The sequence below is a fragment of the Centropristis striata genome, chromosome 8 (assembly GCF_030273125.1).
Source record: "Centropristis striata isolate RG_2023a ecotype Rhode Island chromosome 8, C.striata_1.0, whole genome shotgun sequence".
NCBI classification, from domain to species: Eukaryota; Metazoa; Chordata; class Actinopteri; order Perciformes; family Serranidae; genus Centropristis; species Centropristis striata.
The window spans coordinates 21,148,856-21,293,034 of record NC_081524.1 but is presented as its reverse complement, the minus strand read 5'-3'; the positions used below and the strand labels follow the sequence as shown (position 1 = coordinate 21,293,034).

General features: G+C 39.2%; 3 protein-coding genes and 1 long non-coding RNA gene across 4 annotated transcripts in view; 3 read left to right on the top strand and 1 right to left on the bottom strand.

Moving 5' to 3' along the window:
- LOC131976074 (uncharacterized) overlaps positions 1 to 3,485 on the top strand; it is a 3,775-nt gene extending 290 nt beyond the window's left edge. Inside the window, exons 2-3 of the long non-coding RNA XR_009394777.1 lie at positions 1,822 to 1,863; positions 3,190 to 3,485. This is a non-coding gene — a long non-coding RNA (uncharacterized LOC131976074). The remainder of the gene's footprint in view (positions 1 to 1,821; positions 1,864 to 3,189) is intronic.
- A 23,584-nt stretch (positions 3,486 to 27,069) lies between these two features.
- LOC131976072 (fucolectin-like) lies at positions 27,070 to 37,536 on the top strand. Its single transcript, XM_059338967.1, has 6 exons — positions 27,070 to 27,104; positions 28,586 to 28,675; positions 29,610 to 29,674; positions 29,975 to 30,260; positions 30,536 to 30,705; positions 36,981 to 37,536. Exons 3-5 carry the CDS (start codon positions 29,617 to 29,619, stop codon positions 30,702 to 30,704), a joined length of 513 nt encoding a protein of 170 aa, XP_059194950.1. The 5' UTR covers positions 27,070 to 27,104; positions 28,586 to 28,675; positions 29,610 to 29,616; the 3' UTR covers position 30,705; positions 36,981 to 37,536.
- Positions 37,537 to 40,454: 2,918 nt separating this feature from the next.
- Positions 40,455 to 81,226, bottom strand: dpy19l1l (dpy-19-like 1, like (H. sapiens)). The gene is made up of 22 exons (XM_059338952.1): positions 80,856 to 81,226; positions 80,415 to 80,439; positions 80,230 to 80,317; positions 76,246 to 76,383; positions 74,056 to 74,176; positions 69,980 to 70,073; positions 69,679 to 69,736; positions 67,670 to 67,761; positions 66,764 to 66,863; positions 63,043 to 63,120; positions 59,608 to 59,694; positions 58,605 to 58,664; positions 57,006 to 57,086; positions 56,509 to 56,610; positions 56,015 to 56,086; positions 50,920 to 50,999; positions 50,702 to 50,726; positions 45,655 to 45,774; positions 45,314 to 45,488; positions 43,182 to 43,281; positions 41,562 to 41,687; positions 40,455 to 41,429 (listed from the first exon to the last, which is right to left on the bottom strand). The coding sequence occupies exons 1-22, from the start codon at positions 81,076 to 81,078 to the stop codon at positions 41,258 to 41,260; spliced, it is 2,217 nt and encodes a 738-aa protein (XP_059194935.1). The 5' UTR covers positions 81,079 to 81,226; the 3' UTR covers positions 40,455 to 41,257.
- A 4,371-nt stretch (positions 81,227 to 85,597) lies between these two features.
- Positions 85,598 to 95,769, top strand: LOC131976064 (uncharacterized). Its single transcript, XM_059338957.1, has 9 exons — positions 85,598 to 85,682; positions 90,532 to 90,572; positions 90,769 to 90,824; positions 90,985 to 91,040; positions 91,770 to 91,987; positions 93,035 to 93,300; positions 93,643 to 93,759; positions 93,865 to 94,006; positions 94,289 to 95,769. The coding sequence occupies exons 2-9, from the start codon at positions 90,545 to 90,547 to the stop codon at positions 94,669 to 94,671; spliced, it is 1,266 nt and encodes a 421-aa protein (XP_059194940.1). The 5' UTR covers positions 85,598 to 85,682; positions 90,532 to 90,544; the 3' UTR covers positions 94,672 to 95,769.
- Positions 95,770 to 144,179: the final 48,410 nt, after the last annotated feature.

The following is a 144,179-nucleotide window of genomic DNA, read 5'->3' as shown; positions in this document are numbered from 1 at the left end:
CAAAAGTCACAGTTATCTTCTGGGTGTGAGCCCCACCCCGACAATAGGTTGGACATTTTCAGGATTGGTCAATTTAGGATGGTGACGGCAGTAGCCAACCCATACTGGACACAATGTGGTTTATGTCTTTTCAAAGCTATGGTGTCATGCATGTATGTTTTTGTATGTTTCTTACTGAGATAGCTGCACCCTGACCTAGTTCTAACCGGTTTTCAGGAAAGGTTCAATAAGAGGGCACGTTGTGGTCTCTTAACCCAAAGCAAAATAGAAGAAGTGCTCTCTTTAACCTATAGCCAAATAGAAGAAGTCCTATAGCCAAATTGAAGAAGTGAGCCTTGCTCAGAATGAGGGCAGGGTGTGCCCCCTTGACCTGCAGTTCAATGGGGGAACTAAACTTTAAATGTTCGTTGAGCACTCTTCTGCAAAGTCACTGAAGTTTTCTAACAAATAATAGTTTTAACACTACAGTTACAGCTAAGCTAAGCTAAATATCCCTATCCTTCGAGGTGGTGCCAAGTTATAAGTATCTAGGTGTATATCTGGATAATAAGTTGGACTGGTCCCTAAACACAGACGCTCTCTACAAAAAGGGGCAGAGCCGCCTCTCTTTCTTCTTGAAGCTCAGATCTCTGGACATCTGTAGTAAGATGCTGCAGATGTTTTATCAGTCTGTGGTGGTAGTGTGTTGTTTTATGCTGCAGTCTGCTGGGGAGGCAGCATCAGACACAGAGATGAAGGCGGTTGGACAGACTGGTCTAAAGAGCTGGTTCTGTGGTTGGAGCCAGGTTGGACACACTGGAGGAGGTGGTGGAGATTTGACCTGTCAACATGTTCTAGTCCATCCTGAAATACCCAGATCATCTGCTACACAAAACCTTTATGGACCAAAAAAACAGCAGTGGACGGCTCCTCTCTCTCTGTTGCAGGACGGAGAGATACAAAAGATCCTGTCTCATTCTAACAGAGATTCTACCAGACTAACTGCATTTACCCTCAGTCTAAATAAAGTAATTTTGATTTGATTTTGATTTCATAGGCTAATAACAAACACTTAGCTCTCAAGCAACTCATCTTAAGAAGGACTCTAGTGTGCACACCAATGTTGTAGTCAAGACCACCTAAAAAGAGACCAAGTCAATACCAAAACCACAGTGTATCAAGACTAGGACAAGACCAAGACTTTGAGGGGTCAAGACCGAGACAAGACCAAGACCGAGACAGGGCGAAACCGAGTCAAGACCAAGACCAGCCCCAGCCGTCTCTGTTAGCATTGCTTTGCAGAATTTACAAGTTGCACTGTGTTTTCTTTTTTTGTAGTTGTGCACAAAAAATCTTTGTGGTTCAGGGAACCAAATTTGTCTCTCTTCTCCTGTCACTCACATGCACTTTTGTGGGCGGCGTGTGAAAGGAGGCGGGAGGGTTGTCAGCTGTTAATGGTGACAACAAGTTCAAACGATATATGAGTCATGTTATTGGTTGTATTAGTAAGTAAATCCAAAAATGCACAGTTGTGGTCTTGACCGGTCTTGAAATAAAATCCACAGTCTGCTTTGTCAGATCCAAGACAAGACTGAGTAAAAATGCAGTCAATTCCAGTCTCGAGTACTGGTGCACACTCTATGGGTCACAAAAGCTTATGCGATGCAGTGTTGCCAACTTTTTTCCAATGAAAGTAGCTTAAACGAGCTCCGAAAGACGCTAAAAGTTGCCAGATGACGTAATGCACTAATTTGCATATTTATGACATCAAGGTGCATGCAGAGTTTATTTCTATGTCTGACTCAAATCAGTGTATCAGTGCTGATAATACATTCTTTGCAGGAGACAACCCGGTACTGCCAGATTCCCATGAAGAATCACAAGGTAATTTACAGCCAATTAATTACAATACTAACATCAGAAAAGTGCACTCAGTAGAGTGCAGATCAGATAGATAGGAACTCGGCTCAGAAAAAAAATATTTAAAAAGTTGGATGCTGGTCTGGATGCTTGTCTTGTGGACACTTTTACAATTCAGTGTGTTGATCCATTTATTAGAATCAAATAACAGTGAAATCAGTTTACTTAGGGAAAATACCGATGTAGCCAACATGGTCTCACAGAAATCCGTGAAATAGCCACAGATTTCGCTTAACTCAAAATCTGTGGAATAGCCACGGAATTGCTAAAATTTCCGTGAAACTGACACGGTTTTCGCTACAATGCAAGTTAATGACAGTCATATCCCATGGCCATCCCATTGATTTTTTTTCCTATTGGTTTGTTCCAAGTCACGTGACTTTCAAGGTTCTGGCGGTCAGAACAAAAAACTTGGCGGACAGTTCTCTCATTTTTAGTGAAAAAATTAATATTTTGACTTTGTTTCTGCATAAAAATGGATTTTGATCACATTTCTAGCGAGAAATATATGTTTTATTTTCTAAATATTCACTCAGTGAATGTACATAATCACTTTGTGGTGAAGATCTCGCCAGAAAAATATGATTATCTTCATCATTATCTTGCATTGTAGCGAAATCCGTGTCAGTTTCACGGAAATTTGAGCGATTCAGTGGCTATTCCACGGATTTTGAGTTAAGCGAAATCCGTGGCTATTTCACGGATTTCTGTGAGACCAGGTTGGATGTAGCACATAAGTGGTGTACCTGCAGTCAGAGCACTGGAGAGAGCTGGCTGCACCACCGGAAGATATTTTTTAGTAAAGATTGCGACCCCCTTATAGTCATAAAGCAGCGGTGTTTTGGACGGACGGACAGACAGGCTCATGCATTAATATCTCTGCATGCTTTGCAAATACTGCTAACTAACATTCGTCACTTTACAAGCTGATATGAACAATTCCTCTTTCACATGAGATTTCCAAGTACTTCAGATGAAACAAGTTTGCAAATATATATATATATATATATATATATATATATATATGTATATATATATATATATATATATATATATATATATATATATATATATATTTTTTTTTTTTTTTTTTTTTTTTTTGGGAGATAGAGGAGATAATTTAGATTACCCTTGAAATCACTCAGTCACAGAGGTTGCAGTTAGATAAAATAAAGGTCAGAATATTGCTCCTGGAAGGGCACTATGGACTGAAGACATTTATTTAAGTAAAAATAAAATGTCTGCCAGCTTTTGCTGAGTTAATCAAGGTATTTGTGCTCCCTCTACCAGGTGAGTGATCACAACAACCCGGCAGGTGCTACTGTTGAACGCCAGCCTTCCAACAGGATGGATGGTCACTACGGTACCGTTGTTATCCCTGGAAGACAGGAGCACCTGACCCTGTGAGAGGCCGAGGTTGATGCCTCTGCCCTGGATTCACTTTCAATTTTTTCTTGCAAGAACTTAACCAATGCTGTCATATGAAAGTAACCAAAATAATCGATTCAGCTTCAATCTGATTGTTCTCATGACTAATAACCAATAAAACTGTGTAAAATGGGACTAAGTTTGTCTTAGACTAGGGGTGTCAAACTCAATTTAGACAATGGACCGTACAGCTCAATATCACCTCACTAGTAACACAACTGCATAATAACCTAAATAACAACACCTCCAATTTAATTACCCCCATTCTTTTAATGTAAAGAAGTAGATTCTCAAACGGCAAATAATTAATCTATTAATTAACAATTAACAGATAAATTCATCACCTGCCTTGCAAAACATTTACATTTACAAATCAGTGTAAAAAAAATCTTCCCCAGGGCCAGATTGGACCCTTTGGCCGGCCGGTTCTTGTCCTCGTGCTGCATGTTTGACACCCGTCTTAGACAGACATTAGTCAGGTAAACTGGGTTTTTGATTATTTCTGTGATAATATAATCTACAACAATCATTTGTGAAATAGGCCTACTACCTGTTTCCATTTCTAATTATGTCTCACTGTCTCTTGTGATTGTACTGCTACTGCTGCTGCTGCATTATATATCATCTTTGCTTAAAAGAACTTTATTTAACTTGAGCATCACTAAAGATAAAAAGTCTGACGTGTTTTTTAACAGCTGCTGTGTGCTGAGCAAAATAATACTGATGGATTAAAGTTAAGAAGGAAAATAACTGGTTGATCTCTATGTTCAAACATACATTTAAGACAAAAAAAAGCAATGGGGCTGATAGCAAGTATTTTATTTTTTTAATAGACAAAATATTATAAAAGACATCCTGAACACATTTACGCCTGCGAATAGAATAATCTGTTTAAGTATTCGGAAAATGTGACGACAGCCCCACCCCTTTAAAATGGGCACCTGACTTACAAGACCACTTCTTCATGTGAAACCACTAGTGATGGGAACTTCGGCTCTTTTTAGTGAGCAGGATCATTTGGCTCAGCTCACCAAGAAGAGCCGGCTTTTTTGGCTCCCAAATGGCTCTTCATTTTATTACTTACCTTTTATAATTCAGCCAAATTTAGCGCTGTTTTGACTTGTGATTTGTATTTGAACACATATATCACTTAAATGTCAATAAATTGCTGTAGCCAATTGCATTTACAGTTGTAAAATCCCTTGTTAACTCTCTAACTTTCTTGAAGAACCACTCTGCTACACAAAGCAGATAGAAAATGCCTAAAAAAAACATAAGCATATAAATTAAAAAAGCATAGCTATTGACATTTTAATGTCAGGAGTAACAGGTGGAGTAGTGGCAGAAGCAGCATGCTAGGCTGCCTTTTTCCTTCCAACTGAACTGTTGGATGTACAGTTGTCAAATGCCTGTAAGTTGTTAGTGGACCCTGCTCGATAGGAGAGCTTCACTTTACAAATCCTACACTGTGCTTTCATGTTGTCACAAGTGTCAAAATGCATCCAAATGCTGCGTCTTTTTCGACTTTCACTCATCTTTGCACCACACTCCTCTCTGAAACAAACAGATGGATAAAAAGTCACAGATTAAACATGTGTGGTATGATTCTTTCAACTGTTCACGTTGGCATTTCTAATCTTACCACAGGACTTCTGAATTATGAACATGTGTTTGTTTAGTGTCATCTTATTCATTTAAATTTTCCTTCTATCTCATTCTGGAGCCGATCGATGAAATCACCTGCACCAAGGTGTGCTGTACCAAAATGATTTAAACCCCTTACAAGTTAATTCACAAAAAGTACATTAAAGCTGAGAGAAACTTGCAGCCTTTTTAGAAACAAAGAGCTCATCACAGAATATTTGATAAGTAGCTAGCGTAACATGAGAAGGACATAGCGTCATGTTGGAGGAGTAAACATGAAACACAAAGTGCCAAAAGTCTTTCTGGCAATCACTCAAACACACACTGTTGAAACTAATCCAACATGACGACTCCTCCCTCTCGAAGAAATAGTTTCAATACAAATATACTTATTCTCTCTCTTTCCAAATGATGGATGTGATAATATACCTTTCTGATACCTTTGTCACCTCTCTGTTATATATAAAGCTGCAGCTTAGTTTAGAACAGGGGTTTTCATTATTACTGTTATTGATGTTGCTTTGTATGTTCCAGGCAGGCTTAGAAAAAGGTTTCAATAATAAATGTCATACACATCTTTATTTTTTTTTAAATGTCTTAAAGATGTTTGTATGTTCTTAAACATATTTTTAAAAAACATTTTTAACATCTTCATCTGTGTATGTGCTCAAATATTTTATACACAATATTTTAAACACAATCTTTGTGTATGTTTTAACACTTTTTAAAACACTTTTTAACACCTTTGTGTGTATTTAAACATATTTTGAATACATTTAAATATACTTTTGTTAAAAAAAAAAAAGATTTTCACTTAAGGAAACACAATTAAACTTTTAAAACTGATTTTTTAAACATGTTCATAATGTTTTCCGACGTAATCCCATTAACACTTACACAGTGGGCTGAAACACTGAAAATTATCTTCCCTCGTGCATAAATCCTTAATATAATTATGTTATATATATATAATTATATATATAATTATAAACCTTATTTGCTAACCTCTATTTCAGTGGGAACAATGAGTCTGTGTCTTTGATGTGCACAGGCAGTTGATGCAGGGATGTAGAAAGGAATAAACGCAAAGCGATCATCCTCTACCCGCAGACGTGACCGGTACTTACTTTTAGTCATTGTCAATGTGGAAAATCCACACTCACACAGGTAAGTGGAGGTGAAGGGGATGAACACTTTTACAGCTTTTTTGGTGAGGTGGGGGAACTCAGTCTCCACAGACAGCCAGAGGTGACACTCTTAAACTGTAAATCAGTTAAGACGATGGGCCGTACAGCTCAGTTTCATCTCACCAGTAAAACAACTTCATAACTAGAAAATTTCCTCTGGGGAAATTCTGAAAGGGCCACGGGGGCTACGATGAGATTCTTCAGAGATTTCAAACAATTAATTCTAGTAATGTTATAATACTATATTATATACAAGGAGCACACCTACAACAAGCATTCCTTTTCAAGTATTTATTTATACAGCAACCTATGCCCTTTAACCTCAAAATGTATGTGTGTGTGTGTGTGAAACTTTCAGGAATTTAGGGGAATAACACTGTAGGGGCTATATGAACTGAATTGAATAAAAATGTGCCAGCATTTTCTTCACTTCAGCCTTCAAAACGGTGCCTTTCCAAATGGAGGTTCCCTGTGTTCCCCAAACAAAGAAAGACAGGTTTGTGAAGTAAGCAGACCGGGCTTCATTGACTTGTGCATTAAAAAAGGTGCGGAGATCCTTGAGGTGCAAGCGATGTACTTGTAGTCCAGTGGCTTTCCACAGCCGCTCTGTCATACGACACTCCTGTCCCAACCTGCAGACGACGGTGTCAGTCATCCACGGGAAAGAAAATGCAAATAACCCTGGTTCTTACTTTAAAAAGGTGCCACAATGTCCAGCAACATGGTGCAGTGCTCATTAAAAGACTGTGTTAAAAAACTCCACATTGTTGTGGTTCAAATTAAAATCACAGACAAAGTGCTCTAAAAAGTGATTTACGGTACTCTCTGTTATGATGCGGGAACACATTGTTCTTTTAGGGCACAGAGTCAGCATTTACATTTAGATTGAAGAAAATATATTTGTGATCGCTGATTAGTAGGTCCTCACATTGGACATGATCAACATCTAAGCCTCAGTAAATCAGATAAGAACTGGCCTGCTGGACCAGGAGGGCGATAGCTTAAAACACAATAAAAAGGCTTAAGCCGAAGTTCAAATGTAGTGTAAGGATCAGTGTTCACCAACTGGCAGGAGAACCGATTTTTCCAGACTACTGCTAGACCACCACCATGGCCTGGCAGACGTGGAGTAGGGGTGTGCATTGGCACTTCCCTCACAATTTGATTCAACTACGATTCACCAGGTAACAATTCGATTCAATTCGATTCTACGATGCATTGCGATGCATAACAATTATACTGCACACAACAAGGGACATTTTTCGTCAGTCATGGGGCAATACAAGCAGTCAGATAGGCCTAATAACAATAGATTTTATTGGCTATATTTTGAAAAGATGGCAAGATGAATCTACTGCCTGAGTTCATCTAAAAGTAAGGAAAGAGAAATGCCTCCTCCTGCCATAAAAAAGGAACCTGCTGAGGTGAAATTAACATCAGCATAATGTCTAGCCCTTGTTCCTGAGGTAGGGAAGACGTTAGCGATATCCCACCTAGCTAGCTATCGCTAGTTTTCATGACGCAAAAATGTAACGTTAACGAGTCGACTTTAAATAGGCAAATACAATGGTAATTACCTATCAATAGTACTTTCTATAAAAACGTAAATGTTAAGTTCTGTCAAATACTACCACATAGTTCAGTCACAACATATCAAAACAGCTGGTCCTCTAGCTTACCTGTGCTGCGCCTGCACATCAACACATGGCTAATTTGAATATTCAAATGAGCCATGTGTTGATGCGCACAGTCTCGAAGGATTGGGAGTGGGTCGGGTTAGCGTTGTGTTTACTGGAACTTTGACAGGGGCGCAAATGCCACCTTGGCCGTAAATTGAACATTTTTTCACAGGGCATCAAGGCCAGAGTGTGGGGCCGTCGTTGCCGTCGTGAAATTCCCACCCTGTCCCCCACAACTTTCCACTGGAGGCCAGGAAATAAACATAATCGATTTTGGCACTTTACTAGCCTGGCTAACACCAGACAAATCTCAAATGAGATTTGGTCTGGAAACCAACCGTTCATTTCTCCGTAGAGGAGGTGTGGTTTACGATCTTCCGGAGCCGTTTATTGGGCGCTTAGAATGTCTATCAAAAGCGTCTGTAGGTAGCTCGTAGCCAATCGTATCAGTTATACCAGATGACATAGTAGAGCGACAGAAATGGATGTTTGTTGTGTGTGTGTCTGTGAGAGAGTGTTGCTTGCTGCGTTGCTTCTCCAGTTCTCGCTTTCTGCAAGATTTATTTTCACGCTTTATTCCCCCTCATGTCATTCAGCCACACACATCCACTGATTTTATGGGCAATAAACAAGCTGCTGCGGGTCTCTCGGCGGCTCTGCTGTCCCCTGGCTCGTAGCAAGATCACCGGTGAGACCGCCGGTGATCTCGCTACGAGCCGGGGGACAGCGGAGCCGCCGAGAGACCTTTCGCCTTTCAACTTTCGCTCTAAACTATTTAAAACACCATCTACAGCTAAAGAGAGTTTCGCGTCTGCAGCAGCCATGTTGGATCAGTAAGAAAACTACAAGCTTCCAAGTGCTGAGTAGTACGCGTCATCGTCTTGCCGTCCCTCCCCGCTCTGTGATTGGATCCCTAAAACAGGGCTAAGAAACTGCCCTGGTTGCCAGACCGCCTGGAGATTCGAAATTAAATTCGAGCGCGCAAGGCAGTATGGGTATACCCAGGCTAGCACTTTACCACATCAATGCTGAATCGTGCATGCCCCGCATTGCGATGCATCGCCGAATAGATTATTGTTGACACCACTAACGTGGAGTCCCAATATAAAAGCAATCCATGGGGCATAGTTCATTGAAATGTATAAACTCCATGTTCCTTTTCCAGGTCTCAGTCAAGATGAGAAAAGCCAATTTTTTTCGTGTGAACAAGTTGCTCAGAAGGTGGGCCTTATTTGCTATTGAGCGTGCATTTATCAAGCACATTTTAAAGGACATCAGCATTCCATCATCAGCATAGGAAAGTGTTTTGGTGCATGCAGTATGCCGGATAACCCGCTGGCTAGGGCGATGCCGACGGTTGCGAGGGCGTGAGCACCATTTTGTGATTCTGCCTGGAATGGGTAGGGGAGAAATAACAGTGAGTTTGGGCAGAGCCGTAGTGAACCCACCTCGTCACACGGGGGAGCTAGCTCTGTATGTGGGTGAGGGAGAGGCTTACCTGTGGTGACCTACGCTGACCAGGTGAGGATGATTAGGACATGAGGTTTGCGATAGTCAGTGCGAGGGAGAGGTCCTAATGGAGTGAAGGATATTGTCAGTGAGAGTGCGTAAACCTCGGCTGTTTGGATGGATACCATCAGGGCGGTAAAGAGATGAGCGTTTCCAGAAGAGATTAAAATTGTCAATAAAAGCTACGTTGCAGGCTGCACATGTTGATTTCAGCCAGGTATGGAGGCTCAGTGTGCAGCTAAAACAATCGACACCACGGCTGTGAGGAGGTATGGGTCCGCTGATAAAAACACGCGGGCCACGAGGGAGTCAAGAAGTTTATTAAAATACCGTTTGAGCAGTTCGGAGGACTGGTCAGGAATGTTGTTACAGCCAACGTGCTCGACAACATCCTGGGCGAGTGTGTGTGTGTGTCCAGGATGTGTGTGTGTGTCCAGGATGCTAGCAGAGTTTTCCTGGATGTCTGCCACCTTAGCACCAGGGAAGCAAAATGTCTTTTCATATTTATTTCCCACATTTCTCACAATCCAGTCTCCAATGATGAGCATGGTTGGAGGGGGAGAGGTCGGTGAGGGAGACTTCAACTGTGGTGGAGGAGTGGATGAAGGTGTGCGGACAGAGTGAGGAGCAGGAGCTTGCTGCGGCGCAGGTGTAAATTGCGGTATTGAGCGGCGAAACCTGGGGCGAGGAGTGACCGATGGAGGGATCTGCGCCAGCGGGGGACTGCAGGGGTCACTGGATGTAGGAGGAGGCCGGGATTCAACAGCCATAAGAGGAAAGTCATGCAGGTCCAAAATGCTGTATCTGTTCTGCAGCTAGATGGTGTGGTGAGGAGGTGCATTTGAAGAGCGTCTCCCTCTTTTGCTGCAAGCACCGACCATAGATCAGCGTTCCTTATGGGATGGAGTGAGTTTGAGTTTGAAGTGGTATGAGGGTCAGACATCCAGAGATACGTGCTGCCTGTGTTTCGGACTGAGGAAAGGAGAGGATTAGCTGGGTGTCGTCTGCAAAGCTATGATAGGAGAAGCCATGCGAGTGGATGAGAAAGCCAAGCGAGTTGATGTAAACCAAGAAAAGGAGCAGACCAAGGACAGAGCCTTGAGGGACCCCAGTGATGAGTGGACAGGGATCTGGGATCTCCTTGAGATAGGACTTGAGTAGAGAGAAGGCAGAGCCAGTTACTCCGAGGTGGTGAAGGGTGGAGATAAGGATCTGATGGTCAACAGTATCAAAAGCCGCAGAAAGGTCAAGTAGGACCAGCACAGATGAGAGAGAGGCCGCTTTCGCCTTGTGAAGCTGTTCAGTCACAGCGAGAAGGGCAGTCTCTGTTGAGTGGCCCTTCTTAAAACCAGACTGGTGAGGGTCAAGGAGATTGAACTAGGAGAACGTAAAGATGAAGTAGAATTTCTTGGGGTTGGAGAAAGAGGATTGGATTTTGGTCTGATAGAAAGAGCGTTTTTCAGTGGAGATCAAAGACGAGAAATTGGTAGTTGCAAAGGTCATCAGGGTGTTTACATTTCTGCCATTGCTTTCTGATGCCCGTAGAGAAGCTCTGGTGGCACGCACTGAGTCCGACAACCAAGGGGCAGGGGAGGATTTGCGCACTTTAGTAGAGAGGAGAGTGTCGGTTGCAGAGTTAGGCTACAGGAGTGAGAATGAGTCGGATAAGGAAGGGAGGAAAGAACAGATGAAGCCAGAGCAGGGGCAGAGAGAGAGCGAAGGTTACAACGGACAGGCCCAGTGTCTGTCGATGAGGAGAGACGGTCCGATCGGGAGAGTGGGAGCGAGTAATTGATGAAGTAGTGATCAGACACATGAAGTGGGGTTACAGAAAGATTAGTGGTAGAGCAGCTCCTGGTGAAAATGAGATCTAGGTGGTTGCCAGCTTAGTGAGTAGGCGGTGATGGATTGAGAAAAAGAGCGAAGGAGGAGAGTAGAAGTAGTAAGTCTGGTGACTTCTCGAGCTGGATGTTAAAGTTGCCGAGAAGAACAAGTGGTGGGCCATCTTCAGGGAAGTTTGACAGGGGGACGTCAAGCTCCTACAGAAATTCTCCCAAAGGACCAGGTGGGCGGTAGAGAACAACAATGGTTATTAGTGAGGGAGAAATTACGGTTACAGCATGGAATTCGAAGAACCGTGGGGAAAACTGTGGGAGTGGATGGAGGGAGAACTTCCAGTCATGGTTGGTGAAAATATACCTGTTCCTCCACCCCTACCAGTGGGTTCAGTCGCGTGTAAAAGGAGAAAGCAGCAGAAAGAGCTGCAGGAGTAGAACAGTTGGTTGGTGTTAACCACGTCTCAGTGAGGGCAAGGAAGTCCAGTGATTGCTGGGCAGCAAAGCCAGAGATGAACTCTTTCTTAGGGCACGCAGACTGGCAGTTCCAGAGTCCACCCTTGACAAGGTGCTGAGTATGTGTCGAGCGAGTGGGCTGTACAAGATTGTGGTAAGTATGGTAGCATAGGCGTGGTTTAAAGTATCTATGAGTAGAGACTCGAACCGGGATTGAGAATGCCTTTATGGTCAGGGAATGGAGAAGGAGCAATGGCCCAAGAGAAAATCCACCAGCAGCCCCTTGGGACTTGGGACTCGGGATTTAAACCAAAAAGCCACCCCCAGCTCAGGGGAACAAAATAACTTCAGATTAGCTCTTAATAGCTACAAATGACTGCTCCTAATGGCTACAGATCACCAGTTAAACAATAAGGCAAATCAACAGGCTGAGAAAAGGCTAAAGAGGAAACTTCTCTCTTCCTCCAGAGGGCCGGGCCTCCAGCTACACAAAGGGCCCAGCGGACAGGCTCGGGCCTGTGCAGAGACCACTTCTCCTGCAGCTCCAAGGGACAAATGCCCTGAAGGCCTAGAAACCAAGCCATGCTGAAATTCATATGGCAGATGTCACAAAGAAATCACCAACAACACAGCAAATTACTCTGGAAAACACAGAAAACCAACAACGAACTAATTCTTCACCACAGGGATTTCTGCTTCCCCTTCCCATCTACAGACAGTGGTAACGCACTGGGCTAGATCTCTTAAAACAAGCAAGAACAAGTTGTTAAGGAAAATGTTTCATCAGTCCACAAAACAAAGGCAGAATTGTTCATGAAGAACATGCAGCACTACGTATGGTGTAAAAAGGGCCCTGCATTCCAATATGAGAACATTATCATTCCAACAGTGAAGTATGATGGAGGGAACATCATGACTTGGGGCTGTTTTGCCGCCTCAGACGCTGGACCACTTGCCATCATAGAGGGGGAGATTAATTCCCAATTTTATCAAGAAATCCTTGTCGCGGGGTTCTTCTATCAACCTTGTCAAAAATTTAAAAATCCAGGCTTAGTCAGAACATTTGTGTTCTGAGTTTTTATTATCCTTCTCACCAGGTGCAAACAGTGCCAATATGTAAAAACCCCCAAAATAATAAACAAAACAATAAAGTAAATGAAGCAAAAATGCTATATATACAAGTACCAAACCAAAAAAGATAGAAAACAAGAATGAGTTCTTCAATAACTCAAACTTTGCACAATATTCAATGCTCTTCTCAAATCACTGTTACCTCCTCTGTAACAAAACCACTCTCTCCCAGATCAGGGCTCTGGCTCCCTCTTATATAGAGGTATAGGGGGCTCCTCCCCCTAGGAATAATACATTTCTAAAAAAAAATAACAAACATATTTTAACCAACAAAAACATCAATTCAATTCACAGGTAATCATCTCCTCCATGGTACAAAAATTCCCACAGTTTGGTCACCGTTTCTCCTCCATAGAAAAGGTCTTTTACCCGGCAAATTAACATAATTACAGTTTTTTTCAATCGCAAACAAACGCTTACCCATACTTCAGATACTTTTTCTAAACTCTTAACACAGACTCACACCTACAAAACACAACTGACCAAATGGATAATTTTCTTATCAAAAACACATTTTGTTAAATATATACTAACTCTTCATTTCAAAATAGAACACATCTTTCTCGCACACACTAACTTTACCAAAACACTGGAGATCTGACACAAAATGAAATTGTTCTGTCAAAGAATAACACTTGTTTTCACTTCACAAGGTACATGCAGTCAATCAAAGTACACCAGGTTTCAAAATACTGGCTATTGTTGACATTACAAAAAGTGCATAGACTTTTATGTTTCAGTTTTACAGGTATTTGCATGCAAAACATGCAATCCACCGTTTTTACACTAAATTTCGTGGTTGGGAACTGTATGTCCACATGTAATGTTCACATTCAAAAGCATTCCAGTAAAAAGCAAATAGGTTTGTTTTTTCCTTTACTGTTTAGGAGGTACATTAGAAATATTGTTTACAATATGATAGAACAGAAAAAGTTTTACAGTATTGCTTACAGTAAAACTGTCATGTTCTGTGTAAACTTTGCATGTGTGCCTTTAAGGGTAATTTATTTTTTCTTGCTTAAGCCTTTGATGTGATAGGTGGGTTAAGTCACATGATTTTGAGGCTTTGATCATGAAAGCTTTGATCTCTTCATGCCATGAGGTCAGCTTATGCTTTCTAGTTTGCTTTATCATTTCGCTGTTTTGCCTTGGAAAAGGATCACTTGTAAGTTATCTTCACGTTTTTAATAATTTCAGTGTTTAGTTATTTGCATGTTGTCTCTGTTACAGTAATATATTGTATTATTTAATTAATTTCAGTTTTACAACACTAAAGACCTGTGAACAGTATTCTAGTTTCTGTCCTTCTTTTGGAATGTGTTCGCTATCTGTCAATTTGTGTACAGACACTCACACACTCTGAGGACAGAATAAAAACTGAACAAAAAAATAACAGCAAAAAGCCCAGATAAAAAGGGGGAATAAAAAAGCACTAAATTACTGTATCTAATCTTTGCGATCTTCAGGGTTAGGCCACATCTTTTCATCAACATCGCATCTAATATTATCCAAGGCGATGCACCTGGGATAAAACCGCTTGGTATGTCGGATCCACCCTTGGCAATCATCAACTGAGATGTCCCTGCAGCCAGCATCCATGGCTTCAAGGAGAGACATCTGGTCATAAACCTTCCACCTCCATGCAGAAAACAACTCCTCTATGGGGTTGAGGAAAGGTGAATAGGGTGGAAGGAAGAGACGTACCAGTCTTGGGTGGACTTCAAACCATGTTGTTATTGCTTGGGAATGATGGAAAGCCACATTGTCCAAGGTGATTACAAAGGTCCTCGTGTTTTCACCCTCCTGATCCTGCTCTGGAACCAGGCGCTGGTGCAGATCATTGAGAAAGGCAAGGAGGCGCTCGGTATTGTAGGGTCCAACCCATAGACTGTATATAAGGTCCAACCTGACATCTGTGAAGGACTAATCCTGAATTTGTAATTGCTGCACACATGGTAATGTTTGCCCCTCTCTGTCCTGGCACATCAACTGTGGCCCTTTTTCCAATTACATTTCATCCACGTCGACGCCTTTTGGCCAGATTGAATCCTGCCTCATCTATGTATATGAATTCATGAGGGACCTGGTTGGCCTCCAATTCCATAACTCTCTGAAACAAAGTTTATGTAAATGTCATTACTGTATACCATACTGTACTGTAACCTATTACTGTGTAGGTTACCTACTTGCAAAGTACAAAGTTTATAGAACTGGACATTGAATTGAATATTCAGTACTATACCTGGATATATTGTTGTCGTAGCTCATTGACTCTCTCACTGTTCCTCTCAAAGGGGTGTTTTTAATTGTAATTGTTTGTTTATTATCAGCTGAGATATATTGTTTTTGAACTGATATCATTGCAGAAGCAGAGGTTTTTATACTGTATCTAAGGTTTGGAATATTGTTTTTGCTATTGTGGGATGTTGTGTGTTAACATTCTTAAATAATACAAAAACAATCCATGATTTTGTTGCGAGGTATAGCTTGTCTGTAAAGGAAATGTGTTTGACTGCATATTGTGTGGAAACAACATGAAATGTGTGAATGGTATGGCTACAAAATACCATGCTGTGCTAATTGTGTGAAGAGTTTAGAAAAAGTATCTGAAGTATGGGTAAGCGCTTGTTAGCGACTGAAAAAAACTGTAATTACTTAATTTTTGACCTTGACATTTCTGTCTTCTTTTTTTTAAACTTCTCTTTATTGTTTTTTTCCCTTTCGTTCACATACAAAAATAAAGAAGGTACAGGTTAATTTATGCTTGAAATCAACACGAAAGAACAGAATGATAGTAGAAAAATAAAAGCAATAATATAAAAAATAAAAAACAAACAAAAACCTAGGTGGAGTCAAATCAAATATCAAAACAATAATAAGGTTTACAAATAAAAGAAAGAGATTTAAACAGTAATAATACAACTTGGAGGATGTCAAGTTTCCTAAAAATGTACAGTCGTTAATTTTTCATGGGATTATATTTCATATAATAGTCCATAAATGGCTGCCATATTGTGTAAAAGGTATCTTACCTCTCAGGGTGAATTTTATTTTTTCTGACATTTCTGTCTCCTCAGGACATTAGAGCTACCTTTTTAAAAGTGAGACACATGGGCTAAACTCTTTAACTTCATCTTTAAATTTCTAGATTGACATATAAAACTAATAATCATTTTTGCTGTTTTTGCCTCTCGACTGCTCTTCGTCCTGTAGCTCTGTACGGCGTCCTCTTTCCGCGGGACAAAGAAGCAGCGTTCGCCAACTACCGAATGTGGGAGTCGCTAGGCGGCGTGATCGCCTTCACCTACAGCACCTTCCTGTGTCTGGAGTATAAACTGTACATCCTGCTGGCCGTGCTGGTGCTCACCGTCATCACCTACCCCATCGTGGAGTACCACGAACACAAGAACCCCACACCGCCTGTCGACGAGGGCAGCTACCTGACCAATAGGGAAAACATTACCATGGATAAAAAATATCATCTGTAGGACACAAATGTAGAGACTGAATTTAATGTGTTGTTTTTATGTTTTGCATCCTGCCTGCTCACTCAACTGCAAATTAAATGTTAATTATTATGGCAAGTCCTTTTTCGTGACAGCATGTCAGGGCCATTGTAGATAAAAAAATTAAAAAAAAGCTCCAATGCCAATGGGGGAGGGGGGGCAGTATTTAAAAAAGTTTCGTTTTCTCACAAATGTCTGTAAAATCTTTTTTTTCCTCATACATTTGTGAGTATCTTCTTGTATTTTATCAGATTTTTGAAATGATTATTTCTTTAAAAATACAAGAACTAAATCATAGACTTATGAGAAAAAAAACGTTAATACACTGTTCTTTATTCCTATGAAGCTAAATATACAGGTTAAATACAGATTTTGCACGAAGTAAATGTTGAACTATTTGTCTGAAACAATTATCACATTAATTGCCTTTTTTACAGTGCTTTTTATTTTATATTACCTGAATGTATGTACAGTAGTGTTCAAAATAATAGCAGTCCAATGTGACTAACCAGATTAATCCAGGTTTTTAGTATATTTTTTATTGCTACATGGCAAACAAGGTACCAGTAGGTGCAGTAGATTCTCAGAAAACCAACAAGACCCAGCATTGGTGATATGCATGCTCTTAAGGCTGTGAAATTGGACAATTAGTTGAAAGGGGTGTGTTCAAAAAAATAGCAGTGTCTGCCGTTGACTTTACAAACTCAAAAATATTTTGTAGAAACTTTTTTGTTTCTAGGATTTAGCAATCCTGTGAATCACTAAACTAATATTTAGTTGTATGACCACAGTTCTTTTTTTTAAACTGCTTCACATCTGTGTAGCATGGAGTCAACCAACTTGTGGCACCTTGCAGCTGTTATTCCACTCCAAGATTCTTTAACAACATTCCACAATTAATTTACATTTCTTGGTTTTGCTTAAGAAACAGCACTTTTGATGTCACCCCACAAGTTCTCAATTGGATTAAGGTCCGGGGATTGGGCTGGCCACTCCATAACATCAATGTTGTTGGTTTGGAACCAAGATTTTGCTCGTTTACTAGTGTGTTTGGGGTTGTGAAACACCCATTTCAAGGGCATGTCCTCTTTAGCATAAGGCAACATGACCTCTTCAAGTATTTTGACATATTCAAACTGATCCATGATCCCTGGTATGCGATAAATAGCCAACACCATAGTATTCAGAGTTTGGGTCTCGTCTCACAAACTGTCTGCGGCCCTTGGACCCAAAAAGAACAATTTTAGTCTCATCAGTCCACAAAATGTTCCTCCATTTCACTTTAGGCCAGTTGATGTGTTCTTTGGCAAATTGTAACCTCTTCTGCACATGCCTTTTTTCTTTAACTGAGGGACTTTGCGGGAGATTCTTGTAAATAGATTAGCTTCACACAGCTGTCTTCTAACTGTCGCAGCACTTCCAGGTAACTCCAGACTGTCTTTGATCATCCTGGAGCTGATCATTGGCTGAGCCTTTGCCATTCTGCTTGTTCTTCCATCCATTTTGATGGTTGTCTTCCGTTTTCTGCCACGCACCTCTTTATAAGTTTTCTCCTCTCCAATCAACTTTTCAATCAAAGTACGCTGTTCTTCTGAACAATGTCTTGAACGACCCATTTTCCTCAGGCTTTCAAAGACAAGTGCATGTTCAACAAGTGCTGGCTTCATCCTTAAATAGAGGCCACCTGATTCACACCTGTTTTTTCACAAAATTGATGACCTCAGTGATTGAATGCTACACTGCTATATTTTTGACACCGCCCTTTCAACTAATTGCCCAATTGCACAGCCTTAAGAGCGTGCATATCACAAATGCTGGGTCTTGTTGGTTTTCTGAGAATCTACTGCACCTACTGGTACCTTGTTTGCCATGTAGCAATAAATCTCAATAGAATTCTTTAAATATCTCATCCCTCTTATTATATTTATTTATATTTTATGTGTCTAAAACATGAAAAACAGAATATAACAATGCAATGTGCCAATTATTTCAGACATAATTAAAATGAAAACAGCAAGGTCAATATGTTTCATGTTTCAACTGAAACTTTTCCTTTTCCATTTTTGGAATTATTTTATTATTGCCTCTTGTTTGAAACCAATTCCTTGTACAACTTCATGTATTTTTATCTTCATAAACTACACTTAAAGCACTCTTAAGAGTTACCATGGGAGTGAAATACAGTCTGTGAGGTACAGTGTAATTTATAATTTACTGGTCCCATACAGCAATTGCTGTAGGGACCAGTGCTGCACTACTGTTATACTGTGGATTTTTTCTTCTTCCTCTTTCGGACGCAATTTCGTCCCGCTACTAGTCCTACAACTTCAAGAGTTGCAGGACAAATTATATATCAAAATGTGTGGTTTTTATCGGGATTGGTGTGCTATTACTTTTCTCTACAGAAGACGTGAGTCACGAAAAACTGCCCAAAATTTTGCATTGAAATGAATGGGACGGCCGACAAAAAATGAGCGAAAAAGAACAATAATTGGAGATTTTTAAACGTCTACTCCTCCGGCATAATTTCACCTAGAGACTCCATTTAAACTTTAAACAGTAGACACAAGTCTTGTGTAACGGTGTATTAATCCATGTTTCGATAGGTCATATAGTTTTTTATCAATCCCTGTTCAATGACCATGATCATTTTTGGAGAAATTCTGAGATTATAATGGGTTTGTATTGCACGGAATGTTCGTGTCACAGTGTGTGACATCATCGCCAGAGTGTAGAGGGAGAGAAAAAATTGTCAAAAAATAAATTTGAAAACTGCACTCCAGGCCGCAAATTCCACTCTACAGAAATAATTTATACATAGAAATGTAGGAAAAGTTGTCTTCTCACTCACAATCCTCTGGTAAAGCTGTCAGAGTTATAGTTTGGGCGTACGACGCACGGATTCGCCACCAAAACCACCAACAGCCTCATTGGCTTCCATATTAAAAACGCAGGGAGATTTTGGAAAAAGGGAAGATGGAACAGCTCTAACAAAGCTATTTTTTCATTTTTCTTTAAAAAAAAATCACATGTAGACGTTCAGGAAGAACTCGGGACGCTCAAAGTGAAGTCGGATCAATGATAGGTATTACGGTTTTGCTAAAAATGCTTTCTGTTCGAGGCCAGAAATTTCAGTCCACCTCTGGCTGCTGTCACTCTTTCATTAACAGGTGGTGTCAGTTAATTCTGTTGATTGCTTTGATCTGATTGCCTTTGATCTTTGATGTGATTACAGTTACAGATACACACTCCTCACACATGCATACACATGCTTTAAACACACGCACGCACGCACACACAGTAACTTTATGTGATTTTAATTACACACACACACACACACACACACACACACACACCGGCAGTAGCCCCCGTGGCCCTTTCAAAATTTCCCCAGAGGAAATTTTCTAGTTATTATTATTATCCCGAAATCTTATTCCCGCAGCGACAGGGAGGGGCCCCTGAGTCTCCATGCCCTCTACTGTGAGGGGTTCTAGTCTCCATTCCACGCGAGCTCGTGTGCAGGCAGAGAGTAGAGGCAGTTAGCTGGTGTGCTAACTGTGAAGAAGCCGAGAAATTTGCCGTTGTGCTCACGCTCTGAACTAGAATAGCCGTGGTGAGGCATCGAGGAAAGTGCTAACCAAGCCGTGGGAGGGCGAGGAAAGCACAAAGGATGATCTGGTGTGACCAACGAAGCAGAAAAATATCAAAAAGCTAGGTAGAAGCTAAAAAAGATCTGTCTGTGGACAGTTAAGCTAGCTAGCCCAGGACGCGAGATATACTCTGAGTGAGAAGAGGTGTCTAAATGACGTCCACATGACCTATTTAAGGTAGGTGGTACTACCTGGGGCGGACGGACACGTTTCACCAGCCAATCAGGATTGGCGTAATGACATTGGCCGCGTTTCCCAGATTCGCTCTTAGCGCTTAAGAAGCTCTTAAGCGCTAAGAGCGTCTTAGGGACGCTCTTAAGAGCGCTGTGAAAGAAGGAAGTGTTTCCCAGAGTCGTTCTTAGCTTAAGAAGATCTTTCACTAAGAAGGAAGTGTAAGATCGCCCTGACCCACTCTTAATAGCCTTCTTAGCGACCAAACGCTCAGTGCAGCCGCATCAGGGAAAGTTATATCGGACACAAAGGAATACTAAAACCCTGCGTAATGATGAATGTGCGCTCATAGCTGCAGAACACTGACGCAAGAAAAATAATAGCATAAGAAGAAAAATAACGATATAAAAATAAAGAATTGCCCATGAGTTCCTGTAGCTACATAAATAAAATAAATCATCATTACTATCCCTCTTTACGTTTTCACACACATTCGGCATCTGCATATGAGTTTACAGTAGCTATAAAAACATCAACAACCCTGTGGTATTTCACAGATATGAGGGAAACTGACAGGTGTAATTGAACTCAGCTGGAACCTCATCAAGAGGGTCTCCACCTGCAAGTCTATATAAAGGCGTTGCCGAAGTCCACGCGTGTGAGACACCATGGCTGCAATACAGCATATTCTCGCTGCGAACCAACAGCGTCGCCGTGCGCGAAGCCAGACGGTTTATATAAACGCTTATGTGCGTCAGCACTTCTCCCCACTCGACGTGCTGTCGGACCGGGCTGTCCAGTCCAAGTACCGGCTTCCTCGTGAGGAGATCCACCGCCTCGTCACGCTCGTGTCACCACACATCCAGAGGGCATCCCGCTGCAATTTTGCCCTCAGCCCGGAGGTGCAACTCCTGGCCGCGCTGCGTTTTTACGCAGTGGGGAGCTTCCTGGAGGTGGTGGGGGACGGCACCGGCCTCAGCAAGGCACCGGTTTCACGGAGTGTGGCAGCCGTGACACCGATCCTCCTGCGCCATGCCCGGAGACACATCAGGGTGCCCACCACGCGGGACGAGGTCCGCCAGTGGGGTATATATGCGTTAATGGCTTGATTACTACTCGGATACACCTGTTAGCTGTGATCACACACACACACACACACACACACACACGTAGCCTTATTGCACAGGTGTGTGGGGTGACTTAAGCGCTGATAAAGTGGTGGGTGATCGATTTGCCTGGCATCGATTGATTTATATTTCAGCACCACGGCGGTGGACAGCTCCCACTAAGAGCTTCTTAAGAAGCTTCTTTGGCGGGATCTTAAGAAGGCAGTTAAGAACGCATCTGGGAAACACCCCTATCTTTGCGCTCCTTCTTAGCCGAACCCTTCTTAAGAGCCTTCTTAAGTCCTTAAGAACGAGCGAATCTGGGAAACGCGGCCATTAATGCTTCTGAGGTCTGCAGCAAGGCTGCAATTCTTCAATTGGACGACAAGAGTTCTTGAAACAAAGCCTTGTGTAGAATTGTAATGAAAAAGGTCACCAACATACAATCTGATTGATCAAATACAGTCATTGAAAAATGATCGAACAGCCCTCCCAAGTCTGTCATCCTGTTTATTGTATATTGTAAGGCATGTGTATATTTTTTATTTATTTATTTTGGCCATTTTTTTTGGGCTTTATTGATAGAGACAGATTGAAGGGGGAGACAGAGTGGAAGACATGCGGGAAAGGGCTCCGAGCCGGATTTGAACCCGGGCCGCCCGCTTGTGAGGACAATGCCTCTATGGTACACGCTCCACCAGGTGTGCCACCGGGAACGCCCCCGGCATGTGCATATTTAATTCTCTTGGGATCGGCTTGCTCATATGTAACCTCCTTTCTGTTTTCAACAAAACACTTCCAGTAATTTAGAGGAATAACACGTTTGTTTTTACGCATCAACCAATTATCTCAGAGACATACCCTGCATGCCTGAGAATGTGCACGCATCTGGTACATCCTGTACATGTGAGAATGTTACTTCCTTCTACAGCAAGGTCTGTCTCTCACCAGTTCTGTTTCATAATGTATCGAGTATCGAGTTTTTCAAAAACAGCCATGTGCAGGATTTTAACAAGAACGGTTACCAGGATGAAATCTGATTGAAAAAATAAAGTCACTGAAAAAAAAAATCGAACAGCCCTCCCTAGTCTTTCATCCTGCTTATTGTATATTGTAAGGCTTGTGCATATTTAATTCTTTTGGGATTGCTTTGCGTGCCTTTAACCTCCTTTCTTTGTTTTTACCGGAACACTTTCAGGAATTTAGGGGAATAACACATTCATTTTCATGAGTCATCAGCCCTTACAACCAGTTATCTTGGAGACACACCCTGCATACCTGAGTATGTCAACACATCTCGTCCATCTTGTACATGTGAGAATGTTACGTCCTGCTACAACAAATGTATTTGTGTCAATATGCAGGAGGCTAGAGAAAGTGTTCCGACACAACAATTGTGTCCTTAAAAATATGTGATCTTTATCATTATCGCATCTACAGATTGACATTATATAGCTTGGATATTTTTCTTTCTTTTTTTTAGCATTTTCAACCCCATACACAAGAGTTCACACTGTCTGGAGAAGAAGCTGCTGTCAAATCAACAAAACACAGTAACACTCCAGGGACAAACATTTGTTTTAATATATAATGGGTAAGAATTTAATTTATTCTCAATTTTCTTCTCAATTTTAATTGAATTAACAGCATTTATCATCCCTCTAATTTTATTAATTTATATGTATATGTCTAAAACATAAAATAATGCATTAATGTGCCAATGCTTTTTGACATATTTCAATTAAAAACTCTCCAAGGACAATATGTTTCATGTTTCAACTGAAACTTCCATTTTTGGAATAAATCTTAAGTCCAGTTTGTAAACACTCACATGATCAATCACATGGATTCTTGGAGCAAAGATAGCAGAAAAAAAACAATTTAACTAATCTAAAAAAAAATAGGTAAGAATACTTTGTTTGCAGCAAAATCTGGTCATCTTTTTCTTTCATCCATCAGCTTTAATCTTTATTAAAAATGAATCTCTCTCTTGTCTGTCTTCAGCAGAAAAATGAAGTGTTGTTTTTCTTTTGCTGCTGCTCTTGCGGACCTGCTCAGCCCTTGGTAAAAATAATGTTAGAATATCTGTAATCATGTGTTAACTATAAAACAACATCAGAGGTAGTAAAACAGTAAAACATACTGTTATTTAATAATTTAATGTATGCAAAATATTGGCTAATTTACAGGTTAGACTAGCTGAGAGTTAAACGAGAACATTCACAGCTAAAGACTACACGTTTGAAATTTGTGTGTGTGTGTGTGTGTGTGTGTGAAAAATAATGCGCTATCTGCTTTAGACTGGGGAAGACTAAATTAACCAACATTCAGCTGGAAGCTAAGGATTATCATCTTTGCAGTTTTTTGATGTGCCCCTCTGATTAAACACCGGCCCCTCCTTGGCCCCCACAGTGAAATTAGTCTAGAACTGCCACTGAGGGGGACTGTCCACAACAGGAAGGTGATCACCACAGACGCCTTTCTGTTGGGCTGGGGAGCCACTCACGAGGCTCAGTGTTATTGACACTATTCAGTGCACCAGGGCTTCTTCAACTAGGACGTTGCAGTAGCATAGGTGGCGTGTGTTTGAAAGCTTTTGCTCAGAGTCACAGTCTATTCCAGGGTTTTCCCTGTGGTTTTCAGAGGTCTTAGGGGTGTGGGCAGCTATAGCAGCGTTCCTCTGCCTTACACTTTTTTAAACATCTTTTTTTTTTTTGCTAAGTGTAAAGTTGTAATTTACACTTTATTTGCACAATTCACAGCCCCCTTTTGAACATTTAATTCTTCTGGCTGAATTGGTTCTGTAGAACCGCTGAACAAACTTCTCAATGGCAGAAGTTCCTGTCTGAGGGCCAGATGAACCTTAAAAATCAGCATCTTAATTTGTGTAATTTCAAAAGCTTGAAATGAAAACATCTTGCAAGGTCATATTTTATCTTTAAAATAAAAGTTACCCAAAAATTACAAAATAACCTTCATCTAAATGGGGTGCACTTATATAGCGCTTTTATCCAAAGCTCTTGTAAATAAATTCTTAAATATTGCCATGCGAACAGTAGAAAAATATATTGACTCTTCTATTTGCCAGAGATTTTATCTTTTATTATTTCAAATATGAAAAGTAAATAAACCATTTTTAAACTAACTAATTCCCTTTGACCAGGAAAAAGAAAAAAGTTTGTATTTAAATTAATTTAAATTCAATTATTATTCCATTTCAAATAATCATTAATTCTTTGCTAGATTATTTTCACTTGGTATATTTGTATTGCCCTTTACAGTAACATAACGGGTGTAGCTGCGTGTGTGACATATTGCCCATTAAGAGATCATAATATTGCTGCTGTGTTTTAAACATCACTGTTTCAGATTGAGAGGTCTAATGTGGAGTTATAGAGTTGGGTGGAGGTGTGTGGGCAAATCGATGCTTTCTGTCACGCTCCCTCTCTTCATTTGCTCCCTACCTCACTCGACCGCAGCTATGCTAGCTAAAGTAACAGCATACTATAGAAACTTACTAACGCAGCAACGCCTTTTTATATTTTAACATTTCATATTGCATTTACATTTTTTATAACTAACAGTAAAGTGGAATAAAGCTATAGTAGTGTCCCCCGAAAGGACCAAGCAGTAGTTGACGTTAGCAGCCTGTTCCTCTCCTCAGCGGTGGAGCTGCTGCTGTCAGAGACATGGGTAGCAGGGGAAAGTAATAACCATAACCGATGGTTTCGGTATATTTTCAGTTACACACACACACACACACACACACACACACACACACACAGACCCAGACACACGCCGGGTGAAAGAAAACTTTTCTGAAAACAGATAGGTGTAAACAGGGTTTTTTTTAAACAGAGAAGGTGAAATGTCCATTTTTGGAAATACCCGGCGTGTAAAGATCAATGGGACGCAATGCGGCTCTTATTTATTTTTGCTCACCTGCTCTATTTATTCTCTTAGGTGGGAGGCAAAAATGCTTGCTGAGTCGCATAATGGCAGGGGAAACCCTGTATTCCTTTTCAGTGTTTTGTGGCAGAGATTTTGTCTTTTTTGTTTTTGTTTTACAGAATCTTATAGAGAAGGGTGAGGCTTTCTCAACCATCAAAGTGTATCTGGCAGCTATTTCAGCTTGCCATATTGGTTTTAGTGGAAAGACTTATATGGGCTGAAATATGTGCCACCAGAAACTGAATTTGAATTATTTATATTTTAATTTGAATTGCTTAACTTGAATAATTGCATTAAAAAAAATAATTTCAATCACATAATTTCAATTTGTATTGTTCAATTTGAATCATTGCATTGAAAAACTGAATCTGAATTGTAATTTGAAATTGAATTTATTAGTTTGGAATTGAACATTCAGTTCTCACAATTCAAAATCAGTTCGCAAAATTAAATTTCAATTTCCTGCCACGAACATCCGGGTAGTTGAGGCAGAGCAATCGCAGATACACAGAGCGCCTCTTTGGCCAATCAGCACCTCCGTTTTCTCTTGTAACATTTGTTGTCACCCGGTTGCCGCATCTCCTTTCTACTGTGGATTAGAGATAGACCGATATATATCGGTCAGCCGATATATATCGGCCGATATTTGCGTTTTTTACTTGTATCGGCATCGGCCGATACTTGCGTGCATTCGCCGGTCAATTAGTCCATTTCACTGAGCTAACACCAGGCAAGGCTTGGTGCAACATCTGCTATTCTCTGGTGAGCTGCTGCTGAGAAAAAGAAAAACACATCAAATATGTGGATCATCTGAGGCGCCACCACCGCCTAGAACAACATACACATTGTTTGATATCCAACTGTTAATGTGTTTTGAATGTTTTGTTAATAAATGTTTCTTTTTTGTTTATATTGAGACTTGTGTAACATTTGTTATTATTGTGTCATTTTTATCATGTAAATTGAGGGAGAAAAGGCAATATCGGCTTCAAGAATCGGCCAAAAAAAAAACAGCAGCACATATCGGGGATCGGTTAAGACTGATGTCAAAATAATCTGCATTGGCATTAAAAAACCTGTATCGGTCGACCACTACTGTGGATAGTATTGTTTTATAAGTGAACACTACATCACAGGCACCTATAAATAAAAAGAAAGCATAAAAATATAATGTCTGGATTCGAATTCGCTACAGCAAAATTAAATTGCTCATGAACTTCATGAACTCAAATTCACTAATAAAACAATATTATCCACAGTAGATAGGAGATGCGACCTGGAAATCGCCAGTTATATGTTTATTAAATATGTGACGGATATGCTAACTGAGGCAAAACACAGCTGTACAGACGAGTACGGCAACCAGTTAGTCTGGAAACCAGTAAGGACATAACAGCGGCATCGCTAACTGTGTACAGAGTGTCCAGTGCTTGTTGTTAACACAAATCGTTAAGTGAACGCCTCCTGCTACAGCAGCACATACACATTGTACTGCTACAGAGCTAACTGTTAGCCTGTTAGCAATGTGCTACTGTGCACCTTGTTACGCGACGGCAGACTGCACTATGAAAGGGCAGAATATCACTTTGGCCTCGTTCAGACTGCCAGCCAAAATCCGATTTTTAGCCCATCCAGATTGGAACTGGATGGCTCTTTTGAAGTCTGAACAGTCACAAATCACATGAAATTTTTGCAGATTGGATCGAAACCACCTTCGGGAGGTAGTTTAAGATCGCATTTGGACAGATGCGTCTCAGTCTGAACCGCTCCAAACACTCACATCGGTTCTGACTGTCCGTGAGTAGCCGGGCAGCGCGGAGACGAGGTGTCCACCAGCAGCCGCGCCCGACTCATGCAGGCCCGACGGGGGCGTCCATGCGCCCGGTTTCTCCCCTGGTGCGTCTAAGATGTTCTGCACCTCTACTGGACAGTGATAAGGCCAATATACTGAGGTGACCTGCCTCCGTCATGTTTGTTGTTGTTGTTGTTGTCGCTGTCCCAATTATATGACGTCTGACACCGTTACGACGTCAGACACTCTGACGCCGTTACTATAGCAACCTGTCAGATCAGTCAATAATGTGGCCCAGTCTGAACAGAGCCATATCCGATAGACCTGTCTCTCTATGTGTCAGCCCTGTGATAGTCTGGAGACCTGTCCAGGTGAACCCCGCCTCCCGCCCAATGTCAGCTGGGATCTGCTCCAGCCTCCGCGTCCCGAATGCGGATAAGCGGTTAATGATAATGAAGTAATACATTGTAAACTTCCATAACGGTATTAGTCCCAGCCTCATCCATGGCCAAGACAGTCTAATTTCTTCTTCTGTTTAGTGGCGAGTGTATCTGTGCTCGATTGCTCTGCCTCAACTACCCGGATGTTCGTGGCAGAAAATTGAAATTGAATTTTGCAAACTGAATTTGAATTGTGAGAACTGAATGTTCAATTCCAAACTAATAAATTAAATTTCAAATTACAATTCAGATTCAGTTTTTCAATGCAATGATTCAAATTGAACAATACAAAATCAAATTATGTGATTCAAATTCTGTTTTTTAATGCAATTATTCAAGTTAAGCAATTCAAATTCAAATATAAATAATTCAAATTCAGTTTCTGGTGGCACATATTTCAGCCCATAGACTTAGGGGCAACACCCATTGGTCAACAGATTATCTCAGGGACTCACCCTGTATACCTGAGAATGCAGAGAGAGTGCAGCATCTCGTATATCCTGTCTCAGTGAGAATTTTACTTCCTGCTACAGCAAGGTTGTTTCAAAACCTAGTTGGCCATCGAAACCTAGATCACCATTGGAGGAGTGCATGGAAATATTATATTATGATTTGATAATATTGTAGAAAATCTTTAATTGGACAACAACAAGAGTACTTGAAACACAGCCTTGTGCAGGACTTTAATGAGGAAAGTTACCAGAAAACAATCCCATTGACAAAATACAGTAATTGAAAAATGATTGAACAGCTCACCCTAGTCTTTCGTCCTGCTTATTTTATATTGTAAGTCTTGTGCATATTTTGTTCTCTTGGTAATGGCTTGCTTGCCTTTGACCTCCTTTCTTTGTTCTAAATAGAACACTTCCAGGCATTTAGAGGAATAACACGTTCATTTTCATGCATCAAACAAACATCTGAGGGACACACCCTGCATACCTGAGCATGTGCACGCATCTTGTTCATCCTGTACATGTGAATGTTATTTCCTGCTACAGCAAAGTCAGTTTCTCACCAGGTCTGTTTCATAATGTGTCCTTAAATGGCCATTAAAACCAAGATCACCTGAGGAGGAGTGCATGGAAATACACTCCCATAAGGTGATGTGATTGGATAGTGTCCTTAAAATAACTTGATCTTCATCATAATCGTATCCACAGATGGACATTATATAGCTCAGTTTAAGCATTTTCATCCCCAGACTCAAGAGTTCACACTGTCAGAAGAAGAAGCTGCTGCTACAACTAAAAGCCGAATCAACAAGACACAGTAACTCTCCAGGGACTAAGGGGTAAGAACTTAATTTCTTCTCTATTTTCATTCACTTGTAGGTATAGGTTTCTGCCAGTGCTTTAATTTCAATAGAATTATTTAAATATCTCATCCCTCTTATTATATTTTAAATATATTTTATGTGTCTAAAACATGAAAAACAGAATATAACAATGCAATGTGCCAATTCTTTCAGGCATATTTAAAGTAAAAACAGCAAGGTCAATATGTTTCAACTGAAACATATAACTTTTCCATTTTTGGAATTATTTTATTATTGCCTCTTGTTTGAAACCAATTCCTTGTACAACTTCATGTATTTTTATCTTCATAAACTACACTTAAAGCACTCTTTAGAGTCACCATGGGAGTGAAATACAGTCTGTGAGGTACAGTGTAATTTATAAGGTCCTAATACAATTACTACTGGTACTTAAATGGCCAAGGGGAACAGTTACAACATAGCATTTCAGAGGAAAGGATCAATAAGTTTTATTCAATAATATGTAAATACTCAGTGCCTGGTACGGGGCAGACCTGTCCTGAGTGGAGCTCGCCTCTTGCCCAATGTCAGATGGGATCGGCTCCAGTTCCTCATGACCGACTGATATGTCCCTCATTATTACAAGTTTTGTTATCCACATTCTGTAGGTTTCCAGTATTTACAAAATTACAAATATAGTTTATGTTGTTCCTATGATTCTCTAGAATAAACTAAAGTTATTCCTTTGTTGCCCATAGTATTGTTTTCCTCAACTGAACCTCCAGACAGTTGGTGCGTTTTACTCAGACTCAGAAGTGTTGGAATAAGTCTTATATGCAGCTCATGATCAATCACATGTATGCTCTGAGTGAGGATAGCCAATAAGACAATAATTTTGCTAATCGCAAAAAAAGAGATAGGAATATTTTGATTTTTATTAAAAATGAATCTCTCTCTCGTCTGTCTTCAGCAGAAAAATGAAACACAGTGTGTTTTTTCTTTTGCTGCTGCTCTTGGGGACCTGCTCAGCCTATGGTAAGATTAATGTGAAAATATCTATAATCATGTGTTAACTATAAAACAACATCAGAGATGGTTGCATACATTTCCTTAAAACACACTGTCATTTAATAATCAACTGTATGCAAACAATGGATTATGTACAGGTTAGAGTTGCTGAGAGTTAAACGACAACATTCACAGCTAAAGACTACAAGTTTGAAAAAAAATGTGTGTGTGAAAAATACCCCGCTCCTCATCTCTGCTGTAGACGAGGAAGGCTAAACTAGCCAACATTCAGCTGGAAGCTAAGGATTGTGTGTATTTCTTTCACAGAAAATGTGGCCTTGCGTGGCAAAGCAACTCAGTCAATACGCTACAAAGATGCTTTTTCATCTGCTTCCAATGCCATCGATGGAAACCTTGACTCGACTCACCATCACGGATCATGCAGCAGTTCTGCGTTACAAACCAACCCCTGGTGGAGACTGGACCTACTGGAGCTCTACACAATCTCCTACGTCACCATCACCAACAGAGGAGACTGCTGTCCAGAAAGGATCAACGGGGCAGAGGTTCACATTGGCAGCTCTTTGAATGACAATGGTATCACCAACCCACTGTGAGTACATGTTAACATTAATTTATATATTATGATAAATATGAAACAGTTGACAGCTAGAGGTACAATTTTGTACATTTATTATTTCCAGAGAAATGTAATTGCTTATTTTCATATCTACTGTTCAATATCCATAACCACAACTTACCTTAGACCTCAGTCCAGTCAGCTCAGTTACTTTAAGCCTGACACGACAGTCTGCATCACTGACAACCCCCCACTAGATACTTAACATCACAGATGAGCTCATTTCTCTTTTTCTGTCTCTCTTTCAGGGTTGGTGTCATTACTGCAATCCCTGCAGGGGAGTCATTCACTCTCTCTTTCACACCTGTGCAGGGACGTTATGTGACTGTGGTTCTACCTGGTAAAAAAACACACTTAACACTCTGTGAAGTCGAGGTTCATGGGTACCGAGCTGGTGAGGAAACCAGCAATTCCTAAGGTAGGTTCAAAATATATGTAAGAAATTTTAAAATTCTCTCACGCTTAGCTCTCAACCAGCTCGACGAGAGAGGAGCAACTTTTATGGGAATGAACAAAAATATTTTAAACCGGTTCATTACATGACTGCTGTAACATGGCACACAAGTAACTAATTTGTATTTGGACACTAGTTGTATATAAGTAACAGCTATTTGCAAGTACAAGGACAGGGACATTTATTTGTGTAAACAAGCAACAACCAGGAAAGTGAATACTTCTTCAATTCTGTAGAGTCGAGGATAACCAGAGACTGATGTTGTAATTACGCAACGGGGCGTATAATATGTTTGGGGTATCTGTATACAGATACCAATGGCCTTCATCAAGGATCACCAAAAATGTTGGGGATTAAGGATGGCTCTTTTATGAATAAATGATGACCTTGCACAGGGCGTCAAATATATTAAAAAAAGGGCGTTATCATAAATGCTATCCCTACCATAAGGATACCAAATACGTAGGGATGAACTTGAGCAACACTTGTGTGGATCTCACGGTTCAAAAGTGTGGTTAGATGGCTATAAGAATTATTAATAATTATCATAAATAATTATTAATTATAGGAAATGATATGACTTGATTTACTCTAAGTCAGCTCGTAAAGGGGCACCATCTGTAAGAACAGAAAAATATAGCCAATTCACCTAAATCAGTCTCATAAAGTTATTAAATTATCAATTTGGAACACTGATTATTAATGATGAATATAATTATAATCAAATTACCATATTAATATTTAATAGTGGTTGAAGGAATCGTGAATTCTTGTCACAGCAGAGGTTAGCATATCGTTCATAATGTACAACATCAAATAGACATCAAATAGACACACAGCATTCGTAATCAAAAGGTATTTATTCTAAACAAGTAAAGCAAATAAAAGCACACATCTATAAAATAGAGAACTACATTACAAAAGAGAGGGAAACGTGTGTGTGTGTGTGTGTGTGTGTGTGTGTGTGTGAGGGGGGTTGCCACTCCTCAAACAATGAGTCGTAAATCTCCAGCTGGGAAGAGGTGACTAGGCCTTACCCTGGTCATGTGGCAGGGTGAGCTGTGTTTAGCTCCAGTTAATTTAATCAGTGTGTGAGCAGGTCAAAGGTTAGTATAGTTAGTTGCATATAAGACTGACTGTCTGTATTAAGCAAGATTAACATACAACTTTGATTGTAACACGAATATCACATAAATATACTTAAAACACACATATAAACCAAATCATTAATCACAGGTCAAATCCTTGTTGCTAAAGTCCTTGCTGATTTCTTATCTAAGCCCAGTTACATTACTCACGAATCCAATTGAAAAGGGGGAGATACTTTTTAGTGGCAGGCGTGGAAGGAAGGAAGTTGAGTTCAATAATTTGCCGTCTTGCGAATTTAAGTTGCTGGTTGTCCTTGTTGTTGTATTAGAGCTTTCTCTGACAGATGCAATGAACTTTGTGTTCATTAATGCAACTTTGGTGTGCAGAGAAGGTCAGAGTTGCAGTTGTTCAGAATTCCTTATGGAAAGGAGATTCTTGAAGCTTGAAGTCTCAGAAGAGAAGAGGTCTCACTTCAGCAGGACTCTGCGGGGGGTGAGGGGGTAGGGCTGGTGGATCCAGGCCTCTGGATCTGCTTCCCCAAGCAGGAGTGTTGGAGAGAGAGGCAGGAGGAAGGGAGAACTGTCTCCTTTATAGCAGGCCAGTGGACCTCCTGTGGTGTCAAGAGTGCCTTGACCAATGACACGACACCTTGAAGGTGTCGTAAATGCAGTGCATTCTGGGAACTGAAGTTCTTGAGAGGGGACAAAATGGAGGTTCTGCCATTTTGTTAGTTGGCTCAGGAAAATGTCTCATTTAGTCCACAAATGTTAAAGTCCACAAATGAACCCAAAATTCACCTGTGGTAGAATTCCAACACTGATTAAAAATGTTCTAGAAATTTGCAGCAGAGGCCAAACTATCTCTGACTATGATGGGTCAAGTTCGAAAACTCTGGGTTGCAAGCACAGGAAAATCCACAATTTATCCTAACTTTATTGCTGTTAAAACACATTATTGTTTTTGAAAATACATAAAAAACTGTTGGGACCCACATATATGCCACAGATGAATTTTGTGCATTTGTGCATATTCAACTGACTTGATTCGAAAACGCAGCAGCATTTTGAATCAAGCATTCTGGATCCCTTTAGCCGTGTTTCGACTAGGGGAAAAGTGTCCATCAGGAAAGTCTCAGGCCACACCCTCTCAACAGTCCGCTCACTCTGCGTGTCTCCATTACAAGTTAGCCCCCAGAGGGATTTAGAGACTCTGGAGGTGACGTATGGTTTTCGCCGTCGCTAACTTTGCACAACGTCAGCAGCTGAAAGCAGCATGGCTAATTATGCAGTCTTCGTTTATCTTAAACATTGTGATTGTGAATTAACGGCATCGCTAACTGTGTCCGGTGCTTGTTGTAAACAAACAGAGATCGCTAAGTGAACACCTCCTGTAGCAGCAGCACATACACACTGTACTGCTACAGAGCTAACTGTAGCTAATTGCCGCTAACGTCTCATGTAGGCAAGAAATCACTTCCCACACAGTACAAAGCATTGACAAATTGCAAATTAATTAATAGCTAATTAGGGTGTTAAAACATTCGGAGAAGAGTCTTTTTAACAAGCCGGCCTCCGGCTCGTTAGCCGCTCCTTAAGAAGAGTAAAAAGGAGTCGCTGGATTTGTCTCCAGTCGCTTTCTTGAAAAATATGAACAAGGGGGTCTGAAAAGTCGCTAAATTTAGCAACAAAGTCAATAAGTTGAGAACACTGTTTCGCCGGCTTTTACAAATGGCGTGTTGTTGTCATGTAGAGTACTACGTCACATCCGCTTAGCGATCTATCCAATCAGTAACCAGGCTGTTTTCAGGGGAGAAAAAAGACCCTGCTCTTTGACAAGGACGAAACAGTTCTGACAAAAGCCGGCTCCGGACTGCTCGTATTCAATTTAGAGGCGTTTCGGCGAGCGAGACCTGCCTCACTCTGGGTATTGCCCGGTAGTGGAAACAGCCCTTTTGTTCTCCAACACAGGACAGGCCTCGCCTTCAGTACGACTAACTTTCAGTTCAGCAGATTGCTGGAAATTTCTTTGCAATTTAACTGAAGCAGTTATTGATGACTTGTGACCCCTACTGGCTGGAGAAGTGAGGAGTTACCAGTAAAGATAGAAAGCAATCATTAAAACTGGTTTATTACAAAATTATGAACCATTACAGTCATCAATCAGCGGTGTTTGGACAGAAGGACAGACTCATACATTATTATCTATGCATGCTTTGCAAATACTGCTTACTAACATTCATCTTTTTACAAGCTGATATGAACAATTCCTCTTTCACGTGAGATTTCCAAGTACTTAGAATAGAATAGAATAGAATAGAATAGAATTCTTTATTTTCATTGCACAAAAAATACAACGAAATTGGATGGCAGTCCTCTTGGTGCTTATAAATTAAAAATGGATAAATAAAGGCAAATAGAGTTCTAACATAATACAAGACAAAATAAAACATACTTGTCCAGCTATTCACAGACATTCACAGACAGCCCCCCTCTCTACCCTCCCATATTCCACAGAAATTCACATACATTTTCTAGTGCATGTTTTGAATGAGAAAAGTGCATACAGTCCGACACTCAGAGGGGCTCAGTCTCTGAGTGTGTGAGTGTGGCTGGAAGTGTTCAGTGTCCGTATTGCGGTGGGGTAAAAACTGTTTTTGAATCTGTTTGTGTGTGATTTGATGGACATGAAACGTTTTCCGGATGGCAGCAGTACAAACATATGATGACCTGGGTGTGAGGGGTCTTTCACAATGTTTGCAGATCTGGTGAGACAGCGGGAACTGAAAATGTCCTGCAGGGAAGGCAGGGCACAGCCGGTGATTTTTTGGGCGGTATTGATGATCCTTTGTAAGGCCTTCTTGTCCGCTGCTGAGCAGCTGGTATACCAGGTGGAAATGCAGTAGGCCAGCACGCTTTCAATGGAGCAGCGGTAGAATGACACCAGCAGTTTCTCCTCCAAGTGGTGTTTCCTGAGTATTCTCAGGAAGTGGAGTCGCTGCTGGGCCTTCTTGACCATGTGGTGGGTGTTGGTAGTCCAAGAAAGGTTCTCTGTGATGTGTGTACCCAGGAACTTAAAGACAGGGACCCTCTCCACACATTCCCCGTTAATGTGGAGCGGCTCTATGTCTGTCTTTTTCCTTCGAAAGTCCATGATTATTTCTTTTGTTTTGGAAGTGTTGAGGATGAGATTGTTGTCCTTACACCAACCCACCAGTCTGCAGACTTCCTCCCGATAGTCAGCCTCGTCTCCCCCTGAGATGAGACCAACAATGGTTGTGTCGTCCGCATACTTGACGATGGTGTTGGTAGGGTGGGTGGGGGTGCAGTCGTAGGTGTAGAGAGAATACAGCAGGGGACTCAAAACACAGCCCTGGGGGGAGCCAGTGCTGAGTGTGAGTTGGGATGAGATGTGTTGGCCTATTCTCACTGTTTGAGGTCAGTTGGTCAGGAACTCCATAATCCATTGGCAGATGGATGAGGAGATTCCCAGGTTGGTGAGTTTGGTGACAAGTCTCCCCGGAATTATGGTGTTAAATGCAGAGCTGAAGTCTACAAAGAGCATCCTCACATAGCTCCCCTGGTGTTCTAGGTGGGACAGTGCACTGTGGAGAGCAGTGCTGATGGCATCTTCTGTAGATCTTCCTGCTCTATATGCATACTTGTGTGGATCAAAGGTTGGTGGGAGGCTGGCTAGGATGTGCTGCTGGATCAGCCGCTCGAAGCACTTGGTGATTACTGGTGTGAGTGCCACTGGGCGGTAGTCATTTAAGCTGCTTATGGTAGTTTTTTTGGGTAGGGGAATTATTGTAGCAGATTTGAGGCATGGCAGGACGATGGCTTTGGACAGAGACAGGTTGAAGAGTCTAATGAAGATAGCCGAGAGCTGTGACGCACAGACTTTCAGTATCCTCCCTGTGACCCCGTCTGGACCGGCAGCTTTTCTAGGATTTACTCCACTGAGCATCCGCCTCACCTCATGCTCCTGCACAGTGAGCGTATAGCTGGTGTTGTAGACAGGAGAGGGTGTGATGACCTCGACATTGGTGGTGCTCACCTCGAAGCGGGCAAAGAAGCAGTTGAGTTTCTCTGCCAGTGAAGTGTCCCCCTCTGCAGCGGTGCTCCTGTTGCCTCTAGTTAGTAATCTGCTGGATGCCCTGCCACGCCCTTCGTGGGTTGTTGTTGTTGAAGTGGTCCTCAATCCTCCTCTTGTGAGCTGCTTTGGCATCTCTGATGCCTTTCTTCAGACTGGCTCTTGCAGTGCTGTAAAGTGCCCTGTCACCAGACCTGAAGGCTGCGTTGCGTTCTTTGAGGAGAGTGCGGACCACTCCTGTGCACCAGGGCTTTTGGTTGGGGAACATCCGTACTTGTTTGCTGACTGTCACGTTGTCAGTGCAGCTGTTGATGTAGGAGAGTACCGTGGTGGTGAAAGCCTCCAGGTCCTCATCCTCGAAGATGTCCCAGTTGGTTCTTTCGAAGCAATCCTGCAGCTGTGATGAGGCTCCCTCAGGCCAAGTCTTTACAGTCTTTGAGGTGGCTTGTGTTTTTCTTCTGAGGGGGGTATATGCTGGGGTGAGTAGTATGGACAGGTGATCTGACTGTCCTAAGTGTGGTAATGGTGTGGACCTGAAACCTTTACTGATGTTAGAATAGGCTTTATCTAATGTTTTAACTCCCCTTGTAGCACATTTAATGTGTTGTGTGAACTTGGGGAGGACCAGTTTAAGATCTGCATGGTTGAAGTCCCCGATTACAATGTGGGCAGCATCAGGGTGTTTGCTCTGTTGTTTGCTGATAGTGCCGTGTAGAATGCCTAAAGCAGTGTTAGCATTAGCATCTGGTGGTATGTAAACGGCGATGACCATTACTGCAGAGAACTCCCGCGGGAGATAAAACGGCCTACATTTAATTATGCGCGCCGCCATCTTGCTGCGTTCTTAAGATGAAACAAGATTAAATCTGTATATTTAAAGGTAGAGGAGCTTTTAGATTACTGTCGAAATCACTCAAAGTCACAGAGGTTGCAATTAGATAAAAAAAAGGTCAAAATATTGCTCCTGGAAGGGCACTATGTACTGAAGACATTAAAAGTGAAAAAAAAAAAAAAGCCAACTTTTGCTGAGTTAATCAAGGTATTTGTGCTCCCTCTACCAGGTGAGTGATCACAACAACCCGGCAGGTGCTACTGTTGAACTCCAGCCTTCCAACAGGATGGATGGTCACTACGGTACCGTCGTTATCCCTGGAAGACAGGAGCACCTGACCCTGTGAGAGGCCGAGGTTGATGCCTCTGCCCTGGATTCACTTTCAAATTTTACTTGCAAGAACTTAACCAATGCTGTCAATAATATAATCTACAACAGTCATTTGTGAAATAGGCCATTCATAATGTTGTCTCACTGTCTCTTGTGATTGTACTGCTACTGCTGCTGCTGCATTATATATCATCTTTGCTTAAAAAAAACTTTATTGAACTTGAGCATTAATGAAGATAAAAAGTCTGACTTGTTTTTTAACAGCTGCTGTGTGCTGAGCAAAATAATACTGATGGATTAAAGTTAAGAAGGAAAATAACTGGTTGATCTCTATGTTCAAACATACATTTAAGACAAAAAAAGCAATGGGGCTGATAGCGGGTATTTTATTTTATTTTTTAAAATACAGACAAAATAGACAAATATTATAAAAGACATCTTGAACACATTTACGCCTGCAACAAGAATAATCTGTTTAAGTATTCGGAAAATGTGACGACAGCCCCACCCCTTTAAAATGGGCACCTGACTTACAAGCCCACTTCTATATGTGAAACCGCAGTCTTCATTACGAGCAGTATATATAAACAAACTGCTCTGAAGTCAGATGGATAAAAAGTCACAGATTAAACGTGTGGTATGATTCTTTCAACTGTTCACGTTGGCATTTCTAATCTTACCACAGCAGGACTTCTGAATTTTGAACATGTGTTTGTTTAGTGTCATCTTATTCATTTAAATTGTCCTTCTATCTCATTCTGGAGCCGATCGATGAAATCACCTGCACCAAGGTGTGCTGTACCGAAATGATTTAAACCCCTTACAAGTTAATTCACAAAAAGTACATTAAAGCTGAGAGAAACTTGCAGCCTTTTTAGAAACAAAGAGCTCATCACAGAATATTTGATAAGTAGGTAGCGTAACATGAGAAGGACATAGCGTCATGTTGGAGGAGTAAACATGAAACAGTGCCAAAAAAAGTTTTCAAAAAGTTTTTGTGGCAATCACTCAAACACACACTGTTGAAACTAATCCAACATGACGACTCCTCCCTCTCAAAGAAATAGTTTCAATACAAATACACTTATTCTCTCTCTTTCCAAATGTGAGATGAGAAGATTGATACCTTCCATATCTGTCTGTTTAATATGAAGCTTTGGCCAGCAAGCTAACAGCTTAGCTTAGCATACGGACTGGAAACATAGCCTGGCTATCTACAATAGTCACAGAATCTGCTTACAATCACCTCTAAAAAAACTGTTAGTGTTTTTTTGTTTAATTTGCAAACATTTAAGTAAAAACTAGAAATTGCTTTACTGAACTGGCAGAGACTCATGCCATGCACCTGTAAAACCACAACGGTTATTTCTACACTTTTAGAAGTGTTTTAAAGCATATTTGTGAACTAACCTGCTTCCTCCTAACCTGACTCTGCCAGATGGTTTGTTATACACAATTAAACACATTAAACAAATACCTGACAGGTGATTAGATGAACCACTGTCTGCGCTGAAAGATCTCAGGAAAAAAGCAAAAGACTACAGTGCTATTCTCTGCTCTTCTTTTAATGAAGAAATATTCTCCAGTAGGGCTGGGCGATATATCGATATTTTTCAAAATGTGATATGGAATTAGACCATATCGCATATATCGATATAGTTCCATTTTTTTTCTTTCTTTATATACAAATGCTGCCCTTACTAGGGTTTTTCATATTTAGTTCTTCTGTAATGTTCGTAATTCTTTTCTCATATAAATATATTTATTTCAGAAAAAGATTGGCCTATTGTATTTCATAGGCTATTTGTATTTAAGATATCTTTTCATTTAAATGTGCACTTTATGGAGCTTTGATTTGAAAAAAAAAAAGGTACTCCCGTTGTTATACAGTAATTATGTTCACTTAACAAAAAGTTTCAATAAAACTACTTGTAACATGTCATATTTGGCTTTGACATTGACTGAACATTTGCTCTCACTTTGCGATGAAAATATCGGCACATACATCGTATATCGATATTCAGTCTAAATATATCGGGGTATGACTTTTGGTCCATATCGTCCAGCCCTACTCTCCAGTTCTGATATACAGGTGCATCTCAATAAATTTGATTAAGATGGAAAAGTCAATTTAAAGTAGTTCAAGTCAAATAGCCCCAACCAAGTATTGAGTCATATAGATGGACATACTTTTCAGAGGCCAACATTTCCATATTAAACATACTTTTTATAATTGGTCTTTTGTAATATTTAAATGTTTTTGAGACACTGAATTACATAAGTTTTCATTAAGTGTAAGCCATAATCATTATAATTAGAAGAAATTAAAAAAATTAAGGCATGAAATGTTTCATTCTGTGTATAATGGATCTATACAATGTATCATTTCCACTTTTTGAATCGAATTACTGACAGAAATAAACTTTTCTTTGATATTCTAATTCATTGAGATGCACCTGTAATTAATGCTGTTGGAGCCAACATTGTCATTTTGGAAGAACAGCCACCTCTCTGTGTTGTAGCTGCCAGTAGCACCTCAGAGAGCACTGACTCACACATATTACTTGGAGCTTGGCAAGATGGATTTGTGACCTTGCAATCCCCAATTCTCCTGTGATATTGTGAGAATCCAGCTGCCGGGCAAGGGAAGCCTCCCCCAGCTTCCAGTCTTTATGCTAAGCTACGCTAACTGCCTGCGAGCTGAAGCTTCCAGCTTCCCCGATTCCAGAAAAATTTGGACATTGTCTAAAATGTAAATAAAACAGAATAATACATCATTTGCTAATCATGTTGTATCCATTGTACAAAGACAATATATTTTTATGTAAATACACACACTGAATTCTGAATTTGATGCATTGTGTTATTAAACAGTGTCCCAACTTTTTGGGAATCAGGGTTGTATATTACCATGCAGCCCTGATCTTTGTCCATCCATCTAACTCTGGGCAAGAGAGAAAATAATAATTTCCTGAAATACTGAACGGTCATTAATGCACCCTGAAGAAGAAACCAACGACTGCTACCATGTACATAAAATCCACTGCTACGGATAGTTTGGATTGGCTGTCACAGAACTCACAAACTGATGCTTCTCACGCACTAAAAACACATCTTTTCTGTGCTACAGTACCCCGAATACGCAGCTTTAATAACAAGACTTCCTTTGGCAATGAACAGTAATTGGACAAACAGAATAACCTTTTAAAGGCCGTACATTGGTATTTTACAAAAGAAGTGTTGGGGTATTTACAAAAAAGTTGTAACAGGGCACAGTTAGAGGAAGTCTACTTGTTTTGGCTGCTTATAACTGAATTAAGCATGAAAGATGTACTACAATGTGAATTTCAGTTAAAAAATCTTTTTGACTGAATTCCATGTAGGCCGAATGATATGTAGTAAAAATATCTTAAAGGCTTCCAAAAACAAAAAGAGATTTTCCCCCTGTGATTCCAAATACTCTTAAAACATTGTTAGCTTCTAAAGAAAACGTCTCAACAACTTGAAGTTTGCATAAAAATACTCACACAAATAAATTATAAAAATAGTGTACTACTGAAAAATCTTTTCAGAGATCAACACTGTGCATAACAATAGAAGAAGCCAGCTTTTATCAAGTTTGCAAAGGGTATTGCTTCACAGTATGTGGACATCATCGATTGATCCAACCAGACAAAATGTACTTCTTAAGCGATAGTCAAAGAAAATGAAATTTATACAATAAGAAACAACACTGATTCATGAACAGCATCTCTTTGAGGACAATGTGTCTTAAACTAAAGATTCTATATAACAGAACCAATGCAACAAATTAAATGAGGAGCTACAACACCTTTTGGCTTTCACTTGGGCACCAATGGGCGTAATGGGAACATCACTGGTTGAAAAAGATGCAGCAGTAAAGTTGATTTGCAGAACATGGGCAACAAGGAGTTCCTATAAGTCAAGAATACAGAGAAGTGAGAGCGCACCAAGAGTGGAGAGACTCACGGGAAATTGTTTTGGCGTGTCCAACCTATTATTAGTCCACCGCTCGACTGAATCAGAGCACCACAAAAAAGGGGGAACTGTGGGGGTTTGAGAAAAAAGCAGCAATGGCAGTGACTGATCAAAACCTGTTAAAAAAAAAGTGGTGGAAAGAACAAGTTTGGTGCTGAACCAATCCGTCCCACGGTGTTATCTGAGATCTTTGGTAGCTTTAGGGACTTTGAGGACTTTGTAAATGTCATTGGAAAAGACTGTGGTGAAGTGGGGTCGTGAGCTCCTGGACATGTGGGTGCAGAGTGGGGTTTTACCAATATTTTGGGGGTCCTCAATGTCCCAGATCTCTGGCATGCTGCACCCAGGTCTGAGAAGAAAGGAGAAAAGAGAGAAAGTGAAAAAACGGAAACTATTTGCATTTTAACTTAATTAATTTGCCTATTGTAATACTCTCTGGATAAAAGCAAATACCCCAAATCAAATTGCTTGTGTGAGGTACCTGGTTCGCCTGGTGCACCAGGAATCCTCAAGGACAAAGAAGTCTACTCCCAGCTTCATTAGGTTCGTCTTTACTGTTTCTCCAGACATGCGGCTGTACATGGAGTAGACCAGCTTGGTTCTCTCCCTGCAAATAACACAATACAATCAATTACACCGGAGAACAACGTTTTTTTATTTTTATTTTTTTATTAATTCTTCTTTTCGACACCGAAAAAATAAACAAACATAAACTACAACAGCGTAGGCTAGGTCATAGGGTCATACACATACTTACATAGGCACCATTAAACGGATGTACATAAACATATAAACATTTACACACATACAGTATATATAGACCTGTACATATACATGCATCTGCCCCGTCTAAGTAATAAGATCAAAATAAGAACCAGTTAACTTAATATTCACTACGCATTTCCTGTTATCATTTTGGTCCAAAAAAAAAAGGGAGTAGGCTGAAGTATAAAATACTTATCTAGGCCTATCCCCTGATACTCAACACTTCAAAATAAAAAATGTTATCTCTATATATAGCCACTTAATGTCAAATAAATATGTATTATTATTATTATTTATTTATTTACTTATTTTCTTATTAGTCAACCATAGTATATCAAACAACTTAGATCTGAGAATTTCTATTACTCCTGCAAAGAAAACAAACGAACAAACAAACAACAACAAAACAAAACACTGAAGGCAGTTACAAGAACGTCCTCATCCAGTTTGCGACCTATACTTTTTTAGCATATCATTTTTCATCAGCCTTTTTAACTTAATTGTTGTGCATGATTTCATTTCATCGCTGCAGTTATTCCATATTCTCACTCCTTTACTTGTAATGCAGTGATACTTTGAATTGGTCCTTATCATAGGTCTTCACCTATGATGCAGAACTATAGCACTCAAAAAAGAAAATAATACAAAAGTAGAAGGGCACTCGGAGAGCGCAGACCTCCACCAAAGCTGTGCTGCATCTTAAAAAATGTAAAAGTTGTGTCTGTTTAAAAAATTTCATGAAATCCAGGCCAGTAGTTTTACTGTAATCCTGCTGACAACCTAACCTTTGTGGCAGAGGTAATGATGTAAAAGTAAATACATGCAAGAAACAAATATCATAGACGTTACAAACCATACACAGAGTTATGGGAATGAGAACTGAATTACCCACAATGCTCTGTTTCTTTACGCAGAACTTTGAACATGCAAATATTTGGATTACATCCTCTCTGCTGGCCTTGAACCTGTTTCATGTTCCCATAGTTCAGACATGTTTGGAAATGCTTTATGCACGTCATTTCAAGAAAAATGTACTTGCTTTGATGTCTGAATTTTAATCTTACTATGAATATTTCGTGAGACAACATAAGAAGCTTGGATAACAAGTAATTTCTAATTTGTTGACTGGGTTTGAAGATAGTTTTTAATGTGTCATTTCCTGCTGGATAATGTATCCAGCAGGGGAAAGCCACATGTCAGAAAAAGAGACAGGATTTACATGAAGAGACGTAGAAATTGGAAACTGCCTCTAGTCAAATATGAATTGTTTTTTAAACAGTCATTGTGTCTCTGATCCGAGCATGACAGCAGTTGTGCTGCTGTGAGTTCCACTGACCTCAGACCAGCGTCTTCATAGTGGGGGTGGTTGACTATGGGCCGACCTGTGGAAAGCTTCACGCTGGCCATGGTGGGCATGGCCCCAGCAAACACAGAATCTGCATCAGTCACACACAAGAAAAAAATAGTACAAAAAAAGAGAGGATGAAATGGGAATGTTGTTTAGTATTTACATCCTTCCAGTTCTTGTTTCTTCATGAATTTCTACTTAAATCTGGTGAAAGTGAAATCATTCACACAGATTTGTATGAAAACACATTTTAGTTATAAAATAATAGCCGAAAACATGTAATGTAATATGTGAATGATTTTTGGAATCAGACAAAAAAAAAACATTATTGTCTACAGGTGGTTGTGAGGAACTTCATGCAGAAAACAACATCATTTTTTCACCATTTTAAAAGCTAATTTTTTACACTTTATATATTTTTTGTGATTCAAATTTGGCTGGTTGTTTAATAACATTTTTCTGTGGTGTGGAGAACTAATATCACATGTATTTTTGCTTTACATTGAATAATAAAACATCGTACTACAGCCATGGAAAATACTAAACAACAATAAACTAAACAATTTAAACAGTCAACACAGAAGCAAGTCTTTTGTTCCTTCAGCAATTAAAATGCTGAAAGACAGGGACAATAGAGAAAGATAGGACTTTGTGATTAGGCAAGGCAAGGCAAGGCAAGTTTATTTGTATAGCACAGTTCAACACAAGGTAATTCAAAGTGCTTTACATAAACATTAAAAACAGCAAGACACAATTGAAAACAGTAAAAACAGTCAATTAAAACAGGGAAATAGAAATAAAAATACATATAAGATAAAATAAGATACAGCAGGATAAGAAAATAGATACAATTATAAAAAAAAGCACAAGTCAAACATTGCATAGTTAAAAGTAAGGGCAGTAGAGTACAGCAGATAAGTGTTAAAGTTAAGAGTACGCTGCAGTAAACAATAGTGTTTTTAGTCCTGATTTAAAGGAGCTGACCGTTTGGGCAGACCTCAGATCTACAGGTATTTTGTTCCACAGGTGAGGAGCATAATAACTGAAAGCTGCCTCACCCCGCTTAGTTCTTGTTCTTGGGACACGCAACAAGCCAGTTCCAGATGACCTAAGGCAGGGGTGAGCAATTAATTTACCCAAGGGGCCACATGACCAATACCACGAAGGTTGCGGGGGCCGGACCAAAACTCGAAACTAAATTCTGCTTAATATCAATTTAATCACTTTATAAAATACAGTAAATTATCTGGTTTTGAGCTGCTACTGATAAGAATACATGTTATGATAAGACTGTTATTGTGGAGTAAATCAAATATAGCAGTAAAAAGTAGTAAATACTTCAATCACTATATCACTTTTCCATTTATAACTGTAAATGACCTTTAGCAAGGTTCCTATTGTTATATTTGTATTATTGAGCTTGTTTTTCCATGTTTGTAAATTTTCTAGGTGTTTTACAATGTTGTGATGCTTTTATTTTGAAAAGGCGCCATCCAGTGTGAAACGGGTGCTTTTATTTTGAAAGGTAGTGACAGGAAATAACAGGTAGAACAGTAAAAATGAAAAACGAACGGTAAATAATAACGAGTGCGCCGTAATTCATATAAAGTTGATATAAAATATGAAAAAGGCTTCTATAGTGGCTGGCTGACAGGACACAAGGTTTGTTAAAGTTTATTTTCTTCTGTCATATATATTAGTGGCTATATTTGTTGTCTTAACTGTAGTAAAAGTGCTTGTTTGCTCAAGTGCTAATGCTAATGTTTGTTAGCTCTTACGGTGGATTCACAAGGTGACCAAGGAATGTCTTATTTTTTTTATGTTCATGGAGCTACGATTTTTGAATAAATCTTGTGAACTATCAGTTAAAGAGTCCAGTCTTTGTAGGGGGGTATGTAAACCGCCTTCAAAAAAAAGCACTGCGGTTGTATTGATTTCTAATTTCTGGGTAACCTCACGCCCAATGCCCAGGTCTGACTTAAGGGGTCTGGATGCTTCGTAGAGAGGTAGCAGATCAAGCATGTAATTTGGTCCGAGACCATTCAGTGCTTTGTAGACCAGCAGTAAGATTTTAAAATCGATTACCAAACTTATTATATTAAGAACATGTGTGCACTCACCAGGACGGGTGTTGTCCTGGATCCAGTCCAGCAGTTCCTCCTGGGGCAGGTTGCTAAACTCTCCAATGATCCCCCACTGGGCCTGCAGGTTGGCCACTCCCTGTACAGCCATGATGCCCATCACTGCAAACACTGCAACCTGGTGTTTAAACCTCTCCCCGATCCAGCCAAACAACTGACAGAACCACCAGGGGGAGAAAGAGAGCATTATTGACAGACACAGTGTGTGCTTAACAAACTGCAGCATGCACATGCCATTTAAGTGGAGAAGAAACTTTGTTTGACACTACGGCATTGAGAAAACAAATACCTGTTTTCACTGCATGTTATTTTACCGTTACCTGTTTGGAGCAGATGAGCGAGGCCATGATGCACATGTGGGGCGTCAGGAAGAGCTTCAGACGCATGATGAGGACGGCCAGGACGGCAAACGCCACCAGCTGCAGACTGTGGTACACCAGCTACACAGAGACGAGTTCACACCAAGGTTATAATAGTTTTGGATTTTTCATTAGTTTTAGTTTTAATTTCGTTGTCATTTTTTGTTTTTAAATTCAGTTAGTTTTAATTAGTTTTCAGAGTGAGTTTGCTAGTTTTAATTAGATTTTATTTTTGGGAAAATGCGTAGTTTTAGTTACGTTTTTATTAGTTTTCGTGTTAGTTTTAGTTTTTTTGTAATGGGGTATTTGTTGGGTTTTAAGATTCAGAAAGGTCACGATAAATTTTTCTTTTATTTCCTTTGTCTGATCCATCTCAGCCCCAATAAGTTTATTAAGTCATAAAACCAGATAGATAAAAATAGATTTCATATCAACCAAAAAGGTTTACGTATGAAAAAAGTTGACAAAGATGAAAACTAAGGATATTTTCACTGTAATTTTAGTTAGTTTTGTAACCTCATAATACAGTTTCAGTTAGTTATCGTTTTTTTAAAAACTCTCATTTTTATTTTTATTTCAGTTAACAAATATGTTTTTTCAATTCTAGTTTTCGTTATTTCGTTAGTTTTCGTTAACTATAATAACCTTGGTTCACACACAGTCTGATTAAAAACTGATAAGAAGGTACGGAGGAAATATAAAAGACAGATAATCTGCTAGAAACTAGGGTTGTCAAAAGTATCAATACTCAAAAAAGTATCGATACTAAAGCGTTGTATCCGGATTATTATTAATATTTAACCTGTGGTTCTGTTCATTTTTACATGTTGCATTTTTCTTGTTAATAAAAATATTTCTGTAAAATTTTGAGGTCTTTGTTTTTATCCTTGTGGTATCGAAAATGGTATCGAGTATCGAATATTTTCCTCAGTAACATATCGAGTTGAAAATTTTAGTATCATGACAACCCTACTAGAAACTGTGACCAATTTCCTCAGCAGCAGAGACGGTTAAAAATAAAGACAGCAGACTGTTTCATCCAAACACGTTTGAATTGCAGCTGGATTTACACCGATGCGGCACTGAAACAGGTTTATTATTAGATTCATACCGTTTAGTATTTTGCAGTGCTGTAAGATAATAAATTAAGAGTACCATTCTCATAATTATGTCATGTATCAAGTAAAAAGGAAAAAAGTGTGTCTGACCAAGATGGATTGTGTATTCATCTCAATTCCAAAAAAGTGAAGATGTTATTAAAATTCAAATAAAACAGAATATAATAAATATTTGTTCATCCTTTGTGACATATATTCAACTAAAAACAGTGTACAAAGATAATATATTTAATGTTCAAACTGATAAAGTTCGTTTTTTTGTAAATCTATTCTCAATCTATTCTCTTGGTTTATTGTACGTTTTTCTCTTTTTTTAGCAAACTAATTACGCTCAAAATTGAGTGTAGGGAGGAGGAGAAAGAGTCTGTAACCAGAACTACATTACAAAAAGAAAGCGCATAAAAGGGAAATATTATCATGTGTAATATTATGATGATATCAATAAATACTTTTTAAATATCAGTTATCATCAACAAATGCCTAACAAACTTGCAGAAAGTATTACTCCCAGATACAGAAATAAAAAGCAAAAAAAGTTATTTTGTTAAATTTGAAGTTTTTCATGGCCTAAGCTTGTTTACTAGTTTGCAGTTCTTTTTCTTAATCTTTGTTGGCTCACTGCTTCTTCCAGAGCTACTAGTGATCAAAAACTCTACTTGCCAACTTTAAAATTAGCTCAATTTCTCAATTTTATACCCTTAAATATGTGTGGGTTTTTTGGAGTGTTGATCTGATAAAACAAGGTATTTGAAGATGTCTTTGAGATTTTGATAGGAATTTTCCCAGATTATTTCTGATATGTACACATAGTAAACAAGAAAAGCATATATGTTAATAGATAAATAAGGCATAAATATTCAGACTTAACCTATTAAGTCTGGATGCAATGTTTCTGTGTGTATACCTTTAAGACAGAGAGAGACGTTTGTGTTTTTACATGATCTCATCATTTTTAAGACATGTAACCGATGAAATGCTACAGGGTTGGCTGAAATACATGTGCGGAAGGCAAAAGGGGCACACTGTGAACAAACTACTGGCAGTTCGTTTTATTGAAAATATGGCTGTCACTTTTTTCTTTCAGGGCCACACCATGTAATACATTTTTCAATATTTGTTTGCTGTTATTTATTGATATTTTAAAAAACAGTCTTTTTAGGGCAAAGGCAGTGATTATCAATTCAAGCCAAGGATTTAATCTCTCCGATGGTTTTTATTTCATAATTCATGTGCTACAGAGAGCTGAGAAATTTGATAATTCCTCATGTATGTTTTAATGATGTTCATAGATTAAAAAAAAAAACATTTCTAATGAATTTTAGGACAAGGGCAGTTCTCTACAGTTAAAGCCTAGAGTTTGAGCTTTCAAATTATTTTTATTTCATGTCTCTGACTGCTACAGAGGCTGAGATATAAATTATTCAGGAAACGTTGACATTCTGTGCAGTTTTTCAGAAAACCCTCAGGTTTTGAGAGTTGGTTTTGAAACAATGCAGAGGTTTTAAAGGGGTGGACTAAGGTCTTAATGTGACCCGTTGCTTGCCCTGTACCTTGGATAATGTTTTTCTCTTTGCAAGCACAACATGGGAGATAACTGGTGAGCAGTAGAATGGATGATCATGACATCAGATTAACTGAGATTCAACATCAGGACATTTTGGATTCTGCATCATAAATGGATACATCTTGTATTAACCCATTTAAGCCGGGAAAGCATTACCGCATTTCTACCATTAAAACCGGGGGCGCTGTTGCGTAATTCTACCATTAAAGCCGGGAAAGTGGATACGTTGTTTTGTAGTATTTGTAGTTTTTTTCCACCTATTTTCGGTCTCTTGTCCAATGAAATGCATCAGGATACATGTGCATCATGCATCATGGGACTTTTCCAGAACTTTGAAATCATGGTGGAAGACGACTATAGCGGAGGGAGCTCAGATATAACAGCTATAAGCTCTCAAATACTTTTTGAATTTCATTTCTATCTGCTACAGAGGCTGAAAAATCTATTATTTAGTAGGAAGCGTTGACACTTCTGTTGAATTTACAGAAAAACTTCAGGTTTTAGGGGGTTATTTTAAAATCGCCCAGAGGTTTTACAGGCATTTTTTCCAGGCGTTTTAGGCTTAAATGGGTTAAGGTAAGACTGTATGCTGATTTAAAATGCAACTGCCACAACTTATGCTACCTATACACCAGAAGATTTGGAAAAGACTCCTGGCAAACTATCAGCTCACACCTGCTCACATCTAAAGACAAGTGTTTAAAGTTTTTAGTCCCAGCCTAGTCTCACACTGAGATTCTACAAAGACCGTCAATCTTTCAGGGTCACTATTTACAAGACTACAACTAGATTCATTCTCTTTTTTACCTACCATGCAAGTTTTTTCCTCATCATCTCTTAGTAAAAACTTTGGTTCCAGCTGTTCTAGTGTGTGCAGTGGTTTGTGTTGAAAAAAAACAACAAAAAAAACAATAAAAAGAAGAGAAGACGCCACAAAATGCCCCCTCACAAAGCTGAAATAGGGTTTCTGTTTGTCTGACATGAAAAGTTGACTATTTTACAGTAAAAATAGATATAAGGAAGAATATACCTTGATTGTTTGCTTTTTACTCTTCCTGTAAGTCGCTTTGGATAAAAGCGTCTGCTAAATGACTAAATGTAAATGTAAATGTAAGAATAGAGGAAAGGAAAATTCATAAATGAATTCATGACATACACATTTATGCCCTATTTAATTATGTGTTTAATTAAATAGTTATATTTATCAGCTCTTTCAAATCTCATTTAGTTAATCATACATTAATTATCGATTATTTATTACTTATTTATGTATAGGCCTACATTTATTTATACATTTTAACTGGGTCTCCTTACTGTTCTCTTTACTAAGAAACAGCGCCCCCAAAATCCAGCTTGTGGCCGTAAATATATGACATCACTATATTTTTATTTAGGACTGAGCTTACTAGCATTATTGTGATGTTCCTTTTTCCTGTGGAAGTGGTTTTACTGGCTGGTCTGGAACCGGGGACCTTTGCCCCGCTCATCTATTGGTTGTTGATTGTGTTACGTCACTGAGACTTGAGATAATATCAAACACGTTTGATATGATCCAAACCCAAGACGAGGAAAAGACTGATATGAAACAGAGCAGATTACTACCTTAAACTTAACCACTGAGATGACGGGAGCGCCGTGACTCCAGTAAAACTCCTAGATTTACTAAAGACTTTCAGTTTTTAGTCTGGGACTGTGGAAACCGTTTGGTGTAAGCCCAGCATTAGGCACATGAATTGATAAGTTGTAGCCCTGCTGTAAGCGACGCTGTGGTCTCTTTTGAGGCAGCTCCCCTCCAATTTAAACCTGAACTCTAAAGAAAAGCTTCATTTGCCGGACGGACTGTGTAATGACATTTGCAAGATGCTTTGATCTTTCCCTGTGAGGAGTGAGAACACCCTCCGGGCTCCGCAGTGCTACTCATTGAGCCATACAGAAACATTAAAGCAATTATCTGAGAAACTCTGGAAAACTTCCACACACTATGGCTGGTGGATGAACATCTGAACGCCTTCCTGCCCTGGGAGGGATATTACAGAAAAATGACATGAGGCAGCTGAGAGAGAGCTGACAAAATGCAGCACAGTGAGATTTCAGAGCAGAAGGGAAGCTGCCTTTCATTTCTTAGTAATGAGAAAAGGGATGAAAATCACTTAGGGACATGAGCAGACGTTACTGCACTGGAGGAATCTAATCAAATAAAACAGATTTAGAGAAATGGAATGATGCAGCAAAAAAGGCCAACGAGTTCACTCTGAGGTGTTATAAGATAAAGCTTGTGCCTGTGCTTAACAATAAGATAAAGGATGTGAAAAATATTTTTTCTCACCTCTCCTTTTGCAGCGATTTCAGACCTGAAACACAAAACAGACAGTCTTAAATAAACTTGGGACGAAATCATGTGCAAGTGCTTGAAAAAGCTTGAATTATTCACCAAGATATTGACTGGTTTAAAGCTTTGATAACATTACTAAACTGCTGGTAATTGATAGAGTGATTCAGTTAATATGCGCAACAAAACCAGCGAAGAGGCCTCAGGACGCTCACCCTGCAGCTTCATCCACATCGTCAGGTTTGACAGATGTCTTCCCTCCGTCCCTCAGGAACCGGACTATATCTTGGAAAGTCTGAAAAGTGAAAACAGTTTGAAGAAAATGCACAGGAGATCCCTTCAAATGTCATGTTTCCAACAAATAGTGCGCTGTGGGAGCAGAGCCTCCAAACAGCTTGCTCATGTACTGCATAGCATGCTTTGTCAAATCGACTTATGTATTCTTAGCTTAGCGTGGGCAAGGCGTAATGAGATTAGACTACATAAAGAGCAGTTCCTTAAATATCTCTTTTCTCTGATCCCCCCCTGCCCAAATTACAACTACATATATATATATAAATAATCTTTCAGGAATCAGGAATAAGACATGCTGTTTCTCCTTTCTCAAAGCTTAAACAAACACATGTAAATGTCAACTATACTTCCCATGCAAAGCAAATAAGACCACCACTATGAGAGTATAATTAAGATTTACAAAACCCTCCTCCTATATGCATCAGTTCACCTCAGAGGTAAAAATGCATGCATGTCAGACCTGACATATTCTCACATATGTACAAAATCTCTTGCAAACTATACAAAAGACTTTTTTTCTCTTTAAAAAGAGAGAAGATGTGTTATTCGTATATTCGACTGTTATTTTGTGTTGCATTTTACTACAAGATGTGTTGTTTTTCCTTCTGAAAACCTCCCAAAAACGACATGAATATTTATAGATGTACCAAAGTGGCCATAGGCAAAATGAACATTAACTTAACCCATAAGAACCCATGGTGACACCCGTGTAACAAACACTTTAAATCTTCTATAATCTCCCATATTCAGCTTTATGCTTAACATTAACTCATTAAATCCCTAAACGACGTATACTCAAAATCCTGGAGTGGTGGTCATGTGACTTTGACAAGAAGTGACTTGTGAAGTGAAACAGAAATGTGAAAAAGCAGCCAATTTCAAAAAGCTTATTTTTGCTCCGAGTTTAAACCCATTTAACAATTCTAATCCGTCTAACTTGTTCTGACCATATTTCCTGAATAAATTAAAGTCACAATTTTGATATATATTGTGGAGATGCAAACAAAAAGGCAAATTGTTATTTGTTTTTATTATTGATTTAATCTTATTTTGTTACTTAAAAACAAATCTGAAAAATAATTTGTTGTTAAACAGCACTGTTAATGTCATAATTTTGATAAATGTTGTGGAGATGCAGAGAAAGGTCAAATTTATGTTTCTGTAAGCAGAAAATGTGTCTAGTTTTTTATTTTAAAATAAAAAATATCATAAACATAAATGCCCAATGTAACGTGTATGTCACATCACAGATCTTTGACATTTAGGGGTAGAATTTTTTTTTTTAAAACATCATAAATGTGTTCTATGTGGTCCACTTGGTCTGTGGTATATCCCCCATAATTTTCCTTTAAGGATTACTGGGTATGGGTTCTTATGGGTTCATTTATAAAAGGCAGCATGAGGGAAAAAGACACAAGGATGACAATACATGAGGAGGTGTGGCTACATATCTGGGAGACTTAACTATTTACACACAAAATTAGCACATATATGCAGATGTTATAGACATGGGGAAACCCACTAAAATAAGAGATAGTTTCCTTTCCCGGTCAAGTATGCTTTTCTGTATTTTCTGTGTTTTCTGTTGTAGTGGGGTCACATCAGGTCACATCACATCACAGAGGGAAACAGGTTTGAAGCCAGGGAAAATGTTATGCAGGTTGCTTCTTTTCAGTCTTGTAAAAGTCTCTGTATCGACTAATTTGAGCGATGTTTGAGCACTGCTTGGAAGGAAACGGATGAGATGACATGAGTTTGAAAGAGAGACTGAGTAGGTAAAAAAAAAAAAAAAAAAAAAAAGAAGTAATCAGTGTGACATTTTAACTGGCCTCCATGCTTTCTGGGCACATCCTGCCAGAAAAGCGGAAAAAATAAGCGTGTCCGCTCGCGTGTCATATTTTCATTACAGACAGTCAAAGCTGGGGCCGCCAAGTACCTGTGACTACTGCAGAGTCATTTTTCCTGGGAATTCATGCTGATTGTAACCTTTCTCACTAAAGACTGTGGGAATTTTTGGTTGTATGTGAATGAATGTTTGAATGTGTAAACAGTATTGCTTTTTGGGAGGGTATGTGCTGTTTGTACAAGACTGCATGTCAGTGGAGTGTTTTAGTACACTACATCTGCTGTTCATGAGGTAAAGGTTATGATTCATCACACCCTGTATGTCTGTATTTCTTCAGAGAACAATTTTTTTATCTGGAAGGATTTTTGATGTGGTTCTTTATAACTAGGGCCGGGACTCAATTAAAAAAATGTATCTAATTAATTAGAGGCTTTGTAATTAATTAATCGAAATTAATCGCATTTTAATCGCATATAAATATTTGACCTGAGAACAGCGAGAAGTAATTTTTTTCACATGGATTTTCAGTATACCATTGAATAGTGACTGAATACATAAGCTTAAGCAACAAAAATATTTTTATAATATTTCTAAAAATAATAATATTTTTGTTCAAGTCCAACAGACCAGTGCAATTTTTGCCATTAAGTGTAGCAATAGCATATTTAGAAATATAGTACATTTCATGAATTCAGGTAGCCTATAGGTAGGTAGAACTTCTGTAAACTATAATACTTTTGGTTTTTTAAGTAAAACACAAACCACGCTACCTACCACACTAGCCGCTAGCTGCTATATGTTTTGCATTGAGGTGATACTTGAGGCTCGATGTGCTGCGGTGATATGTGAAATCCTTGTTGCATAGCAACACAACCATGCTCTTACTGACGCTTCCATCCGTGGATTTTTTGTAACTAAATGTCCCATCATCCACGGGGCCAACCAAAGCGCTCTCATCAGCTTCTTCCTTCATGTTCACTGTGGTTTGTTGTCTTAACTCATGAACGCTAGTTGGTGCTCCAGTATAATTGGTCCGCCTGAAACTCATCCAGCGAGAAACGTTCCGCGGTGCAAAAAAAAGTGTGATTAAAATGCGTCAATTTTTTTAACGTGTTGATTTTTGTGTAATTAATTAATCTTAATTAATGCGTTAAAGTCCCGGCCCTATTTATAACCCATAAGTACAAATCCAAATCCAGTAGGACCCAGTGCTCTTTGCCTGAGGGAGTATGGATCAGTTCTAGTGGATCATACCCACAAACTGGCATTGTCCACATGTTCAGCCTTTTTGGGAGAAAGTGGGACGTTTATTATCAGGGATACTGGGTTTCAGTACTGATGTGTCATTTCTCTCTCTGTGTCTTGGAAATATTCCTGAAGGGTTTTGTAAAAGTGATACCTACCTACTGAAGATTTTTATGGCAGCAAGTGAAAAAGATATTACCAAATGCTGGCTTCAGAGAAACCCTCCCACTGTGGACCTTTTTATGGGCACTGTCAACCTACCTACGCTCTATGGAAAAGATGACTTACACCCTCCATCTACAGAAAGACGGGTATAAAGATACAGTGCGAAATGAGATTATTATTTCAGGAAATGGACACTGTTTAAAGGAATTTTTCCTCTCTTTCTTTTTCTTGTTGGAGTTTAACATTAGGCCGTCCTGCTCAAACCCATGTGCAACAAACTGCACCTGCGTATATGCTTCTAATGTTTGCTGAACTCATTTCTAGTCCTCCTGGTTTTCCTTCAACACTTTCTGTACTATAAAAATGGGATTTTTTTTGCATATTTTGATGCAAGTGTGCATGTCGATGAATTACTGAGTGTTATTGAGTCAGGTGTTCCTGTGACCCTTTTTATGACTGCTTTGTGCAGCTTGTCATGACAGCACAGTGTAGTGCAGTAGAAGGCAATGAGATGTGGTTGAAAGTTTTGGTAAAAGCTAAGAAGAGGTTTTCACATAGAAGGAAATTGCCTTGGTGCATAATAATAATAATAATAATAAACATAGAAAGAGCAAATAAAAAATAAACTGCAAATGTCAAGAAAAAAATCTAGAATAGGGGATAAGAAATAAAAAAGGGAAGAAATACTCTTCTGCAAGGGACCCAGGCTCAGAAATATACTGACTGGGATTTAACCACACACAGATCCTCTTTATCAGGGATGGGCAATTCACAGTTTTTCATGGACACTACCACATGGCCACATATAGGACCGTGCGCTTAACCAGTTATTATGAAAATGCAATTTTAAATGTTTCCAGTACAGTAACTTAACATATTTCATGCTCAAATGCATGTATAACAGTATAAACAGGAACACAAAAGGTTTGAAGCAAATAAAAAATAACCACTTACTGTGATTTCTTTTTTTTTCAGTGCAAGAACAGCAGACCAACATTAATTGCAAGAATTAATTTTGTGCATTTTTACACTGCACTTTTAAGATTTCATGTTTTTGGTCATTTTGGGTCATTTTGTGTCTTTTTATGTTCATTTTGTGTCTTTTTTTGATGATGTCATCACTCAAGCCTCTCCATAGAGTAACACTGGCGGGATTTTTTGGCGTGTTTTTGTCTTTTTGTGTCTTTTTTTGTGCATTTTGTGTCTTTTTTTGTTCATTTAGTGTCTTTTCTGGTCATTTTGTGTCTTTTTTTGTTCATTTTGTCTTTTTTGTTCATTTTGTGTCTTTTTTGGTCATTTTGTGTCTTTTCTTTGTTTATTTTGTGTCTTTTCTGGTCATTTTGTGTCTATTTGTTTATTTTGTGTCTATTTGTTTACAGTGCAGTAACTTAACATATTTCATGCTCAAATGCATGTATAACAGTATAACTAGGAATACAAAAGCAAATAAAAAATAACCACTTACTGTGATTTCTTTCTTTTTCAGTGCAAGAACAGCAGACCAACATTAATAGCAAGAAGTAATTTTGTGCATTTTTACACTGAGCTTTTAAGATTTCATGCTCAAATGCATGTAGTTCTACTTAGGGCCACTCCAAGTGAGGGTGCGGGCCGTATGCGGCCCCCGGGCCTCCAGTTGCCCATCCCTGCTCTTTATGCTTTGCAGCCAGACTCTGCAGCTACATGTTGGTTGGTTGGTTGGGAGATCAGATTTGTTTGTGTTTGTCTGAGGTCTGGTCCAAGTCTATAAGAAGACTCACCCTCCAAGCGATGAGAGCAACCACCAGCATGTTGATAGGCAGCAGCAACGTCTTGAGGTAACGTACAGGAGTCTGAGGGAGAGAGACAGAGAGCGACGTTAGGTAAGAAATTCAATAATGTGCACTCTACTCTAACCCTCTTTATTCAGTCGCAACGTGTGCACACAAATATTAAACCAGGAGGCTGTGTATCACAGAATCAACCGAGAGTGAGCTGCCAGATTCTGCTGTCAGGTTTCTAGTTCCTGTTAAATTCAGAGCACAGATCTGTCCCCCTCGGCACTGAGCCCCACTGTGAGAAAATACCAGCATTTCTGATACAAACCAGCAGGCTTGTCTTGTTTTCTGATAAAAACAAATGTTGGGGTTTTTTTTTGTTTTTTTTTCACAAAACCACCTGAGACTTGCATTTTAATGAGTGAAGCTTCAGCGCACAAAGTCAACAGGACGAAAAATGCTAGAGGGACAGATTTTGATCAAAAAACAGACTTCACCTCTAACTCCATGAAGTCAAATTCTGCAGCACACGTGTACATCAGAGTGTGGAAGTCCTTGTAGCTGGTGAATTTAGACTTGATCAGACCACTGATGTGAGCCTGGGAAAGAGAAGAACACAAAAAATATATATTAGAGACAAATTTCCATCTCTAATTGTTCAGTATGACTTTGTTTTCTTTTTACTTTTTTCTCAGTGGAAATAAAAAAAATGACTTCTGAAAGCCAATCTTAACCTTGGCATCTACTTTTTGTGTGGAGTGGTGTGTATTGTGAAACACTTATATTTATTGATCCGCAACATTTTTCATTATTTTGTTGAGCAACTATTAAATATTTCTGTATAAAGACATGAAAATAAAATTTAAACTAGTGAAACCTTTGTAGTCATTACTGTGATGTTGTGTCAAAAATGTTATCATATCAAAAACATATAATCTCCTTTACACATATTCAAGCTGAATATTAGCAGGTTTTTTTACTATCTGTAGCTTACATCATCTGAGGCACAAAGGACTGTGGACAGCATGAATTTGAGCAGAACTGTGGAGCCGACCCAAGCCAAACCCTGCATGACCTGAGGAGGGAGAAGAGATACACACTGACAGGCTGACATGTACACACACATACACACACACAACTCAGTCGGGAACCTGTAATCAAAGCCTCAAGGTGCTCTGTGGAGTTGGGAGAAAGCCAGGTAGGCTGTTGTTGACTGGACACAGCGGCCAGAAAATTCAGCCAGTTCCAACGTCAAACCTCTTTTAGCTCTATTGTTAATCCAAGTGAGAACAAACCAACTGATCCAAAATTAAGACTGCATCATAGCCTGTTAGCTGTTACTTTTACACAACACTGAATTTAAACATGTTATACATGCCATATTTGGTTACTTCCTCTACAACAGCCATTCTCAAACTTGGGGTCCCGACCCCAATTGGGGTCGTGAGATGATTTCTTGGGGTCGCCAAATCATTTTGGAAAAAATATATAAATGCACAAAATTAATATTAAGTTACATAATTTCAGACAGGGAGATGTTTTAGTTGTCTGCTTATTTGTCCAAAATTCGTCATATCAACTGAGTTTGTTTGATCTGAACTGTGCGTGTGAGATTCTGTTCAGTGAGCACAGCGGAAAAAATAAACAAACAAAAAGAAAAAAAACTGGCGCGTTGTTGCTTTAACACAGCTAGCTATAACTGATGGTGGAAAAATGGAGCGATGGCTGCAAAGCTCCAGACTTTGGTAAGCAGCAGCAGCACGGGTCCCAAAGGTCTACCAGCAGAAAGCTTAACGGGACCACCAGCCGAGAAACAGAGGGCAGTGGTGCCGACACCGGCGAGGCTCCGTAAATATCAGCCCCACTTCTTGAAGTATGGCTTTTCATGCATGACAAAAATACCACAGAATATCCACAGTGTTTCATTTGCTCTGAAGTGCTAGTAAACGAAAGCTTGAAGCCAGTAAAACTGAAGAGACAAGAGGGTAGGGTGGCCATCCGTGCTTTTAAATGCCCTGTCCGGCTGCAGGTGCAGCCTGGACACTCATTTGTCCTCCTTTTAAGAAAATAACAAAAAAGGTCCACCTTGTTAGTATAATACTTATTGGCTAAAAATGTGTGTCAAAAAAGCTATGTCAAAATAAGTAATTTCATTGGTTACATTTTCATGTCTTGACCTATCAACACATGGCTAATTTGAATATTGAAATTAGCCATGTGTTGACAGTTGCTACCACCAGGCAAAGCAGCTATCCAGAGAGATGCTAGCACTGACAAGCATCGAGCTAATGGGAGTACAACTCTGCTTAAAACCGGATCATACCAAACAAATATCTGCTTGCTTGTCCCATGTATGCAAAGTGTCCTCCTTTTTGATGTGAAGGAAATGGCCAGCCTACAAGGGGGTGGGGGGGGTCACGGACAACATGCATGTTAAATTGGGGGTCGCGGCTCAAAAAGGGAGAACCACTGCTCTACAAGACAGTGGCAAAATTATGTGTAGAAGGAGAAGTAAAGTCTATAGGGCTGCAACAACGGCCAAATTGTTATTTTATACGCACAGAATTTCACACTCCCCAAATGTCTACATTACCCAGGTGACGATGCCAGGTTTGAAGACTTGAGCAAATCGATCCCTCAAAGCAATGATTGCCTGGAAAAAGAAGGAAAAAAAATTACCAAAGCTGACCAGAATTAAAAACCACAAAGCAACAAATTAAATAATCCAACACACATATTATCTCAACAACCATTTGTATTTTCAGTCCATTTTCCCCTGCAATACAAATTACTCTAACACATGTATGTTTTTTTAGACCGACTAGACACAGAAAATAAAGTCCGCCTCCAGACAAGTTTTCAAGTATGCAAAAATACTGTGCTATGATTTTGTTTGACATAGTTTTCTTAAATAAAATATGAAAAAAATAAACAAAACCCCGAAAAGGGGCTTGAAGCACATCTACTCTTTTCCTCCTTAGATCTGGCCAAGGCCCGGATCACCACTGCTGCTCACCCTAGGTTGACTGTTTCTGTTTTCCACAGAAATATCAAAGCGTTTCAGCCATACATGTTTGAGCATCCAGACTCAGATGGGAAGTCTGTATCCCACCACAATCAGTGTTATCAGAATGGTAGTTAGCCTCTTGTGGCTTGTTAGCTTGTAACTGGCAGCTGCTGACACAGTGCTTCTGGTTGTGAAACATTTATTAATATCTGCTGCAATGTTAAAGAGTGTTTTCACACCCTGTACTGACAAGTCTATTCTGTCCAGGAGGTTTCAGGTTTCTTTTAGGGCTTTTGAAGTTGTGACATACCAAATGTAGCTTTCCGAGGTCACATGTGAATGTCAGATTTATGCATTAAAACTTCCTCTTCAGCAGAGAAATGTGAAAACACCTCTCTAGTGTCAAACTTTGCAAAAATACAAAATCAATAGATTCAAGGTCTAACATTTCAGGGGACATAAACATAGGAAAACACATTTTTAGCAGAGGGCAACTTACCAAATTTCACGTATCCTGATGAACTCAATAAATCTCAGCACATTCAATGATTGTTCATGCAGTATATTGGACTTTAAAAATCCAACTCACCCAGATGGAGACAAGCGAGGAGGCGTAGAAGGACGTGAGCAACATGGAGTTGCCAAACATCAGAACAAAGCAGACACCGAGAGTGATCTGCAGGATGAAAATAAATAGGAGAGGAGCCGTCATTCATCAGCCTGATGTGCATGATCTGTCCATGACATTAGAAACAATAAACATATGAGCTGGACAGTGACCTCAGAGGTCCAACAGCCAGCTTCTGTAACTTTCCAGTGGCCTCAGAAAAATACTCCATAGTCACAAAACACTGCTTCAGCTCTATAGCAGGAGGGTGGTCTGGGATACATTGTATTAAATGTCAATGATAAGTCTTTCTGGGTGATAATGTTGTTGAAGACACTCCAGAGATTTAAACCAAGGCATTAAACTCTCAATACACAGCCACGAGCAAAATATAATCCTATTCAGTGAACTCTTGATGCTTAATCCTACAGTGAAGAGTGAAATAATGCACCACTCATTGCATTATGTAGACAGTAGGGCAGTGATTTCCAACCAGGGGCACTTATAACCCGGGGTGTACGTGGGAAGATTGTGGAGTAGCTCAACTAATTTGCAATAAAGTAGAAAAATGGCATTTAGAGCCAGCTTCGTTTTGATAATGAATCGGGGCTGCAATAAACTAGTATTTTCATTAAGAATTAATCTTTTATTAGTTTATTTATTGAGTGTTTCCCAACTTTTAAAAACTTTCATATTTCAATTTTTCAAAAACCAAGAGACATTCAGTTTGCCATCATAGAGGACCACCTGAACAGGCGAATATTAACATGACATTTGGTTTTACTTTGAAAAAATTGTAAAAAAAAAAAAAAAAAAATCCAGCTATTGAATTGCGTAGACTGGCTGTTTTCTCTCTTTACTATCATTGTAAATTGAACATCTTGGGGATTTAAAAAGTCACCTTGGGATATGAGAATTGAGATTGTGATGTGCAATTGGCTCTATTTGTAGAATAATACCCTCAGGGACCCAAAATGTCTTTTCGCTTTACATTTGCTACTTATATTTATATTTTTCTATTAGGGTTGTCAAAAGTATCGATACTCAAAAAAAAAAAAACGTTGTATCCGGATACGATACTCATTTTCAAAAGTATCGCGTCTCTGAAGCTTGTTATCATAGTTGCAGTTTCTTTTTGCCCAACTGTTTTTTATTATAAATATTTAACCTGTGGTTCTGTTAATTTTTACATGTTGCATTTTTCTTGTTAATAAAAAATATTTATGTTAAATTTTGGGGTCTTTGTTTTTATCCTTGTGGTATCAAAAATGGTATCGAGTATCGAATATTTTCCTGAGTATCGGTATCGAGTTGAAAATTTTAGTATTGTGACAACCCTATTTTCTATTATTGCACCATGTTTAATATGGCACTATATGTACCCGTTTTGTATCTAGATGGGGTTTTTGTTTTGCACTGGGAACCATGGAAACACAATTTTGTTCTGCACTGCATACATAGATGGATGACAATAAAGCCTCTCTGATCTGTATTAGCTGAAGAATTTATGGATTATTTGATTTTAAAAAATGGTTATATTTGCAGTCCTACATGTTCGTATGTCCTCTAACAAGAGTCACTGCACAGGCTCATTAACAACACTGTAGGTCACAGAAGACACACATGCTTGGTTTTGTGTCTGTTTACACAAAGCCAAAGTCATATTGCCAAGCTCTATAAATTATGCAGAGGCATATGCCTTCCTCTGACACAAATCTCCACCATCTTACCACAAAGGGCCTTCTCCTTATCTGTGGAGCGCACAGGCCCTGGCTAACAGCCTGGCATGCTGAGGGGATTAGGGAAAAAGAATGTGGAGGAGAGGGATGGACGGCCAGAACAACACACGCACGCACGCACATCTTTATACATCCACGCAGATATACTTTTGTCCTTGGCAGGGCGAGCCAAGTTGCCCACATATCTTCCCTCCTTCATGCTGAAAAGGCAGTCGTGCACGCGCATCGGCATGGTTAATGCTAAGGAAAGTCATCCCTGTCTCGGCTGGTGTTGTCCTTGCGGCTCATGAAATTCTTCTGGCCGAGGAGCAGAGAGAGATAAGGAGAGCCGAGGCAGAGCACATTACAGTTCAGAGGACAGGAGCTGGAAAGACTTTCGCTTGTGTTGGGCACAACACATAATCCTCACACACAGTGAAAGTTAATGTACATTTGTGATACATCAACCCACTGAACCATGTCTTTGTGAAACACCTAAAACCTCTACTCAGGTTAACATTTGCTTCCTTTGAAGTGCTTTCTCTCTTCACTCTGTCTTTTAAAGTCTCACACACACAGTTTGGTAATTTGCATCTTTCCATTCTGCATTTTTAATCCTTTTGTTGCATCTCTGTCTCAGTAGCTCAGTAGCTACTTGAGTGTAATTAATTTCAGTGTTGAATCAAATCATGCAAAAGAGCTGCCACCACATGATGCAGCGTTGACTAGGGGTGTGACGAGATCTCGTGCCACGAGATCTTGCAAGATTAAAGTTGCGTTAAAAATTAGTCTTGCGAGATTTGTGAGTTATCAAACTATTTGTGACCTTTGGGGGCAGTAAAATGAAAAGAAGAGGGGGAAGAAAAGGAGGGGAAGCAGCAAGCAGCCAGAATGATGTCGCAGAGGCTCGTTAAGAAGAGTAAGAACGAATCTAAGTGGCGCAGTCCTCCTGCAGCAGTCTCTCCCAGCTGCAGAGCCGGAGTCTGCAAATTGCTAACAGGCTAACAGTTAGCTCTGTAGCAGTACAGCGTGTATGTGCTGCTGCTGCAGGAGGTGTTCACTTAGCGATCTCTGTTTGGTTACAAGTACTCTGTGCACAGCTAGCGATGCCGGTTAATTCAAGATCACTATGTTTATGATAATTAGCCATGCTGCTTTGTTTTGATCAGCTGCTGATGTTGTTCAGTTAGCGACGGCGGCCACAGTTGCATCTCCCGTGTTTAATCTGTCCTGTATGTGATCACGGATCACGGTCAATACTGTTGCTAAGCGATTACCAAACATCACCTCCGGGGTCTCATTAATCCCTCTGGGGAATTTAATTTTTTTATTTATCTTATTTTAACTTTTATAAATTTTAGTTTTAGTTTCAATTTGTGGAAGAAGAAGTTTATTAAAAGTCCATGCCTACATCATGCATGTAAAGAGTTATAATAAAACATTTCAAAATGCAAGTGCATCTCAGTTTAATAAAAGTCTGTTGGTCCAGTCATTTTTTTGTCATTGTAGTTTTCTTAAAATCTCGTCTCGTCTCGTTCTCGTGAACCCAATATCGTGTCTCGTCTCGTGAGCTGAGAGTATCGTTACACCCCTAGCGTTGACAAATAAATATATAGATATTGTGAAATAGAAACCTTCTTATTACTGATGTACTGATTGACTGACTGTTACAGGATTTTGGAAAAGTCATGTACTGTACCATATGAGTGACCAGGATGGACTGCATCTTGGCTGCACCAAGGTAACCCAGGATGTAAGAAGCAAAAAGAGAAGCCACCTGGAAAAAACACACACAGCTTTTAGAATATGCTCCAGAAAACACTAAACAATTTCTGTAAACCAGAAGGGATGTATGTGCAGTGATACACAACATTTATCTGGCTGGACCTATGTTAATAAGTTGTCTTTGAAGTTTTATTGTCTGCAGCAACCTCCTGCATTCTCTCTAATGGCCTGAAGGGGCGGTCCACTGGTTGCAATAATAAATCTGATTGTATAAAAGTTAATGAGAAGATTACCCTACTTCTTACTTGATTCTTACTTACTTCTTACCTCAGTTAACATTCTCAGAGTAAGTTTATGGTTTCAATCGCTAGTTTCAAGTCTTCATCAATAAGGAATGATGTGTATTTTCTAAATTATGCGGCCATTAAGAGTAAAACAGACGATAGAGCAGGGTGTGCTCAGTTGGTAGAGTGGTTGTCTACTGATCGGGTGGTTGGTGGTTCGATCCTTAACCATGGCATCCTACATGTCAAGGTATCCTTGAGCTAGATACTGAACCCCAAATTGCTCCCGATGCTGCGTTCATTGATGTGAGAATGAATTCCCAATGGTGGCAGGTGGCACCGTTTAGGGTAGCCTCTGCCACCAGTATGAATGTGTGTGTGAACGGGTGAATGAGTGCAGTCTGTAGAATAAAGCGCTTTGAGTGGTCGCAAAGCGACTAGAAAATCGTTATATAAGTGCAGGTCCATTTACCATTTACCTTGGGATTGACGAGTCGCTACCACAGCGTACTCTCCGTTTTGGTCTTAGAACTTTCATCCATTCAAAGTGCTTTCATTACAAAGTTAATTGAAACATTTTGGTCTCTTAAAAATGTCAAAGCGCCAAACTTGAGGGATAAAACTGGAGTTTCACAAACCAATAGGTGATGTCACAGTGACTAGATCCATTATTTGTATACAATGTAAGGCATGTAGTCACCCTCTATGATTGTTCAATCATACTTATCACTTCTTATTATTACTCTGAGGTAGTTTCATCTAAATACTGTATGTAACAATTCTGTGAGAAGCTGAATTTTAATGTCCAACTGTTTCATATCATCCTACACTTCAGAGAAATTTAAACCAGCGTGGGCTTTTAATTACCATATCTGCTTAAATGATTGATTCAAACAGACATAAAGATAACAGAGAACTTTAACAATAGAAAACCATTATTATTTATTAAAAAAGAATCCAAAACTTGGGAATTAACACTTATCTAAAAAAGTAGGGCCACAGTCAATGTGTTTTTTTATTTTGCCATTGGTTTCTTTAATATCTTGTCTTAATGCCTTTTTATGCGTTATGTAAAGCACTTTGAATTGCCCTGTTCCTGAGCAGTGATATACACTTTAACTTGATCTGCCTTTAACTCTAAATATATATTTTATAACCACAGTACATCTGATGTGTATCTCCAGTGGTTAAATATGTATCGAGTAGAGCACAGTGCTGCATTTGAACAGCACAGATTAAAGTTACTCTACATTGAATTCATGTAAAGGTATCTATGAAAGGAGCCTGTAAGGTGAAACTGTAACAATTTTAGACTGTGTTAGATTATAATCAATTAATAAATTGGGCCCTTTGTTGATTCTCTCTCCTCTTCATTTGCTGTTATCACTCCACTTGTGCTATCTAATAAAGGCATAAATTACCCTCCAGAATAAAACATTAAAAAGCCATTACAGAACGCTACGATTAATCAAATTTGCATTTAGAAGGTGCAATATAAAACCTAAAGTACAAATAAATAAAAACGTCATTAACTTTATCAGTGAATCGTTCTGTTTCTGTGTTTCTATCTCTAAATTATTAATTTAACATTAATTATTACATTTAAAAATACATTTTAAAAGGTTTAATTTGTATATTCAGTTAAATAACATTATTTTGTAACTATTGACTTTCTTTGCTTATAATTTGCTTTGACTAAAAAGTTGTGTCATTTAGAATATGGAAAAATAAATATGAAGTAGCTAATTTTAAGATGTTTTTTCTGTATATTTCTTTTCCTTCTTTGAGCATTTAAACAAATGATTTAAATATAAATGTCATTGATGAAGTTGTAATAGCTTCTCGAAATGAATCCATGTATTAATTGACTATAATTAAACACTGTAAAGGACTATTATAATACTAGTGTTACAATCCAGGCTTCACAGCTGTACAGAACAGGTATGTAATTATAATAATAAAGGGATATGAGGTGTCATAATACTAAAGAGATCATTACCAGCAAGTGAGATCATGGAATAATGTCACTTTAAAAAACTTTAAAGATCTAGCAGAGTGTATTTTTTGTATTTATTCTCCCTCTCTCCCTCCAGTGAGCAGTGCGGGTGGATATACAGTATTTGTTATGCATATAGTGGACGAGGCAAATAGGCTCAATTAGCAGCTTACAAGTATAAAACAAAGAAACAATAGCTGTTAAGTAAGCCGTCTCGTGTTAAACCCCCCGTACGAAGGCTGCAGCGCCCTGAGGGGGCCGCCGACAGCGTGGGCTTAACTGTTGCTGAGCACAGATGCTCGCTGCAGTGACCCGTTTGTTCTGGAGTCGTGGTTCAAACTCCGGCTCTTCTGTCTGCCAGCCTACACGCTCTATCCTGGTGCTTCGTTCTTTAACTTGCTTGTCTGGATCTCTGACAGAAATCATTCTCCAGCGGTCTCAACTCCTTCACTCAGGTATGCTAAGGATGCACTGCATATGCATAAATATATACTAGGGCCGGGACTCGATTTAAAATAATTTTAAATTAGAGGCTTTGTAATTAATTAATCGAAATTAATCGCATTTTAATCGCATATAAATATTTGACCTGAGAACAGTGAGAAGTCTTTTTTTTTCACATGGATTTTTAGTATACCATTGAATAATGACTGAATACATAAGCTTAAGCAACAAAAATATTGTTTATTTTTGTTCAAGTCCAACAGACTAGTGCAAGGTAGCCTATAGGTAGGTAGAACTTCTGTAAACTATAATACTTTGGTTTTTTAAGTAAAACACAATCCACGCTAGCTACCACACTAGCCGCTAGCTGCTATATGTTTTGCATTGAGGTGATACTTGAGGCTCGATGTGCTGCGGTGATATGTGAATTCCTTGTTGCATAGCAACACAACCATGCTCTTATCGACGCTTCCATCCGTTGGTTTTTTGTTACAAAATGTCCCATCATCCACGGGGCCAACCAAAGCGATCTCATCAGCTTCTTCCTTTATGTTCACTGTGGTTTGTTGTTGTCTGAACTCATGAACGCTAGTTGGTGCTCCAGAATAATCGGTTCGCCTGAAACTCATCCAGTGAGAAACGTTCCGCGGTGCAAAAATAAGTGTGATTAAAATGCTTCAGTTTTTTTAACGCGTTCATTTTTGTGTAACTAATTCATCTTAATTAACTTGTTAAAGTCCCGGTCCTAATATATACACATCACTTTTATGCATATTTTCTTTTGGATGTTATGAGAGGTTTATGAATGTCTTTTCTTTGTTTCTTTCCCTCTTTACCAACTTCTGCAATCCATGCACCTTCCTTGCCAGACTCCTCTCTTCTCTCCAAGACTCTATTTTCTCCCTAATCTCTCTGCCCCTTCTGCTTTCTTCCCACATTCTCTCTCAATGTCTCTCTTGCTCTCTGTTTACCTGAGTGAGCAGCACAAACTGGGCAAACTGCCAAGGCAGCATAAAGCACAAATTGGAGACGCCCAGGGCGACCATGGCTGTCCTGCTCGGGTTCCGTGTCCTGGGGAGAGAAGAGAGACAGAGGAGGGAAAGAGAAATATAGCGGTGAGAGTGTGTGGGTGTAGAGGAGATAAGAGAAGATGCATTAAGTCGGCTGAGAAAACACATATACACAAGCACACACATTCAATTTCACTGCGAGTGTACTACAAAGCCCTGGTTATGTACCGAGTCAGCCTGAGAAATATGACACGGAGTTCATTCTCCTCTTTTAAAGCCCGTGGTAGAAGGAGTCACACTTTTCTGACTGCACTTACATAACACAAGGTGGCGTCCGATAGTTGATGTGCAAGGAGAAGATTACTAGTCTGTGTGACAAGCACATTAGCTCACCACTCTGCCTGCTTCAGTGCACCACTTAGCAGACAACAGAAGCTAGTTTTGCTTCACCCCAGTAATTACAACACGCAGGGCAAATTGTAGCCTGTCTTACTTCCATGTGACAAGGAAACAGCTGTTTGATCATGTTTTGCTTCTTCTGTTTTGTAGAATCAACATGATGTTGAAGGGAAAAGAAAACCAGATTCAGATTCCCCCATCAAAGATTTCAGGCTCTAAGAAGCAGATCAAACTAATGCACTGTACAATATTGCACTGTTTTAAAAGCTATAAAGCTGCAAGTTTCATGAGATGATCACACAGGGGAGTGTGTGACACTGCTGGCGATGTGTACTTTATGAAATAGCTGCTTAACAAAACAGGGGTTAGAATCTAGAAGTTGAGATTTTGTGTTAAAGAAAATGTTTCTGTTGTTATAAATAAAACAAAGACTTGCAGCAGGATGATCTGAACCACTGGTGACTTTACCGTAGGATGTAGGTGAGAAGGAGCATCTGCAAGACTAAGAAGGGGTAGGCAAAGCTCTCCCTCAGCGGCGGAGTCCACATCACACGAGTGCTCTGAGATCATCCATGGAGACACAAAAACAAAGACAAACGCATTAAAAAACATCCACATTAAAGAGCAAATCAGTGGATGGGATCACTTAACAATAGGGATGACGCCGATTGATCGGCAACTGATCAGATCGGCCCGATATAATAAAAAAACGATCGATCGAAAAATCAGATCAAAGGTAAAAATCACCGATCCGATCGCATTATACGTACATGTGCTTTACAAGTGTTTGTTATGGTGTGATATACATTCCGGATCCAAAGGTTGCGGTAGTGCGCCGAAACGCTGCCGATTTAAAACGAAGAAGAAGAGTTGTGTTGTGGTCACGCAGCCTGCATGCACCTACACACACAGACAACATGTCTGCCATATGGAACTTTTTCGAAGTGAGTGAGTCCAATGTCACACACGCTAGCTGCAATTTATGCAATAACAATATGTTACACTGTACTGTAGTTCAATGTGCAATAATGCCACCAATGTTCAGACTGGCATTTTGAGTTTGTTTAGCCTGTTAAATAGGCTCAATTTTTATTTGAATTTTATTTTATACGATATATGCAACAATACAGTCATTTAAATGGATAGTATCAATAAATGACTGAACTTTCAACATGAAGCTCTTGTCTGTTCTTGACTGCCCTATAGAGGCCATGTTGGCAGACTGGGGATAATATAAAATATTAATATCGTCCCATGTGATCGATCGGTTCTGATCGGTAATCGGTGATCTGTATCGGTCCCAAAAAACCTGATCGGACCATCTCTACTTAACAACAATCTTCAAAAACAAAGAGGCAGTTAGTGACTCAGAAGCATTCTCTTCCTCTGCAGCTTACAAACACCTACAGTAGTAATTTGACTCTGGGTACCAAGCTTTCCTGGGTCGAAACCTATGAATTCATCCACTCCACTGGCTTCGTGACATGAAAAAGCAGTTTCTCAGTTAAAAAGCAATCAATCCAATGAGCGCCGCAGGGGGAATAACGATTAGCCAATCAGCACCACAGGAAGGACAAACGGCGTTGTCAAGCTGCGTGCCAAAACCAAGGAGGAGTAATAACAACAGTGGTGGTCCCTCAGACAACATAGACGCTGCGATCGAGGCGGTCATGTCTCCTGACAATTTGGTGTGTTTTTAACTTCCCTCTGCTCCACTCTTAAAACCCTGGAAAAAGCAGTATGTTGGCATGGCTATGCCTTAGTGTCGATTTAAAATGACATTATATTCAGCCGGCTACGGTGGTCTCGAGTGATTGGTAAGGGGAAATCGAATCCCCGTCCCCCATGGAAATCAGTTAGAGTGGAGGCAGTGTCTGGGCATCTGATCATATTTCAGAGTTGTCCCTTCAGTCTTCATTCACTTTCTTTTTGTTCTCTGGCTGACACACATTCTTGACTGTTTGTGAAAGGAGGGACCTGCCTCTATCGTTTAATTAAATCTCACATCCCTTTATACATATAATCACACATACTTTACAGAACAAACTCATGCGTTTGCACCTCTGAACACTCGACTGCTTTAGTACATCAGCTGCTTCAAAAAGGGGAAAATCACAAATGCTCCTGAAATCAATCGCAGCACTCAGAGAAAAGGTAAGACTGGAAAGATGGGGCCATGAAAAAACACCTGTGTGTCTGATTGAAACGTCGTCATTGGAAAAATAGAGACTTGCTTTTTAATCTGGAGGAAACTGCAGAGAAGAAGGTGGGAGGAGAGACTCGGCTTTGAGTACCAGCTGAAACCAACTCTAAGCTCCTTTGAGGGCTGAAATAAGTCCCTCTGCTTTTCTCAATGCTTTTACATTTTGAGTTTTTCAGAAACTTACACCCAGAGGGATTTATTGCATAAAATTGTAGTACGAAGCAACAAACCTATCCTGACTCACTGACACGGATAGTAAGGGCAGTGCACTCACCTCGCCGTGATTGAAGAAAAAGCACATCGTGGTGACGATGCCGCCCAGTCGACTGCCACTAGACGGGACAAATGGAAAGAAATGGGGACACACGATAAGAGAGGCAGAGAGCAAACGACAGATTTAGAAAGGTCATTCTCCATCTGATGTTTCACATCCATTTATGACGGGAGACAATCCACAAAACTGTACTCTGTCTCGCTCTGACAGCTAACTGCTCAAAGACGTCATGGACCGTAAAAATGAATTCCCTCGGCTCTGATGGCCCATCTGAGTGTGACAGGACAGAGAGTGGAGTTACCTCAGGTAGGCGCCGTAGATAAAGAACAGGCTCATCATCACACCATTCAGCAGGAACACAAAGGTCACGTAGAAATACGCCGGGTCGCCCATTCCTAATGGGCACAACACCACACACACACACATCCAGACAGACACAGAAAAGATATCTTTCAGAGTTACTAAAAGAGACAAGCTGAGGAGACTTAAACTACCGCTACAACGATAATTCAATTGATTAGTTGATAAACAAAAGAATGATTTATATAATAATAATTTATGGTCCAGTCATCACCGCTCAATCGCTGTGCCCTCATGTACGTCTCTGCTTATTCCAAGCATAATTTCCCAAAAATTACTTTGAAAAGCAGGGATTTGATCTGTTGTATATAATTCCTGATTTGCCAAAATTTGATCAAAATTAGCTTTCAATTGCAACTATAATTGCAATATGGCAGTTATTTCACACTTGATGCCATGTAGCCTAATTTTTTACAGAAAAATTTGAAAATGTAACATCAACGATGGATTTCAAGTGAAATAACTTCAGTGTGTTACCAATGTGAATACCGCACTTCCAGAAGTTATGTGAATTTATTGAAATTTTTAATGATCATTTGGAACACCTAGCCATGTGCTTTTTTTTGCCTAAATCTAGCAAGACTGCAACTGTTTCAACACATGAAGGGATTGTATAAGTGGGGATAGGAACAAACAACTGATGTGACTATGTGGCTTGGATGACTTGCTTAAAAGAAAAAAGAAAATTATTATTATTATTTTTTTATCTAATGAATCGTAACCTTAAAATCAAAACTCTAATTGAATTGTGGATTTGGAAACTTGTGATGTCCTACTAAATAATAACAGGACAGGAAAAACACGAACTATTATACAAAATAAAATAAATGGTATGTTTTTAATAATAATAATAATAATAATAATAATACATTTAATTTATAGGCGCCTTTCATGTCACCCAAGGTCACCTTACAAAGTCTAAAATCATAAACATCTTTAAAAACAAGACAACAACATGGTAAAAACATCACGACATGGTAAAAACAAGACAATGTGATAAAAGCAAGGGAATTAGTGTCCAGTTACAGAGTGTATGCCAGTTTGAACAGGTGAGTTTTGAGTTGTGACTTGAAGGTTGTGATGGTGTCAGACTGTCTTATGTGTGGGGGGAGGGAGTTTGTTTATAAGACTTCTCTTAACACACCTGTGCCTTTATTGTGTTTTCTCACAACAGTCTGGAAGTGAAAAGCACAAGTCTCTGTAAACTGTAAGTTAGGTCAATGCAGAAAATAACCCATGAAGCAGGTAGTGTCTCTGCAGAGCTCTTTCCAGGGTGATAAATTCATGGTGCTCTGCTCTCCCTATGAGGATGCCACATACCCAAATCACCTGCTGCAGGCTTTCAGTGGCCTGCTTTTAATTTTCAATTTGTTTCTGGCTGTATGTTCTGGCTTCTTTTACAGCTCTCAGTATATTCACTCGATATTCTGTAAGCTATGGATCTTGTTTGGTATTCAAGTCATACACAAAACATATGTGAGTGATGTGGTATACAGCATGCACTTGACAAATTAATTTATCACATTCATATAGCTGATATTATAAAATCAATACATATTTTCTTTTTCTGGTTACTGCTATAGTTTGGTCCCCCACCAATGAAGGGATTTAGCTTGGAATGCAGCACACGTACAATTTTAAATTCAAACTTGTGAAGCAAATTTGGAAAGGTTTGCTGGCCTGATGGTTAAAACAAGTACCATGTATCGGCCAGCCGATATATATCAGGCCGATATTTGTGTTTTTTACTTGTATCGGCATCGGCCGATACGTGCATGCGTGCGTTCGCCGATCAACTAGCCCATTTCACTGAGCCAACAGCAGGCAAGGCTCCATGCAACATCTGCCATTCTCTGGTGAGCTGCTGCTGATACCGGAAAAAAGAAAAACACATCAAATATGTGGATCATCTGAGGCGCCACCACCTCCAGGCCTAGAACATAATACACATTGTTTGCTACCCAACTGTTAATGTTTTGTTTGTTTTGTTAATAAATGTTTCTTTCTTTGTTTAAATTGAGACTTGTGTAACATTTGTTAATTTTGTGTCATTTTATCATGTAAATGGAGGGAGAAAAGGCAATATCGGCTTCAAGAATCGGCCCAAAACAATCGGCAGCACATATCATATCGGGGATCGGTTAAGACTGATGTCAAAATAATCGGCATCGGCATTAAAAAACCTGTATCAGTCGACCACTAGTTCAAATCATAACCAACCTTTGGACCTTTGTTTCATGTAATTCCCTCTCTCTCTTCACACATTTCCTCAAATTAAGGAGCAGCAGGAGAGACGGTAACAGCAGTGGCAGGAAAGGGCAGCAAATAAACCACAATTTCTGTTTTTAAGGGCAAGTTTTGAACTACACAAAAGCTGAACTGAAATTAGTGTGAGAACGTGTGGCACATTTGACAATTTAAATAGCAAGCATGCTGACCTGATCAAAACAGTAGATGCAATAATAGATTGAATATCAATGTGTCCCCTTTTTGATACAGCACCTTAGGTTCCTCAATTTGTACTCAGAAATATTGTGGATAGGCGCAAATGGACCTCACCTAAATTAGCTGGATGCAAAAAGGATTGACAAGGCTGTTATAGTTAACAAGGTACTTGGAAGTGTGTTAACTTTTGTTACCATGAAGTGATAAGTCACTGAACAAACAGAATATGGAGCTTTTTTAAACAGCAGCTCACTATGAAAACGTGTCATTCTGTGTCCAACAAAAGTAATGTACTGGCTGACATTTACAGGAAATGTTGCCTCTCTCTGACTGGTAGCTCTTATGCAAGGCCGCCTGCGTCAGGTTTGTGTAAACACTGTGAAAACAGGCTGAGTACATCGACCCGGGGGTGCCTCGCTTCACTAATGAGACTGACAGAAACACACAGATTGCAGCTCCACAAAGGAAGGCTGACAACAGCTTGTTTACTGTCAGCAGATTCACTGTTCTTGGAAATGGTCTAACAGTCAAATATCAGAAAAATAGCTGTGTGTAATAGATTCAAAGAATTAATTTCCCACAGGACTCCTATAATAAAAAGATAATAATAATAACGACAGTTATGTTCCCTTGCTGTGTTCTAGTAATTTGGTAAAGCTGTGACCCGTATTTTTATAATTTTACTATTATTTCAACTTAGTTATTTAACATTTTAAATGACTAATTGATTATCAAAATGATTGCTGATTAATTTGCTGTTGATCAACTCGCAGAAATGCACATATTACCTTATTTCAGCGTCTCAAATGAGAGGATTTGCAGCTTTTCTTTGTTTTACATGACACCAAAGAACTTTTTATGAAAAACATTTTTGCAAATATCATTATTCTTAACTGGCAACTTCACAGCAATGACAAGACTCCAAGTCATCCCTGCTCTCGACCAGGAATAGTCCAGCATAAAACACCGACAAAGCACAATTTGTCAGTTTTATACGTTTTAAACACGCAAGAAAAAAAAGTTGTTGTTTTTTTTCGGTTTCCAGTGTCTGTGATAAGCTTAACTAAATTACATTAATTTAGAGCTGGACGTTTGTGAATTTTTACTGCAACTAATTAATTGCAGTCCTGATTGATACAATATTTCTTATATTTTATTGCTTTCAATCTATGTGTATAAAAACCATATCTAAGGACCGGAGGGAAAATCAATGACTGACCAATAATCTGTTAAGCACACAAAAAAAACTGTTTTGTTACAGTTTTAAAAGGACAGTATAAAAATAGCAATCAAGAGTATAAATCCTTTGTTCTATTTTTTTTATATATATTTCTACATTTACTCTCAACTTTCAGCTCCCCATGAGGCGGTTTAACTGCATCCATCTACGAGTAAAGAAAACCATCAAAGTCACCGAAGAAATTAGTCATGCAGTCAACTCAGTGTGAGACTGTGTGAGTATTTTAAATGTTAGTGTAGCTCGTGGCCGTAACAGTAAAAACTATCTGCCTGTGTAATATAGTCATCATTAAATCTGGCATGTGTGCGTGTGTGTGTTTTAACAGTCTGTACCTTCACAGCTGTCCACAGGAGTGAGTCCCTCTCCTCTGTTGATGGACCAACACATCTTTGTTGGTATTCCAAAGTATCCCATTACACCTGTGTACATCCGGTACCAGCTGGCCAGGACCACCTGGAGTGCAGAGGCAGCAGAGTCAGTGCAGAGCCTATTTAAACAACATGTTTGAAAGACCTTTGTGTCCCCCGAGGACTACACACACACACACACACACAGGGTTTTCATTTGTAGAATTCAATTACTTTTACACTAAGTGTTGGATTGCTACCCTGAGCAGAAAATGTTGATCTTGCTGCACTGTTTGTTCAAATGAGTACACAGTAATACAATTGAACTAGTTGTGGAGAATTCAGGAAATAACAACTTAAGTCTCTGAGACCCACAGGAGCACAAGAAAGAAGGAATACAGAAAAGATACTGGAACCATATAAAAAGAAGTCCTAAGGAATCTATTAGTACCAACTAGGTTGTGAGATTTTGTCAGAAAGCGGGCTAAATAATGCTCCAAAATTTAGCCTAAATTTTGGCATTTTCACTCATCGGGGGCATTGAGATTGACATTAAAAGGGTTTCTCAGCAGTGTCTACAAATGCTTGCCAATTAAAAAAAAACTCTAAAATGTCAAATGTTTGACCAAAGCACAGCATGGGTTTTTCCACAGTGTTCCTTAAAGCCTTGGCGTCTTAGTGTGGCATTTGAGGGATTTTTGACCATTTTAATCAAGTCTCAAGTGCTCAAAAATGTTTCAATTTAGCACCAAATCTGTGTAACGAATGGTATCAACCCAAAAATTGCTTCAACAACTTGTGTGACATAATTGAGCATGAGTGGACTTCATGTACTTCGATTTAAAATTTTTAATAGGTGACTAATCAGAACATAATTTTTATAACAGATTGATGACAAGATCCCATATGATGTACACTGCACATAAAAACAGGTCTATGTGGGTCTCTGCGGGGTAATAAGTGTGTGAAACCAATTTTAAACTACATTTTGGTGTCATCTTACAAAGTAGGTCAGGTGCATTAACATTACATCTCTTAAAATTTCACAATATTCTACCAAATCATGGAGCAACAAAACGCAATTTGTTTGGCAGCATAAAAAGTGAAAAGGAAGGAAATCAGTGGTGCTGTCAGCAGAGTAGCGGACTATTAAACTCCCGGCGAGGTTTGAGTAATTACATCGTGATATATAAAGCCCAATAATCTATATAATATCCGAATATTGCTATTATTATGATGGAGAGATATTATTGACCTCTTTACATTTACTAATAATGATGTCCTAGTGAGAGAAGCGTGTGGCAGCGCTGATTGGAAATGTTTCTATTCGGGCAGCACCGCTGGTGAAGGACACGCTGACGCTCCGGTGTCGGAGCTGGATAATAATAATAACAATAATAACAGTAAACAGCAGAAGACAACAACATTTAATATCCTCGGCTAGTATTCTCTTTAAAGAATTTCACGATCGCAGGGTGTATTTATTTTTGGATTATGTTTTAATGATAAACTATGTAGTCTAAACATGTTTTGCTTTGTCACTATTAAAAATCAAAACACCACAGAGTTTTATCAGCTCCAGGCATCGATACGATAGTCTAAGATCAATTCTCCGACTCAGACGTGTGCACTTCACGCTGACTCAAATTTGCGTACACGAGCTGAGAGCAGACGTGAGATCTGATCGTACCGTCCGCTCACGTCCAAATTGATAAATGCCGAAGCTTGCGTAGAAATCATCTTACGCCCACTTTACGCTCACTTTCTGACGTACGCTCATTTGATAAATGAGGGCCAATGTGTCCAGATGCTTGAACTGTCTGCTAGTAGTCACACTTCAGACTAGAATCACTATAAAATGTTGCAAAGGATTTAACTTATTCCTGCAACGCTGAAGAACTTCTTCCTGATAAAAAAAAAAAAATCAACTTAAAACTTACTTATTACAACTCTTATTCACCCCTTCAGGAGATAGAGTTTTGTTTGGAGCAAAGGGCTTATTTAAAATCATTTTTTTCTTTTTTTCAGCCAGAAGAATCACTTCTCAAGATCTGGTGTATCATACGACATGAAATTTAAGGTAAAATATTACTATGTTTTAAACAATTTAAAGTCTGATAACAGCAAAGTACTGCAAATCATATGCTGTATATAGAATGCCAAAATAAGCATTACCTCTGGATAGAGATTGAATCTCTTCAGTGTATTAATAACCAGGGGGTACTCCGTCAGTCGATCGTTCATGACCATGTGGAGGCCGTTCAGGAAAGAGGGAGCCTCAATAATGGTCTTGTAGTAGGAATAGTACAGACCCTGAAACCAAACGAAGACAAATAGACTTGATTAAACTCAAATAAACTATACAAGTACAAATAATCATCTGCCATCCAGTCAAGCTTCAGTTAACATCCATGTCTGTGTAGTCTCATGATATGTGCAGCGAAAATTTGAAGGAATTCAACAACATTTATGAAGCATATTTTTTGGTGAATTGGGAACTATCATTACCATCATCATCACATGTATTATTCAACTGATCCACTGATGAGCTCTACGCCCACCTGAAGCTCAGCAAAACCAGAGTGTGTGGTTTACTACCAGAGAAACCATTGTTCCACAGTAGACACAGCTTCAAATATATGGATGCTGCTGCAAAGAACCGAGAAATGATAAAAAGTGGATGCTTCACGTACATCCTTAACCCGGCAGCACAGAAGATCTATACCAGGGCTTGTAGCACCTGATAATGTAATAAATTCCCGATAATGTAATAACCCCGATAATGTAATAAAAATCTGCACTTGAGTCCATTGAAAATGTAATAAAACCTGATAATGTAATAACTTCCCGATAATGTAATAAAGTGCATTTCCCAATAATGTAATACACTTTTTACCAATAATGTAATAAAGTATAACACCAAGCACCTTTAGATTTCAAGAAGCTGTTGAATGCATTCGTGTGTCATGGATACCTCGTTTGTGAAAAACGGATGAACGGGTCAAAAGTTAATAAACATTCAACTTTGACCTGTTGGTGGCGCTAGAGCTCTTGAGCTAGAGTTGCCTACACAGTATCACCACTTGAACCCAAGTAATGGGTGGTCTGCTGTTTAAGTATTACAATATTGGGGAATTATTACATTATCAGGACTTGGGAAATGAAGGCTAACCTGATAATGTAATAACCTCCCATTAATGTTATACTTTATTACATTATTGGTAAAAAAAAAAAAAAAAAAGTGTATTACATTATCGGGGTTATTACATCATCGCGAATTTATTACATTATCAGGTTCTACAGGGCTGCTCAAATTTTAGTGACAGAGTGCCAGTTTAGGGAGCCTGCATGTGATTGTGGTCTACACAGGAAAGACTTTACCATACAATGATGTATAGTCATGCAACCAGTAGCTCTCTACAAGTGGTCATTCCTAACTTGACAGATGCTTTGCAGATTGATGCAGTATTCATGTAGTGTATTACATGTAAGCTATGAAATGGACAGGAGGATTAAAATACAATGCATGTAGTTCCTGTCACTTTCAGGGACGCACAAAATATTTTATGAGGGCATTCTGAGCAACAATGGTCTATAAAATCGCCAGAATTTCAAGACAGGCAGTGGGCACCCAAGATTAGTGTCACCGATTCAGTATCCGACCAAATGTGAAATATGGTCACAATCTCGCCTTCTGTTCCTGAGTTACGGTGTTGATAGGTTTTTATGGTGTCACAGTGAAGATGACTTTCTCCTTTGGGGTATAAAATGTCATTTGTGTGGAATTTTGTGATAATTAGCATATAAATTCTGGAGTTATCGCAGAAAAAAATATGTTCTGTGAGGTCACAGTGACCTTTAACCGCCAAATTCTAATCAGTCAGTCGTTGAATCCACATTGGCGTTTGTGCCAAAATTGAAGATATTCCTGAAACATAATGCCTCGGGTCAAGACTGGCACCAGGCATAAAACCTCAAAATGAGACAGAAGTTAGACAGAGACATATCAAGGCAGACTGAGAGAGAGAGGAAGAACAAAAGAGAGGCATAAAGAGAGAACAGAAGGATGCAGAGAGACAGAGACAGCAGAGAGCCACTAAATATAACTCCACAACATTCAAGTCAGATAGAAGAAACTAGAGCGATTTACACAGGCTCAGCAGATGGCAACGGTTCACAGCCCATTTGGTAGCACACAGCAGGGGTGAGGGAAGAAAAATATTCTGTTTGCATATGATAAATTTGCCACCTTCACTGTCATCTCTCAAAAAGGGCATGAAGCTTGTGCTGCATGTTGAATATCAGTGATTTTTACACACATATAACGATTGTGTTTCATGAACATATGCTATGTTCAAAGAGATATTTGCTGATTTTGGCCCTGTGCAGGGAACAAGACAGAAAGTGACAGAAAACTGACGCAATACAAATAAGAAATGCATCAATTTTTTGTCAATATTTTGCATGAAATTAAGGTTTCCGAAGGGCAAGTGCAATATCGATAATAATATTGTGGGAGGAAATGATGGCTTGGTGACACACTGTCACTTTGTCATGCTGCACAGACAAATTCAAGCCTGCGTTTCCTGTTGTGTTTACCTGGCCAACTCTGGCAGACACACAAGTCAGAGTTCACACTATTGAACCTTGCCTTGCAAATTCGTCTGGTTGTCAAATAGAAACAGTGTTTGAAAATGCCGAAGTCATTTGTCTATCGCTATGTCACCACCTTGTTTTGCATGATAACACAATACCAGATTACATTCTGCTGCACTGCTCAGACTCTTCACAGTTTGTCATTGCTCTGCTCGATATTTATTTATAACCCACGTTGGATCACGTCTTTTTCAAGGCGGAGTGTGGAGCCATTTTGTTGAACAGAAGGCTAATGTATGTGACAGTGCCTTAATGGAGACTAGGGCTGTAACTCACGGTTATATTCATTATCATTCATCTTCCCATTATTTTCAGAATTCATCAAATTAATTGTTTAGTCCATAAAATGTAAGAAAAAAAGTGAAAGATGCCCATCATTATTTCCTGAAGCCAAAGCAGCTGTTTCTAAATTGCTTGTTTTGTCTGACTAACAGTCTAAAACCCCAAAATATAACATTTTAAATCACATTAGGCACAGAAAAGCAGAAAATCCTCTCACAAATTATATAATTGATCATCAAAATGTTTGCAGATTAATTTTCTGTCAGTTGACTAATAGATTAATGGTTTTAGCTTTCATGATGACATGCCATCACACCGTGATCTACTGTTCTTTAAGAATAAATGTATCTCACGTCATGGCTCATCATACTATATACAATATATATGCATCATTAAAACAATACAAAAACCAGCAGTCAAACTGTGTTATGACAATGTGTATGTCATTTAGACAATTCTTTTATGCTTCAATTCTTGCAGGAGTGTACAAAAATGGGCTTCATCATGTGGTTATCACTGATTGACTATTGGTTTATAAATCACCTGGCCCTAGTGCATACATTCTTTTATCTATTTACCAGTTACACAGTGTAATATGAGTGTCAAATTAGAAGCAAAATCACGGCGTAAAACTTAAATGGAGTAGTCTATCTGCAAAAACGTTATCTGCTGCAACTACTCTGATAACTGATTAATCATTTGACACATTTTTCAGGCAAAAATGCCAAACATTGCCTGTTTCCAGCTTCTCAAATGTGAGAATTGACAGCTTATAATTGTTTTATATATTTGTAAACGGAATTTCATTGGGTTTTCAGTTGTTTGTCAGAAAAACATGACATCTGAAGTTTTTTTCCCACTGACCTGGTTAGGCAAATGGGTCAGAAATCTACTTGCCCAAACACAAATTAGTCAAATCATCAGCTCTTAAAAGTGTTAATTCTTTTTTATGTATTTGGCCTTTTACTTGCCCTGTGTAAGTGGGCTTATTGTTGAGTATCAGTCAATACATCTGAAAGTAATTGTGAGACTCACTGATAATGAAAGCAAGTTGATTAGTTGCAGTCCTGCAGTACTATGGTGTTCCTTTAAGGACATGGTTATAACCTTATGCTTAGCCTGTTTTACACCTGCATTTGCACTAAAACTCAAACAGTACAGGCTGACATCGGGAAACACTCTTATTAGTGCATCCCTAATATAAATAAATAATCTATTTACCATTTCTGTCCGGAAAGCCATTTCCTTCTCCAGGTTTGACAAGTGTGAAAAGTGTCTGTCATTCTCAAACAGCTGTGAGAGGTGATGCCTGATCATAGGAGGAGAAATATGTGAGCCAGGGTCTGCTTCCACAAGTAAACACAGCAGTGATGTATGAGTAATAACATGCTGATAGAGCAACTCACCAGTGGAGATATCCAGTCAGAGCAGCTGTGGACAGAGAGAATCAACTTTAAATGCTACTTCATGGTCTAGGGAGAAGCCACAAACACTAACCCACATAGATCACAGGGGTTTTATATCTGAATAATGATATTGATGCATTTTAAAGAGAAATCGTATCAACATTAGCTTGAACTTTGTCAGAAAACCTGTTAACACGTGTGGAACTAATATGTCACATAAGATGAGGAACACAGACTACTTTGGTGCGATTTTAATGAACAGCGACAATAGGTAGCTAACGCTGGTGAGCTAGCGTTTAGGTGAGCTAACGTTAGCCAAGTAATCAGCGGCGGAGATAACTTAATTTAGCGGATCCGCTAATGCTACTAGTACACACAGCGTTAGCAGCCGTTAGCTGAGGGCTCCAGCGGGGAGCTAGCAGGCTAACGCTCCTAACTTACCGAGGAGAAGAGTGATCCCCAGCTTCACGACTGCGGAGGGAGTTAGCCCGAGCTTATGTCTGATGCCCGAGAGCCCGTTTTGATGGGAGCTGTTGAAAGCTTTGCTCTCCCTGCCTGGTCGCCTCACGTTACTTTTGCCAGAATGAGAAACAAGCGGGCTCTTGTCTCGGTCAGTCTGGGTCGCTGGACTCTTCCCGGTCTGTTTTCTGTTTTTAGCCACCATGATTACCGAGGAAGAGCCGAGGTTTAGGCAGCGAGGCAGCCGTTGGAGGAAAAAAAACCCGAGGGGTGTGAGCTAAGCAGCCCCACAGTTGCTCGTATCTGGTCCTCGGATCTGCCCCTTTACTACCTGAGTGATGCTTTGGCTGCTTTCTCGCTTCAGACGCTCATTGAAATCTTGTTAAGCTGCGCGCCCTACCGGCCGTCTGACGTCACTGCAACGAGCTTTCTGATGGTCACCATGACAACAAAAAGTAGCGGGTACCACACGGTACCACACCGTTTAGTTCAGCCTCTGCTTTGTTTTCCGGTTTCATGAAAATTTACTGGTATTCATGTAATTTTCTCAGTAGTGATATTGTTGTACACTTGTGTGGTAAAGTTCTATTTTAATGAAACATTTTGTGTACATATTTGGAGTAATTAGGTCTATGTCTCGCCAAGAATACACTGTTTATCGTAGAAAGAAACTGTAAAAACAGGCATTATCATCCGAATTTTAACTCCCAGACAGTCCTTGAACGGATCATAGGTTACTTTAATCAAAGTAAAAAAAAAAAAAAATGGAACCAAAATCTAGCTTATAATGTGGTATTTCTGTAAAAAATACTTTTCATATTTATAAAAAAAATTGCCAAAAAATAAAGGTTTTGGACCAACTCCATCCTGTTAAAAACAATAAATTCTGCGCGCCTCAGCAACACAGTGAAACCATGATTGATTCCTCTGAGACGAACGGTCACATGACAAATATTCACTGAAAATCTGTTTACACAGAGCTGAGAGGAGAGGGCAGGAGAGGCTGGAAACATGCAAATACTTAGCCTAAATATGTAGAATATGTGAAGCATTGTTTTTACATCATATTGTGACATTTGGAAAAGTGTTATATATATAAATTCCATTTTATTCCAATTACTTTATTCCATTTATTCCAACAGACCTAGCCAAACAGTCTAAAATATGTACTGATCAAACCATGTGACTGATCTCTAGAGACAGGGTTAATACAATATTCAGCCCCTGCAGAGAAATGCATCTAATATATTAGGCTGTTTTAAATGGACAGTGTAAATTTCATACATGTAACATTAATTTTGACTGAAATAACAGGGGCATGCAGATCACAACAGTTAATATCAGTATTGCCAAATAATGCATGCACCTCTTAACTACTTCTCTGTGTATCTTAGTGTGAAATCATTTAGCCAGCTCATATTTGGGCTGTTTTAAATGGACAGCTTATACATTTAATACTCACCTGGTCTGAGATAGGAGGGGATGCAGATCTCGGCAGGTAATAAAATATATCCCAACCTTTGCACAATGCATCCACATTGTCACTTTATTTCAGCACATCCATTTTCGATTGATAGTGTGAGTTACATGCATTTAATAAAAAGGTGAACTGAAATTAGGAGGCGGGGGGACACATCAAATAAAACTGTGATAGGAATCAAATGGTATTGTCAGCACATTCTTTATTTGATCAACGTTGACAGAGTGGATTTGACATTACACCTACATTTCTCTGCTGGGATGAAAAGTATATGTTATCCTATTATTTACATTTTAGAAAAACAGATGTGAGGTAATATGTAGGGCCAGCTCTGTTCCAATGCAAATAGGGTAATTAACTGTGTGGTCAAAGACCTTTTGAGGCCAGTAAACCCTCAGCCTCAACACAGGGCTCCCCACAGGGCTGTGTACTCAGTCCTCTGCTCTACACTCTGTACACCAATGACTGTGTCAGCACCCACCCAGACAACATCATTGTTAAATTTGATAGTTGGACTAATCTCTGGAGGTGACGAGACTGCTTACAGGGAGGGGTCCAGAGGCTGGTGGGGTGGTGTGCTGATAACAACTTGGTCCTCAACACCTCTAAAACAAAGGAGGTGATTGTGGACTACAGGAGGAGGAAGACTGACCTGTAGACCATCTGCATAAACGGGGAGTCTGTGGAGAAGGTTCACAGCTTCAACTTCCTAAGTGTGCACATGGACGCAGACCTCAGATGGAGCTCCAACACCTCAGCGGTCGTGAAGAAGGCCCAACAGAGCTCCACTTTCTGAGGATCCTCAGAAGGATCAGCTTAAAGAGGGAGCTGCTGACTGTCTTCTACTGCTGCTCCATTGAGAGTGTGCTGACATATAGTATATGTGTGTGGTTTTCCAGCTGCACCATGGCACACAGAAAGGCACTACAGACAGTCATTAACACAGCCCAGAAGATCATCGGTCACCCTCTCCCCTCCCTACAGAACCTCTACAGCACCCGCTGTCTGAGTAGGGCATGCACAGTACACAGTACACCCCCAGGACACGGGTGTTCCAGCTGCTGCCCTCTGGCAGACGTTTCAGGATGCTTAAAACACGGACAAACACACTGAGGGACAGTTTCTCCAACAGGGCTATAGCCCTGTTAAACGGAAACAGTTGACACAATTGTGTTGTTTCAGCCACATCGTTTCACATTCATGTATGACATGTGCAATAAGCTTTTTTTTCTGTGTGACATGTGCAATAGGTTTTTCATTTTTCTCTGTTTTTCCTGGATAGCAGTGCAATGTTTTGTGCGCAATGTATGTGTGCATTGTTCGCAATCATTTGCAGCTTTGCCATGTGTCTCTGTTTGCAGTCCTGTTTACAGTCCCTTACTTTGTGATTTGTGTGTGGTGTCCTTTTTTGCTTGTTTGTTTGATGGGTGCGTGCTTTGTTTGGTTATTTATTTAATATTTATCTTTTTTGCACTGACGGGAGAGCTGTGCCTCAATTTCGTTGTGCTAACGTTTTGTTTTTTGTTCTACCGTGCAATGACAATAAAGACTCAAGAATAAAGTTCTTTGACTACTTATTTGTTTATAGTATGTCTTTGTCTCAATGTCATATGGTTCCACGTATCTTTGTCAACATGCATCATCAAATGAACAAGATAAAGAATTGAGACCTTTTCAGTGTCTTATGAAAGTTGTTTTTTTTCCAGAATGTCTTGCTACTAAGTTGTAATAAGTGAAGCATTAAGGACAATACTATGTACTATTAGAGTGTTTACATTTATGGGCATACAATTTGACCTTAACTGTGAAAAGTTGTCTTTATCATTACTAGTGCAGTGCCCATGGGAAGTATGTATTTGTATTGAACATTGATATTCGCTGGAAACTACTCGAATATTATTGGAAAATCGAACCTTGTAGCACACTTTAAAACTCCGAAAGATAGGTAGGCTAAATAGACTTACAGATGAGATGAGTCAGGGTGTAAATCCAGAGTGAATTGAGTTACTGACCAGAGCTGTGTTCTGATACCCATACTTCCATGAGTACATCTAAACGCAGTACACTATCCGCACTTACTAAGTATGCAGATTTCAGCAGGTGAGTGTTGTTCCAAATCTAATACTCCGTGGTGCACTTACCGGAAATTACGGTCGCATCAGCCGCCGCGGCTCAACACCCGCCAAAAACATCGCGCTTTGAACGGCGGAAAAAATACCCTTTGTATTGTTTAATCGTTGGTGTACTTCTACAATCCTGCAATATGGCTCCATTAACGCAGAAAATAATTTCAGCCGCCATAAAAATTTTTTTTTAGAGCTGAGTAGCTCTGCCTGGCTCCGCCTCTTCCGCTATGTACACAAGATGGCGGCCGTTGAGGGCATAAAGTGTACATCGTTGCACACTCAGCGTTTTGACCATTATGAGGGCAACATCCGGGTCCTGTGGGTACACTTCTTTTCGCCGCGATCGGAATCGGAACACCCTGCATACTCTAAACTAACTATAGTAAGTACGGGAAGTATGGGTATTGGAACACAGCTCAGGTGTAGGCCTATCACACAATGGGGCGGAGCTCCCCTAAAAGGCGTCCAATCAGAAACAGTGCAATGCCGCAACACATCCTACTTAAATAATGATATTTTGAAAAATGAATTAAAAAATCTTCAAATTCGAGGATACGCACCTTTGTGCCATGTGCAAGCCACATACGAAATCTGAGGTCAGTCTGATAAACGGTCAGAGAGATATGCCCCAGACACACACACACACACACACACACACACACACACAGACGCTTCTTGCTTTTACAGATAGATTTGTGTCATGAAAGTTCCACCAGCAATTTAAAACCAGTAGATGTCACCAAAGGATCACAAAATAAGTAAGGACACTTGGTGGATTTTACATTATTTACATTTTAGAAAAACTGTCTGTAAACTCTAAAACGCAGTCTAACCTTTTGTAAACTATATACAGCAGATCATATGTCACCACTAATGAACTCCACAAAGAAGATTATATGTTTTTTAATGAGCACTGCACCAAGACAAATTCCCATCAACTGTAGGTTATTTTCAATTTTTCTAACAAAAAAATATTCAAAAGAGCCATGCCGATTCATAAACATATTGACAGTCCTCATACATAGCTTATTATATTGTCTAACAGATTATTTACCAAAATGTGGCCCATGTTAGCTGACTCTCTGCTGACAAGAGAGGAGGAGGAGCAAACAGGGAAGAGAAGTGAAACTAAGAAGTTTTTATACAAGACTCCATTTTACACTCGTCAGAGCAGAAGGAGAAAACCAGGCTGTGTGAAGTCGGGTGAGTGTTAGTACTAAAATAGAGTTTACTCTGAATGTTCATGAATCTGCTTATATTTCCCCCGCATTATTTGTTTATTGTGTTATAATTTCTGTTAAGTAGCGTCCTCCAAGGTGACGTCTTCAGATGTTTACGCTTTTCATTTCCTGGTCTATCCTGACTTATTATTCGTATTTTAAACGGTTAAAGTTGATCATTTTGATAACTAGAAAGTGCACATGATTTTTAATAAACATACAGTAAAGAAATACAGTATATTACAGTAAATAAACACAATAACAGGGCTCTAAACATACGCATTTAATTTAACCTGTTCACGTGTTCACACGCAACGTCCAGGAAATTGTGCCACTATTTTTAGACTGGTACAGGTAGGAATTAAGAGGGTTTCCCGTAGACTTCAGGAGTTTGCCACGTTAGGGGAGCGCAGTGCCGGAGAGCTGCAGTTTCAGACCCGCAGTTTCAAGCCCCTCATTTTTTAACGCCACCTACTGTACAAACATAAGAAATCACATTGTCTTAATCAGGGATGGGCAACTGGAGGCCCGGGGGCCGCATACGGTCCATACCCTCACTTGAAGTGGCCCTCAGCACAACTACATGCATTTGAGCATGAAATCTTAAAAGTGCAGTGTAAAAATGCACAAAATTACTTCTTCCAATGAATGTTGGTCTGCTGTTCTTGCACTGAAAAAAACCCAAAAAGAAATCACATTAAGTGGTTATTTTTATTTGCTTCATACTGTTTTGTATTCCTATTTATACTGTTAAACATGCATTTGAGCATGAAATATGTTAAGTTACTGCACTGTAAACATATTTCAAATTGCAGTTTCATCATATCTGGTTAAGTGTGGTAGTGTCCATGAAAAATTGTGGCCTCCTCCAGCATTTAAGTTGCCCATTCCTGGTCTAGATAGATTATATAACATATATATAACATAAAAATTACAATTATAATAGCAACAATAATAACAATATAATATGTATACAATTGTAGATACATTGTGTTAATATATGGTCATATCTACAACTATTAACAGATGAAATGCAGTAATGTGTTATTTTTATTTATGTTCGTATTAGTGATTGCTCAGAGTTGCACGTTGGGAAATTTGTGTTATTAGCATAATTACCATATATTCTGGTAAAATAAAAATGACATAATATGCTATGGCCTTTGGTGTTACGAGATCATCATACTAGATATTTGAAGACAAGACGAGATGTTTCTTTCAGACAATAAAGCATTTATTAATACCCCCCAACCCCTAGCCTGGGTATACCCAGACTGCCTTGTGCGCTCGAATTTAATTTCGAACTGCGGCGGGGTCTGGAAACTAGAGAGGAATCTTAGCCCTGTTTTAGGGATCCAATCACAGAGCGGGGAGGGACGGTGAGACGATGACGCGTACTACTCGGCACTTGGAAGCTTTCCGGATCCAACATGGCTGCTGCAGACGCGAAACTCTCTTTAGCTGTAGATGGTGTTTTAAATAGTTTAGAGCGAAAGTTGAAAGGCGAAAGGTCTCTCGGCAGCTCCGCTGTCCCCCGGCTGGTAGCGAGATCACCGGTAGCGGGGCTATTAGTTCGGGCGGCTCGTTGCGCCGAGCCGCCGAGACTGCCGGTCACCGCCGGTGATCTCGCTACCAGCCGGGGGACAGCGAAGCCGCCGAGAGACCCGCAGCAGCTTGTTTGTTGCCCATAAAATCAGTGGATGTGTGTGGCAGAATGGCATGAGGGGGAATAAAGCATGAAAATAAATAATCTTGCAGAAAGCGAGAACTGGAGAAGCAAAGCAGCAAACAACACTCTCTCACAGACACACACACACAACAAACATCCATCTCTGTTGCTCTACTGCATCATCTGGTATAACTGATCTGATACCTGCAGACGCTTTTGATAGACATTCTAAGCTCCCAATAAACGGCTCTGGAGGATCGTAAACCACACCTCCTCTACGGAGAAAAGCATTGAAGGTGTCCAGACCTAATCTCCAATGAGATTTGGTCTGGTGTTAGCCAGGCTACCCAACCCCAGACTTGTTCCACCACCATCACCACTACGTCATCTCCATGGCACCAATCTATCGTTTCCTCTTGTAGAGACTTCTTTAAAAAATGTAATTGAATAAGTAAGTCGATTTAAAGTAAAAGTAATAATCTTTGTAAAATACAAAATCAAATATAAAAACCCACACCAGCTGGCGTTTGGCAATTGTGACACAACATTTACTGTTAAAAGGGAATGAAAATTATCCTAATTCTTTAACAAGATTATCTACTTTTGCATATCTTTCATTTTGCTGTGCAACACTAAAATTAATAAAATAAATAGTTCATGTGTAACTCACATTGAGGTATTCCTCCACTTCCACCTTGTCATCGTGAAACAAATCATGAAGTGCAATTTCTTCTTCCACTAACTATAAAATACAATCTTCTCTGGCTCTCAACGAAGGCTGTCGCATCTTCCGTGGTTCACTCCTCTCGTCTCGTCTCGTCTCGTCTCGTCTACTGTCTTACACTTTGAGAGACTCTCTGCACTGCTTCCCAAAACTAAAGTAACTAACTAAGTCATGGATTTGATCAACTGGTCTCTAAGCGCAATTGAGGAGAAGCCTGGGTTGGGGGGAGCCCACCTGTCCTGCCGAGACGTTCGCAGCTGACTACACGATGGACGTGTGGGAGAGGTGGCGAGTTGTGTGCCTGGCGGCTCTTTCCGTGGAGGATATTGAAGACATCCACCTATTTGGAACCATGATTACAGGTCTTTTGCTGACTGGATTAAGCATTGCTCTGGTTTATTGAGAAATACAGAAAACGGTGACAGCTGTCCAAAGCCCCATAAGGCAGCCCGACTTGATTGAAGTGGTGGGCAGAGCTGTTGGTACTCAGACTGTGGCCACAAACCGCAATATGGATAAAATCATGGAGGAGCTGACGGCTTTGCACAGGCAATTGGATCGTTCCGGAGACCAGAATGGACAAGAAGGGTAGTTGTGTAAATTGAATGCGGCCACTCGCCCCAAGCCCAACAATTCCAATCTCATCTGCTTTTGGCCCCCCTCAACCAGCACTGGCCTCAAGGCCCTTACTGGAATAACAACTCCCCTGGAAGAACACTGCAGCGAGACGCTCTTGCATTGGGCCCCTTTCCTCTGCCGTCCACCCTCACTTGCATAACTTAGGGGTAATATTTGATAAACCATCGTCGTTTGACACCCATGTTAAGCAGCTGTCTAGTTCCTGCTTTTTCTACTTGAGAAATATCAGCAAACTGAGATCAGTAATTTAAAATACTGAACTTGAGACCTTATACATGCCTTCATCTCATCCTGTATCGACTACTGTAACTCACTGTTCTCCTCACTCACTATGTCCGCTTTACCGTCTACAGTCAATTCAAAATGCTGCAGCACGGCTCCTCACTTGGACAAACAGACGATCTCACATCACCCCCGTACTCAGATCTCTTCACTGGCTCCTCGTTGCATTCAGGATCCAGTTTAAGATTCTCACTCTTACCTACAGAGCGCTGCACAATCTGGCCCCCGGCATATGTAACTGAGCTACTTCACCCATATCCCTCTGCTCGCTCCTCCAATCAAACACCTTAAATTTACTGTCTGTCCCAAACAACTGCCTTTGAAGCCATAGCTCCGAAAGTCTGGAACGCTCTGCCTGAACCCTTACGGTCCGCAGTATCTGTGGATTCTTTTAAATGTCAGATTAAGACATATCTGTTTAGGCATTTAGTTGACTATATGTACCTGGTCAACTAGACATCCAGGCTTTAACTATGTTCTCTTGATGTATTGTGTTTTTCTGTGTTTGCCTGTATGTTGTTTTTATGTCCTTGTAAAGCACTTTGGGTTTTTTTCCTGTGAAAAGCGCTTTATAAATAAAATTTACTTACTTTCTTACTTACCCCCCATGGCACGCCTTCGCCACTTTGTATCCCCAGTGTGACAAGCGGGTCTGTGACCAGCGCCACAGTGGCTGCAGGACCGGGTGGCTGCTTGCCTGCACTGGCTACCTCCACTGCCCCATTACCCTGCCCTGTGGCATGTCATAAGTTTTTCATGTTGTTCAACTCGATAGCGATACTCAGGAAAATATTCGATAATCGATACCATTTTCGATACCACAAGGATAAAAACAAAGACCCCACAATTTAACAGAAATACTTTAATGAAAAAGAAAAATGCAACATGTAAAAATTAACAGAACCACAGGTTAAATATTTATAATAAAAAACAGTTGGGGGGGGGGGGGGGGCTATCGACTTTAGAAAATGAGTATCGTATCCGGATACAACGTTTTAGTATCGATACTTTTTTGAGTATCGATACTTTTGACAACCCTAGTATTGAGTTGTAAATGTAGTTTTTTTTTCCTCCTCCCCTCTCCTCACGTTATGCTGTATATTTTTTCTTCCATCCCTCTCTCCCTGTCCTGTCAACCCCTTTGTCACATTGTATGTATGTTTATGTATATGTATGGACGGGTTTATGGCTAATTTCCTTGTCCTAGTACTTGTTACTCTGAACTGTTGAGATGAGATTCACCTTTATCGTCATTGCACAGTCAGCTGCAATTCTAACAGACGTGACTTTTTTTTACTGTTTTCCTGTCATGTTTTGGATCCAGACTAATGACTACTTAATTTTTCTGATGCAGGCTCAGAGCAGTAATGTGGGCAGTCAGTTGTATTTGTACTGAGGTTGTGATGCAAACGTTGGAACAGTCAGCTCGTCTCAGGACTCTGAAGCTAGCTGAGTCAAAGAACCAAAAATTCTTTTAAACTTGATCCATAACTTTTGGTTTTGTGTTCATCTCGACAGGATTAACGACAGCATGAATAAAGCTGAGAAACCGGAACAATGTGAGTATTTTCCCACATTCATCAAGCTACTGTAAATACAAATCTTAAAATGTCCTTATTGTTGAACAAAAATATGTCTTGTTCCATATTCAAACTTTGTGGAGCTGTTGTGAAAATATTCGAGAATTTTGTCTGCTAAAGTTTTCTCATAGCTCGTTCAAGTTTTCATTATTTTTCTTTCACTTCCCTCCATCAGATGACTCTGATGTCAAACTGGATGTGAAAACAAACCTGCCCGAGGATGACATAAAGGTGAGAATGGAGCAGATATACAGTGTGAAGTTTATTTTCATAAAATGTGATTATTCTGTACCAAGCAAACGGTGACAGGGGAATCGTGACTTGTTTTCATTAAACTTGAATTGAACCTAATTTCTATTAAAACAAATAATTTTGTCTTTCTTAATTCCAGGCTCCATTGTCCTTCTCACCTGAACTAACATCTGGAAACATGCAAACTTCATACAAGTAATATAAAATAACTTTAATTTGTTCATCAAGTTGTGATTCTCAACACCAGACAGTGAACAGGTGGAATCATGGACACCATGACTGCATTCATAAAGCCTTATATATTTCGCCTCTCATTCACTCCCACACTGATTGCAGAGAGCTACCAAACAATGTGCTAGCCTTACCATTTTTAGTGATTTGGGGTTCAGGAACTAGTTCAGGTGGCTTGAACAAAACAGCATTGCAGCCATGACAAGCTGACAGAGGAACAAAGTAGCTAAGCCAGAATACAGAGATTGGTCGATGCAGGTGGGTGGTGAAGGCCAGGCAGAGCAGCAAAGCAGAAGATGGAAGTTGTGGATGTTTCACCCCCAAGTTTAGTTAATAGGATATATGTGAACACAGCAGAGGCGATATCTAATTTGAGAACCCTCACAAACACTGGTATGAACACGATTAACGCATAAACACAATGAAACAACTGTCAAAAGACACTGCTGGTGTTCCATCATGAAGAAGAAAAAACAAACAAAGAGGAGGACATATTTTAGGGCAAATGCAACAATTGAATCCAAATATTCCATACATCTGGATAAATGAAACAAGCCACAGGTCTGAAAAAGTCCTGTTGGATTGGTCCCCCGAGTGTTATTATGCCATACAAGAACAGCTGTCAGCGGAAGCAGATCATGTGACCAACAATAGATGCTTGTTACATTAATTCATCCCTTCTGTGTCCTTCAGGTTCAAGTGTCCTGGTCCGGGTGTGTTCCAGTGTGATCTGACTCGAATGGTGTTTGTTATGGCTCAGGAGGCGGAGCTAAGTTACAGGACCGTCATATGGGATGAGAGCCTCCTCCAATCAGCTGGCAAGCTGCCTGCAGGGCCGCTGTTTGATATCAAGTGCTCCGATGACTCTGCTGTCGATGAGCTCCACCTCCCACACTGTGAAACAAAGGAAGGTAAAGAGGTCTTCAATGTGAAAAAAGATTTATACTAATATGTAGTACCAAATATATACACTACAGCTGAAAGGTTTGGAATCAGCATTTGTATTAATTAGGGCCGGGACTTTAACGCGTTAATTAAGATTAATTAATTACACAAAAATTAACGCTTTAAAAAAATGTACGCATTTTAATCGCACTTATTTTTGCACCGCAGAACGTTTCTCACTGGATGAGTTTCAGGCGGACCAATTATACTGGAGCACCAACTAGCGTTCATGAGTTCAGACAACAACAAACCACAGTGAACATGAAGGAAGAAGCTGATGAGACGCTTTGGTTGGCCCCGTGGATGATGGGACATTTTGTTACTAAAAACCAACGGATGGAAGCGTCGATAAGAGCATGGTTGTGTTGCTATGCAACAAGGAATTCACATATCACCGTAGCACATCGAGCCTCAAGTATCACCTCAATGCTAAACATATAGCAGCTAGCGGCTAGTGTGGTAGCTAGCGTGGATTGTGTTTTACTTTAAAAACCAAAGTATTATAGTTTACAGAAGGTCTACCTACCTATAGGCTACCTGAATTTATGAAATGTACTATATTTCTAAATATGCTATTGCTACACTTAATGGCAAAAATTGCACTGGTCTGTTGGACTTGGAACAAAAATAAACAATATTTTTGTTGCTTAAGCTTATGTCATTATTCAATAAACAAAAATTACTTCTCACTGTTCTCAGGTCACATATTTATATGCGATTAAAATGTGATTAATTTCGATTAATTAATTACAAAGCCTCTAATTAATTAGATTATTTTTTTTTATCGAGTCCCGGCTCTAGTATTAATGCTTTCCTCCTTTCCTTCAGTAATGAAATAATCAGAATAAGAAGAAATTGAAAGTTTGAATGAAATTATTCAAACTTCTTTTTAGTCAGTCTCCTTGCAGGTTTGCATTGCAGGCGAGATTGTTATTGGAAGTTGAATTTTGTATTTGTTTTCTAGTCCAGAAAAGCGTACCACACAAAAGCTGAGCAGCTTTTTCCTTTCACAGCGTTGGCCTTTTACGGCCTGATGTCTGTCGTCCACTTCACTGATGATGGAATGAGCATCTTGGAGCCGAAGGAGATCACAGACTCTCATGTGGTTGTGAAGGTCCCTCACCTCTCTGCCTTCGGCCTGATCTGGGATGCCTTCAAAAGGTTTCTGAAAATCTCACTGCCAATAAAGGGCCAAATTCTGCTGTTGCGCCGACCTCTGTATGTAAGGTATCTAATACTGGACGTAATAGTGCTGCAGGAAAACATCCCTGCGCATGAGGTAAGGAACCTTCTTAGCCTTTTAAAGGTCGTCATGACAACAGTTTGTTCTTAATTGTTTGTTCTCTGTGCAGTGCTGTTGTGTTTGGAGACTTTTATCCAGAATATTTAACGCTTAGTTTAATTATCCAGAATAGTTAACGCTTAGTTTAATTATCCAGAATATTTAACGCTTAGGTTAATTGACTTACCAGAACATACTCATAAAGATGTTTTAGGTGATTCTAATTCTTATCTCTCTGCAAAGCACATCACATGTGTTGTTTTTAAATGTGCTTGATGGAAAAAATTGCCTCGACTATCTCAGCAGGAACTAAACTAATGAAATTTTCCTTTACTGAAGGTTGCCGTCCAACATGAAGGTTCTGAGCTGATCACGGTCTCCTCTGACTGTCTTCTTAGCTTTGGTCAAAATTACAATGTCAAGTGTGAACCGACGTGCCACCTGATACAGCCGAAGGTGAGTCAAGTCACTTGATTCGATAGAATGATCCTGAATACAGTTTCTGGTTCATGTAGATTCAGTCAGGGAAGTAAAAAATGATGTGTTGCTTCTGGTTTTCAGGGTGCAGAATTCATGTCAAGGGTGGGACCAAATTACCATTCTACATTTGAAGTTTTCGTGACTCCAGACACAGAGAGTGTGACTGTGATAGTCCAGGACCAGGAGAAGAAAGAAGTCTGGAAAAATTTCGTGTTACTGACAGGTACAAACTTCAGCCTCCTGCAGCAGCGTGTCGCCTGATGTCAGAGTTCAGACCTGTGACGGACGAGAATATAATAGATATGTATATCTGCTCTTATGTACAATCTGGGACCGATCTCATATCATTCTGTATTTAGGCTGCATACAGCACATTATTGCTCCATTAACTGAAAAAAAAACCTACTACTGGTAATTTAGAACAATGTTTTTTTTCCCTCAAAGGAGAACAGAGGAGCGGATAGATGGTCATATAACAAAATATTTATTTCTGGTTATCTTCCAGCTCCAAGTGGGGAAATTAGAGGAGGAGAGGACAGCGTCCCATCAGAGGACAGTGTCCCATCAGAAGACAGCGTCCCATCAGGGGACAGCGTCCCATCTGGGGACAGCATCCCAGCTAACAAAAGGATTGTCTCAATTCGGGTAAAGTTCATTAACACAGTGACTGATTCTTCTCTGGGGTCGATTCTGGATATACTTCTTGAGCGTCGCGTGATATATGATGCTGAACTGCAGTCAATCTGTAAACCAAACAGAGCAACAATCGACAAAGCACGAGACACGATCGACTTGGTGCGAAGGTGTGGAGCTGACTGCTGCTCAGTTCTGATCACTGCTATCCGTAGGGTGGATCCATGTCTTTCCAGAGAGCTGAAATTAAGCTGAAGCAGAGGGGACTAACTGTGGTGCTGAATGTCTATAATGGCTAAGTACGGCTGGGCAATAATTCAATACAATAATTTATTTCATTGGCATCGTATCTTGATAAAAAAACAAATATCCAGTTATCGTGACACAAAATTACATTGTATAATTTGATACTAACAAGTACTAGGGCTGGGCGATGTGAGAAAATATGTCACCTGAACAGTATAAAAATGCTTATATATTTTTTTATAATGTATTGTCTAATGTAATTCAATGTCAAAAATCAGCGGCCGAATTGTTATAATGCAAGGTTTACGTCATTTATAAAAAGGAAAAAAGACAAAAATAGGCTTTAGTTATTTCATATAGACAATTTATCAACCGAATAACCAGAAAACATGCTTTATCATGATATACATTGTTAAAAAAAAGTAATTTCATATTTCAGTAACGGGATAGAAGATTTTGGCCATATATCGCCCAGCCATACAGCCTACACATTCCTTGCCATCTTTATATGAGAAATTTTGCCTTTTAAACTTGTATTTTTTTAAAGTGAACTTGGACTACATTGGATGATCGCTGAGCAGCGACATACTTTTATTAAGAGCTTAAATATAACCCACACAAACAAGCCCTTTTATTTGACTGTAGCTGATGACGTGGTGTCATTTCAGCTCCCAGTCCATTCTCTGGCTGCAAAAACACAATATAGCAAATAGACCAAACTCGAGATTTTAGTTTGTTATTGTCTCATGTTCATTCAAAACAATCTCTGTAGGAGGCCTCCACAGACGGCTTAATTTGTAGGCCAGCTCTGTTCCAATGCAAATCGGTAATTAACTGTGTGGTCAAAGACCTTTTAAAGGCCAATAAAAAGGGAGAACTCTTCGATCATCCTGTAGTTCTTCTACAGGTCCTACAGTCCTCAAATAAGGAGTTGATCCTTCTCTAAAGATGACTCCGGGAACAATCCCAGTTTTGTTTTTACGATTGTCTACATTTTAAAGTTTTTGTCTAAATCTTTTTAAACATGCCATGTCAAATAAATGAGAAAAACAATTGAGACCTTTTCAGTGTCTTTGTATTAAATAAGTTGTGAATTCTTACCAATAACATCTTTTCCTTGACTTTTTACATTTTTCTTTGGATTCAGTCTGAACACACAGTTAAAATTCCCACTCGGGAAGCTGTATGGCACATCAAGCAGGTCCAGTCAGACCTGTTCTTGTGCTTGAAGTTCCTGGCAGTTTGTGCTAATGCTCCAACAATGGTCTTCTGCCTTTTACTGGGTTCAAACCGGTTGGGTCTGTTATATCTTCCTCATATCCTTTTCCCTCTGTTAGTGTAATGCGATTGTAACCATGTACATTCATGTGCTACTGTAGCATTATTAAGCACTCTCCTAGAGGGATGGGTTCACCTGAGAGCTGAAACAGGAACTTAGTCTGGATTTACACAAATTGAAGATGACATGTTTACGGTAAATCTGAGATAAATATATTAATAATAGATAATATAACATTCTTAGTGACATGACATATTGCCCCTGTGTTTGTTTCTCTTCTGAAACATTGTTCTGTTATATTCTAAATAGGGCCGGGGCTCGATTAAAAAAAGAATCTAATTAATTAGAGGCTTTGTAATTAATTAATCGCATTTTAATCGCATATAAATATTTGACCTGAGAACAGTGAGAAGTAATTTTTTTTGCATGGATTTTTAGTAAACCATTGAATAATGACTGAATACATAAGCTTAAGCAACAAAAATATTGTTTATTTTTGTTCAAGTCCAACAGACCAGTGCAATTTTTGCCATAAAGTGTAGCAATAGCATATTTAGAAATAAAGTACATTTCAGAAATTCAGGTAGCCTATAGGTAGAAAGTAACACAATATTTTCAAGTACATTCAGAACACTGGAAACCCTGACTATTAGAAAACACCTCTCTGTTGCTTCAGAGGCCATAACAGACTTTGTTGATTTACCAACAGCTGGTTTAAAAAAGTCTAGTTAATTTCAGTCCAAAATGCGTCATTTTTTTTGACGCGTTAATTTTTTTGACGCGTTAATTTTTGTGTAATTAATTAATCTTAATTAACGCATTAAAGTCCCGGCCCTAATTCTAAATAATAATAAGTGATGCATTAAGGAAAATAAATATTTACCATTAGAGTGTTCACATGTATGAGCATAAAACTTGACCTGAAGTGTTGAAAATAGTCTATAATTCCTGTTTGTGTCATAAAAATTCCACCAGCACTTTAAAACCAGTAGATGTCACCAAAGGATCACAATATTTCTGCACTCCAAAATCACAATTTATTCATTGATATTCAAGACTGCATTTCATATCAGCGTCCCTGGTTGTCTGATGCAGATTAGATTTAGTTTATGACATTATTTAAACAGGTAACATGGACTTCATACACACAAACTTTCATATTTGTTTTCTTTTATTTCCTAGAAAATGGGCTTTTTCTCCATGTTATTGTTCTGTTTCAACATGTTACAACTGAAGCATTGTTATAATAATCTTTGGATAGAAGAGATGTTGCAGGACTTTAAAAAAAAAAATATGGTAGTTGAGAGCTCTGGATAGCAGATATAGCTGACTGTGATGATGCTTCCTTTGGTTTTGACCTGTGTGCCATAGTTTCAGAGACGGGAACGTCAGGAAAGATGAGCTGATCTCATCTGTTTAGCTTGGAAAAGAACGGGGAAAGGGAGCAAGAGGGAAAACTGTCTGCCTTCTGGTGGTAACATAATGACAGCTTCCCTCAAATTACTCAAACAAACAACCAGAATCTGCACTCTGGTTCCCGCTCAGGGTGATGTGGTGGCCGGCCTGGGAGGTGTATCTGGGTGAGAAAACCAGGGAGGGATGAGAAGTTTTTGGGAGATGGTGTGTTTGTTTTCTCCGTCGGCTCAGTACTCGGAGCCAAAAGCTGCATGTGAGAATCTGTGAGAATCACCACAGAAAATAAGAGAAGAGAAGACGATGAACACGGAGTCAAAGAATAGATTTGAGGTCATGAGTATGTCATACTAGGAAAAAGGAATATTTGTCATTTTGTGTCTTTGACCTTTCATAGATTTTATGGTATAATATTCTAATTCAAAGTCAAACTCTTTACTTAAATGAGTCCTTCAATCTCATAATAACTTTCTAGGACGATTAAGAGGAAGACCAATGTTTAGTGAGTTTACTTAGTATTGTTTCTAGAGCAGTTCTTGATATTATTATAAGAAAAACTACTAGAATATTAATTAATTAATGAATTGGTAAAACCGATGGGTCAGTTACAGTGGTGGAATTTAACTAAACACATTTACTCAAGTACTTAAATTTAATGTTGTGGTACTTGTACATTACTTGAGTACTTCCACATTACGTAACTTTATACTTCTACTTAACTACATTTTAGAGGCAAATATTGTATTTCTTACTCAAATCTCAACCTGAAAAGTAACTAAAGCTGTCATCTAAATGTAGTTGTCATAAAAAACATGATCTAAAATCAATATGCATGTTTATAAATTAAACCTCATATACTCAACAGTATATTAAATAGTTAAAATGAGCCATACATGGACAACAGTAAAATGCTGCTTTCATAAATGCATCAATATAAAAATATATTTGGGATTTATAAAACAATCTGAGTGTGTCCATTCTGCATAAAGAGTACTTTTACTTTTGATACTTTAAAAGTACATTTTCTGATACTTTTGTACTTTTACTTAGGTAAGTTTTGAATGCAGGACTTTTACTTGTAGTTAAACAGTGTGGTATTAGAACTTTGATTTATACTGACCAGTGGTGGAATAATTATTTAGATTTACAACAATAAAAGTAAATTCACATTTTTTTATGTTAAAATGACCTGCACTCAGAAATACTCAAAAAGTAATGTTACCTTTTTACTTCAGGCGATTGCATTTACGCTTTAAGTTGTGATACTAATTTCTGTGTTGGACTATAAAAATACTTCATCCCTGCAGCACTCTATAACTGCTATGAATTTCACTCTTTTTACATTTTGCAAACCAAGTTTTTCTTTACTATACTAATCTTTCATATTATTCTTGTTTATGCTTCTTTCTGTGAATGGTAGTCATGTTTTTATTATTACTGTACATTCTTATTCCATTGTTGTAATGCCTATTGTAGCCCTCATTTTATGTTTTTTTTTTTATTGTGTGTATTATGAGTTAATTTGTAATTAAATATACTTATGAAAAAAATTCTTTATGCTTTGCAAAAATTACCACATGACAGCAGAAACTGTAATGAAAATAAAACATAAGCATCCTTTCTTGACTCAATAAATCGAGGTCGTACTGTTTCTAGTTGCCTCATTTCCCCATCATAATTATATTTGTCTCAAAATGGGACACAGAAAGTAATTGTCACTGTGTTGGTTCCCAAACTGTCCTAATGTAACTGTCTCATTCGATCAGGCTTTCTCACTGCCCACACACAGGATCTGACAGGATGCTTATTGTTCTACCGCCCTGCTGCAGTTGTTGTTGGAGCGTTAGTGTGCCTACCCTGTTCTGTCCTTCCGAAGCCACGCCTGAAAACCACCAGCACGCACATGTGGACATCGCATGGGATCAAACCCCTTCCCTGCATGCCACATCTCTCATCAACACCTGCCGCTGGGTGTACAGTCAGGGGATCCTGGAGGAGTCAGGCTTGGCACTGACGACACCTTCTATCCAAGACGCTTCATTGGGCTTGTTGCTTCAGGGACCTGCTCATTAAAGTCAGCTGTATATGAATTCAGAGCCGGCCCGAGCCTCCATGGGGCCCTAAGCAGAATTCGATTGTGGGGCCCTCTTTTTCTGCCAAAAATATTGGTTGTTGATCATTCACACACCTACTATAAACTCATTGCGGCTCTTGCAGTGTTGTTTACATTATCCTATTGTCAGCCAGTCTTTCCAGATTTATGGGGGTGGCCCAATAAATAACATAAATAATACCAGCTGCAATAATAATACAAACAATGCCAATGAATGAATGATGTCCAGGGTGTCACATCATGTGTTTTTTAATCTCAAAATGTAGCACATTCTACTAGAAGAGTGAGCTAGGGTTGATTTACACATCGTTCCAAATGGTAAAATATTATATAAAAAAACCTAAATTATATATTTTCGTAAAAGAGGCATCTGGTTTATTATTTTTGGCTTCAAAAAACTGCGACAGCAATGTGCGAAAATAAATTGCAGTGCAAAAACAACAATAAAGTGCAACAACAAATATAATCACTTAGAAATATCTATATATATATCATATAACATCTTTACTTCTTGAATAAGTCAACCAGCTCCGCTTGACTTTTTTCCACTGTCTATAGGTATAGTGATAATGGTAACTTCGGCCAACATGCCTTTTGGGGAATGAAAAGTTATCCTAAATAGGCAGTGGCCCTCTGATCACCTGCTCAGTCCTGTCTAAATCTGAGAGGAATAATAAAAACAATTTTGAATTGCTCTTGGGGGCCCCCTATTGGCCACAGGGCCCTAAAGAGTCGATTGGTTCGCTTATGCCTCGGGCCGGCTCTGTCTGAATGAAACCAGACAAGATACAATAACCGGATTTTGCAGTCACCAATCTTTACATTAAGTTTTTTAACCAGCTCAAACTACAGGATGACATTCAGATCTGTCATCGTACATTTGTCTATCCTTTATCATGTCATCTAAACTCTTAAATCTGTTCTATTAAATGCAGTGATATATTTTATTTATCTTCAAAAAAGCACATCCATTGTGTCTCTTTATGTGTTTGTCCTGTCAGTGCGGAGGCCGAGGTGTGAAACAGTTAGCAGTGTTTATAAGCTGCAGCTTTCAGAGCAGCGAGGTCGTCTCTGCTGAACAAACGTCTCCCAGATGGTGGCGAGAAGCGAGGAAGCAGAGGAGGATGATTCTGGCTCAGACGGTGCCAAAGTAACCAAGGGACAGTGGGAAGACGCCTGTGTCTGTGTGTGTGTTTTGTTTAATCATGACATACAATGGTTAGTAATGGCAAAATTGCGAAAGAATGAATCACTATTTGTTGAACTAACCTCATAGTTGTAACAGTGGAGCAATGGGTATGATCCTGTGTGTGCGTGTGTGTGTGTGTGTGTGTGTGTGTGTGTGTGTGTGTGTATGTGTGTGTATTGCTTTTCTTGAGACCGTTTATGCGGCAGTGTTTTAAATACTAAGGTTTTTGCAAAAAAACTGATGTAGTATACGACCAGATAAATTAGATTGCAGGAGTTGTGTGAGAGTTTTTAAATAGCTGTTTTAATTAGGGCCTGAGCACTGACTGCAAGGCTCATGGTGCCCTGTTGGAATAGAAGGGATTATCATGATTATTATGTACCAAATTAATTTGCTTTTTGGAGGTTTTATCGTACTCAAAAGGTTGTGACACTTTGCAAATGCGTTCTTGTCTGGTCAAGAAGGTCTCTCAAATGGGTGTGGGAAAATAGCTCACTAGTGCCATCTATAAAACTTAAATGGAGTGGAACCAGATAGTGAGCTTTCAGGTAGACTAATGAAATTTGGTAGGCAGATGTAAAATGCAGAGACGCACAAAAAAGCCTCTTGGACCCATACCCTAAAATCATCAGGAAGTCGGCCATCTTGAATTGAATGAGCAATTTTAGGGTATTCGGACATTTCAGGCTACTTTAACTACTTAAACTCCTCCCAGAGACTTAACCTGATCAATGTCAAATTTGTCCAGTACCATCTTAAGACCTTTGTGATTAGTGAAAAGTTATTTAAAGTTTTGTTCATAGTTGTTGTTAAACACGGCCTCAATTTACTTCTATTTATTAAGGATTTACTTTGGTTTTGGATTCTTTGTTCACTGTGGAAGCATCTGAGAAAAACTAAGTTTTCTTCAAAAATTCAAGGAAATACAGGGTGAGAAACTGACATGTCATTTTGAGGGTGAAGTATTCCTTTAAGATTATGGTAAAAGTTGATGTCAGACATGTACATGTGATTGTTAGGGCTAAAAGATGAAAGGTCAAATATCTAATATCTCTCGAATATATAATATTTTCAACCACAGGAACTTTTCAAAAAACCTGTGCTTCAATATGAGGAACAAGGAATGGAGAAAATATGGGCACTACAGCTTGTGCAGATGTACAAATCCTACAATCTTCCAAAAATTTAACTTAATTTCCCTACATTAAAGGTCCTGGCTCAAATTGCCTCGCCTTGCCCTTTTTTTTGGCATTCACTGGCAAAATGTATTGATAGAACCTGGTACCTGGTGGTTTTTTAGTCTCATCTCAGTCACGGCTCCAAACGAGCTGAACCAACACCAGGTACCAACACCATATATATATATGTATATATATATATATATATATATATATATATATATATAGCATTTGCAACTACAGGTGCATCTCAATAAATTAGAGTATCATAGAAAATTGTATTTACTTTTATTTTTAGTTTCATTCAATTCAAAAAGTGGAAATAACACACTATATGGATCCATTACACGCACTTAATTTATTTAATTTCTTCTAATTATAATGATTATGGCTTACATTTAATGAAGACCAAAAATTCAGTCTCAAAAAAATTTATATTACAAAAGACCAATTTTAAAAACTATGTTTAATATGGAAATGTTGGCCACTGAAAAGTATGTCCATCTATATGACCCAATACTTGGTTGGGGCTCTTTGACTTGAACTACTGGAAATGGACTTTTACATCATATTCTAATTTATTGAGATACACCTGTATAGCAACTTTTTTTCCCCCTCACTAAACTAGAGTTTAAAAACGGCAGCCTGCAAATCGATGGCATTAAAGTAAACTGGTTGGCGGCCAATAAAATGATGCAGATAGTGTCATGTTGAAGATAATGTCAACTCCCTATGCATTCAGCTAAGAATGCTGCGGGTAGTATCCGCCGTGAAAATGAAGTAGAGAAAAAGACCTGATTAATAAAAGTGTTAGGTATATATTCCTAAAACCATGCAGCCTCATGCACCAAGCCAAGGGGAAAACATCATTTATCTGAATTAAGTTTATCCAATTTTCTATCTTAGTGCATAAGAGATGGTACTGTTAAAGCGTGACCTATAAAAGTTGTCCATAATATATGTGTGTGTGTGTGTGTGTGTGTGTGTGTGTGTGTGTGTGTGTGTGTGTGTGAGGCAGGGGACAGGACGGGACAGGACGTGGGGGTGGTGGTGGTGGTGGGGGAGGAATTAATTTACGGACCAAATGGCTCCCCGTGCTGCTGTGACATGTTTATCACGGAGCAGAAACACATGCTGTCAATGATCACTCGTTGTTTGAGTATCAGTTATCTCAACATTAAGGCCCATTAGTATTCTCTGGAAGTCAATTCAATTAGTGCTCTCCAGGGGCCCTGGGGCCACAACACCACATCAGTCAGGAGAGAGCGGCTGTCGCAAACAGAGTATGTGTGCGTGTGTGTGTGTGTGTGTGTGTAAGAGAGAGAGGGTGAGAGAGGATGGAAGTCATAGAGGTTAAAGGGACAGTTCCTGCTGTATGTCCTGCTGTGGACAGAGGGGGGCAGCAGCAAAATTTATTTTAGTCACCTAAAAATTGTTCCACCAAAAATGTTGAAATGTACGCTATAATTTGAATATTTTGACCGCTCTACCTTGCTGTCAGTCAGACAGCCTCTATCAATGCTCTCTTCAGGGCCACCAGACTCCATTCACAAAGCAATAATTTAACCTGCAGAATAAGTGAGTTTCAGGTCTACTGCTGCCTTGATTGGTTAGTTAGTTTGTGTTATTATGTGACTAAGTTGAATTTTTTTAAATTTTCGTATATTTATCCCTACTTAGCTTCCGCACTCCTGCCTGCTTCTCCAAACTAGGGGGCATGCTGACCACCATCTACTGTACGCAGACTATGGATATATTCCTTATAAAACCCCACTTCAATTAATCCGAAATATTAAGAAAAGTTATATTTAGCTTGTTCTGAATTCTTCTTTGGGCTGATTTGGGGTTAAATTTTGCTTTAGCCCTAAAATGTGAATCAGTTCTGAGGCCTTTTTATACATACATACTCAGATTTGATATTTTTTAACATAAAGTTTGCCATTGTCAGATTCCAGCTGTTATTTTGCATTGACTGTATTTTTTCTTCTTTTCTGAATTCAAACTTTATCTCAAACTCCTCGTTCTCCTCCTGTATCTGTTTGTGATTTGCTTCATTTTTGCAGAGATTTACTTTGAGACCATGAGCATCAGTAGAGTGAGTTTAATAAACATAAGTCTTCTTCTCTGTCCCACTTTGCTGCCTGATGTTAAAACGTAATAGTAACAGTTGATATTTAGATTGTTTAAATTATATTTTGCTGTCAAAGGTAGCTGAAGGAAAGACTGAGCTGAGCTGGCTTCATGTTCAGGATAGTTAAAAGCTTTTAAATAAACTAACAGGTAAATGGTAAGTCACTCTGATAATACAGTAAAGTGTCTGATTGTTGCCATGTGATTATTTACCTGTTTGTGCATGAAACTTGTGATATTATGTGTGTACTCGGATGTTTTGCCCAGGACTGTTTTCTTCTCCAGCAGGTGCTGCAGCTGGTCATCGTCATGGTAAAACCTGTTTTAGGTGGACAGAACGATGTCTTAATCCTGGTAACACAGCTGCCTGGATTACCGGCGCACCTTGACCTCGAGCGTTTGAATCCCTCACTTCCCGGGACAAAGCTGTCAGCCGGTTCACCTGCCGCTCGGCTGATGGCGAGATAAAGTGAGGAGGAACAGAGTGTGATACACATCAGAGCTTTTATTAAACTAAAGCTGCTGCTGGCTGAGCAAAGAGTACAGATGATTTTCTTCAAAACTCATGTCAGCCAGTCAGTGACATCCATCTTTCATATGATGGTATGAAGCTGATTGATCAGGTATTAACTGTTCAACTGATGGTAATGATGCTCTGATAATATAATTTAATATGATATATAATTTCATATGATAATATAATTTAGGTGCCAAGTAGTTTTGGAGGCGACTAAAACAGTCCAAGAAATATTTTAGTGATTAAACAATTGCAACATTTTAATACCAGCTCCATTAACCCATTGAAGCCTGAAAAATCGCTGGGCGATTTTAAAATAAGCCTCTAATTTTCTGGAAATTCTGGAAAATTCTGGGAAAAAAAGTGTCAACTCTTCTACTAAATAATAGATTTTTCAGCCTCTGTAGCAGATAGAAATGAAATTCAAAAAGGTATTTGAGAGCTTATACAAATACTACAAAACGACGTATCTGCTTTCCAGGCTTCAATGGGTTAAGCACACTATTTTATTTAATTTAATTTAATTTTTTAAACCAAAGATTTGCAGCAACCTCGTTACAAAAATATATATTTTTTACTCATTAAAAAAGTAATATTTCATTTTTTATTATTCCCTGCCAACATTTGTTGTTTTTCTCATGCTGAACAGCCTTCCAACAACTTGACTAAAATACACAATTTAAATATCTTAAATGCCATTACAATTAAACAAGTGCCTACTACAATGAAGCATTATCTAACAAAATTTTAGATTACATTTCCTAATGTTTCTTAATTTGTAATTGTATTTTGAAATTTTTGTTACTTCACACTAAATTCATTTTAATATTCCTGAGTTTTTTTTTTATGAAAAAAAACAAAGAGGTATAATCTGGACAGGAGAGATGTAATCTGGTCCAGGCCAAAATATGGAAATTATGATGGAAAAAACATTGAAATACAGACTCATTTATGAGAAACGCAAGGGGGCTGTAATCTGGATTAGAGTGGTATATTTTGTGTGATGATATGTGATGATCATGTGACCATTAATGTTGTAAAAATGGAACTACCTGCTTAGGTTTAGGCACCAAAATGATATTTAGATTTATGGATAAAACATCATGAATAGGCATAGGAAGAGAGGTTATGTGATGCCACTTAATGTGAAGCTAAAAAATAACTTTAATCATATATTTCCCTTGCAAACTGGGACATGAACATGAGTCTTTTAGTCAACGTCTCGTGTTTGTCGGTCCCAAGTGAGGACTGGGAGTACATGAATTTTTTTTAAATGAAGAAAAGAAGCTGAAGAAAAAAAAAAGGGACTGAGGGTAAGCGAGAGGCCAAGTGGCAAGTTGAGAGAGAGGACATGATTGGCTTAAGTCAGTGCAGAAAGATTGTTTCCTTTGGCCCTGTGCTGCGATTTCCTGCCCTGTGATCATTTCTTCCATATGATTAGGCCGATGTGCAGAGCATGCAGTCATATGACGGGCTTTGCTCCACGCCGGCTGTGCAGACAAATGAAGCAGAGCAGCAACAGAGTCAGCAGGCCGACGCACTGAGGATTAGCTGCTGCAGAGAGGAAGACACACAGGTGACGGAGTTTAGCTACTGTGGCTAGGTACATGTTAGCAATGGTAATAAAAAGGCAAGGTCTCATGTACAACAGTCTCCTATTTTATTCCTCTCCATCTTTTTCTCCCTTTGACTCTACTCACACACTCTCTGCTCCTCAAACATGCACAGCTGCACTGAAAGGACCCTCATTGACATATAGCCTCTTCTGACCCCTGACCTCAAAGTTAACCATCACACAAGTACATGCACAACCATTAACTTCAACTCAATTCCAATTTTAAAATAATCTCTTAAACAGGCATTTGAAAAATTAAAGATTGGAGAAAATGTGCTTTCTCAACATGCAGAAACGGCTCCTCACAACAACAGACATATTGTAAAAGAGCACAGTCACAAATAAATGAACAATCACATACACACAGACCTAACCAGCCCTAAGTAGGGTCTATGTAATATAATTAGCCCAAATTAGTGACCTCCTTTTCAGACCCTAAACAATGCCAGAGGGGCCCTGCTCTCCCTCAGCAACCTCCCAACACACACACACACACACAAACACACAAAATTGAAAAACTCCCTTGCCGCTGCCACCACTAACCTCCAGTCACCCAGCTGGGACCTTCTGGCTAATGGAGACAGAAGTTGCTCGCAATATGGGACTGTCTGCCAAACATATGCTGCATTTCCACTGCATGATACAACACGGCTCTACTAAACTCTACTCACTCTGAAATAGTACCTGGTGCTTTTTTAGAGTACCAACAGGGACGAGGTTCCAAGTGAGCCGAGTCGATACTAGAAGATGCACTGCAAAAAAGGTGTGTCTAAAAAGAAGATAAAAACACTAAATCTGAGGGAAATGATCTTGCTGCATGGACAGATAATTTCACTTGACAATATTTCTTAAATTAAGATTATTAAATCTACAAATAAGCATGTTGAACGCTTAAAATAAGAAATTAACTCTTAAAACAAGATAGATTAAAGCTGCAAGCAGCGATGAACTGGCCTGAGCAGAATGCACTGCAAATTATTTGTTTCTTACCAAGATAAAAAATACTTTAGATTTAGAAGTGTCAGAAAACTTACCTTGTTTTAAGAGTTAATTTCACATAAGCGTTCAACATGCTTATTTCTAGATTTAACAATCTTAATTTAAGAAATCTTGTCAAGTGAAATTATCTGTCCATGCAGCAAGATCATTTCCCTCAGATTTAGTGTTTTTATCTTGTTTTTAGACACACCTTTTTTGCAGTGTGGAGTGAGGACACTGCAGACCACTGATTGGTCAGAGAGGATTCTGAGTAGTGCAGCACTGGATATCCTGCAAAAAAATGTATGTCTCTAAATAGCCAAATAACGTCAAAAGCAACAGCATTATTTAAAAATGGCAGTCCACAAAACTATGCTGTATACAATGCTGTACAAGTGACAACATGAAGACGTTCCTCTGTTTTTTTGCCAATAAAAGGATTCAGCGAGTGTTACGTTGAAGATGATGTCACGGAGTACTTTCCTGGTGGAAAACAAAGTAGGAAAACGGACCTGGTTCCAAAAACTGAATCGAATCAGGTCGAGCAGAGCTGCACTGCACTCATCATGAAATAAAGAAAAGAGGAAGTCGCAGAACAAGTTGCTGTCCATAAAAATATCTTTTTAAAAGAAGATGGGGATAGAAACATAAGTAAATATTGCATAGAAACCTGCAAATTTACAGTGCAGAGTCAAGTTTAGAACAGTTGTGCAAACCTGTAGCTTTCTTTCAACCTGCTTTGACAGTATTGTACTTAATTACAGGCATAATCATAACCATATACATAATCTCTCATTGGCCTGAAGGGCCTAAATATTTACAAATTCCCTATTTCTTGCCCTCTCTCTCTCATCCTACACACTTTTTCTGCCCGTGTCTGTGTTTACTTCTCCATCTCTTCTTCCAGTATGTTCCCCCCTCTCTCTCTCTCATTACCACAGTGATTTTTGACTAATCCTCTTACTGCTACAGGCTGATCAAGTATTGGGGAAAGCAATCTGGAAAGCCAATTGCTCTAATTAAGAGCCTCTCACCATTTGGTCATACGTACAGCCAGTGTGTGTACGTATGTGTGTGTGAGAGTGCACCGCCGTGACTTACACACTCCACGAGGTTCTTCTGTCATTTGTCAACACCCTGGAGGTTTAATCTTTCCTGCCTGTGCAAGTATTAAAAGATTATGAGCGTTCTGCATGGCTTCATGCATGCCGCATAAGGGGCTGTTTCTGCTGGGGCCCCTCACTTCGTTCTCAGAGGGGGTGAGACGGAGGCCGACGGGGGAGAGAGGCAGGGAGAAGCAGTGTAGGTGGTTATGAGTTTCACAACACAAGTGGTTTCACTACCGCTTTGTCAGGTTGCGTATTTTGAGCTTGTTAGCAGCATTTTATTAACACACTGTAAACAAAACAAACAATAGCTACTCAATAAAATTGAGGCAACAGTTTGCACGCAATATTATTTATTAAATCTAACTAGTTGAGTTAATAAAAACTCAACAGGAAGTGTAAAGTGTCTAATTCTATTGTGTTGGATTCATTCAAAGTTCTCTTGATCTAGAATGACATACACATAAAGATTATATTTAATGTGATTAAAATAAGCAGATTCTGTCTCAAACATTTTTATATTAAAGTTACTTAAACAACTGCCTCAAAATCAAAGACGCATTTACATTTAATACATTTTATCAAATATATTAAGTAAAATGAAATGACTGCAGAATAATTTATTACAGTGCATGCCACAGAGTTTTCAGGGTTGAATGTTGGTTATTCAACTTCCTGTGAAATAAAATGCTGCAGATTACTCTTAAAAGTGCGAATTAACCCTTTGCTTAGCTGTTCGCTCCATCTTTAGCTTCTGTTCAGTTCAATAACTGTAAACAGCTGGTGATATTTGAAAGAAAAAAAATGTTGACTGAATTAAGGTCAGGTCTTCCATGTTAATGTCACCACAACCTCCTCTCTTGGTGGACTTTGTCAGCTGACATGCTCCCTTTGCTTCCTTCATAATTCCTTCAGCCACAAAAGGCTTCATCACTTGAAATTAAGCGGTATCGTACTTGCTAAATTGACTGATGCTGCTGTTCTTCAGAGGAGGACAGTCTCCACTTTTGACGTTGCAGGAGAAGAAGAAGTAGGCCGTTGAAACTCGTGACTGTGCATGTGGTAACCAAGGATATTCATTCATAATCCTTAATCACTCCGGTGGCAGGGGTGCTGGAGCCAATCCCAGCTCCCGAGAGGCGGGGTACACCCTGGACAGCTCACCAGCAGGGCTGACACATATACCCTTTTTCGACCAGAGCCAGTGCTCGTGTGGTTCACAGTTGGTTCAACTTGTGAACCAGCTGTGGCGGTGGAAAACCAAAGAACCGTTTGCAATTGGGCACCGACCGGGAACCGGCTCTCGTCAGTAAGCCCTAATAGGAACAGACAATCACGCTCTCATTCACACCTACGGGCAATTTAGAGTCACCAATTAAACCCAAGTGCGTGTTTCTGGACTGTGGGAGGAAGCCAGAGTACCTGGTGAGAACCCACACTGACACGGGGAGAACATGGAAACTCCACATTTGCTGTGAGGCGAGAGTGCTAACCACTACACCAGCATGTAGCCCTAACCAAGGATATAATTGTTTTACATTTTCAATTAGTTCAGTTTTTACTTGTCAATTTAATTTAGTTAGTTTTCAGAGTGCGTTTGCTCATCTCAGTTAAGTTTCTGTTGTTTTTTTAAGGTTTAGTTTAAATATGTACAGTTTAAGATTTACAGTAGTGCAGTTTGTTTTTGTAAGGACCAGGTACAACAATATGTCAGAAGTATTTTCAGAAATATTAATTTACAAATACAGGTTGGAGAGTTCCTGTGTCAGTGTGGGTTCTCCGGCTTCCTCCCTCAGTCCAAAAAACATGCAACTTAGGTTTAATTGGTGACTCTAAATTGCCCGTAGGTGTGTATGAAAGAATAAATGGTTGTCTCTATGTGTCAGCCCTGTGATAGTCTGGAGGCCTGTCCAGGGTGAACCCCGCCTCAAGCCCCCCTCAGAACCCGAGTTTGGATAAGTGGATAATGAATGAATGCTTGGAGAATTGTGTAGAATGTCCCGAATGTTTCTACCTATTCTAGTGCCCAATGTGAACAAATGTCAGAACAGTGCCAATTTATGGGATGTTTACTTTGTGTTTCAATGTTACAAGAATTGACAGAAGTTCACTGTCAGGGAGGTATGGGACACAGTGGTGGTGTTTAAAAGTTATCTCAGAAGGATAATCATAAAAATCCCAAGCGATTGGATGGGAGAGAGGGGAATATCTTAATAAGGAAATATGAAAAGAAATAATAAGCTTCTTTCAATAAAAGGGCTTGGATAAGGAGGAGGAAGAAACTAAACCACTGCTGCCGAGTAGCTGACTTAATAGAAGCAAACTGAGGCCCCATTTACACGAGGACGCTTGCGGGTAAAAACGACAAAATACTTTATCGGAAGTGCCATTCGTTTAGACGGTGATGGCGTTTTTGGGGCTTAAAAACGCAAAAATCTGAAACCACCCTCCAAAGTGGAAAAGTTAAATACGCTCCGCCGTAGCGTGTCCGTCTACACTGCCAAGACGCAAAACTCTGCTCAGATCTGCTCACGTCACGTATGTGTTTACGCCACATACATGTTCCAGTACAGGGAAATAAACAAACGTGGGATTATTTCCATGCGTGGGACCTTCAAGCTGCTCTGGCAGCTCTAATAAACTTACAGGAGTCTTTCCACCAAATGTACAGGATATGTACAGATAGTATTAGTGAACAGAGAAGGATCTGGAATTACCTCTATCACATTTTGGATGCAACAATTCGTCGGAGGCGAGCCAGACGGCTGTGAACGAGACCTGGGAGATCTAGTGATGGTGGAGAACTTTGTGGAAGGAGTAGCTGATGAAAATACGTGGTGGAAAACATCCGCATGCCCAAAGATGCTCTTATCGCTTTAAGTGATGCCGCCTGGCATGCATACAATCCAATTCCACACACTTTTGCGTCACCGTATGCAGCAGATTTCCTCCCGAAAACGCTGGTCTAAACGCGGAATAAAAAGTGAAGACGCAACGCCACTTTTGCGTCTTCTGTCAGACCGTCATCATGTAAACGTAGCCTCAGGGGGCATAATGGAGACGCGGGGCAACGAGCCAACACACCGGAAGTCTTGAGAAAACACGAGGAATGAAAACTAAATGCCTGGAATGGAGGAGATGCTCTCACTGCCTCTGAAGGTGAGACAGTGAGTCAGTAGAGAGCTCTGGAGCCAGCTACATATACAGGCCTCACACACCTGGTTCAAATCAGAGACACACACCTGACACTGCACTGAGCTGATCACAGAACCACACTCAATGAGTGAGTGCCCCTTTTTTAAGTTAATGATATATGATTGCTAAAAACCTAAAACAAAAATTAATTTCAGATTATTTTTTATTTAGTTTTTACCATTTTTTTTAACCAGGCAATATTATTTTTTTTAGGTTTTTCTTAAAAGCATATATATATATATTTTTTAATTACAATTTATTTTCAAAGTTTGCTTTTGTTTTAATTTCAGTTTTAGTTTACTATAATAACCATAAGAATATTATATGACCCTGGTATTAACTTGACCTTTTTACCAGCTTTATTCAGACACAAGCAGTATAAAAAAATCTGGGATGGGACAATTTTTTTTCCCACCATCATGACCGTGTACATATTTTTTGTAATGTTTTTTTCCCTATTTTGATTTTAAATATTTAGTTTTTGTATTTCTGTATTTTTTGTACAAGAGAGAGAAAAACTAGAGTCAAATTCCAAAGGGTGCTTTCAAAACCCAATGTTTAGTCAGTTTTAATCAAACTCAGGTGCGGTTGAATCCTTGTTACAGTTCATTTGGTTGGTGCGCACCAAAAAAAACAGTCCGAGACCACTTGCTGATAGGGTCTCTATCAGTTTCCAAATGGACCCTAGTGCTGTTCCATTGCACTGTGAACAATCAGAATCTGACCCAATTAAAGGAATGAACCAAAACGCAGTGGATTGTGGGCTACCTGTGCGGGCATTTTGTGAGATGTACACAGATAATAGCATAAAGATGAAATTTGTGTCCTTCAGTTTGACTCTGTAGGCTACCACTGAGCTAAAGCTAATTTGTCATTGCAGGATGACTTGATGGACACATGAATGGATCAACACATTATTAACCCTCTGGAGTCCATGAAAACATCTGCACATTACTTCATGACGTGAAGACATAAAAAAGAAGCAACATTGAGTCTCTCCATCAGCTTCCCTCAAAAGTTCTGGCTTGAAACTCCATGCCAGATTTTTTTTGATGATATTTGGCCAAGTAAAACTGGAGATATTGTCAAATATATTTTGTATAAAATATTGAACTAGATATTATCCTCATTTTACCTGTTATATGTTATATTTGTAACCTGTATTCATATTTGCAATATTTGAAATTCTGTGTTTTGAAACATAATTTTGAAGAACAGATTTTATGTTTCCCTAGTTTCTTTTGGGTTCAACATTTTGATCAAGTAAGTCACAGTTAAAAATTAATTATCAGGACATATAGGTGAGGTTGCGCTGAAAAAACTGATACCAACATGGTATGGTGAAGATTTTTAACAGATTTTTTAACAGACATAATAGCCGAAGATTTCAGAGGGTTAACGACCCGGAGCCTCAGAAAGGAGCTCCTTCTGAGCGTTTATCTCCACATTAGCACCAGAGCAGATTATGGCCGCTAGAATCAAACGTACTCAGTTTGCGCTCAGTTCCATGTTGCTTTGTTTATTTCCCTTGTTTACATTTTTGACCGCCAACCTAGTAGATTTGCAGCCCTCCACCTTCATACATGCCCCTCTTCAAAACTTTTTTTTTTTCATTTGGTCTGCTTGGTCTTACATTTCTGCACTGTGAAAGGAAACAAGACAAAATAAAAAATTTACCAAATGTATCAATTTCACTCAACCAAACAGACTTGGGTTGTGAAAGCGCCCTTAGTGGACTATACAGACTAATTTTTAATGTTTAATTAATAATCATAGCAGTTGACATCCAGCTTTGCCCAAATCTCTGGTAATATGATGTTAGATGTGTAGATTTATATTATGTTTTAGTGTCGACCAACACACACCACAGTGCCTCCCTGCCTTTCAGTCCATCTGTATGCTTGCCCAGCAGGTCAAGTCAGATGTAAATAGTGTATATTTCTTCCAGGCTGGGTGTGTGTGAGTGTGCGTTTTCATTACCACAGGGTCCAGGTACTGAGGCGAGGTGTAATAGGCTCTTTCAGCGCCTCGGCTGGCTGGCGTGCTGCAGTGATCTTTCAGCGGCTGGGCGCCCCGCTAACACCTCTCTGCTCACTGCAGTGCTTCAATTAGCAGTTTATTATTGCAGGGGCCCTCGGCTTCGGCCCCCAGGCGCTTATAGCTGCATGCCAATGGCGCTACCGACAGTCTGTGAACTTGTGTGTTTGAGAGGGACGGGGTGCCAGAGTGCAGAGTGACACCTTTCAGCAGCAGCCTGCGGAGGGTTTTTGATGAGACGTGCTGTGAGCTGAGCAAAGATTTTATGTTTATGTGTTGGAGTCGTGCAGAATATACAGATCCACTTGTGTGTGTTTGTCTGCATGTGTCTGTGTTTGTATTAGTGCCTCCCCATGAATCCTGCCCCAATTAAACATGTGTCCTGTTCTGCAGGGCAAAAGCATGTTTGTGTCGTGAAGAACTTTAACTTAATTCTCACATAACTTTTGTGTTTGAATCAATTTAGGCTGATTATTCCTGGATGCTTGTATGTGCGAGTCAGTGGCCTTCTCCACCTTCTAGTAGGTCCAGTCGGTTGTTATCAGATAATCCAGTCTGAGAAATTACACTATTTATTATTATTATATTTATTTATATTTATATCTAAAATTCAGCGTGTCATGTTTTTAGTTTACCAAAGTAACTATGTCACTTACTCGTTTAATCCTTGCAACAACTTCACTTTTCTTGCATTTTTTTCTTTTACTTTTTAAACTTTCTTATGATGCCTAACCAGGAACATTTTTGCCCCAACCTTGGAGAATGAGTTTTACATTGTACCTCTAATAAAACTGTAGCTTTTTAACTAAATGTAACCGATTAGTTTTCAAGAATTGGCCATTGAAGGGGCTGATAACAACCTACTGCACCTACTAGCAGGTGGAGCAGGCCCCTAATCGCCCATACTAACACAGTCAAGCAGAAGAAGACTAGCATTGTAAGCACAAAAATGGCATTAAGGCATTTACAAGCAACAAATTGTGCTTAAATTTAGAATGAAAACATTATCAAAACCATCTGTCATCATCAGTACTAAGTCATCAGCAGAGAAAAAAACAAGGACATTTTTTTTTTTTACAGAGATTTGGACCAGAACACACACATGTACGCACGCACACACACACACACACACACACACGCACACACACACACACACACACACACACACACACACACACACAAAATTTCTGGGTTGAGACATCAACATTAAAAAGTTTTCTCTGCAGACGTCTCACACCTTCTGTACTTTCCTGGGTGGGAGCGGGTTAACACACACACCACTGACAGATTGTGGGCTTCTCTCTTTTGTCATTTTGCATGATCAGAAACTATGCACACACACACACACATGCACACACACAGCTGCAGCCCCCTCCTCGCTCTCTGCTGCCAATGCGCTGCTGGTTAGATATTGTTAGGATTCCATTTGCCATTTACATTTTCTCTGCTTGACATAATTGAGGAATGGATGCTCTTATGAAAATTAAACTCGCAGTCCTCCTGGGTTACTGTAACCCTGTTAAAATGTAATGAGATTCTTTATGCGTCGTCCTGTGATTTTTTTATTAAATAGAATATCAGTATGACTAATTCCCCTGGTCCAAATGTGGACTGGGACACCGCATTATTGATAGGCCAGTGCATAAGTGGTCTCTCTTGGCCTGCCTCTAATGGCCTAATAATGCATTATACCAGTATCAGTGGGCCTGCGGCTTGCAGTGCTTATTGTCGTTATTGAAAACACCTGGGCGGACCATTCATCAAGGTTAAATCACCAGGGCCCATCCGTTCATTAGGCTGTCAGTAAACATCTTTATTTAGTTTGGGCTGCCGATACTGACAGAATAGAGGCACGAGGAGCCCTGACGAGCAGCTGCGGCCCCCTGAGTGTCCAGGAAGACATGAAGACATGAAGCCACGAAGCCGGGGGCCGTGGCGGGGCTCCTGGCCCGCGGTTGGTCCACGACTCCTGGACCGAGCCGGCCCTGTCAATTGGACAGATGATGGAGCAGAACGGATTAGGCCGCCCGTTCCTGGAATAGAGGCAATTTTACGATAGCTGTGCATTCGCTGTGCATATTTATCTTCTCTGATGATTGTTTTGAGTGTAAGCAGAGGGAGAGGCTGAAAAACTGTCGGGCAATCTCAGAGAATTTGGAGGCTTTTTCTCCCTGTGACGGATGGCTAGAGGCCCTAACGAAGAAAGATTGGCCGGGCGGAGGAGCCAGTGGAGAAATGATTAACCTCATTGACTCCCATCTTTAGTTAAAGAGCAACTTGACAAATCATCACTGCACAGGCTGAAGGCAGCAGTTTTAATATATTCATACGGATGCTAAATAGCTCTATTAATACAGCACAAACACACACACACACACACACACACACACACAGCGTCCACACCTGATGAATTACAATTAAATTAAAGTGACACTTCTCACACAGAAATCAATCGTCTCATCAAAATCAGCATCTTTACGTTTGAATTACTTCACTAAAGTTTAACATTTATATAATTTATTCTAGTCTGATCCATCAGAGACAATAACACACCTTCTCTAGTTAGCATTTAACACACAAACATACAATTTTGAGTCATCTAGAATGAATATATACTTAGAAATACCTTTTTTTTCAGTCAGTCTTTAAATAGTAATTTAACATGTAAAATGTAGATAAAAAAAGATGTTTAAATCACTTTAAACACGGTCCAGTTGGCCTTTCTTTTGAGCTCATTCTAATAGGACATAAGACTCGTTTGTTTTTTATCCCTGGCCCAAACATGGATAAATAATTCATTGTCTTCTCATAATTAATTTCTTTACAGCCACTGGACTTTTGTAGCAGGAATTGAACAATTTAATGAATAAATTAAAGCAGATTTAAGAGAATAAGTGACGTCTGCTGCTGTGTGCTGCAACACAAATGGGACCTAATGTGGTTGACTGTGACATTAACGATTAATTCAGAGAAAATTGCAGCAAATTAAGCAGATGGGATAAAGTTTCAGGCCTTGATTTAAAGAAAAAAAAAGAAAAAATAGAGCCCCAGTCTCTGCTTTATTGGTTTGGATTCTAATCTGGAAAATGGGCTAAAAATCAAATGCTGCCATCACTGGCTTTTAGTTGGTTCAAAATAAATGATGAGGGAGACGTCGGAGCCGCTCGGAATGAAGATTACAAAAGCATGGTGGTAAAGAATTTGCTGACTTGTGGTCCAGTGAAACAAATGATGTGTTGCTTTATCAGTTTATCACTGACTGTCTGCGAAATGCACTGCTGCTCAGATTTTCTTTGTTTTATTCACTGTTTTCTTTAACAAAAGGCAGCAAACTAATCAACATATTTTAGCCTTCCAGTCCTTTATGAAACACTGGCTTTCATATCAAATATTTGCTGCACACATTACCACTCTTCTAGTTACATCGGACTTTCTCCAGCAAGGATTTACTGTAAATTTGCACCAAAGTTCGATTGACAGCCTGGACATTTGCATTATTTGCATAAATTTGACTGTTCGAGCGTTTGTGCAGCCTGTGTTTATTTGCCTCAAATGGCCATTACAGATATTAGCTTACAATTTAATTTATAAAGCGTTTTAAAAGCAAGGCAGGTTTCTGCATCAAAGTGACAAATAAACATACTGTATGCATACACATACCAGCATAAATACTTACAGTTTGCAAATATGATGTGGAAATTAAACGAGATAAAAATAGAGAAAGAAAAAGTGTCAGCCCAATATAATCTGAATCTGATAAATACATAAAAACAGGTTAAACTTACAGCATATAACCCCCTCTGTCCCTATAGGGCCTAAATTCAGAAAAGTAAGAAACTCCCCCAAAAAACAACTTTAATGAGGAATAACTGTAATAAATCTCAGGAAGAGTAACATAATAAGGATGGAGAGACATGTTATAGATGCTGTGTGTTCAGAATAGACCAACATATCAGAATTACATTTTAGACAATGATGGGAAAGTTATAGATAGATTACAAAGATATATGAAGATCATGACTCCATGTAACCTGGAAAGAGGACATTCAAAGTGCATCATTCACGCAGCTCAGCCTCTGACTGATAAATTCACTTGTTTGTGTGATTTCCCGCCATTTTCATGCTGCAAATTAGCATCAAAGCTTTCTTCGCTTTTATTGTCTTATGACCATATCTAAATCTAATAGCCTGAAACCTTTTGACTTTTTTCAGAGGGGATTTGGGGGAAATAAAAGGCCTAGTATACGAAAGGTTCATGATGGAAGAAAAGGTTCCTGCTCTAAACATCAAAAGTTTTACTTACATGGCACTTTCCTTCATCTTTACATGACACGATGAGCTGTAGACACAAAAATGTGTACTTTACTTGAGTATTTCCTCTTTATGTAACTTGATACTTCTACTTCACTACATTTAGAGGCAATTATTGTACTTTTTACTCCACTACATTTAGCCGACAGCTTTAGTTACTTTTCAAGTTGAGATTTAAAATAAAAAACATGATTAATTAGAGTGATTGGCATTTTTTAAAATTAAACAGTATATTAAGTAGATTAAATTTGTCCTTACAAAATTAAAACTCTTTTTTTTTCATAAACGCATCAATACAAATAACCTAATAATGTTATAATGTAACACACACACACACACACACACACACACACACACACCTCTGGTACACTTGGAAGAGACACCACATGTGAGACTGGCGGCCGGCGGTGTTGATGAATTGATGTGGCGAGCGGCTCTTCTGCTGCCAGCTCGGGACACACAGCTTGGATTCATGGGAACCAAAAGTTCCAGAGAACAATATATCTCTCAGAGGCCGAGAGCGGCTGGGGGGCGTTAAAGAGCCGCGCACGTCTGTCACTGAGCTGGCCGGGCCCTGGGGCCTCAGACCAAACACAAACAAACTGAATCAGCTGGACCAGGGGAATTTAGATACACACACACATACACACACACACACACACACACACACACAGTCGGACTTATAACCTGCAATAATCTAAATATCCCATATTACTGGAAGGGGAGAAGGTGTTTATTTGGAGCAAAACAACAGACAGCTTCTTCAGCTTTAGTCAGTTATTTGAGTTTGTCATATACAGTGCTTAACAGATTTACTAGACCACCTGTCATAAAAAAAATATATAATTATTTACAAAATCTTTCAAAAGCTTGTTTAAAACTGACTGTAAGTCAGAAATGAATCAAGCAGAACATTCAACCACTAAAACTAATTTTTCTGTTCAGGAATGCAAGTAAATAACTATAATTTGACATCTGAATCTAGAAAGGATAATGTGCTTTACTATTTTTTTTTACACTTTTGAAAAAAAAAGTAAATTTTGACAAATCATGGATAATAACAATAATAATCATTATATTTTAGCATTAAAAATATAATTTCCGTTAAAGAGCTTCTACATACTGCTGTATTAACCATTACAGAAACAAAAATAGATTTGTTAATTACTGTATATTTATATGCAAAAAATAGTAAACTTTTATTTAAGTTTGATGAAAAAGGGGTTGACGGTATCTTGTCAAAAACAGAATTTAAAACATATAATCATAATATTCGGATGATAACTTTGTAGGAGTGGAAAGTAAGTCTATTGTTTTTTATTCTTTGGTATTGTAAATGTACTTTCTTGCACCTACATAAACACCATTTAATAGAGGATAGGATCCTGAGGATATTCCTACATACATTGCATTTGGGAATGAAAGTGGACACCTGTGATACTTCATTTCAAGATATGATTCAAAATATGACGGATTCATCTTCTTCGTTGTGTCTGTTGTTTTTTTTTTGTTGCCATGTTTCTATTTTAAGATAATTTAGCTTTCTAGTTACATGTCTTTATACTAAACATACAAAAAACCCTGAATTAATTTAAATTTGCATTCTATATTTTGTTTTAGCTGCTTTGATCCCAAACTTCCTGTCACACCTTGCAAAGACATAGTTTTCCCTGACTGGGGCGTACAGTGGACCGTGGCTGTTATTCCTCTATCTTCCTCTAGGGGGAGATAACAGCATGAAAAGCATCCTGACCTCAGACACAATCAGCACAAAGTGCCGCAGACAGAGTGGAGAAATCACGTCTTAGGCATATTTCTTTTCACTTCTACTAAATTTTAGTGGTCTTTTTTTGTTTTACTCCATTTTATTCTCTTTTACCAGAATGTACTACAGTACTACAATCTCTTATGCCCAATATTCAACAACAATCCAAAGCTTGAACTGTAAAAACAAGAACTGAGGAAACCCTATCTTAAATCTCATTAAATTTTCAGTGAGGAAAAATCAAATAAAATTCTGTAAATATATAAAATGACATGAAAAAATACAAATAAATACATACATGGATAGTAAAAAACAAATTAAATAAAGATAATCATAATTATAAAATAGTAATGATAATAATAATAATAATAATAATTATTATTATTACCGTTATAAAACCTACTTTAGATGATACTATAAATAAATAAATAAATAAATGAATGAATAAAAAATAAATAAATAAGTAAATAGGTAATAAAGCTCTATTAAAAGTCAGACTAAAACAATAAAAGACAATAAAATAAAATAAGATAAAAAAAATATACATAGTTAAATAAAACTCAGTTAGAAGCTAGACTAAATAAGTCGAACATTTGAGGGTTTAATATGTTATTACTGATATATTTGTATGATCGATAAAATACATTTTGTGCGCATGTTTTGTTTTTTTAATTTTGTTTGTTGTTTGTTTTTTTTATTTAATTTACTGTATACCTACTATAGCAGCCCCCTGTATATAAAGAGAGAAACAGACAGGATTCATATTAAAAACATAAAGATGCAAAGTAAAATACTGTAGGGAAAAAAAAAAAATCCCAAAAAAATGTACATTGTCTTTTACACACTGTTGCTTCTCACTTCAAATGAACTTTTATTTATTTAATTAAAGCAGACATATATATCATGTGGTCATATGGTCAGGTTTATGTTTTGGGTTTCTACTACAACATGTTGACATTCTTTAAAAAAACATTAAAGAATATGAACATACATGTATTGACCCTCTGTTTGTAACGCTCCATTTCATCGACTGTCTCTTTAAGATGTGCTCAAAAAACCCTCACTCTGTTCTGATTGGCTTGTGTGAAAAATATGGCGCAAAGGTACGTCTCACTCCATGGGTAGAGATACTTATTCTCATTTCACACTACAGGTAATGTGCACAAAAACTGCAAAACTGAGCTTTTCATATGTCCCCTTTAGGTTCTAAGTACTTTTATTGTGAAAGGTCCATGTTCATGAGCCACAGTCTCACCTGCATATAGCATTTAACTCACTAAAACAGCTTTTTTTCTTGTGCAGAGAGCAGTGCCAACACTTTTTTGTGTGGAGAGAGACACGAACAATTAAAAGCTGTTAAGTGACCTTGTTTGGCAGCCGCAGCACACCGGACGGCAGCGACAGCAGCAGGCACAGCCAGACTGAGGGGAGAATGAAGCCCTCTCGACAGCGTTCGTCATCCCGGGGCCGGGCCCCTGAGAACTTCTGAATGAGTAAAATGATTTGATTATGTTGAGGCTAATGATGAGGGGCATACTTAAATCCATCTCCACGGTTTTCCTTGCTTCTGCCCCTGATTCAGCGCGCTGTCAGCAGCTTGTTAGACGGGTTTTTACTGCAGTACTTCAGCTCACTGCCTCGTCAGATGAATACTGAGAGAACAGAGAGGTGTAAGAATAAGAAAGGGAGTAAAGAACGGCAACAGGATCCACATTCTCTGTAATCAAAGCAAATTAACAAGTTTCACAGTGCTTACCAGTGGTGGAAGAAGTACTCAGGTGCTGTATTTGAGGACAATTGTCAATATGCACCGACATTTAAAAAAGGAGCCTATAGTCTTGGAATGACCTGCGGTCTGGACTCAAACTAGACTTCTGCATTTTTTTAACTAGTTTTAAACAAAAGTTGTCAGTTGTTTTATTACAAACTGTTTCTGCTATAATGCATAACAGCTTTCTGTCTGTATGTTGTACACTGTGTGTATATGTAACTTAAGTTAGTTTAATCCCCTTGAAATGGATGTTTTCTTTATATGATTGCCAAAAATACACTGTTTATTGTAGAAAGAAACAATTTTAAAAAATGTCATTATCATTGAAATTTGCACTTTATGACAGTCCTTGGACAGATCATAAGTTACAAAACTCTGTGTTCAGAAAAGTAACCAAAACAAAGCTTAAAATTGTGATATTTCTGTCAAAATCACTTTATTATGCGTCATTTAAAAATGCACAAAAAAATAAACCTTTTGGAATCAATAAAACCTGTTTAAAACATTTAATTCTGCTCCAGTGAAGCCACGGATGATTCTGCTGAGACAAACAGTCATATATTCACATACAAACTGTTTACACAGAGCTGAGAGGAGAGGACAGGAAAGGCTGTAAGTAGAGTTTGTAAAAATATTTATATATAGTTCAATATGTATTTGTAAATGGGTTTTTTCCCAATATTCATGACACTTGTGGACACTCGGAAAAGTGTTGTATATATAAATTCCATTTTTTTTTTTTAAATACTAGAGAATTAATTTGCATTTTTCTGTTCATGAGTTATGTCATTAGAACTGTGTTATTCTGCACAGTTGGAATTTTAGAGACATTTTAGTGTCCCTACATTTGGCTGTGATTGTGCTGATTCCATAGAGATGCAGGACTTTTATATATTGCAGTGAAATACAAAGACACAGTGAGTAAAATGTAAAAAGAGCAAAATAAATAAATAAAAATGCCTGAAACGTTTTTTGGGTTCAAAGGATTAATCCAGACAAAATGCAAAGTGTAAACATTTAGTTTTGCTGTTTTATGGGGGGTAAAATACCAGATTATTTAAGTAATGTCTTGAAGTGTCCAGTGGTTGCAGGGCAACTGTCCCAATGCCATTAAATATTTTTGCCCATGCAACCAAGTTTGCATGTGTTTACACCCGCCTGTCAGGATGAACCACCTTCACTCAGACATAAAGATGTTAGCATACCGATGTTAATTTGAGTCCCCGCTGCAGAAGTCAATACAGACCATATGGAGACATAAAGTCACTTCTCCTATAATTGACAGAATTTTAAAATCGGGGACCAAAACTGAACAATCAGCAGCAGGCCGCGCTCGTCCCGCCCTGCACTTTAACTGACATATCAAAGGAGTGGGACAAAGCCGGCGGCTGACAGACAGCGACCTCTCCTTCCTGCCCGTCAACACAACAAAGACATTTGGCGTCCATTTACAGGCAGCTGCCGCTCCGCACACAGCGTGAGGCCACCCTCCAACAATATGAAACCAAACGAATTACTGTAAAGAAAAGGAAATCACGTTAGGGACGAGAGTGGAAGTGAAGAGGAATCACGGCCTGTTGTTCTAATATTAGCGATGCTATTGTTGTAGGTAAAGCCGGGCCTGCTGGGAGCAGTTGTGTCATTGTGATTAAATTTTGTGCTCGAGACAATGTTCGGAATAATTTGTGTGTGTTTTCTTGTTGCGTGTCTATTCTCTCAGTTGCATTAGGTCCAATCAGTGGACGTCAGTTGTCCTGTTAGTGTCTCATCCACTGTTGTGTAACTGTTGTGTGTGTAACAGGATTAGATCAATGTATTAGGACGATATTAAGCTTCTATTCAATATCAGATATCAGTCGCTCGCTGTTGTAACTTGACAATATGATGGAGACAAAAATCTGGCAAATTTCTGATGAGAAAGGAAAAAAAGTTATCCTTGGCAGATTTATTGATCCCCAAAGAGGAAATTCAGACATTACAACATCACAAAAATAGAAATAAGTACAGAAATTAAATGAAAATGATAGGAATTATATAAAAATGACATAATAATAAAATGATAGGTATATACAACTAGAATATGAAGAGAAACATATATAAAAACAGAAATTGTACACAAGAAAGTAAAGATAAATTATTATTACGCCTTATTCACATCATAAACGCCTGATGATTTTTTTTTACCATTTCATTTATTCACTTTCTTATCTATTGTCACAAAAAAAACAGAACTTGAATTACATATACACATATTGTATGTACATATAAACATATGTATAAGTCAAATGTAGCAGTAAAAATTAAGCTATTACGCTATTGTCCAAATTGCAGTTACTCGAATGGCCACTTGAGGCTGACTCCAAAAGTGAGTTAATCCTCATAGTATCAACTTTACAGCAGAAATAAACATGTTTACAGCCGGGGACAAAAACATTTTTTGGTCTCTACAGCTAATTTCACTTCAGAGATGGTGGATGGACGGTTCTACAAGACCAGCATTAAATATGTCAAATGATGATTGGATTATATTTCTGTGTCTTTCAGAGATTCTAATTAACAAAATGTTTAGGTTTTGTAAGGTTTCTTTTAGGGTTTTAAAAGAGACTTTTGGGGCGACACGTGGGCCTAAAATATGACTACGACTAATAATTATTTTTGATCACTTTTTAAATCAAAATAAAATGTGTCTATATATAATAAAAAATATGTACACTGTTCAGTTGTTCGAGCTTGAGATCCTTTTATTTTATAACTTTTTAAAAAAAATTAATTTTCAATGATAAAACAGAGAAAAAAAGCAACACATGCAAGGGGGAATCAATTATCAAAATTACAGGGGTTTTTTTTAGAAATTGTTTGACTTCACTGATTAAATTATTATTATTATTAGTAGTAGTAGTAATATTATTTCAACACAAGTCTGAATGCATCAAAGGCTTCTTTTCATGCTGACAGAAGTAAAACTGCCATTCTGCAGACAGAAAAAAGCTGTTATCAGTAATACAGAAAAACACAAAAATAAATCTGTCACTCCTTAAAAAAACAGAATAAATTCCATGTGTCTGTTAATGTTTGTGTGTGCATCCTTGTGCAACACAAACTGTTAGTCACTACGTTATCGACACTTCGTCGTTCACCGCCACAGGTCACACCGGTGAAAAAAGACTAAGCGATAGCGTGCAGGGCGAGATGGAACAAGAAGAAGAAGAAGAGGAAGGAGGGTAAAAAAGAAATGTTTCACCGCTTTCAGAGAGACTCCATCGGTGAGGAGCGCCCCCTCCTCCCTCCCTCTAATCACATTACCCAAGAAAACTTTTACTTATGGCTAATGGAATTCGCTTAAAATTGAACCGCTGGGGCGAAAGTAGATTTGCATTGATCCAGATATGTATAGAGCCAAAGTCAGTCTATCTATTCTGTGAGGGAATTAAAGGCCGCTAAGCCTATAGAGCCAGACTGTATAATCCTATGTTAAAAGATCAATACTGGCTGGAACCCACGTGAGCTTTTTTCATTGTGTGTGTTGCTGTGTGTCTGCCTGAATGGACCCACATTATATACAAACTGTGTGCTTTTATCCAGAATGTATATTTTACCTGTAAATCCTTCAGTTTGTGGGAACCGGCGCTCCTTTTCTTGTCTCTGGCCCCGGTTCATCATGAAGGAAGGGCTCTATTTGGTTGGGTTGAAGGGGTGTGGTGGGGGGTTTAACAGTCAAACTGTTAACACCACACAAATAAGCCTGGCTGCCCAGCGTTTATTTAGTCTGACACCCATCGTCTAGCATGCCCTCTGACAGCTTCACCCCCCAGGAAAGAGCAGAGTTGGCAGCCAAAATGTGGTGGGTGCATATCAGAAACCATCTGGTAATGAGAGACACTGTCACAGTGCCCACCTCCTGCAAATATCAAAGAAGCATGAGAAACTCACCTGGCAGGACAGGAGCATATACACTAGCGCTCAAAAGTTTGGAGTCACCCAGAAAATGTCTGTGTTGTTTTCCATGAAAACAAACTATATTTGTATTCATGAAATAAGTTACAGAATGATCATAAAGACATTGACAAGGGTAGAAATAACCATTTTAACCTGTATAAATCTCAAACTTCACCTCCAGATACTCAATCAGCACAAAACAGTTTTCAGCTGTGCTAACATAATGCTCAGGTGTTTTAATGATCAATGAGCCTTTCAACACTATCAACATGGAATAACACAATGTGCCACTGAAACACAGGAGACAATATACAATAGATATTTCATTAAAAAAATGTCCAGCTTTAATAGTCATTAACCACATTAAAAATGTCTACACTGTATGTCTGTTATTTATTTTTTTTAAAATAAAGGACATTTCTAAGTGACCCCAAACTTTTAAGCGTTAGTGTATGTCTGAACTGCAGTTGCATCATTTATCGAGTGCAAATTTGCAACTCAGTAGCTGCAACCACAAAGATACACACGTCCATGTATTCACACCGCGGAATGTATATAAAGAGGACGACCTGACAACTCCCCACTAGTGAGCCAAAAAAATCCAGATCGCCCCCTGGTGGTGGGCGGCAGTATAAGATATTAACACCATCCCCTCAGGACATGCTCCATCAAGGGTAAATGGTCTGCACCTATAAAGCTCTTTTATCCAAAGTGTTTTACACTACAGGCTGCTCTGATTCACCTGTTCACACACATATTCATACTGGTGGCAGAGGCTACCAGGTCACACTGGTGCCCCCTGCCACCATTGGGAACCACCAACCTTCCGATCAGTAGGTGATCACTCTACCATCTGAGCCACAGCTGCCCCAAAATAAAACTCAAAGTAGAATTCAAATAAAGATGGTTTCTGTTATTTTGGGTCATTCTTATAATCTCTATGCTTTTTTAAGTGTTTGTTTTTCTGATTGGTTTGGTTCTAATTAGTTATTGGTCAGGCTGTTGTTTAGGCGGGAACTGGATGCCGCTAGCTCCACTCTTTGTCAGTACTGTGCAGACTCAGACCAGTGCAAGATGGCAGATCATGTATCCAGATATCAATGTTGTACATCAGGTGGAAGTTGTGCAGAGCCGTCCATTCTTTATACAGTCTGGTGGTCACTGTTTTCCGAGTGGTTGTTAAGTTGTATGTCGCAGCTATAAACTACTCTCAGCTGGGTTGAATAAAACCTTTAGCTGGACTATATGACAAACGGTTTCTGAGTTATAAATGGGGCATAGCTTAAGAAAGTCTGATGGTGAGTTCTTAGTTGAGTGTGCTGTGAGCATGCTACTTGCTACATGCTAATTAGCACTGAATGCAAAGTGGTGATGGTGCCAATGTTTCCACCCGTCTTTTACCATGTACACAGTCATATAACTGTAATCATCAAGTTAATTGCATGAAACTGACATCAGCATTGACTACAACCTGTGAGTCACAGAATGCTTTTTGCCCGAAAGACAATGAAAACATATAAGGTTTTATTCCTAGTCAAGTGCAGATAATCTCTTTAAATTATCGGCTATTTCACAACCTTTATGACCTTTGACTGATTATAAAAACTACAAAAACTGATCAACGCCAGTAGAAAAACATACCTAAATGGTAATCAATCAGAATTATCCTCGAACATCCCAGATTTTGCAGCCAAAGGATTCAATCTGCCAGCCTTCTGTTATCACCAAATGTTTCTGAAGTCTATTCACACCATTATTATCTTAGCATAACTTCAGAAAAGTCTTCTTTCTTTGCATGTGCTTAACATAGAATCACAGAGGGAGATTAGCTAAGTGGTCAAGCCTAATCAAATCACAAGGTTTTAACTGGAGCGACATTGATCAGCTCGGGAAAATAATTTGTCCTGACAGTCCATCAATCTCATCCATATTCACTCCCCCCCTCAAACATCTCCACCCCCACCCCCCCACCCCCGCAAACCCTGAGAATGTGCTAAATGACCTCACACACTGACAGCGTCGCCACGCGTACACCCGATAGTGACCTCATTGATGAGCCAGCTCCTGCCAATACAGAGGCGCATGGACACTCACACACACACACATAGACTCATCAGTCAGGAGTTCACAGCGAACCCATCATCATCACACCGGCTGCAGCAGCCGCAGCAGCAATGACATTGGCGAATCTGATGACTAAGAAAATCCAAATATGAGATTAGTCCCTCTGACTATCCTGTTCCTAAGTGCCACTCCACACAAATGGGGCCCTAAGAAGATAATAACCGTACAATTGCTTTTATAGGGATGGAGTTATTCAATTACAAGCCCCTGAAGTGAAATGTTGCTATAACTGTAGCGAAGAGGGACATCGCTGGGAAAAGAGAGTTTTTAAATTTTTTTTACAATCTTTAGAATACAAAGGATGAGAAGAAATGTGAGTTTCTGTATTCTTTTACCTGTATTTTTGTCCAAGAAAGATTTTCCAAGTACAAATATTCTTTTGTCAGACACTTCACTCCTGACTTGGAAGCTGCCCGGTACAATTGTGATCTGTTGACCAGAAAACAGCATAGAGGTTAAGTACCGGACTACCCTGCACCATCATTAATACACACAGCCCACACAACAAATCTCTCTTTTGTTGACTCTTCTTGTAGTTGTTGCACCTGCCACCTTCTGTGTAGGTGAATAAAAATAAAAGAACACTGCATGCTGTAGGTGGGGGATCTTTATGTGTCATATTAAGATGATATTAAGCTTGAGGACATCGGGAAATATAGATACGTTAGTCCTTTTATTTTCTTACTTGAAAAATGTATTTATATAGCAACTTTTATCCAAAACACTACACAGTTTTCCTCTCATTACCCATTTACACACATGCTCTAACCGCTAAAGGTTTCCGGGCAGGACTTGTGCTTCTGAAGTTTGGTTCGTGCATTAATGCTCATACCGTGCACGGAACTGCAAACCCTGTGCTGCATCATTTTGGCACAAACACACAAACCATTACAGCCCTTGTTAAAAGCACCCTGCAAAGCAAATTAATAGACCTTGAGTTAGGAGTGTTTTGTCCTCCTAAACATACTTACTGCACACATGGCCTTAAAAAAAATGGGATGTCATTGTGCATGGGAAGTCACCATCTTGCACGAGTCACATTTGGGTTGAATTTGCATATCTGGAGGCTTCTTAACGTCATCAGATTTAATTGAACTGCCACCTCCAGGTGCATATAGTGTACAAGTAATAGAAATAAATCACTGAACAACGACAACAATCTCTCTTGAAACCTTCAACTGTAAGTAGAACCTGTACTTATACCACCTACGAGAATTAACTGCTGCCGTGTGGTGGACCAGGCCGGCTAAAAGAATGACCGTGTCCGACCATTTTTCCTCGCCTCTTTGGCAGCATCCACTCAGAGCTGTTGAAAGTCCAGAGGCAAGTGCGCCCTCTCCCCAACCCACTACCTCCAACTTAATCCTGTTTGTTCCCGTTTACCAGGATTGAAGTGGAGAGGCCTCGCTGGATGCTCCCCACCACCGCGCTGCCTCCCACGTTTAAAAACATTTCCTGGACCATATCTATGTGCCCTCATCCAGGACAACTTCTATTACTTACAAATTACAGTCTTGGTAACCCAGTTACCCACTGAGGCTTCAGTTCTTCTGGAAATCGACAGGGTTTCCAGGGGACAGTGGCTCGGCCAAGGGCAAACCACAGCTGAGCAGGTTGTCTTTATAAAGGAAGAGAGTTGTGGCTGTGCTGTGGCTTACTATTATTTGAAGCAAAATTTCATCAGAGGTACAATACATCTGTGTATGCTCCAAACCTAAAAATTCAAAAGGTAAGTAAAGTTGTTTTTTCTTTAATCTAATCAGAATGTTGTTCATGCTCATTGTCACATTACCATCACATGATAATCGATCATCACAAGCTTCCATTCTCCCCTGAGAGAACCTCAGTAAAGACTCACAACAGCCATTAAAATTATTGATTGATCATCCTCACACACTTCAGGACTGTGTGAGGAGTGAAGGTGGAGATGTGCATGTGGATAATGTGGATAATCATCCATGAGCCTCTGGCGACGGATTTATGGGGAGATCCTGTCCAACTGTGCTGGAAATTAAAGTCTTCAATACTTCATGCAAGAAATATCTTAGTGTTTTCCAGGGTCTCATTAAATTTTTTGAAGAACTCAGTTTACAAGAATGGGAAACACATACCCAAATATTCTTTTCCATAATTCTGTTCTTGCAGCTATGGGAGAGAGAACAAATTTCTCTGTTTTCGTCACATCAGAACTTGTTCTTGTGTGGTGTCTGAGAACTATAATATAATGAATGATATGCTACAGTGGAAGGGCCCTATGAGAACTTTTGTAGTGAATTTTCTCATGAAATATGAAATGTCCTGGCCTGAAATAACTTTTTTCTTGTTCTTGCCTCCTCCAGAACAAGAACAAATTTCAGTGTTCTTGTGGAGTATTTAAAGGGCTCAACTTTTCTTCCCAGGACTGATATTTCTTCCTCACTGAATATGTGACTCATTTTGTAAACTACTGAACATAGGTACAAAGAACCAGCAAGATATCCAACCTAAATGACAGAATAGACTGTTTGTCAAGACCACCCATAACAACACACATGAGCTTTTATCAAAATTGGCTCATGGTAAAATAGCACACACGTCATTATACATACATGAACAGTTTGCACTTGTAAAAAAGGCTGCAGTTTCTTTGATTTTATGCAACAGAACCACTGACCAAGGTTTAGGGCAAAAAAAATCCAGATAAGGCATTTAAGTGAAGTAGACGTGAAGTAGTAACGAGAGTGACCGTGAGCCACAGAAGGAACGTAAAAAAGGACGTAAAAGTCATTGTTTCAAAAACGTAATAAAGTCGGTTAGTTTTGTTGTCATACGGGACACGTATCCCATTCTCCTGGGTGAAAGTCCACCTTTTGTTCGACCCTCCCACCCCGACTGCGGCATTTAAACTCCACATTGCAGTCAATCACTACTATATACGTGAGCAAAAGATGGCGGCGGAGCACGCCTAAAAAGTAAACATGAGTCATATTTTGCTGCCTATATTGAGGTTTTTGTCGGGAGACCAGTCTGAAAGAAATGACGACAACAAGAAAGAAATGTTTCTCTGTATTCCATTATGTCAGTTTTTGATTTGAAAATTTTTTATTGTCCCCGAGGGGCAATTTGTTCTGCATTCAGTAGATAAAAATGTCACACAACAAACAAATAATCATAATAAATACAAAACACAGAACATAAAAACATTAAAGCATAAAAGCATATGGGAGACATCATGGAATATAATCATTTACATTGTTTAAGAAAGACAAAGCTACTACCCTAGTTTGTTTAGGAAGCCAACAGCTGAGGGAACAAATGATTTTAGATATCTGTTTGTTTTGGCCCTCTTCCTGTAAGTATATCTCCTTCCTAGTGGCAGGAGTCGAAACTCTGCATGTAGAGGATGTAGGAGGTTTGACAGTATGGCCTTTGCCTTCCTAGTGGCTCTGATTTGGTAAATATTGCCAATGATCTTTTGACATAACAGAACAATTTTTCCAAGCCTTTTCTTATTGATCAGACTGAGGTTACCGAACCAACAGATCATTCCAAATGTTAAAATTGACTCGATAAAAGATGAATAAAACATTTTTAAAATCAATCTGTCGACATTAAAACTCCTCAGCTTCCTCAGGAAAAACAGCCTCTGATTGGCCTTCTTACAGATGAAGTCTGTATTCGCATCGAAAGTCAATTTGTCGTCTAGAATGGTGCTGAGGTATTTATATGTGTTGACTGTCTCCACAGCTACGCCACTTACAGTGGTTGCTGTGGCGGGAACATTCCGGCGGAAGTCGATTTTCATTTCTTTTGTCTTTGAGGCATTTATTTGTAGATATGAACTATCACACCACTTGACAAAATTGTCCAAGACAGGCCCATGGTCCACCTCATGGTCCTGCAGGAGACTGACTATGACTGAATCATCAGCAAACTTAACAATAGTCCTTGACTCAAAGGTACTCTGGTAGTCATTAGTGTAGAGCACAAATAGTAAGGGCGACAAAACGCAGCCTTGTGGGGATCCAGTGGAACACATCAGGGCATCGGACAGAGTGTCATTAACACAAGTTCTTTGTGACCTCATTGTCAAGAAGTCAATGCCAGGTATATTAGAGACCCTCTGGGCAAGAATATGGGGCTGCATGCAGTTGAACGCTGATGAGAAATCTATGAAACATAAGCGTGCATGTGTTTTCTTTCCCTCCAGGTGCCCAACAATGGAATCCAGCAGAGTAGCTATGGCGTCATCTACCCCCTTTCCTCCCTGATAGGCAAATTGGAGAGGATCTACCACACTCTGTGTCACTGCCAATAAGCCTCTCTTAACAATTTTTTCAAACCCCTTCATTACCAAAGAAGTTAGGGCCACTGGACGATAATCACCCAACTCCTTTGGTGATGAACCCTTGGCTACGGGGACAACAATTGATTCTTTCCATAGCATGGGGACTTTGTTACTGGATAAGGAGAGCTGGAAAATATAGGTTAAAATTCCACTCAAAAACAGGGAACAATTTTTAAGCAGTTTTCCACTGATATTGTCAGGCCCTTGACTTGTCCTCACATTTGTCTTTTCAAGTGTTCTCCAAACATCTGCTTTGTTTATCTGAATGTGACTGCCCTCTGAAATACCTCTGAATTCATCTAATTCATTACTAAAGTCATGGGAATCAAATCTCAGGTAAAATGTGTTTAACTCCTCTGCCAGAGTGGAGTTAGACCTTTCAGGGTTAGAAACCCCTTTTTTCTTATCCTGAATGCCTAGCATAGATTTGATCCCTTTCCATGCAGAGCGAGAGTCCCCATTCTGAAGTTTATCCACTACCTTGTCTTTAAAGCGCATTTTGGCCAGCTTTATTTCCTTTTTCACAAGCTTCTGAGCATCTCTTTGTTGGTTAATGCCACCTTGGTGACAAGCAATTTTTTTTGATTGAGGCAAATTTTGAGGGATTTACTAACCCAGGGCTTATTATTAGGGTACACTTTAATTGTCTTCCTCGGGATTATCATTCGCTCACAGAAGGAAATGTAGCTTGATACAGTGAGAGTCAGTTCATCTAAGTCACTACAAGTATCTCAGTGTATGCATGTTTGTGTTTTAACATATACTATTAACTTTGGGGTTGTAATAACAATACATACATGTGGAAAATGGGAGAAAGGTTAAAATAATATTTACTCAGTAAAAATGGTGTCATTCATAACTTGAATTCTTGACTCTTAAATTTTTATTTTTTTGTTCAGCAGCTGCTGCGACCACACACTCTGGTCGTCCGTCTCTCTGGTGTGTCTTAGAGCAGAATAATGTCAAACCACCATCCATTCATTGTTCTAGGCTCAGCCTCTGTACTGATCCTGCAGCACAATACCTGGATGCTGCACTGTTTTCTCAAGAAACAAGGCCGTGATTTAACAGTGAGGAGGGAGACAGCTTGGCCTTAGAGAGAGCCACGCAGTCTTCCTAAAGCTGCTATTTATATCACCATCAGCGAGAGTGTGATAGCTGTGAATGACTGCAACAAACACTGTAAAACTGCCAGTGTGGCCAAATTTTGATGGCCTCCTTTTCTTGGCAAGTCCTACCATGTGTAGAGGCCCGGTTGGTTGAGGTTAGACGTTGACTTCAAGTGGTTAAAGTTGGGATTTGCCAATTGATCATTCGCAAAACTCCTCCCCCGAACACTCCTCGTCCAATCATAGCCTTAGCAACCGTTACTAAGGGAAGAAGGTCCGTCATGCCTTGAGCTCTGAGCAGGAAGGTAAAACAGTGTGCATACGGGATTTGTAAATCTGACACCAGGTTCCCTAAGAGTTTAGCAGGAGGAGTCGTTTTTTCCCCCATTTCCCAAACTCAAAAAACAAGGGAAGTGTTGCTGGCTGTGGATTAAACAGTGTGGGAGAGCACACTCCCAACCTAATATCACGAAGATCAACAAACACACAAATGTCTGCTCCAAGTTAAGCTGCTAGCTAGCTAACATGAGCTAACTAACGATTGTCTAGCTGTTAGATGAGATAACCCAAACAGGATTTAACAGTTATGATTCCTGTCAAAAAGTATTCTTACCACTACTAGTGCATAACTAGTCCAACAAATTCATGTTAATGACAGCGTTTGTATAATTAGCATGCTAAGCTAGCTAGCAATGTTGCTCGGAGCTTAACATAATACAGGACTGTGCAGTGCTAATAGCTATAGCATGACCGTATCCAACATGTGGCCTGATTTCAATGGCCTCCTTTTCTTGTAAAGTCCCGCCCTGTGTAGAGGTCCGATTGGTTGAGGTAAGACGTTGACCTTGAGTGTTTAAAGTTGGGATTAGCCAACTGAACTAAACAAATCAGGTAACTCAGGAGAGCATGGACAATGGCCAATCATAGCTCTTGAATGCTGCGCAAGGCAAATCTTGAAGACCTACTTTGCCATTATGCTTTATCTTAAGTAGTTCTTTCTGATGCGGCCTTTAAAACAAATGACTTTTCAAATGATTTCACTGTCGCTGACAAATTTCCAATGTACGTTTGATTGAGTTATGGCACACTCCCAAGATCACAATCTTTTGGAATCAGTGTTGCTGACTTAGTGATTTTGTCACTACATTATGCGACTATTCAGACCCCTCTAGCGACTCTTTTTTTAAAAAGTGATTGGCGACAAATCTAGTGGCTTTTACTGGTGTTATTAGAGACTTTTGTCCCCAAGTCCAAGTCTTAAGTCGGTCATTTTATTTTCTTGATGTTACAATAAAATGTGCATGAGCCAACACTTAAATGTATAATATTAAACATGTTTGAACATGTTAAATATTATACATTTAAGTATTGGTTCATGCAAACAGTGAAGTCTAGCTAACCACAGTAAACATGTCAATATGTCTTGGTTCTCTTCTCTCCTTTTTCTTTTATTTTAAAGTTTTGTGTGCTATTTTTCATCTTTTTATTAGACAGTGACTGAGAGAATGGACGGGAGAGACAGAGAAGAAGACATGCGGCAAAGGGACGTTGGGGCCAGATTCGAACCCAGGTCCGCTGAATTAAGGACTCAGCCTTGTATGTGATCTCCCAATGAGCCCCAGTTCTCTTCTCCTCTTACTCCCCATCACAACAAGACTAGCCTACTAAAGCACGGCCCACAATAAGGTGTGTTTCTCTTCATGATGAAATAAATTAGTGCTGTCAAATTTAAGGTGCAAAGTAAAAGTTATTGTTACATTAACTAAATTTATCTTGTAAGCTGTTTAGTAGGCTTAAGGTAATTTAATCTCTTTTACACAAGAATTTACAGTTTGGAAATCTTATATTTTTTATGTACTAGATTAGAAAATGTATTTTGACTTTGTAAACTGATTTAGAATCATGCAACTTTAAGCTCTTTTTCATACGCTGTGGCTTCATTTAAAAAAAATACATTTTACAGATATTTTTTACATAAACCCCTAACTCTATCTTTGCCTCTGCAGCTTTAACTCAGCCTCATCATTCCCCTCCGCCTCTACACTGTGTTGCCGCTCTTCGTGCGAGCACTCATTCGTGGAGCCAGGCCAGCGAGTGGGGCTTTGAGAGACCGTGTGATATACGAGTCCTTTATAAGTGCGGAGGTGTGGAGATCTCGGGACACACGGGGCCTGTTAGGTTGCTGGAGAGACCTGCGAGCCTCCTACAAGAGGGGATTAGGTTAAGCTAACTCTCAGTCATTTACAGTTTATCACGGAGCGGCTGTTTCTGCCAACTACTTTAGAGCACTTTCAGCAAAGAGGTCGGGTCTGGGAAATTTCACAAAGATTTAAGCTTTATTGTTTTTATCAGCACACACACACACACACACACACACACACACACACAGAGGCATGCACCCAAATATCACACAGATGCATTTATTAGAAAGCCAAAGTATCGACTAGATAGACTCAAGAACAGGTCGTTCTCCACATTGGGAAAACATTTTGATTTCAGAACTACTGTCTTAAGCTTAATCATTTATATTTTAATTAATGGTTTGAGGAGAAAAAAACTATTGAATTGAATTTATATGCTGGAGACTTTCTCTGACCCTAGCCTAACCTTAACCCTAACTTTAAACCACTAACATTTAATGATTTATGTTATGGGGACTTGTATTTTGTCCACATAAGGAACGTAAACGTTAGACCCCACAACGTTAGTAATACATGGCCACAAACACACACACACACATTGGGCCTCATTCATGAAACGTGAGCAGAACGAATTTGTGTGTAAACCGTTCGCAGACGGAAATTTACGTGCATCTCCGCATTCAGCAATATTTTAGTAGCTCCGATCTTTTCGTAGCTACTAACAAAATCTACACATGCTGCTGACCACACGTAGTGCTTGTGTAAATTTAAGAACGCATATAAATAATGCTCGTCACTGTTGGAAATTACAATTTTAATTCATAATGCGTTCTGTTATGTACACAATACGCAGATGCCTTTGAAACATGTGATATAAACATGGCAAACGATTAAAAATATAACATATTTAGTTAAATTAGTTGGCAATTGGCGGGATTAAGATTCAGATTAAACTCATAATTGTGAATTATCTATGGAAATTGACGCATCCTGCCTGCAGTTCTCAGAGGTATCATTAAATTAATGCCAGAGTATATCCAATTTCCATACGGCGCACAACGGCAGACAGAAGTAATGCAGGGGTTCAGCGCAGTTGCAAACATGCCAGGTGTTATCGGTGCCATAGACTGCACACACGTACGCATCAAGGCTCCATCCGGAGATGCATTTGCTTACATTAACCGGAAAAACTTTCATTCCGTGAATGTGCAACTGATCTGTGACGCAAAGTGTGTGTTGTTAAACGTTGTGGCACGGTGGCCCGGTGGGACGCATGACGCATTCATCCTGCGTAATTGCGCAGTTGGCACGCGTTTGGAGGATGGAGCTGTGAGAGACGGCTGGCTCATTGGTAAGAATATAGCCTGCATAATCACATGTGTGTGTTATATATGGACTTACCTTTCTATATCCATAGGGGATAGGGGTTACCCACTGACGCCGTGGCTTATGACCCCACTGGCCAGCCCGCAGACACCACAGGAGCATACAATGAGGCGCACGCGGCTACTCGGGCCGTTGTAGAGCGCACCAACGGGGTATTTGGACTCTGAGCGTCCTCCTCCTGTGGCAGATGTACTTTTTTTGTGTGCGCTAATGCGTTTCTTTGCGTCAAGTTTAATGTCAAACCATTTACGTTTAACCTCGGACGTAGTTCTTTGCACTACAGAAACCACATTTACTGCGTCCGTCACCTCCCTCCACGCTTTCGCTTTGCCTGTCCCTGTCACACCACTACTAACAGATGAAAATACATTTTTTTTTTTGGACTCCACTTCTCCCAAAATAACTTCAATCTCCGCTTCGGAAAAATTCTTTTTTCTTTCTCGTTCTTTTTTTCTTTGTGCCATGACTGACAGGTTGACAGGATGCCTCTACACACCTCCTTATATGGTGGTCATTAGCAATTCATGGGCGGGGTTCATGCTAATTGCTGATTATCGGGAGCGCGCTGCCACCTTACGATGGATTGGCATTCATGATCATAAACACGTGTTTACGATCAGATCTGAGTTTCCCGCGGCGTTCATGAATCCGGGGTAGGTTTTTAGTAGCGTAGGCTTTTATGTGCAAATCTACGCACAAATCTACTAACGTTTCATGAATGAGGCCCACTGTGTTTAATTTTAGAGGACATTAAATTACTTGCATTAATTTACCTGGAGACATCCTCTGACCCTATCCCTAACCTTAACATTTAACACAGTCTTTATCGTAAAATGTAATGATTTACAGAGACTGAGGTGAGTCCCCGCAATGAAGGAAATACATGCTTACACACACGCAGTGTATATTTACAAAATATATTTCCTCAACCTGTTTTAATGCATGTTTTCTTATTGAAGCACAGAGAAAGTGAAACAAACACAAAAATAGAGACATTGCAAAAATGTTTTTTCTCAACTGTAGAAAGGTTTGTGTTAAAAAGAGAAGCCCCCCCCCCCCCTCCCCTGCACGTCAAAAGTCTATTCATGTTGTGAAAGTGTATCATGCTATGTTGCTGAGGTTTTTTTCATGCTTTTTTCCTCCTTTCCTCTCCTCATGTGTGCTGTATTTCTCTCTCTTCATACCCTGTCTTCCTGTCATGTTTACCTTTATCATATTGTTTGTGGGTGTTTTATGCGTTCTGGATGGGTTGATGGCTCAATTTCGTTGTACTTGTACTTGTTACTCTGTGCAATGACAATAAAGGGTTCATTCATTCAAGCTGACACAAAAATATTTTTTATCTTGTGGTACCTGCAGCCAACAATACATGCATCCGCTCTGCCACGAAGGCCAAAATAAATATAAAGAGAGAGGGATGTTCTTGGTTCAAGTTCAAACCAGAAATCTCCTAAAATATGTGCCATTTTTAGAAACCCATTCAATGGAAACACAACTAATCTTTCTTTTTTCTGTTTCTGAAAAACACAAGTTTCCTCCTCTTCACTTACTGATGCTTACACACGCACTCACACTACCTCGTGTCTCCTCCAGTTCTTCTCCCAATCACCAGGCCCTGAGAGCAACAACCACACTAAGTAGCTAGCTAATTAGCTAATAACCTGCTAATCAAATTCGCAGCCGCCGGCCCTTTAAGGCTCAGGACGGTCCATTAGCATCAGAGACTGTCGTCAGAGCGCCGATCCATCCGATATTCAGCCAAAGAGCCCAACATTTGTTATCCAGCGTTGCACCTTTATCCATTCACAGGCCCTGCTGATAACAGCCCTCCTGTCTGAAATGAAACGTCCCTTTAAATGTCTGCCTTTACAGTAAATGACCCAACACACACACACACACACACACACACACACACAAACACACACACACACACACACACACACACAATGCCTTTGAGAAAGCAAGAGCTCTCCTCGCCTCCCCAATTAGGCCTCTAATTTGGCTAATGGAGCATTAATGGAGAAAGAGGCTGCTGAAGACCCGAGCTCAGCACAATGTCCTCCAAACCAACATCACACACACATACACACACATACACACACACACGGACACACACACACACACACACACACAGACGGACACACACAGACACACACACACAATCCCCTGGTACCAAAACCCCACCACCCCCAACCCAATACAACACACACAGATTAGATTTCACTAACAATAGTATCAGAATGCCCCTCTCTGGCGACAACACACACACACACACACACACACACACACACACACAGATAGGCCTCTTGCATGCACACACACATTTAAAAACACAACAACATGCTGGCAGTGCTACAGGGGAAACAAGATGTAAGTTCATGCATTATAAGATTGTATATATGTATTTTATTTAACCAACAACAGTTTAAAATGGGCTTCCTCCAATATAATAAATATAACAAGGAAATGGCCACATATCTACATTACTTTTGTGATTGTCCCTTTTTGAAAAAGAGGTCCTGAAAAAATATCAGGAGTGGTTTAAACCCCTAAAGCTTCCATCAGGTAATAACAGATGCAATTGTTACAGCAAGGCCTGTTTATATATAACTGCAGGAACATTTGGTCAATAATTTAAATCCAGTGGACTAAAATGATCTTTTATTTAACATTAACAGTGCAATATATTTTGGATACTTATATGATTCATTTTATAACAATATAAAGGAACACTGGGGTTCCTTTTTTTGTTCATACAGCTTTTCTTTTATATGCAGTATTATAAATATTATTAAATTTTTTTCTTTCTTTATTTATTATGGTTGTCCATAGTCTTTATTTATTTATTTATTTATTTATTTATGTCACTTATTTTTCTTTAGTTCTGTTTTTAAATATGCCTAAATTATTATTATTATTATTATTATTATTATTATTATGGACTGTGTAAAAAAAAAGTATGCATTTTTGGAAAAATTAAATAAAAATAAATGAAATCAAAACAGAATGCATCAAATCCAGAATTCACAGTGTATATATTTATAGAAAAAACTACAGTTCCTACAGTTTTAAGTGAATATTCGTCAGAAAGGAGAAGTAAATTATCGCAATTTGTTATATTTACTTTTTAGACAACATCCCAATTTGTATGGAACTAGGGTTGAACATTATGTCCACAAAAAATAGCAATATTAGTGTAATGTGCATAAAATGTAGTGTCTACTGTTTAAATGAGTTTTGGAGAAAAAAACCCTGATACAAACAGCTGAAAACCCTCCGTGCAACACATTCACAGAGAACACACACATATCACACTCATTAAAGGATGTGGACAGCATGGGAACTACTGCAGCGCTGTTGAGAGGAGGATCAACATGGCGCCATCACCCTGCTCCTTATCAAACACACATACACACACACACACAAACACTGGTGGTCATGTACTGTATATGTACAAAACCCCTGGGGATTCTCTAAACATGTATGACCTGTCTCATGGGGCTCCACCTTTGTATCTCTGTCATGTCTCAGCTCAAATTTTGGCGATTTTTATGCCAAAAGTTAAATAAATTCATAAACTCACTGTGGCAATGTCAACCAGCAAAATGTTTCCTGAAAAGCTGACACATGTTGCCATAATGAGGTCATCACCCGATACGCTCATGTTTCAGCAGCATTAGTGAATATTGGCCCCGCGCTGCGATAAGGCTGCAGGGAACTGCTCCCATGATGCCTTGTTGGGTTGCGTTGGAGTTTCCAAGGCATGACGGCGCTGGCGACAGCCGTATCTGACGCTCTGACCCTTTTCAAGTCAGCCGCTAGCACTTCAATCTCTCTCTCTGCTGCTAACACACACACACACACACACACACACACACACACACACACACATCCTCCTCACATCTGCAGATAGTGTCACTGCTCCAGTCTCCAGGCCGATGATAAGGGGACCCCCTGAAAAAAAAAGAGGAAGGGTGCATGAGCAGTGTGAGAGTGGAAACCCAGAGAGAGAGAGAGAGAGAGAGTGCGTGTGTGTGTGTGTGTGTAGTCAGGCTAATCTCCAGCCCGGCTCCATAAACACTGCTGTAGCCCTGCAGAGCCAGATCCCGAGCAGCCGAGCAGCCCTGCGGCTCCAAGTCTGAGGCAACGCGTCACACCAGGCTGCCGCCGCCGCCACTGCTGACCGACAACAAGACCAGATTAGCTCAGGCCCTATCTGATGATGTCATCAATTACCATTTCTGGTGATTGGGGGGAGGAAATGTGCAGGTTTGGCCTCATTTACATGTCTCTCAGGAACATTAAAGACATTGATAACGAGAAATACAGACAGTAATAGGTATTAAACATAGTAATGTTCAAAATATTTTTGCTTGACGTTTTTATTTATAACTATAAATGCAGGAAAACAAATGATCTGCAGGTGGCATTAGAGGAAAAGTCAAGGGATTGGAAAATGCATCAAACACTTTGTCAATCCAAAGTGTCCAGCAGACAGACCCACATAACATTAGAGTCATGCTGTTAGCTTGTTTTAAAATCTATAGTTGTTGTTTTTAAAGCCCCGAAAAAGAAGGGAAAAGCTTAGTTACTGTCATATGGCAAGCTAGTTAGCTCAGTCGCTAATAACAGTTTATTCTACAGCTGCATTTACAACTAAAAAGCTACAATAGTTTCCTTTATTTTGGACTTCAGGGTTAGGGTTAATGTCAATGCTGACACTGTTCAATATGTTCAATATATATATTCATGCACTATGAGCTTGCAAAGTGTCCAAGAAAAATAAAAGAGAGAAACTCAAAGGGCAATCAGGAAAGTCCAGACCTCCATCAAGATCAAATCTTACAAATTGTAACACTAGTAAAAAATATTTGTATTCGCCCCGTGGTTTGATTCCTCTTCAAAATGTAACAGGTTCTTCCTTTGCCCATGCTACAACCTTCCACCAAGTTACATAAATGTTGGAGCAGTAATCCCATAATCCTGCTGGCAAACAGACACACAAACAGAACCGAAGCATCCTTGGTGGAAGTACTAACAGCCAGTGGTGGAAGAAGTATTCAGGTCCTTCACCTAAGTAAAAGTATTAATACTACACTGTGAGATATTACTCCACTACAACTAAAAGTCCTGCCTTCAAATAAGTAAAAGTACAAGCAAGAAAATGTACGGAAAGTATCAAAAGTAAAAGCACTGGTTGTGCAGAATGGATTTACATTGGATTATTATTGATGCATTTACATTTCAGGGGTGTCTCTAGGATTTTGACACATCCGGGGCTCAGCCCAGAATAGTCTAGCAACAAAATTTTTAGACATAGAGACATTCTCCACATAGCCTAAGAACACACAATTCACACTACACTTGCATTCATAGACGAATGCTTGGTTAAGTACAGGGGTGCACTGCAAACCTGTCATATCACAGGTGAAAAAGGTGAAAACGATGCAATCCCATAACCATATAATCAAATGAATTACCCATTTTGAATTTAGTCTGCACCCATGTACTGACATTAGCGAGCTAGGTAACAACACATTGTTTTTCCATTTAACACATTAGCAGCTACAGTTAAAGAAGCAGGCTGTGCATGATCCCTGTATGCTAGCTAGCTGCTATCATGCATGAAAAAGAAAATAAACAAGATGGTTCGACGTTACAGCCTAACATTAACTTTAGCTACTTTCCTCTCTAGATTCATAGATTGTGTACCTAAAAATAATTAAGCTTAATTATTTTTAGGTACACAATTCTCACACACTACTATTGCATTTAAAGACAGATGCTAATAATAAAATATCGTTTTTTCCCATGTAATATCAACTAGCTGCTAGCTAGCTAACGTTAGCTACTTCCCTCGAGTAGTTCCAGCTGCAACACTCTTTTGAAATTATACATTTTTACATAATTTCTATTTTACTATTTTTTATTATATTATTTATTATATTTCTATTCCCATTACCTCTTTGATTCCTGACCACCTTTGGGGGGAAAACATGGAAATCTTTTTTGGTGACATGATATCTTGTTATACACAACTTGCTGTTGTCAGGTGCGCCTGCTGCTTGACGTCGCTGTTTTTCGGTGAATGACGTCACGTGCGACCTGGAGGTGTTAACCACTTGTTTGCCAAAGCCAAAGTAGTGGCTTTTTAAAAAATAAAATAATTAATTGTTACTCAAACCTGTCCAAAAACACTGTTTTATCGAAGCATCAACATAAGATAACCGAAGTTTGAGGATGTGTGAAAAAATGAAATACATTTTTTTAAAAATTAATATTCGGGGCTAATTAAAAAACATCCGGGGCTGTAGCCCCGAATGTTTTAGCCTAGGGACGCCACTGTTACATTTTCTCAAGGTATGGCTCATTTGAACTACTTAATGTCTAATCTCTTGAAATTTATGATGTTTTTATGTTAAATATCGACCTGAAAAGTAATTAAAGCTGTCAGCTAAATGTAGTGGAGTAAAAAGAACCTCATTTGCCTTAAAATGTAATGAAGTAGAAGTATAAAGTTACATTAAATGGAAATACTCAGATAACTCAGTAAAATACAAGTACCTCAAAATTGTACTTAAACCTCTGAAGTCCAGGAGATTTTGGTTCAAATTTGTCAATTTCCTATTTGTTTCTGTCTGTGTTTAGCATCTTTCAGTCTGTCCTTACATCACATGCATGGCTCCTTTTTATCCACACAAACTTGGCTATCAGTCTGATTTTTAATTTTTATTTTAATCAAAGTATAAAGCTGCCAGGAACCCAAAATACAAACAGAAGACAGGTATCTATGAAAATGTACCATTAAAAAAACCCATTTATACACACAAAACAGCAGAAAAAAAATATACATAATAAAAATAGAAAACAGTCTATTTGCATGTAAATTAAAAATAGTAATAGTTTTCATTGTAGAAAGAAAATTCACATTTTAAAAACATAAATGGCACACTGTGAAAGCTCCTATGATTGAACTTTCAACTGGCTTTCTCAGCTTGTCTACATATCAAATATAAATAAAGTTATTACTGTAAATAAAGCATGTGTACTTTCATTAAATAGATGGACTCCAGACGATTAAGTACAGTACTTGAGTAAATGTAAACTTAGTTACATTCCACCATTGCTAACGAAAAAATGTAGTTGTGGTCTAATAATGCCCATTTTTTTCCTCCCAAATCTGCCCTTATCTCTTGTAAATTACAGATTCTGTACTAACTTGAAAAAATATTCTTTTCAGGAAACCTTAAGCATAAATTTAGGAATAAATTCAACCTACAAGCTGTTTTTTATCATACGGCTACTAACATTCGTTCACTGATGTGTCCTGTAATATTTCAAGTTGCTGATTGTCTCACAGCGCAGCGCCGGTGTTTGTATTCGTCACTTTCTCATCTTATCACAAACATTCTTTCAAACATATTATTATTGTCTACATTTGATTTCCCTCATACTCAGGAAAACAAGTTAGATTACTGTCGTCGTTGCTCTATCTCAAAGTGGATTGGCTCCGGGAGTTTAAACCGGGCTGTGATTGGTCGGTACGGAGAACACGGTTAGGTTGTGAGGGGCAGAAGCAGATAAGAGCCGGAGCCAGACCAAATAAAGACCAGCAGTCTGTTAGCATTCCTCACGTAGCTCGATATACCCGCTGCCACACACAGAGACATTCCTCTGCTGTCTCAGGAAAACCACAATTACTCTCTGAGAAGAAATTTAACAAGATAATATGAGAGTTAAGTGAGTTTCCCCACTGTTTGGGGGTTGCTGAAATATGTTGAGAGCTCATTGTATAATCTCAAAAATACCTTTGTCGCTGATGAAAGAACAGGTTCCTGCAGAGGTGACAGCTCAAAGACGTACAATGATATCACAAATATGCACACAGAATAACCGA

Bases quoted from the DNA above. Each gene is read 5' to 3' on its own strand.
- dpy19l1l (XM_059338952.1), bottom strand. From the start codon at position 81,078: ATGGTGGCTAAAAACAGAAAACAGACCGGGAAGAGTCCAGCGACCCAG. The intron at 80,440-80,855 runs GTAAGTTAGGAG...CTCTGTCCACAG, and splicing joins GGGGATCACTCTTCTCCTCG to CTGCTCTGACTGGATATCTC. The intron at 45,489-45,654 runs GTAACGGTAAAA...TGGTTCTGTCAG, and splicing joins CGCTCATCTGCTCCAAACAG to TTGTTTGGCTGGATCGGGGA.
- LOC131976064 (XM_059338957.1), top strand. From the start codon at position 90,545: ATGAATAAAGCTGAGAAACCGGAACAAT. The intron at 91,041-91,769 runs GTAATATAAAAT...TGTGTCCTTCAG, and splicing joins AACATGCAAACTTCATACAA to GTTCAAGTGTCCTGGTCCGG. The intron at 93,301-93,642 runs GTAAGGAACCTT...CCTTTACTGAAG, and splicing joins AAAACATCCCTGCGCATGAG to GTTGCCGTCCAACATGAAGG.
- LOC131976072 (XM_059338967.1), top strand. From the start codon at position 29,617: ATGAAACACAGTGTGTTTTTTCTTTTGCTGCTGCTCTTGGGGACCTGC. The intron at 29,675-29,974 runs GTAAGATTAATG...TTTCTTTCACAG, and splicing joins GGGGACCTGCTCAGCCTATG to AAAATGTGGCCTTGCGTGGC. The intron at 30,261-30,535 runs GTGAGTACATGT...TCTCTCTTTCAG, and splicing joins AATGGTATCACCAACCCACT to GGTTGGTGTCATTACTGCAA.